The sequence below is a fragment of the Diadema setosum genome, chromosome 14, assembly GCF_964275005.1.
Source record: "Diadema setosum chromosome 14, eeDiaSeto1, whole genome shotgun sequence".
NCBI lineage: Eukaryota > Metazoa > Echinodermata > Echinoidea > Diadematoida > Diadematidae > Diadema > Diadema setosum.
This window is the reverse complement of record NC_092698.1, coordinates 28,964,268-29,108,446: the sequence shown is the minus strand read 5'-3', so window position 1 is coordinate 29,108,446 and position 144,179 is coordinate 28,964,268. Positions and strand designations below refer to the sequence as shown.

The 144,179-nt window shown below is 38.1% G+C and overlaps 5 protein-coding genes and 1 non-coding gene across 7 annotated transcripts in view; 4 read left to right on the top strand and 2 right to left on the bottom strand.

Annotated features, from left to right (window-relative positions):
- Nucleotides 1-2,699, top strand: part of LOC140237736 (heterogeneous nuclear ribonucleoprotein A/B-like) — a 12,379-nt gene extending 9,680 nt beyond the window's left edge. For both annotated transcript variants that reach the window (XM_072317664.1, XM_072317663.1), the window contains 2 exons: nucleotides 1-90; nucleotides 1,256-2,699. The exon at nucleotides 1-90 is cut by the window's left edge and continues 21 nt beyond it. In XM_072317664.1, coding sequence (XP_072173765.1) covers nucleotides 1-86 — 86 coding nt within the window. In that variant the 3' untranslated portion in view covers nucleotides 87-90; nucleotides 1,256-2,699. The remainder of the gene's footprint in view (nucleotides 91-1,255) is intronic.
- An 8,714-nt stretch (nucleotides 2,700-11,413) lies between these two features.
- Nucleotides 11,414-39,068, top strand: LOC140237400 (crossover junction endonuclease MUS81-like). The gene is made up of 18 exons (XM_072317320.1): nucleotides 11,414-11,622; nucleotides 16,903-17,032; nucleotides 18,004-18,158; nucleotides 20,561-20,659; nucleotides 21,067-21,147; nucleotides 21,528-21,616; nucleotides 21,800-21,934; nucleotides 25,633-25,724; nucleotides 27,126-27,290; nucleotides 27,771-27,936; nucleotides 28,348-28,530; nucleotides 29,318-29,558; nucleotides 30,365-30,481; nucleotides 31,329-31,424; nucleotides 32,503-32,628; nucleotides 33,530-33,633; nucleotides 35,769-35,852; nucleotides 37,195-39,068. The coding sequence occupies exons 1-18, from the start codon at nucleotides 11,485-11,487 to the stop codon at nucleotides 37,259-37,261; spliced, it is 2,268 nt and encodes a 755-aa protein (XP_072173421.1). The 5' UTR covers nucleotides 11,414-11,484; the 3' UTR covers nucleotides 37,262-39,068.
- A 2,585-nt stretch (nucleotides 39,069-41,653) lies between these two features.
- On the bottom strand, nucleotides 41,654-63,371 carry LOC140238073 (cullin-1-like). The gene is made up of 19 exons (XM_072317996.1): nucleotides 62,894-63,371; nucleotides 62,010-62,175; nucleotides 56,881-57,048; nucleotides 54,822-54,872; nucleotides 54,299-54,389; nucleotides 53,498-53,661; nucleotides 52,924-53,086; nucleotides 52,081-52,211; nucleotides 51,619-51,726; nucleotides 50,606-50,761; nucleotides 49,929-50,060; nucleotides 49,354-49,548; nucleotides 48,549-48,680; nucleotides 47,242-47,334; nucleotides 46,661-46,714; nucleotides 45,350-45,417; nucleotides 44,713-44,818; nucleotides 44,102-44,215; nucleotides 41,654-43,667 (listed from the first exon to the last, which is right to left on the bottom strand). Exons 1-19 carry the CDS (start codon nucleotides 63,040-63,042, stop codon nucleotides 43,587-43,589), a joined length of 2,322 nt encoding a protein of 773 aa, XP_072174097.1. The 5' UTR covers nucleotides 63,043-63,371; the 3' UTR covers nucleotides 41,654-43,586.
- A 5,226-nt stretch (nucleotides 63,372-68,597) lies between these two features.
- Nucleotides 68,598-68,669, top strand: Trnaq-uug (transfer RNA glutamine (anticodon UUG)). The gene has a single exon. It is a non-coding gene; the product is annotated as a tRNA-Gln (tRNA).
- A 4,941-nt stretch (nucleotides 68,670-73,610) lies between these two features.
- On the bottom strand, nucleotides 73,611-83,258 carry LOC140237617 (ataxin-7-like protein 3). The gene is made up of 10 exons (XM_072317546.1): nucleotides 83,104-83,258; nucleotides 81,949-82,080; nucleotides 81,452-81,627; nucleotides 80,791-80,870; nucleotides 79,890-79,961; nucleotides 78,941-78,999; nucleotides 78,394-78,476; nucleotides 77,411-77,512; nucleotides 76,273-76,415; nucleotides 73,611-75,869 (listed from the first exon to the last, which is right to left on the bottom strand). Exons 1-10 carry the CDS (start codon nucleotides 83,158-83,160, stop codon nucleotides 75,709-75,711), a joined length of 1,065 nt encoding a protein of 354 aa, XP_072173647.1. The 5' UTR covers nucleotides 83,161-83,258; the 3' UTR covers nucleotides 73,611-75,708.
- Nucleotides 83,259-89,944: 6,686 nt separating this feature from the next.
- LOC140238376 (angiotensin-converting enzyme-like) lies at nucleotides 89,945-141,229 on the top strand. Its single transcript, XM_072318314.1, has 13 exons — nucleotides 89,945-90,170; nucleotides 118,921-119,076; nucleotides 119,973-120,060; nucleotides 120,500-120,643; nucleotides 122,037-122,228; nucleotides 125,740-125,837; nucleotides 126,678-126,850; nucleotides 130,436-130,659; nucleotides 134,559-134,703; nucleotides 135,720-135,818; nucleotides 136,199-136,321; nucleotides 136,835-137,016; nucleotides 138,320-141,229. Exons 1-13 carry the CDS (start codon nucleotides 89,949-89,951, stop codon nucleotides 138,409-138,411), a joined length of 1,938 nt encoding a protein of 645 aa, XP_072174415.1. The 5' UTR covers nucleotides 89,945-89,948; the 3' UTR covers nucleotides 138,412-141,229.
- The last annotated feature ends 2,950 nt before the right edge of the window (nucleotides 141,230-144,179 follow it).

Genomic DNA, 144,179 nt, shown 5'->3' with positions numbered 1-144,179 from the left:
GTGGCGGCGGCGGCGGCAGCAGCAATTATGGCTATGGTGGAAGCTACAACAGCAGCGGCGGTGGCAGAAATAGCAACTACTACTAATCTGGTAAGTAAAAGAGGCTTTGAAGAATCAATAATTTATTTTTTTTTTTCTGTTCTTCCTTTTATCATGACTTCTTGAATTTTCATAAATGATCAGGCCAGTATTCTTTAATTGCATATTAGTAGTAAAAAAAAATAATAATAATAATTAAAAACAAACAAGTTGTCTTCAGCTATCCAAGCACTCTGCGGTTAGATACACTACTTAGCTCAGAACTTCAATAATACAAACTTTTCCGTCACCCTGGATGCAATGCAAAGCCAACAGGCTCTATAATCTCCGTTGCACCTCCATGAGAAGAAGTAGCTTTGAGATGGTACATTTGGTGGAATGGTACTTCGGAGGCGTCAGCTGCCCGTAAGAAAGCAGATTTTCATTCATCTTCTTGTTTCAAGGTGGACATGGCTAGAAGATTGTAGCAGGGTGGGAACTTTTTTTCCTCTCTCCTCAATTTTCAGTATGTTCTTGTAAACATGGGCAGCACTTAGTTGATTTGCAAGAGAGGAGGAGGAATATTCATTTAGCTTAAATGTAACTGTGGTCATAGATAGACGTTTGAGATTTTTCTTCTTTTGTGAGCATTATATACATTTTAAAAAGAAAATAATGTATCTGCATCTGGCTTCCAAAGAGATTATTTTGATGTAGTTTAGAACAGATTGATATCTAGCTGTTGATACTCGACTGGCTTCACCTGACAAAATCATACTTCTAAAGTAGCTCCCCGGACAAGCACACACACACACATGAGCACCAGTCTTTCATAATGAGAAGTGCTTGCTGATGGATTAGGATTATGACAGCATACATCCATGACACATCTGAATGACACACCCACGTGTGGACAGTCCTGTTTACATACTTTTCTTCTTCCCCCGCTTATTGATGAATTTAGTGAAAGGCGGGTGGGGGGGGGGGGGGACATTTAAGCTCATGTCTTTTGTCTGGGCAAACTTGATGTTTGGAACACTAGAATGAATACCCAATCAAAATGACAGAATCCAAGAGGACGTAGCCGGGATGGTATTATAAGAGCCAGCTTTTTTTTTTTTCTTTCTTTTTTGTTTTAAGCTTGTAATGACTGACTAATCTGATTTATTGTGTTCATACCTTGCTTCTTGACATGTTCTATGCTAGTTGTATATGATTTGCCATTTATCACATACAGAGGAGATATATTTGGTAGCAAGGAGATTCCAGTGACACCCCCCATATGACAGTCAAGCAGAAATCAGTGATAGGCCAAGCCACACCTCTTGTCTAGTGGCAATCTTCACCCTCTGTGGAAAAGCTAGCGAAGACATAGAACCAATCCATGAACCCAATCTCTGAATGTAGGATGAATTGCAGACAGGACAGGATTTTGTGTGGCGTGTCTCGCCACAGTGAGTGGTGTGGGGATCTGCCAGGTTTCCTCGCAGTCTCCACAACAGAGCTAGGTGCACTCATAGCCGCCTATGTAGTGTAACAGCTGGATGAGTGTTGAACTTTCACAATAAGGTGGAACAAATATAACTTTCTGTGATTAGTAAAAGGGCTGTCCCCATGTCCTATTTTCATTTCCCACCATTGTTGTATAGGTAATGCTTACCATTGTATTGTATTTTTTTTTTCCTGGTATAAATCCCATTTTTGTAAAAGTCACAACTGATTTGTATACAACTATGTTCATTTTAGGTTGTAAAAACATAGGTCATTCCTTTTATAATCAAAAGATATATCTGAAACTGTGTAACATTTTTGTTTTTTAGAATCTTGCATAGGTCACTGGTATAATGGATTTGAAATGGGGAATACGTTTTTACCCTGCCAGAATTCTTCAAGGGGTAGTTGCTACCTAGATTACCGAAATGTAAATATGTACAGACCGCAATTAGATCAATCATTCTGGTTTAAAAGTCACTTAATCCTGTTTTGTATGCATTTGTGTTAAACAAGAGACAGGTTTGTATGTCAGCATATGTGTATTTCATTAACTGTGGATCAAAGTTTGTGGTTAAGGCACCTTGTTTAGTACATCATCAGTTGAGCTTAAATTGGATATTGTATCTGGAAAATATTACACATGCTAATTACTTTAAGGACTCAAAACAGTGTTCTACCTCACAAATTTTGGGCCTTCACAAACTGTGATATGACATCATGGTTCCAACAAATCACACAAACCTTTAAACTCCATCGTTAAAAATTTCCCTGGCTCAGTTGTAGTTCTGGCCTCTTAATATTGACTTACCTGTGCTGTATGATAACTGTTTAACTATTGAAGTATGATATGAGTTAGTAAGATCCTTAATTTATTCCATGCACACAAGTGCTTTCCTCTGTCCAAACCATATCTTTTTAACTTGCAAATGAACCGGAGTAATCATGCTAGTGATTTATATATAAAGCTTCATGTCAAAGACAGTCTCATTTGTGATTGCATTTTAAAGAATGGAACTTGTGTGAATTTGTACCGGTTTGTCTAGGGGATTTTGTTTTCTGTACAAAGTTAACCCCCACAGTATTTGAGTCGCCATCACAGTTGTCTTACTTGGTAGATCGTATTTGAATTGGATGTTTTACGTGCTTTTATCAGAACAGATTGTGAATTAAATGAGTTTCTCATGAAATAGTCTCTCGTTAGTTCTGATTGATCTTAGTTGAATGTGTTGAAAACTTATTTTTTTTTGTGGAATACCTGTCCTGTTGTAGTAGAAACTCTTACGCATGAAGTTCAGTTGACTCAGCTGATATTGGGTGCATGAAGAGGAAACTCGATGGAATAGACTGTGAAAAGGAACAATTTCATCTGCTGTTTTTTGTACAGAACATGATTGTTCTGTGAAATGCTTCTCACACACCAACACTTCTTTCAAAGCAGATCCAGCGGTAATACAAAGTAATTGATGTCTTTTTTCCCCCCTTGAAATTCGGGGGGGGGGGGGGGGAGTTGATAAGGAGTGACATTTCCTATGAGGCACAATATTGAACTCCGGATTGGACATTCGGGGCCCCCAAAAAGATGTTACAGCTGGATGTATGACCAGTGCATTGTCATGCAAATAAAATTCTGGTGATGTGACATTTTCACCTGTATACTCTGGTTGGACACTTGGTTTAGGCTAAGTACACTTCAATATTCATAAGATACTCCCAACAAGCAACACTCACAGCTTACAGTATCAAGCAGATGATCATAGGCATCTACATATTTGCGTGCTGCAACACGCTGCAATACAGCTGTATTATATCTGTCTAGAAGTTCAGAAAATCTCTCTTATAGGTGTTAGGGTCCTTTGTGATTATAATGTGATATTTGTGCTCTTTGCGTGTATGAATCCAAGTTTTGAATGGCCTTTTACACTTTGTAAACTTCTGTGGCATTTTAAAACTTCCTTTGCAATTTCAGCTAGATAGTTACCAACCAAGAAGAGGACAATTCAAACTCAATGTGGTTTAATGATTTTGTGTTGATGCCATTCTTATAATGTATTACATTGTTGTACTTTTGTACTGAGGGAACATTCCCGGTCATGCATGTTGTAAATGAGGTGATGAGAAGAGAAGGTACACCCTGTATCTCACAATCATTGGGGGTAGCATGATTGAATAGCTGTCTGATATTTGTCTTAGACTCGTTTTCAGTAGAATTGTGTGCCATGTCTCACAAGTGGGCTTAGAAATGCAATTCCACATCATGTCCAAGTTTTTTTAGTAAATAAAATAAAAACGGAATGGTAGAGATTTCATCGCAGTGGGACCTAAAAGTTTTAAAATCCATTGTTTTTATTATTCAAAGAAATCACTTGATATTGTTCACAAACTAATGTGGGACTTATGGTGAGTTGTTATCATCTGGACTTATTTGCACATACATGTACTTGGTACATGGTTACAACAAATATTGCTATTTTGAACTTGTGTGAAACTCCTTATCTATAATTATTCTAACTCCATAATTTTCCATTAGGTCTGATTTTGATGAAACCTCTTCCATTCTTGTTGACACTATTCACTGAATTCAACTTGCACATGGTGTAGAATTGCTCTTAAAGAAGAATATTTGTCATTGCGAAACGAGGTCAGACGCCACCATTGGGCAGAAGTGCGTATTTCAAGAAAAAGTTCTTTCACACCTTGGCAACTCCTACCTAATACTACGCAAAAGCATTTCATGCATGCACATTGCCTTGGTCTGTGCTTTTTGTTCTTTTTTTTTTTCTGTTACCCTGTAGGCATCTTTGTCAAACTTTTCTTCATTCACATTAAAAAAAAAAATGATAGTGAGCATAAATTTCTTTTAGCACAAACGATACGATAAGGCCTTTAATCTTAACAGATCAAGCTGATAAAGTCAAGTTTTCAAATTGCCACCCATGACCAGTGCTTCTGTGGAAAGAATGCACGAGATGCATGAAGATTTTGGCAAAATCAGAAAATCTTATGGTTAACTTATGGCCATCAAGCTATTCTGTCAACTAGCTATCTATAGTTACCTGAAATTTTCGTAGGACTCTTCTGAAGACTTATCCAGTGCCTTCACCATCCAAAAGAAAGAGGAAGTACACTGGGTGTAGAAAACTTCTGTATGTGCTTTGACACGGTCATACGAAGAAGACAGTGGCATTGTAGAGACACTCCAGATGCTACATTTAATGACTTGCTGACATCTCCAGTGGTAAACTGTCTGATTTTACTTTAAAAATTTCACTGACTCTTTGCTGTGGAGTTCACCGTATTGATAATTTGGGGTGAATTTCTCACCATAGTAGACATCTGCAGAGTCTTGAAAAGTTTGGGGTCTAAACATTGGCTCAAGCTTCTATTGCTCATTAAACGGATCAAAAACTGAGAACTTCTCGACTGACCTACCCAAATTGTCACGAGACAAGAACCCGAGCCCAGTGGATAATAGTATTGGCCCGCCCCAAACTGAGTTTGTTGTTCTTTAAAGAGAATGATTCACTTTCTCCCTGTGATTCCTTTGTCTGTGTGAGATGGGACTTAGATGATGAGGTGTGAATGCTCTCAATTGTATGCTTTGCATCTTGAATGAATGACATCATATAGCCAGACTACAGGACTCAAATGTCCTGGAAGGGTAGGCGTATGCTAGCAAGTGTCGGCAAAGATCGTGAAGAGAAAGATGATAGGACAGAAACCTTAGGACCCTCAGGCAGCGGAGAGCTAAACAGATGCTATAGGTAGAGTATATGTGTACGTATATCTCTGTAAATCGCATTCCTTTGTGACAGTTCATAACTTGTGTTCAATGTTCTAGAGAAGTCTGAAAACTGTTCCACACTTTCAAAGCCCATTTTTGTTTTTTCTTCAAAACCAAAGCAAATCAACTTCATAGATAAAAGATAGATTTAGATACACACTTCCGTGTATCACTTCAGTGCACAATTTGCTCTCTTGGACCAAAGATCATTATTTGGACTTTTTTTATGCAAGTGGTGGTTGATAACCATTGCAATTTCACTTAAAATTATTTTGTTGTGAAACAGGAATGGAACCATGTTCTTTATGCATGAGAAAGAGTGATAAATATATGTGACTTGCTATGAAGTCAAAGCCAAGATGTTTTATATTAATATTTGATATTATTCACAGTATGGTGTTACACATATATTCAAAAGTAAAATCAAAATTTCATTCTAAGGGGGGGGGGGGGGGTGGAGGAACCTTTGATAAATCAACTAGTTCTTCACCCATATGATTCTTATATATGAAAGGTGGATTTACTTTTACCCCAGTTATGTGCTGCAGTAGTAAGTGTAGTCACTTCAAAGTTAAGCTCGTATTGCATACTCTGGTGCATACAGCTCGTATTGCATACTCTGGTGGCTAGACAAAGGCGGGCTGCAAAAACTTGCAAAGACATTTTCTCTTACCTTTCGATACTATTAAAAAAAATAATGTCTCGCCGATATTTGATACTTAAAAAAAATAACAATAAAAAAAATAATGGCTCACTGATACTCAAAAGACAAAGCCAGCAGCCAGATTTTGAGGGGTTTAGTCGGGTTATGTAGAGTTTCACAATTCATTATAAGGTGTGGCTTATGAAAAAAAAGAATGAAATGGAGCTGTGGTGTGTAACAAAGTACCACAGAAAAAGCTCTCTGCCATAACTAGCAAGTGGGTCTGATTAACAAAAAAGGAAAAGAACTTACAAAATTTAGCAAGGGGAAGTCTTGATTGCAGTAACAAAAGGGAGCATAATATCATGTGAAATATGTTCATCATTTGCATTTTTTATGTTTTTCATGTGAGTATATCCCATGCTGTATACTGCAATTTTTCTTCCGGTTTTCCAGCTACTGGAGTCTGATGAAGGCTGTTAAGTTGTCATCTGGTGACATTCATGCTGTAGCAGGCTTATCAGGTATGTATGACTGAAATATGTTGTGATCCTGCTTAGGTGTAAGTCTTCATTATTGTTTTAAATATTATTTATTAACACCATTCTTTTTAGAGCAGGTGTATCAAGAAATGACAAGTGCTTCCATTTTTTGAACATATTTGTGTGGTAACTTCGGTAGTAAAATTTGTTATTGTGTGTAACAGTTCGGCAAAAGTGAACTGCCTCATTTCAAAATCGATGTTCAGTAGTTGACCAGAAAGAGAGAAAAAAAAGCCTGGAATGTTGAAGCAATGTTGCTTACACACTCGACAGCTGTACAGTAGTATAACATATGATGTACATAAATTTCCATTCCTGTGTTTTATTTTGAATGAATGTGTTATAATTACAGAAAAATTATACCTCACCAAACTGATGTTCAGTAAGCTCTGAAACATGTTGCGAGGGAAATATTCAGAACTGAATATCCCAATGTGGTAAAAATGCATTAATTACTTCCTCAAAAGATCTGTGGATTAGTGAATGTCTGAAGATGCATTATACTTCTCAGAGTAACTGATCATGTCAATGCCACTACAGTGCATGGCGGTGAGCATTTCCTTGGAAAAATGTGATGAATGAATGCTTATTTTTCCCCCAACCCAACAGATAACAGCCTCATTCTGATTGGATGCAGACCCTACAGGAGAGAAGCTTCCGGAGTGCCTGTCTGGAGCCAGAATGGTGTAGATTTCAAGTCTACGACCAAGGGATAAAGGGCAAGTATTTGGGTCGGATAACATTTGTATCGATCAGAGCACATTGAAGTGGTGTGGTTTATGTTAGCTTAGAGGTAGACACTAACAAGCAAAGCCTTGCTTAGACCCCTGTAAATGTGAGATGTAGTGCTTGAAGTTCACTCTGGAAGGTACACTATATCTTATCTTCAGAAACCCCAAGGGGTATGTTTAATGAATGTTCATGACTGTAAAGACCATCTGCAAAGAGAAGGTCTATACTGTGCATTACCCCTTTGCCGACAATATATTTTTATTCTCCATGGGGTCACTAACGATTCATACAGTTCCCATAAGCAAAGAGTTGAATGGATTTGGGGTTGGTATGACGTGGTGGGAGCATGTGCAATGTTTTATACAGTACATCTCTTCATGATGGTGCTGTATTATGAAATACAGACAATGGTTAAGTGGGTGTGTGGATGAATATGATTTGGCAAGATGTAGGCTTTTTGAGTTACTGAAGTCACCTGTCCCACTTGCCGCCTTATGTGATAATTTTGGGTACAGATAGCAGTCTCTGAAAGTGCTTTGAACTGTTACATGTACATGCATGAATGAGTAACAATAGTATCAAAGTGTAGACTGTAAGGAGAACATTGTGAAATCTGCTGCAGATAGGATAGGGGCTGACATAAATACGTAATTCCATACATGTAGTGTTAAAGAAAGGAATGTATATTCCACACAAAGTTTTGCTTAGAGAAAAATCAGTGTCAAGAAGAAAGAGAAAATTCTGTATTGAACGCTTGAAATGTTTTGTGTATCTTTTGCAGGTTCAGTGAATGCAAAGCCAGCAAGAAGATGTGTGAGGTGTCATCATGCAAAAGCATCACAGGGCTCTTCCCAGAATTGCAGGGTTGGGTGCCGAGACCAAGGAACAGAACACTAGATACGCACAGTGATTCTGGGGTCACATGTAGTTCTGCCAGTGAATGAAGACCCGGCATTTTTACTTTGTTCCACTGAAAACACCCCAAGTCCATATCACTTTCAGAGGATAAGAATTTAATCATTATCGGTGTTTCATAGATATAGGGGAATCAGATTAGATTTTTCCCTAGTTATCAGGTATTATCAGATGCAGTGTATTATCAAAGCACTGTCTGTATCAAATGGGATAGCCTTTCATTTGACATGCCATGGTGGCTTCATTTTTGGGGTTAGACAGCTTGGATATTGACAGGACATCACTTACCTGATTATCTGACCATTAATCAAAAAAAGTCATTTTCATCAAAAATTGAGATAAAATCACCCCAGCAATGTTATGCCATTATGTAAAGAATATACAATGTACATTCATTTCCCTACATTGCGTTCATCTTGATAATATGATTCTAAGGGAAAAGTTTAAATTCTAGAACTTCAGCAAGATTTCAAACTTTTTATGGAGATTTTCTATACATAAGATATTTCTTGTCATAGGTCACATTCTGTGTAGGTGGAGAAACTTTTCTATAAGCAGTCCATTCTTCAGTGTCTGTGTGATACGTAATTGTGCTGTCAAGTGTCCTTAGACACTGAAAAAAAAATAAAATGAACTTTGTGTCCAATAAATTCTCATATCGAAAGGAAGTACAGCTTTGCCTTTCATTGTCTTTTTCTCCAAAAAGGTTTAGAAGGTTTAATGGTTGCCCTTCAGCTTGTCAGATCTAGTACAGTACAGTGGAAACTCAATATAAAGAGATCTGATATAACAAAATACCTGATACAACAAACTAATTTCTCCTGTCCCAATGAATTTATTTCCTTTGTCTTGTATTGTTTATTGACTACTGATGTAACAAAATATCTGATATAAAAAACAAATCGTCTTGGTCCCAAGGATCTTGTTATACTGAGTTTCCACTGTATAAGTCACAATGAGTAAGTCTACTTGTCTGTTCCATCAAGATTAGGCTGTGTTTGTAGTGATTGGTGAGCGAGATGCAGCAATCTTCACTTCCCCAAGATAGAGTGTGATGCCTGCAGTGCAAGTCAGTGGAGATGACACAAAATACACCATGCCCTGCCTGATCTGAGCCAATGATTTTTAGGCATCACTGTATGCTCCTCCCCCTACCTGTCGCCCCTAGATGAGTGTGTGACTTATGAGAAATGTCGGTAGGATTTTGATTGTTAGGCATCACTGTATGCCCCTCCCCCTAACTGTTGCCCCTAGATGAGTGTGTGACTTATGAGAAATGTCGGTAGGATTTTGATTGTTAGGCATCACTGTATGCCCCTCCCCCTAACTGTCGCCCCTAGATGAGTGTGTGACTTATGAGAAATGTCGGTAGGATTTTGTACTCCACTCCATTGGAAGATGTAGTAGGCTTACCCACTGGGTTTCCTGTCCGCAAGATGAAACATGCTCTCAAATAGAGTGAAGAACAACTTGTTCTCGATTTAGTTTATAGCCAAGAACAACTTGTTCTCGATTTAGTTTATAGCCAGCATGATTATGGAGATGTGTTTGTGTGTGTGTGTGTGTGTGTGTGTGTGTGTGTGTGCGTGCGTGCATGTATGTGTGTTGTGTGTGTGTGTGGTTGTGAGTATGCATCTGTGTCCTTTGGAAATATTTCAGAAATTGGACAATTCAACACCCTTCTACATGTACATGTTTATGAGCGCGCATTACCCATTTTAGTTCATAATTTGGTGAAGATTTTTATTCCACTGAGCAAGTTACACTCTTGCACCCCATGCCATATTCAAAGGTGACAGTGGTACATGTAAAAGAGTAGAATCAAAACATCAACAGCAAAAAAGTATCCAAAATCCCCACATAGAGACAGAATTGTAAAGATGTACAGTACCGGTATGTTTTCCAGAATTAGTCTCTAACGAACAATATCGGGAGATTACATCATTTTGCAATATTTTATTGACTTGCACAAGTCTTCAACAAAGTTCCTTGTGAAATCGTAAAAAAGAAATACTACCTTTGGCATCAAATTATTCATAACTTGAATATCATCACAGCAATGACCCTGTAGTGTCAAGGTATTTATTGTACAAGCTAGATAATCAACCATGGGACATCTGCGCAATGCAGGATTTATTTCATTAACTAATCTTCAACAGTATACTGAAAATGACATGTACTCATCACCTATTGGTCAGAAACCAGAAAGGTGACATGGTCTGTTCATGATATTTTTCATAACGACTTGCAACTCCTAAGACAGGGCTCCACACTTAACTTTTATTTTTGGTGGCCCAAAGGCAAACATCGGACCTTTTTCGGTGGCCCGATCAGGCCACCAAATTCTTCATTTTTGAAATTTTGGTGGCCCGACGTGCATTTTTGGTGGCCCTGTGGGCCACCGGGCCACCATTAGTGTGGAGCCCTGCCTAAGAGTAGAAAAAGCACCTCCACATCAAAATTCACATAACATTTTCTGATCATGTTAAATGTGTCGGACCAGTACATGTATTGATTTGTTAAGAAATAGACCAAAAAAAAAAAACAAACAAAAAACAAACAAACAAACAAACAAAACAGAGAACTGTGAATATCATAATTTCTTTACATGGACTCGCGCTTGGCCGGGTAAGAAGAGTTTGGCATGTTTTCAATTCCGCAGAATCAAGACATCACACACTGGAACTTGTGGCAAGCAAAAATATTCTTTTGCTTTTATTTTCGCGCTAGTTTTTGGTTGCGCGAAATACGCGAAAAGTTCAACACCGCAAAAATTTCTACTTTTACAGTATTCAAGTAATCCTCAAATGGTGTGTTTGCCAGCTCATTCACCTCACTGCAAAAAAAAGTGATATATGGCAATTGAAAAAAAAAAGAAATATGTTGATACATTAATTGGCAAATATAATGAAATGGATGTGTTCCCTAGTTGATCGATGGACCATATTCACTTGGTCTACACATCAAGTTCAAGATCCCTTGTTTGAACATGACTGATAAATTCCATGAATTGTTACATCAAACAAGTTGATGTAGATGCATTTTGTCGCTTGGAAAACGAGTGACGTGCCTAGTCAACCATCTGAGGGGACCTAGTCAACCATCTGAGGGGAAAAAAAAAAAGAAAGAAAAAGAAAGGTCATTTGTACCCATGTGGTTGTGAATGAGCTACCTCCGAAAGTACAGTACCAAGTACATGTACCTGCTGCGGCATGCCCTTGAACGCGAAGGAGCGCGCACCGCGGTGTTCATACCAAAGATCTACCGATTAGGAGCGGTCGTGGCGGTTAATTCGAAACAGTCACAGTCGGCGAAGTCGGTGATCTTTCTACTGAAACATGACATGAAACAAATTTAAAATGAGTGGAACATCTGCCAAATTAAAGCGCAAGAAGAAGGTGGATTCGTGCCCAAACCCTCTCTTCATCAAGTGGCTTACGGAATGGCGTGATGAGGCCGCGGAAAGGGGGATGAAAACACAATATGCGTATGGAAAGGTACAGTACACAGTCCCACATACTTAAAATTCTGTGTGGTGCTTTCTAGCAGTCGTATTTTCGTTTTGTAAAAGAGAATATAAAAGGAAACAGTAGAATTAATTAGACTAATTTGTTTGAAAGAAGCTGCGAGTCTCAAAGATGGGTATTGTTAATGAAGACAGTCTTGACATGTTGTCGATCTATGCTTTGAGTAATTATGATAATGATGACATGATGATAGCCCGACTAGCGTCTGGTCGGGCGAGTTACCATTGTTTAATGTTGTGATGTTGGCATTGCCAATGCCAATGGCATTGGTGATGAATTTCTTCATTATTGAATTTTATTAGACCCTAGGTTCTATAGCAAGAGTAAATTAAGAAAAAGTAGGGACTCTAGGGGTGGTATTCTGAAATCCCTCCTGGAAGAAATTTCTTCCCAAGTCATAGTCGGGATTTTAAGTGGTAAGAATTGTTCTGAAAATCTTCCTAAGACAGTTTCTTCCTAAAAAGTCTGTTCCTAAGTTTTTTCCTAATGAAGTAATTCACACTTTGTGAGGGATATAGTGTTAGATTTTGCTGTTAGTTGGAATTTTTGATTAGGTGTAAACCAGTACAGGAAACTGGAGATTGCAGTTAAAGTGCAGGTATTGTTGGTGTTAATTGAGCTGCACTTTGTTTGGGTTTTATTTTGGTGGGCAATTGAGTTGGGACTATGGAAGGATTACCTGTGGTAGATAACAGGGAAGGGGGTATACCTCTTTGTGCATTGTGCCTTCTCTGTATCCACAGCTAAGGAACTTAATAGCAGTATAAAATGTTTTGTTAGGGAATTAAGTTGGCCACCTTGGATGAGTTTTTAATTGGGTCTGTGTTCAACTTGGGAAATTGTGTTCCTTTGTCCTTTAGTTGTGGAGGTTAGCTTTTTGAGTGTGGGAGAGGAGTTGGATTTTAAATCTCGCTGAGTAAAGACCTACACACAGTATGTAGGGGAAGAAAATGATGGGCTGCTGCTCATCATCAGTCAGTCCGAGTGTATCATCTTCGAAGTCTGAAATACCTTTTGACACTTTGATTGATCTGGTGAATATGTAACTTTGGTTACAGAAATAAAGCCGCCGAGGTCGGATTGGAAATATACACCAGTGGTTGAAATCTCCCTATGTTTAAGTATACAGTATGTGTGGCAATGATCGTGATGACAGTCTCAACAATGGTACTGTGAGAAAAAGCTCACAGGAGTGCAATTGGGTGATGCCCTCCCCACACGTATCCCTACACTAAACTTGGGAAGAAACTTGGGAAGGGGGCGGGAGTATGCAAAACTCTAGAATACCAACTTTTTCCTAAGTCAGATTCTGACTTAGGAAAACGTTGGTATTCTAGAGTGCACTTGGGAAAGAAATTTAGGATTTTTTTAGGAAGATATTTAGGACAGGTCCACCCCTGTCCTACGTACGTTGTTAAGAATAGCAAGCTGCAGACATCGTGATAGGTGCGCTTGTCATTCACTGCGCGCTAATATGCGATTGATACGACATTCCGTATTGGCTTAAGAAATGACGTGGGTGGGGATAGGGATGGCCTAATTTGCATTAAGAAGTGCCTAGGAAGAAATTTCAGAATACCAATTCTGTCTTTCCTAGGCACTTCCTAAGTTTCTGACTTAGGAAGAAACTTAGGAAGAAACTTAGGAAGATTTTCAGAATACCATCCTAGCCTAGGGTATACTAGTAGTAGGGAGTGGGAGTTCAGTCACTCACCATCGCATTGTCTATTCGCTCACCATGCTCAATGTAATGCAGTTGGGCAATTCCGCGGTTAGTAACGTTACATTTTAGGGACATTCTCATGATTTAGATTAGACTCATTTCTCTATCTGTGGATGTGAAGTCTCATTAATGTCACCAGAGATCATTCTAGTGTAGACCTAGAACAGAGCAAAGAATGAAATCATTTCATGAATTATTTTAGAAGAAAGGTCTGCTTTTAATGCCGGTTAGTAACGTTACAAAAAAAGGACATAAAAAATTGATGAGCATCTTTGAACAAAAAGTTTGCTAAAACTGGTATAGCTTGAAATATATCAACACTTATTTTTCATTTCTAGCTTTAAGGGCAATGTTTACCCCAAATATCCTTTCTCATTATAACTTTGTTTGAAAATTAAGTACAAAAATCATGGTTAGTAACGTTACGGTTAGTAACGTTACGGTTTGTCCAGTGATTACAGAATTGTGTGTTAACTCAAATCATTACATGTTTCCCCTTGAGAATGCAAAGTTAAAGCTAAGAAACATCAGATAAGACATGAAACTCTTATTTCAATCATCAAACTCATGCAGTAGCATAGTACCATTGTACTTGTACATGTTAAAAAAGACTAGAAAAAAAGTTTGCATAAATTACAAACTAAAAAAAAAGTACCACTTTTAAAGGCTAGGTCAAGTGATATCCACAGTTTCATAACTATGCCAATCACTGTTTATCATGACTCACAGTAATTCACAAAAGCAGCCTGTTTTATTGAGCAAAACAGATAATGTGTTCCTTATCAAGAGTACCTTTAATAAAGGGGAAAGAAATCAAAGAGGAAAAACTAATGTACTTGTTTGTAGTATGTACAGTGTATGGCCAATTGTGGTGTGCGTAGTCATTGCACAATAGGAATCCAGCATAGTGCAATGATTTATATTATTGTGAAAGTACAGTAGTTTAAGTCATATGACATTAACTCAAATAATACAGTGTATTATTTGAATTCATGTTTATTCAAGTCTAGAGACATGTATTTTTTTTTCTTTTAGACCAGTTTGAATGTCTAATCTCTGCATTGTTCTGAAAACAAAATTCTGTTCGCTGTACCTGAAGCGTAATTAACCCCGACAAACCATTGTATGATAATTTCAAATTGGGAATGAAAATTTGAAGTGATGGCCTCAATTGTTTTTAACACTACTTTCCACACAAAATGCTCTGCTGGCCCACAGATTCCATCAATTGCCCCTTCCCATGGGAAGTGGTTAAAAAAAAAAAATATCGCTCAATGTGCACCTTGTGAGCCTTCTGTAGTGATGCGAATACTGTAGACCCCCTCCCCCCAACATTTCCTGCCATGATTCCGCAACGTGCAAAGTTTTTGCTGCATCGTCTCATGACTTTTTTCATTGAAGTCTCCCGCATATTTTGAGACCAAATTTGTGATGTCCGGGTACACCATTCTGCAGTTATGTAATATTTTGCATAAATGCATGTCGACCTGAAAACAGCTCAAATTCATGATATCGTGTGCAAATCCAATGCAAATTGTGTTTTTTCGTTAATTTGATATTAATTAGATTGTTTCAACCTTTGACTAGTGAAATTAATCAATTGTAAAGTAGATAAGCTTGAAAAAGTGCCTGCAACAAATTTTGGCAAAAAAACAATAGAAAACAAAAGGTAAAAAACATTAAAATACATAAGAAATTAACAAAACAATAAAAAAACAAAAGAAACTGATTTAAATTTTGCTATTTTTTTTGCAAGAAAATTGTTTGATGTGTCTTGAGGAACTCTTGCACAAAAATTTAGCAATCCTTCAGTCTTTTTTATGGAGTTATAGGTGAAAATATGATTTCATGAGTAAATTTGCATAATTAATTTACTAAAAAAAGAAGCCAATATCTTTTTACTGTATGACCACGTAATCTTGTAGTTGACATCTGGCTCTATCATCAGGCAAAATTTTGCCAGACCAGGACCTGTCCATTGGAGTCTTATTCACTTATTTCATGGTTAGTAACGTTACAATACACACAGGCTGTGGTTAGTAACGTTACGTGGTTAGTAACGTTACACATTTTGACTGCTGCTATTTCTAACTTCTATAATGATTAGTAATACCTATTTTCATATTTCAGTTAGTCATTGGACACAGCAGGAAAAATTGAAATGTTATCATTTATAGACACTTTATTCTCTCTGGAGGTAAATAATTTCACTTTTTGGTTAGTAACGTTACATGACTGTCCAATGTTTGGGGAAATGCACACATGTTTGCATTTCAAAGACATGTAAGTTGATTTTACTTAATCTATCCATGAAAGCACTGCATTGCCTCTATGAATTCAATATTTGTGGCTAGAAAATGGCATTTAACTTGACTAGCTATCTTCTTTGCCATCGTGGAGATTTTGCTGATGAAATTCAATCTGAAAGATTACTTGTTCAAAACTGGTGAATTCAATACCTAAAACTATCAAGATACCCTGAAAAATAGTTTTTCCTGAATTATCAATGTGTTCTTTCTGAAGTCAAACACAAAAATCAAGGAAAAAACCAAATTGAAATTTTATGGTCATGTCCCTCTAACTGCGGAATTGCCCAGTTAAGTTTGGTAAAATTGAACATTTTCTAACTCATTAGGTTATCTAGACCTCTCTCATACTCTGGCTTTTAGTCCCAAAAGACTAGAGGTTTAGCTGTGCTCTTTCCGTTTTGTTGTGGACAGTGGATAACCACCTAGATCTACAGAAAACTAAGTTTGTAAGTAGCAGTAGTGTGTGACAACTATCAACCAAATTACTTCTAACCTTAAAGCAAAGGGCACGGCTGCAATGAAAACACACACTGACACAGTTGGCCCTCCACATACATAAGTTGCATCCGCTCCAGGGCTAGCAACATGTACATTTTGTTGTATTCCAGTGCACGAACCCTTCCCAGTCCTGAGCTGAGTCTCTAGTTGTGTGTTGCAGCTGCTTCAAGACTAACCCTGGGGCGTGGCGCGGGCTCTGTAACCAGTGAACATGTTGGGGTCGCTGGTTTGGTTACCTCAAGACTTGAGTGTGTTTGTGTGTTTGATGATGGGTGTGTGTACCTTTGTTTTTAAATGTCTAGGGGACAATTTACTGTAATTCTGTATAGAGCTACGGTACTTGGTCCTGTGTGCTATGAATGGAGAAATAGCAATGTTAAATCATTTATTGACAATAAACGTTGTCCAATAAAAACATGATGCCCATTTGTAAATTGTATTGAATATTGGCAGCTAGTAACAAATGGAGTTGAAATGCATGGACCCGTAAACCAAGAGCTGTGTTTTCACACAAAATATTCCAAGTTATATATAGATTCAGATCTTGATATGGATTTATCTAGACCAAATAAGAACAACAAAATCACCAATTTTCTCTAAGAAAAAGAAAGATAATTGTTTTGTCTAGCTACTATTGACATTATCTGTAATGTAATGACCCTTACAGTTTGCATTCTCCAAAATTTCTTTAGTTTCTTTGACTTTGACTTTACTCTCAAGGCCCTGAGTGCACTGAAAAAATATCCACTGCCGCTGCCTTCTGGCAAAGCTGCAAAGATACTGGACAACTTTGGAGACAAAATATGTGCCATGCTGGATAAGAAATTAGAAGAACATGCAGCGAACCAAGGTAATCATTCAATGTGAAGCTTGAAAGTAGTAGTAGTACTGAGTCCAAAGACTCAAAGCACACCCAAAGAATCATGCTTAAATGAAAGCTGAAAATGAAAGAAAAAAAGAAACAAACAAATAAACAAACAGCGAAAAATGAAACGGGGGGGGGGGGACAATATGTGCATTCAACATATTCAGATTTCAGAGCTAAAATAAGAGGTATGAGGTCTTGAAAGTTATGTTGAAAAAAAAAAAGATTCACTTTTGCTCATTGCATTTGTGTATGTCATTTGATAAGTGATTTTTTTTTTTCATCAGATAAGTAGGCCTACATGGTGAAAGTTTTACAGATTTACTGATTGGAAATCAAGTGAGCGAAACTCTTGTAAAAGTACTGAGTCAAATATAAAAGTCTGAATTAGAAGGAAGGCCATTTGATAAGTATATTATTTTATTATATGACAGCAATATATGGGATAAGAACAACATGATTTCAAGAAGCTCAAAGTTGATGTAAAATTATAAAGTGGTAGTACTTAAGAACCTCTTCAGTACTGGAGCTTATTGCAGTTCACTTCCTCTTTACCAAGTGATTATGCTACTCAAAATACTTCTTCTTGTAGTGTACTGTGATTGTATCTATGCATGGACTATCAAAATGTGATACGAGAATGTTACGAAACTTGTGTAAATATTACATTACAGATGAAATTATATCAAATCAGGGAGGTAAGGGAGACTCTCTCTCACACTACCCTGATTAAATGTTGCTTTTTGTTTATTTTCTGATTGTGTTCCTGCCCAGCAAGTCATGATGTATGATTTATGTGCAGAATCTAAGTATGCTTTAAAAATACATGTTTGTTGTTGTAACTTTCTTTATATTGTGCAGCTACTGCCTCCACAGAGATTAAGACATGTTTGACCAAAAAGTTTGCTGATGTTCACTTTTCTGTCTTTATGGAGTATATTTCTCTCAAATTTCAGGAGAGATCTCTGCTTTGCCACTGGAGGCTGCACAAGTCCATGGTAGACACTCCACAGTCAGTGCCTCTGGGAGGAGACTCTCTGAGGAGTGTCCCATGTATGCTTGTGACAGACAACGCCCTTCTCAACAGACTGGCAGTGGACATCATAGTCCGGTAAGTGAAGAGAATAAGGCAATATGGAGAAGAGCTTTTGAGCACTTGATTTTCAAAGAGTGTGTTTCTACTGAGAGCACCTCGCATCACCTCACATCACCTCCATCACCACGAATTTTGTCTCCCACATCACCTCATATTTTACGACCACTGGAGCTGTTTCTACTGAGCGATAAAATATGCCGTGATGCGAGGTGACGTGCAAAATGCGGTGAATCCGGAAGTCGCATATTTCCAGGTCACAGATCGGGTCACACTGCCTCTGCACTGCCATTTTGTGGTAAGGCACTGAATTTAGTTTAGTCTTTCCATTCAAAATGCCCCTCACCAACATTTCCTGCCACTTGGTTATTAGGAATCGTTACAGGTCTAGGGTCCAGTTAATGCTCTCTAGGGGCTCCGTAATACTAGCATTAGTATTCCAGCGAAAACGTATTAGGGAATCTACAACTTCGAGACGATACGATTGTGGGAAAATGAACGCAGTGTAAAAATCAGAGTATAGGCCTATAGCCTAGTATAATAGGCTGTTGGGCACACAAACAATAGATGATGAATGCATGCAATTCACATGTACCACCTCATGTATTTAGTAGGAGGTGGTACAAGGCATGATGTGTACGAAACTACGGTCGCTGTGTACACAAGTGTCGGAGTGTGCGATGAGCCAATCAGCTCCCAATTATTCGAGACTTCCGGTACACCGCGAATTTTGCTACCCGGTGTGTTCCTACTGAGAATCGTCCCTCACATCACCGCACATCGACCACCTCAAAAGGTGGACAACGGAGCACCTCACATCACCGCGCATCGGCCACTACCCGATCTGTTTCTACTGAGGAAAAATTTGAGGTGTCACCATGCATCACCGCGAATCACCTCGCATCGCCTCGCATCACCTCGAATTTTCATCTCTCAGTAGAAACACGCTCAAAGGCACTTCATTCGTTTACAAAGCCACATAATGTGTATGCTTTCGCAACATAATTTATGAAATTTATCAATCATGTTCAAACAAAAAGATGTGACTTGAGTAGACCAAGTGATGAGAATGATCCATCAATTCACACTTGGGAAAGCAGCTACTGTTGTAAATCATGCATGCATGTTGCAAATGCATGTTGTAAATCTTTCATTACTTTGCATTGAATTGTATTAACAATCTGTTTCAGTTGATACTGCCAAATACGTACCACTTCTGCAGGTGCATGTGCTGGCAAGCACCATAAATGAGGATTACTTGAATAGTCATTGTCTCACAGATGCTTATGTCAATGAATTTAATTGCCCCACTGCTATAATTACCCTTTTCTGTGCAAAGTGGAACCCAAAATTGGCTTATACAACTCTTTTGGTTAGTAGCTGTTTAGCAGTAAGGAACAAGTTTGCAAAATGTGTTATTCATATATTTTGTTGTTTTGATACAATTGATACATCTACCATCATTGAGAAGCTCCCACTTCTGTGGAAAAATGTCAATTGATAATCTGTTAAATTGAGTGCAATATCTCTCCACTACGTATTAGTGTAAAGTTAAGGATAACACATTATTCATAAAGATGGCACATTTGGGTAAGAATAATTTTTAAAAATTCAGCACAAGCCCCCGGTCAGCAGCACATGTAATAAACCTTCATTTTACAGAACTGTACATATGCCTTATTTGTCTTCACTTGGTTGTGATGTTTCTGTTCTATCAAACATGGTCAAAAACTCAGTGGTCATGACATTTCTGGATCAGCCTTTACATTAGAGGGTTTTAAATGTCAGCAAATTCTGGCATGCATCGAGATAAAGTGTGTCAGACCTATTTGTTCGAGACTAATACAAGTAGCAGAGTTGGCTTACTTGGCTTTTTTAAAATTTTGCATATATAATTTCTTTTGCTAATGTAGAATGTAGCTTTTCCAAATTATGTATTTTGCTATTAATTAATTGAATATTAGTTGCTTTGCTCATTTTTCATCAGTACAGATTATATTATAGATGTTAAGATTTATAACACCTTCTGCAGAATGCATTGAATTATGTGTATATACACAGTCCAATCATAGAGGATACTTAGGTGAATTATTAAACCTGAGCTCAACAACCCTATTTCTGTATCTAGTTGTCAAATATGTCCAAAATTAAGGAGGTATGAGGGTTAAGAATTGAAATGTGTGTGTAAACTCAAATTCACGTATTTGTGTGTGCAAATTCAAATAATGTTTGTGTGTGTACTGTGTGTAATATTTATATTGATTTGTATTTCAGAATTTGTTATTATAAATTGAGTATGTATGATCATGATAATTCATTGTCAAAAGAAAGATGTTTGTCTTAACTGTATTAATGAAATCATACTTTTGCTGTTAGTCAGTTTTTTGACCCTTGCCTTAAACTTTTGCTTGGGTCGACAGACCACTCAGAGGACCACTATCGTGCGGACCAGAGAATATGTCCCTCTCTACAGGTCTGGGCCATATGGTCTCATCTTGACCCTCTACAGAAACCACCTTGTAAGTTCACATGTTTTCTATCATTGCCATGGTAGTGTAGACCACACTACACTATTTTGATTGTATGTTCAGTGCCCATTATTCAGAGGTGGCCTTGTTCTTCTTTCAGAGCATTTAAGTAAAATTGAAATTGTAAGTTCTATTGTTCCTTTATAATCTGTAATGATGCATACTTTAAAACTATCATACACACACACACACACACACATACACACAAAGAGGCCATAATCTATTGGATAACTAATGTAATATTATTTGCATGTAATGAGAAACATTGCATTTGTAATAAGGTGTGATAAAGCTGTGATAAGGTAAGATAGTATTGCCATGGCCATCTGACCTGTTTTAATTTGTTTGTCTGTTTGTGTGTTTGTGTGTTTCCGTGCTTGTTTGTTTGTTGTTTGCAGAGACCAGGCAGCAAAGGCTTCCTCAAAAAGGCAGAACTCTTGGAGCAAGCCCAGCCTTTATGTGAAAAATCTCTCACCCTGGTAAGAATGCTGCAATATGCAACAGCCCTTCACCATTTTCAGACAAATCTGTTTTTGTTTTCCTTTCTTCCCTGCATTTGATTGACAAAAACAAGTGAATTTGATACAGGTATCAACACTTTCCTTCATTTGATTCTCACTTCCAAAATGATGCAGTCCCATCGTTCCATGCAGCACTTGCGCAACTTTAATTAATTGTTTCGATGTAAATTTTGATTCATCCAGGTAATATGATAATAACGCGTAATCATATCTGTTCGACTGGACTTTTCACAAGTAAGTCCAGTCAAAGAGATTTAATTATGTGTTATTGTGATTCATTGTGTTACACAACAATGTTGAGCACCAACAATATTTTGTTGTTGAATTTGTGATTTCAGCCAGACCCAGGGAGTCACTACACTGGTTGGTCATCCATGAGCACACTCATCAAGAAGGGCTTTGTGTACAAGGAAGGGAGCCCTGCGAGGTAATCTACCACCAGTAACACCACTGCACTAGGCATCATTATTTCAAATACTCTGATTGAAGAGGGCTTGGCTAATGGCTTGGAATATACCAGATTGGATCGCTATATTTGCTTGTTTGTTTGTTTGTTTTTCATTTATAGTATTTGTATCTCTTTCTCCACTGTTATCTTGTATGAATGTAGGTATGTTATCACCGAAGCTGGATGCAGGTTGGCTCAGAGACTGGAAGAGGTCGGGCAGCAAGAGAGAGCCCCGCCCCCATCAGCAGATCCCAACGCAAGCATGTCGCCTGAAGCATTACAGCCAAAGCGAATGAAGTATGTTTGTGTGTTTTTTTTCTCTCTCTCTTTTTCTATCTTCTTCTCTTTCTCTTCTGTACAGTTCATGTTATGTCCATTAAGACTGGTATTCCTGCTTCGCATGGTCATATGTGACCGTGCATCACAAAACGAACACAAAGTCACACCCCTTGATTTTACATGAGGATTCAAAAAGGTGAAATGGGTCAACCGAGTCAATATTGATTTTTTGATATTTTCTGAAAGAGCTATCCTTCTTCTACATTATTCTTTAGTTTGGGATCAAAACATTGATGAGAAAGTGTGTTTTCAGCAGTTTTCCTACAACCCTTTTATGGGGGAGAATAGAAAGATCGGGTATGTCTTAGAGTCCCCTTTTCATTTCTTGAAATGCTTTACACACTTTTCACTTTCAAGTCTAATAACTTTTGAAAAGATAACTCTACTGCTTTGAAAGTTGGCATTAATCATGGACAGAATGTGTATATAGAACTTGCTTAATTCCAGCTTAATCTGATAATCCCTTCATTGTTGTTGCTCCTGTGGTTTGCATCCTGTGTTTTGTCCCTTTCATTGCACAGCTACCACGGCTTGGTAAAGATTGAGCACTTGAATAGACCCTGTACTTCAGAGCCTCTTTTCTCATTCACACTTTTCCAGAGTGTGTGCTTTCTTTCTAGTATTTAGATAGGTTAGGGGAGTCCATTTGAATTGAGTTATACATCACTTGAAAGCTTAGAGTCTACTCTTTAAGAATCTGCCCTTAACAAAAAAATCCATGTCTGGCGACTTTTTGTTGGTTTTGTGATGCAGGGTCACATATCATCGCTGGGGCGACAAGATCTTGTATCTACAAAATGTCAAATGTTCAGGAGAACCAAAAAACATGGCGGCCAAAGCACAGTGGTGAATGGGATAGCCATTCCTTTGACATGCCGTGGTGGCTTCATTTTTGGAGTAAGACAGTTGGGATTTGGACAGGACATCACTTAACCAATCATTTGACCATTAATCCCAAAAAGTCATTTTCACCAAAATTGCAGATACAAGGTCTTGTCACCCCAGCGACGATATGTTTTATGCTATATTCAGTAGTGCAGTTAATATCATCAATTACCAGTACTCACCCTACCACCCCTCCCCTACCCAAACACACTCCTACACACACACAACTACAGCAGTAGTAGTAGTAGTAGTAGTAGTAGTAGTAGTAGTAGTAGTAGTAGTAGTAGTAGTAGTAGTAGTAGTAGTAGTGGTACAGTTAAACTCGCCTAAGTCGACGTCGCATATGTCGAATAATCGCGTAAGTCGATAATTTTAAAAAGTCCCGATTTTTCCCCATTGACTTACGTGTATTAATTCACTCACAAGTCGAATTTTGTAAGTCGAATACTCGCCTAAGTCGATGCAATTCCAAGAACACTTTCGCGGAAAAACCATTGAATTCACTGTGCCTAAGTCGAATAAGATTTTATCGTGTAATAAATCACTGTCATTTATTATTCATTATTTATTACTCATTATTATTTTGCTTGTCAGATGAGTTTGAGGTGACAAAAAAAAAAAAGATCTAAAGTATCAAAATTCAAAGCGATCACACCGCATGCGATCGTTGAACTCTCTTCGTGTTTGGAGGTCCGCTGGTACAGCCCTGTCAGCTGTCGCGCTACGTATCTGTACATCATACATATGTACGTGTGGTGTATGGTAGCCCTACTACATATCGACCACCCTTCTTGAAACCGACCGCGTATAATTCGCGCACTGAACACTTAGTACGCACTTCTCTGCGCGCAAAGCACATAAAAATGGATTGGCTTTGAATGTAGATTAGGATGGTGTGGGAAAACGCGACAATTCATTAATGGTTTTAATCAAGGACAAAATTTCGAATGAATATTTTCACCGAATCGTAATGACAGCACAATGTAATGTCTATGGAAGTTTCTAAAAGGCTTCTAAAAAGCTTCGTACAATACGGTGTTCAATACAACTCGGTTTACGTGCATTGTCAATGCAAAATCAGCGGTCGATCCTAAAAACGCGATTTACCGCGGGGAGCTGAAACGAGGCCACGCAAGTTCGTCGGCGATATTTTTGCACTGAAACTTCGAATCGAAAAGGGAACAACGGCATTTGATAGAGCTGGATTTTCTCAATCACGTAGGTCAAGTTTTTTACGTGAATTTCAGTGTTAAATATTCTTATCAAGCAAATAAACATTAGGCGGTAGATTAGTAGTAGGTCCAACCCTAACTGTAAAGCAGGGAGGTGAGACACCTCCCTGCTGTAAGTTGATTTTTTTTTCGACTTACGCACAAGTCGAAAATCGCCTAAGTCGATGTGTTTTGCTCAGTCCCGAGAAGATCGACTTATGCGAGTTTAACTGTAGTTATGGTAGTTGTGGTAGTAGTAATAGTAGTAGTAGTAGTAGTAGTTGTGGTAGTAGTAGTAGTAGTAGTAGTAGTAGTAGTAGTGGTAGTGGTAGTAGTAGTAGTGGTAGTAGTAGTAGTAGTAGTAGTAGTAGTAGTAGTAGTAGTAGTAGTAGTAGTAGTAGTAGTAGTAGTAGTAGTAGTAGTAGTAGTAGTAGTAGTAGTAATATCAGGAAGTATTAGTAGTAGTAGTATCTTTAAGGGGAAAAAAAAATAAAAATGTGAATATCAGGTAAACATGGGTTTGTGAATACGTGGTAACATATTTTCTACCTGTGTAGTTTCACAACAGATTTTTCTCATTCTTATGTCAGCTGAGAAGAGAATACCGGGAAATTGATGAATATTTTACAAATCCAAAAGTGAAACTGTAGATGCTCAAACATCTCATTTCCCAAACTCTTAATAAAATTGGCGCAAAAGGAATTTGTACCTTACTTGACCTTAATTAGACAAATTATTCAATAATAAGACTTCTTTGTACACTTTTAGTAGTCTTAAATTTTGCATCATCATTTTGATGCTTTATATACAATTGTGACCTGCCACAACAAAAGGATCCTTAAGTCCCTGACGGCTGAGCCAAGAAAATCGAGTTTGAAGTCGGATCACAAAATCGGTCAAAACGACCAGATTCTGTTTTTGGCATAATTTTGTAGTCTAATGTATCGTCTATCATCTGCCGAAATTTCGAAGCTAAGTGATCAAAGGAAAGGCAAGAAAATAGCGTTTTACTGGGCCATGATTTTCCAACTTTCAACAGAACAGAAATATGTCTGAAGATTTGGATTTATCGCCGCAGCTAGACTCTGCGCCTAGCAACGAGGGAGTGACTTTATTGGTCAGTGCGTGGCATCCTGGTTATTGATTGATCGTGCATAGACCGCTGGCATTAAGCTTGAATGAACATCATGGAGGTTGCTAGGAGCATACCTTCTATTGTCAAGCAGTGAAAGCTGTCTTGCTTCCCCTTGATCATGATAGTGTCGGAAGGAAAACTTTGAAGGCAATTTTTTTTGAAATGCTAATTTCCTAAACCACTCGACATGCGCTAATGAAATCATTGATATCTCCTCAACCAAGTACTTTTATGAGTCGTGATATATATGAAATTAAAGTGGAAGAGTAAGAGAATAATGTCATATCATTTTCACAAAATTGTCCTCCCTGACATTCGGATTCTTTTGTTGTGGTGGGTCACAATTTTAGATGTTTTTTCTGTCATGAAATAACCAGGGTTGTTGTTGTTTATTCTTTCTTTCTTTCTTTTTGGCTTGTGTCCAGGTCATCAGAACCCGAGGTGCCACAATACTGGTACATTGATACAGAAGGAAGGAGAGTGGATGCCAAGGACAAAGCTGCCGTCAGCATTGATGGTATGGCACCCTATCTTGACTTAGAAGACTCAAAGATTGTCATTTGCCAATTTCAGTTTATTCCCAGTTTTCAAACAGTGGACACTTATGGTGACAAATTTCAAGTTCATGGTAGCCTTTTTATTCAACTGCAGTTGTTTTGGTTATTACCCTCGCCAAGGGAGGAGGTTATGTTTTCATTAGCATTTGTTTGTTTGTCCATGTGCAAAATAACTCAAAAAGTTGTGAACGGATTTGGATGAAACTTACAGGAAAGGTTGAGATTGACACAAGAAACAGATGATTGAACATTGGTAGCAATCTGGGAATTTTAATGGAATTTAAGGATTTTTGATATTTTGGCAGGTAGGGTCAATGAACTTGGGAGTTCAACCTGCGCATTTCTTGAGGTTTGCATACACGCACTAGTTTCTGCTAGGGTGCGGCGCACTGCACAGCTAGAAGTTGATGATGTAACAAAAGGTTTCTATGTTGGGAAATTGTGTGATTTTCAGCATGTATATGTGTGGGTGGAAATGACTGAACTCTATGGAAGAACAAGATCAGTGGTGGAATTGAGCTGCATTGCAGAGGTCTGCGCTCTCAGAGTACTTCTCTAGGTATTCATGCATTATTTGTGCAACTGTTCTACAACAAATTTCATAATTTGGATCCACTGTGATAAAGTGGATAGGACCAACAGACTTTCAAACGGAGGTTCTGAGTTCAAATCTTGCAAAGTGCTTACATTCTTTGACAAGACATTTTCACCAGTCATATCCTTCTCAACCCAGTTGTGAAAGTGGGGATACCAGTGCTGAGGTAATAATAATGGCATGGCGCTCTGAGAGGAGCAGTGCAAACACTGAAAACTCTACCTCCTGTAAATAAGACCATGCTACTACCATGATAATAATGATGATGGTGATAATTCTTGTTGTTATGAAGATGATGACATTCATCATGATCATTGATACTATTACAGTGGACTTCGGTTATATATAACAAAATCCTCACAACCTGCAATTTTCTTTTATTATATCGAAATTTTGTTATAAGCGAACAAAGTAACAATAAAAAACGAAAGAGCAGGTAATATTGCAGTTTGAATTTTTACTTCGTTGTAACCAGAATTTCATTATAACATTGTTTGCTATAACGGGAGTGCACTGTATTATTATTTTTTATTGTTAATGTTAATAATAATCCAAAGAATTTTGTTGTACCAGCCATCATTTAAATTGAAGAATATGTGAACTGGTAGATCTTAGCCAATTTTATAATCAAGGTGTGCTCGTGCTTCCCAAGGCAGCGGCAGTAGTTTACAAGGTACACATATGATTGCAACAAAAGTGTCTGTGGTGGTCTTGCCAAGATAGAAAATATTTACAATCCAAAGTGGTTTTCTCCTCTGTATTCCAGACGATGGAGAAGTTGGGTTTCTGATCAGATGCTCCAAGGCTGATCTACGTTACTCCTCCCTGCGATTCAAACCTGCTCCCGATTGGCCAGACACACAGGGACTCTCGTTTGCCTATCTCCATAACGATGATGCCATGGAGATATGTCCAGCCGCTGCAGGGCCAAGTATGCCATCTGCTTCGGGTGCATCCATTCTGTGAATGTTTTACATTGTGGTCATATGTGACATAGAGGCAGATTTGTATGTTACAAAGGGATTCCTTCACTTTCACATCTTCTCAACTGCAGAAAACAACATGCAAATACACTAGCTCATCAGGAAATGGATCTTCTTTTACATACTATGGTCAAGAGATTTTTTTGAACATTAGATTTTCTGTCAAAGTGATTTTACATAATCCTTCACAGCAGAAATGGTCTTAAATACACTGTGGCATGCATCATCAGTGAGTAACTATGATGACTGTTTCATACTTATCAATTCTCTGTAATGCTCATGGAACCCCCACCTTAACATACCATTGACAGTGTATACATATGAGACAATTGTTCACTGTAAAGTCAAGATTAATAAACACTCCTGCTTTCAAGGATTGGGGATCTGTTCTGAAGCTGTGTGTTCCCTTCATCTTGCATGTCATACAGGAGGAAATTCTACCCTGAGACAAACTCACTCCAGTGTGAACAGTCACAGAATGGAGCCACACCTAGCAACCACTACCACCTCTCGTGTCTCCTCATTGTCATTTTCCACCACCTCGTCTTCGGAGCCTGGGACCCGTCACGTCCAGCCACCATCACATTCACAGCAGTGAGTCTGATGTTTGTCGATGTCAAATTGTATTAATACTGGACAATGCAATCACCATAGGTCCACACTGTGTCACTTCTCATAGTAAAATAATGTCTAGGAACATTCTCAAGTATTACGGCCAAAGATCCTCTACCAGGATAAGCATGGTTATATGTCATATGAGTTGTGGTGATTTTCCTGTTATGTTTTCCGTACCTGAAGCAAGCAAGATGGGTGATTGTGACTGCTTATTTATTAATATGCTGTTGGAGATGACTAGCCATGGAGATGTGAAGAAAATTTCCCATTTATGCAAATTTATTTCAGAATGTTATCTCAATGAATACAAAATTATTAACTACTTAGAAAAATAGAGATATTTGTGACATTGTAGTCACCTACTTGGTATTTCATACTTCCCTAATTCAGAGACTCTCATTTTACGTCTGAAAGAGGAAGTACGGGACCGTCTACGACATCCTACAAGAATGGTAGACAGGATGGAATCGAACGGGAGCGGGAGAGACCTAAACCTCTGTTCAGCCTCTTGCCAGGCCAGTTTGACATCATTCTCTGTGTGGACAACTGTGAGACAACAGGCATTGGAGGGAGGTATGCACAAGGCAGGCTAGGTTACTGCTGTAGGGGAAGACACCCTTCATTACTTCAGTTACCATTAAGGATTGAACCAATTCAATTTTAGTTTCATTTCAGTTCCACTTACTTTGCATAAAGTAATGAGCTTTTAAGAAGCTACATAGGTATTTTGGTCAATGATAATTCCTGCATGTAAATGAAGACAACATTTGTGACTTGCTACAACAAAAGGATCCAAAAGTAGGGGGGAGGACAATTTTCTGAAAATGTCATGACATTATTCCCTTACTCTTCTGCTTTAATTCCGTATATAACCTGACCCATAAAAGTTCTCGGTCGCGGAGATAATAGGGAGCTTTAGATTTTAGACGCGCGGACGTTCAAAGAGAAAAAAACATGATCTGAGCGTGCGCAGTAGCGCGGATCAAGTTACTGCGCACGCTCAGATCATGTTTTTTTCTCTTTGAACGTCCGCGCGTCTAAAATCTAAAGCTCCCTATTGGTGATTTTATGAGACCATGTCGAGTGGTCTAGGAAATCAGTGTGTCGAGAAAACCGCCTTCAAAGATTTCTTTCCGATGCAATCATGATCAAGGGGAGGTAAGACAGTTTTCACCTCTTGACAATAGAACATTTCATTTCACTTTGACACTACTAACTATCTTTCCATCAAGTTGCGTTCCAATCAAAGACTTTTACCACATTGAAGCTGCAACCCATTAGCTCCATCCTCTGTCTAATCCTAATCCTCAATATCTCACAGTCTTTTTCCTTTCTGATCCCTTCTTCCGGTCTGCCCCAGGAATGACAAAGGCAGGAAGAACGTCCTCCTCAAGGAGTTGCAGAAGAACGGAGTCAACCTGGACGTGCGCAAGCTGCAGGTGGGCGACTTTCTCTGGGTGGCCAGGGAGAAGGGGGTGGCCATGCCAGGTGTCCTCCAGATGCCTCACAGAAAGGAGATTGTCCTCGACCACGTGGTGGAGCGGAAGAGAATGGACGACCTGTGCAGCAGTATCCAAGATGGCCGCTTCAAAGAGCAGAAGGTAATCTTGAAGAGAGAGAGTGTGTATGCTGATTATTATTTCACCCATTCTTGTTTCAAATTCTCAAGTCAGCTGTGAAAACGTATCTTTTTACAGTGTAAGTAAACATGAAGCTTGGTACCATCTTTGTAATTGGACTTGTATGTTTTTGTTATAGTCTTTCAATTTTTTGAAAGCACTTATATGCACTATGCGTTATGCGCTGTACATTGTATAAGCACTGTCAATTATTATTATTATTATTCCAAGTCTTTTTGCATCTTACAGTTCACCTCATACATCAATAATACACAAATGGTGAACATGCAGTCAACGGTTGAATGGGGATGGAGTTTTGTTGTTAAAGGAAGGTTTTCTATTGGGCAAATCTTCATTTGTAACGAAAACAAAGGGAGGTCTAGTTTTGGCATGGAGGTAGTACTTCCTTGGGATTAGGAACATTGGATTCAACATCAATTCCAAGTAGTGAATGGGGATAGGACAGAGTGTTTGGGGTTAACTCAAGCTGGTAGTAAACTGTGATTGTACTTGGGGCTAGATGTTGCGTGATACAGTGAGAGAACAATGGGATCCTTCTAACATTCTGGTGGTATACTCAAAGGACGATGGAGGTCAGTGACTCACTGCAGGTGGAGAGTATTGGTAGAGGTCATTGACTGGCCAGAGGTGAAGTGACATATCCGGTCATCATAGTGGCATGGAAGAGAGTAGTGATAACTTTGGGTACCATTACACAACAATGGGTCAATAGAATTTGTATGAAGTTGCAGAATTAGATAATCATACCTCTCACTAATCTCTTCCAGTTTCGCCTGAAGCAGTGTGGTCTTCATCATCCTGTCTACCTGGTGGAGGAGTTTGGCTCAGCTGACCACCTGTCTCTTCCAGCATCTACCCTCTTCCAGTCTGTGGTCAATACGCAGGTAGGAAACGGGGGCAATATTGACTAGATGCTGACCAGTGGTAGACTGAAAGGGAGGGCATCTGAAGTGATACTGAGTTTAGGACGCTGGGAACTGCCTTACACATGATGGAAGAGGTAACTGATAGGTCAAGAGTGATCCAGGGGGACAAGCAGAGGGCAAGAGATCAGCTTAGCCACCTCTCAAATCTTGAATAATTGAAGTGTTTTAAACAGCATGGAAACAACCAGACACCCAGGCCTGAATTCACGAAGGTGGTACAAATGAAATCATGGTTTAAACCATGGACAAAAACCATGGAGCGCCAAGTGTCACACGAAATATTTCGTTACGAAATTGGTCATTTTGTCAACAAAATGACCGTTTGGTTAACGAAATCATCATGTCATGGACGAAATTTTGATTTAGTTACAAAATGTTGTCATTTCGTTACAAAATAATTTCATCGACAAAATGACTGAATTTGTAACAAAATATTCCATGCGACACTTGGCGCTCCATGGTTTTTGTCCATGGTTTAAACCATGGTTTCATTTGTAACACCTTCGTGAATTCGGGCCAGTGTTACAAAAAGAAAAAAAAAATGTCTGCTTCTTTACAAATTCAAAGGAACCTTATGAGGCAGTCAAAAAGAAAATACTCCATAGGCTTTCTTTGTCAGACCTTACGAAAGTCCATACTCTGTCAAACCACAAAAATAAGAGAAACACTCCTAAACAATATGCATTGTTTCTTTCATTTGCAAACAGTAACGTTCTGTGTACATTAAATCCATCCTTGACTACTAGTATTTCATCTGTTCTCGCTTTGTTGTACACTTTGTATGTTTGCTTTTGTTTGATTGCAGATCATAGATGGCTTCTTTGTGAAGTACACACATGACAGTAAGGAGTCTGCAGCTTATCTGACCATCATGTCGAGATACCTGCAAAGTCTGTACTCTGTAAGTCTTCTAAGCTCCACAGGCATCCAAAATGGCATACATTGACAATATATTGATGAATTTTGGATATTACTCATGCTAGCAATTCTCCACCCCTTTACAGGTAATTATGAAAATTCTGATGAACTCCCTACAAGATACATATTGTGCTGTGCATATGCAGACACAAAAACAGAAAAGTTTGAGTAGCCGTACATTTTTTTGAGAAAAACATGCTAGTATTTTGAGATTCATCTACACGTATTACATTCAGAATAAGTGTAACTGCATAGAAGTAAATGGAAAGTTTTTAGTTGCAGTAATATTCCTAGAGAATAACTTAATTACATACTGGTATTTTAAGATTCATCTATAACAAAGTTCTTTCAGAATTTGTGTAACTGCACAAAAGTAAATGAAGGAAAACTTTCCAGCACTCTGTCAAGATGATCTAAGATAATTTAATTTCATATTTTTTAAAGTTTGTGTATACAGCTAATGGAAGACAGCAGGTTCAATCCCAGTGCCATATGAAGCTTTAAGAGGTTATCCTACATTTTATACCATTGTTCCCTTACTTCAGCTTACATCAGCTGCAAGTAATGAATTTCTCATTGACAAACCAATGTCAATGTCATGGAAATCCATACAAAACAGGCAGCTACCATAGGATGCATGCTTCAGATAAGACAGGGCAGAATGTCCAATTGTAACATATTTCAAGGCAATGGTTATCTTTCATTATCCCACTTTTATTATGACTATTACGATAGAGCTATTATTCAGCATCAGAATATTATGTTCAACCTTTACATCATATTGCCTTCTGGCCTATTCATTGCTCCAAACTACTGTATAAGCTGTTATTTTCGCGAGGGTTTAATTTTCGTTTTTTAGTGTAATTGCGAATTTAACAATGCGCGAAAATGTCGCAATGTGCTACGTTAATAGTGTAATTATGATAGTATCGGTGTCAATTCACGAAACATCTTGTGAAAATGTCTGTGATCTCCTCATTCGCGAAAAATATCTGTATGCGAAAATAACAGCTTATACAGTATGCGCAGTGTTATCATACTTGGTCTTGTATCTCCCTTAGGGCAAGACTTTGAAGGCTTACCGCAAGGATGACATCGACTGGTTTAAGGACAGCCATGACTTGTCTCTTCCGGAACAACACTTCATCACATTTGAGGAGTTCAGTGATTCTTCCATAAAGAACAGGGTAGGGCAAGTCATGTCATCATCTACACTGATTATGATTGCAGATCACATAATATGGCTTCTTTTCTTTTCTTTTTTTGTCTTTGTCTTTCTTGATCTACAGTCTGTATTATTGAATTCTTCAATTTCTGCCTCAAATGTGCAATGATCATCCATGTTGCAGTTAAGTTTTTACTTGATACTTGAAGTCCTGTCTCACTTCAAGCTCCATATCAGGGTTCCCAGCCCATTGGGGAAATCGGGTAAAATCATTTTACTCTTTTTTTCCAGTCAGGTAAAAGTCAGGGGATTTGATAAAAATGGCTCAAATCAGGGAAAAGTCAGGGAATTTGATTGGCCCAAAAATCGAAAGTAGTCAGTCAGACTCTGTTATATTTTGAGGAAAGGATGCCAGTAAGGGGAGAAGGGAGGCCATTACCTGCCTGTGTAAAAGTACTAATTAGTTTTACATTACAGTGTTTTATACTGCAAATAGTTCACTGCCACATCATAGAAAACATGTGAAACTGGAAATGAGTTTAAATAATTATCATGGAATTTTGAGACTTCATCTGGGAAAAAAATCAGGGAATTTTGTTGTCTTGAAATGCTGAGAACCCTGCATATGTTGTGATTTTTTTAGTCAGAGACAATTGAATATCTGATGTCTAAAGTTGGTGTCTGTTGTCAGTCCTAAGGAATTTTGACTGGAGAGTAAATAATTAATGAAATGTAGGACATACATTGCCTGCTGTGTTTACCAGTTTATGGGGTGAGGTCAACATGTCATGCCAAAGTCAAAGGAACCAAGGAATGTGAAACACAATTATTATCAACCAGGGTCCCACAACAATGGCCCATATCTTGTCAAGACTCTCTAACCCCAGTCATATAATCCTCGCCAATCACGTTGACCATCCCAGGAAATGACGGTGACAGAGACGTTTGCCAAACAGCTCCTTCAGCTGAGCGGTCTGACGGCGGAGAAGGCATTGGCGCTGACGGAGATGTACCAGACACCTGCTGAGTAAGTCAACTCGCACGTAAGATTGACCAGAGGTGTTGCTGAGAAGGATTGTTTAATCCACATTGGTCATATTACACCAACATCCATGACTGCTGGATTAAGTCGGTCGAGCTTTTTTTTAAAGCTTGCATTAGCTGTTACATCTACTTTGTGGTCCATATATTTTGCGAGCATGATATTTTGCAAATTGGGACTCCTAAGACAGTTTCGCAAGTGGCTGAGTTCATGATCGTGAACCACATTGATGAAATGAGAAAGAAGTATTTTTCCTTTTTTAGGGAAAAAGTTGAAGATTTCCCACCTTGGGGTGATATACAACACACTATTAGGAAGCAATTTTTTTGGCAAGTTGTTCATTCTGCCAATATTGATCAACTCCTCAAATCTGTGAAAGTAAAAGCACAGCAAAATATACTGTGTATAAAGTATTCTGCACAAAAGAGTTTCCAAGGTATAGCTTATTTGCTTGGTTTCAGCTTTCTGATGTGACACCTTTTTGTTATTTTTGAAAAATCATTTGGTTTGTTGATGTTTTTTCCATCCAGCTTGACTTTTTCATTTGAGGCCTGAGTGCCCAAAATTTTCAGTCATAGTAGCATTAGGTTTGAAAACTGTAAAATATATATAATAGATTTTGTTGATAGTCTTTTGGGACATTTCCTCCTACAGCACTGTGCTTTAGCAAAATACTAGTATATACAACAGTGCCAGAGCCCTGCCTTCTCCAGATCTACCTAACTCTCCCCTATCTTCTCAGTCACGGTCAGTGAGAGACAAGGAAGAAGAGATTATCACCATGCCTATCAGTGTATTAACCACACCCGTGTAACGACTACACCCCCAAGATCTCGCTGGTGTATTGAGAAAAAAAAAGTGTGGATACTCAAGTCACTTGCAATAATACGTGAAGGGCTTGCTTTCATTACAATCAAGAGTAAGTTCAGAATTAGGCGAATGTTAGTTATTACAGCCATGAGTGTGTGTTCCATGTCATGCTCAGGAGCTTGGCAAGAGCTGGAGAGTGACATGCCATTCTTTGCCTGTAAAATCTAAGATGCTACTGTATACGCTATATATTTCGCGTGGGTTTTATTTTCGCGAATTTCGCGAGTCGGGAGCTATTCGCGAAATTAACAACACGCGAAAATATTACCTTCCAAAATGAATCCCTTGCCTTGATGATACGAACATTTCAGTACTAGTCGGTATATTAGTACCATGTCACAGCTTACCGAACAGACCATACTGGCTAAGCTTGCATGTTTACGTACATATAGCACGTCCACGTCTAACTACTAGTATACACAGCCCAGTCGCTGTAAGTAGCATTCGCATAGCACAGTAGACGGCGCAATACTATTTCTGTGAGAAATTCCACTTTCTTTTGGGTTTTTTTTTCCCCATTGCGCCACAACGTTACAAATGTGCGGCGTGTCACCCTTGATTACATGTACTACTACTAGCTCTTGCGTTTGCATGCCGCTACGTCCTTACAAGTACTGTATGTCAACTTTAGGGGCCGGGGCTTCATATGCTCCAGCTGGTTGCGCTGAATTTACTTGTACACCTCGTACCACTCGTCAGAAATATAGCGCGATTGACTTAGGCCTAACCACTTCAAAAATGTTGAATTCTAACTTACTAGTTCGTAGAGTTTGGTAAGTTTTTTTTTCATGCAGTGTATAACTAGTATCATTCTTATTTGCTAGTAAGTTGAAAATTCACACTTTCTTTGCCACTTAATATTTTCTCTGGTTCCCCAATCGCAAATTTAACCACTCGCGAAAATGTGTGACAGCGGCAATTCGCGAAAATTTATGTACGCGAAAATTATAGCATATACAGTATTTTGCTGTCCTAACTACATGGTCAGGATAGTCAAATTTAAGCCGTTTAGGGAGAGTCCAGAGTATACTCGTTCAAGTGTTTGTGGGAAATGCGTGTTGTAGCAAAATCAGCCCATCCTCAGTGGGTTAAAGGGAACCATTTTATTGTATTTTTTGGTAAACCTCGTGATGCTTTACAAATAGGAATGATCATTTCCTTGAAGCTCCAATATACTATTTCTAGTTTGATTCAATGTACTCACACCATCTGCTCAATCTCTCCCCCCCCCCCCCCCCCCCCCACCCCAGCCTCCTGGAGGCCTACAGGACATGCCACCTGCCCTCTGACCAGGAGAAGATGCTGGCTAAAGTCAAGTATGGGGCATCACAGAGGTGAGTTCCCTGGCTCAAGCCACCATGGTTGAATCACTAACCTTTTATGTCACTATGTACTAACTGTGTAACATGCCCTGTTCACTCTTGATGAATATATGTGACCGCTACAACAAAAGGGTCCTAAAGTCACTGACGGGTGAGTCGAGAAAATTGAGTTTGAAGTCACATCATCAAAATTGGTCAAAACAATCGAATTTCTGTTTTTGGCGTAGTGCTGTACTCTAATGTTTTTTTTATCATCTGCCGAAATTTTGCAGCTAAATGATCAAAGGAAAGGCAAGAAATCAGCGTTTTTCTGGGCCATGATTTTCCGACTTTCAACGTAACAGAAATGCGTCCGAAGATTTGGATTTAGCGTCGCAGCTAGACTCCGCAACTAGCAAGGAGGGAGTGATCTTATTGGTCAGTGCGTAGCATCCTGATTACTGATTGGTCGTGCGTAGACCGCTGGCGCTAAGCTTGAATGAGACATCGCGGAGGTTGCTAGGAGTATACCTTCTATTGCCAAGCGGTGAAAACTGTCTCTCCTCCCCTTGATCATGATAACTCTTTCCTCAACCACTTGACATGCGCTAATAAAATCATCGATATCTCCGCAACCGAGTACTTTTATGAGTTGTGCTGTATATGAAATTAAAGTACAAGAGTAAGGGAATAATGTCATGCAAATTTCAGAAAATTCTCCTCCCCGACTTCAGGATCCTTTTGTCGTAGCGGGTCACATATCTCTTTCGGAGTGAAATTACACCTTTCGTAATGCTACCACAGCTCAAGTTTCATGCTGTTTCAAATGGCATTCTGAAATCCCTATAGAATTTACACAAAAACCCACCCAGTTCACATGGGCAATGAGTGTTGAGACCAGCATAGAGTAGGCAAGAACCAATGATTTCCTTCAAGAAAACAGTTCATGGCATTAGTGTGCATCACAAGAATAAATCTAAAGCTATGTTTACACCAAATCCGGCACTGGTCACGGAACAGGGTTATTGCTATGGTGCGCCAAAAGGAACCATGTCTGATTCTGTTACAGTATTACTTCCCTGCTAATAATTTTGTTAGAAAATTAATCTGCCATTGTTGACTTTGTTGCTCGTGATTTTGATATAATAACATTTTGGGTGATTTTGTACCAAATTACTGATTCTTTTTTTAACAGAACCAGAAAAGGTTCCTTTTGGCATACCATAGCAAAAACTGGCCTGTTGCCCGTACCGTGCTCGGTGTATATGCACCATTACAGGTGCTTTATCGCTGGGTTTTACATGTTTTTATTCATGTTTGATGACATGGATACTAAACCCAATGCTTTCTCACATGGCTTTCTCCCATACCTCAGGAATATTGGTCCGATGTTGAGCAGAGTGATCTACCAGCATTACTGCACACCCACTGCTCTGACCTAGCGCCATGCACATCATCAATATACGCATCATTGGGCACATCTGTGGTAACCGCACTGGACTCCCTGTGCTAAAGAATTGAGCACAGTGCTGCTTGGCAGTAGCTGTTCCATTGTGATAAGACCATAAGAGATTGCACCTACAACATAAGTTGTGGAGATGGTTCTCCTTACGTTTATGTCTTGAATCCTCGAACCAAGAAGGAAACCACGGGTAAATGTTGCGGACAAATTTTCTTCTTGTGATTTGCCAAAATGGAAGTCATCTCGTCCATCATCTACTCCAGAAGAGCTCAAGACGAAGACTTGAAGAGAATGTCAAACACTTTTCTAGACCATCAGCCGTGATGCTGAATGGATAGTGTTGGCTATCAGTAATGTCATTATCTTGCCTTATGTACGTGTATGCCACTTGTTGTGCTTGCATGTCTATCAGTTAACGGGGCTTACCTAGGTGATGTGGAAGTCATACTAGTTGTATATTGCTTCAACCTCAGCCCAGATTCAGTGATGTCATTCTACTTCTAAGCAGAAGTGTGTCACTACCTTTATACGATTGGGGGAGGGGGGGGGGGGGGACTGAAAAGCACCGGGGATTGTGCCTATGTTGGGCTGAAGGTGGAATTGCAAGTGTGAATAAGCCATTTCGGAGTTCCACTTTGCGCATGAGCAGAAAAAAAAGGTCATTTGAACCAACGGGGGCATGTTGGTTTTTAAATCGACTGGGATAAGCATCTGTGACGAAATGATTATTCATGTAATCCTTATAAATGCTGCTTGCCAGCACATCCACCTGACAGCAAAAGTGGTATTTGGCAATATCAATAGAATGAGATCTTTAATACATTCAGTGCAAAATAATGAAGTGGATGCTTTCCCCAAGTGTTAAATGACGGATCATTTCGGGTCATCTGATCTGCGCAAGTTCATTCCTTGTTTGAACAGGATTGATGAATCCCATCAATTGTTGTGTAAAGCTTATGTCTCTCTGAAAATGAGTGAAGTGCCCCTAACCAACTGAGAAAAAAGAGAGGTCATTTGTACCAATGTGCCCATGAGCTAACTCCAAACTGGTTTATTTGTTTGTGTACCTGTATGTGTCAGGAGTGGTACAGAAACAGGAAGCAGAATTAAGGTCGTGAATCCAAGTGTCTTTAAATGGTGGTATAGTTCTGGTTGAGACCCAACTTCAGGTTTCTGGCATTTTTTGGTGAGATAATGAGAAACCTCTTCTGAAATGTGAAAGAGGATGTAATTCCAAGGGAAATTCAATGTTTGTTTGATGAAAATTGATTTTGAAATGACAGATATCCAAAACAGAGCCATTCTAATAAAAGGTGGGACCCACCTTTTGTTAGGATCGCTTCGTTTTGATTTTTTTTTTTTTTTTTTTAATGTCTCGGCCATTCCAAAACCAATTTTCATCATATAAACTTTGAATTCCTCTTACAATGGCTTGCTCTGTACTATTTCATAAGTGGTTTCTTGGTACAATATATCTTGCAAAAAGTTAAGAGCCCAATCTTCATCTCCACCAATACTATACCATCCCTTTTAAAGTAATGCAGTATTTGTATGCAGCTAAAGTCTCGTCCTGGCCTTAACATTTCCACTATGAACACCAATACCAAATCAGTTACTGCCAAATTACGTGGTTCCTACGGTTACAAAAATTGTTATGACAAGGTTCATTGTCTGATGTACATCAACAGTATTCAACAGAATTCAAACATGCGGTAAAAATCATTGCTTTTTGTCGTTGCATCATATGAGTAGGAAGATACAAAGCATTAAAGTATCAATATGGTTATTTAAAACACATGGTGTACAGTGTACTTCTCATTTTTCTTTCTCTCTCTTTTGTGACCTGAATCAGCTGCAGACCTCCCAACCTTTCTGACTGAAAAATAGTGATGGTTTGGCTCAAAAGTAGGAAAGAAAGAGCAGTTCCCATAGGAGTGTGTGGTAAAATTATTAAGAAAGATAGGAAATTCCTACTTAAACAAGAGCTGGGAATGGTCAAAATTCAGATTCTTTCCTCCAAATTCATGATGGTTGGGAGGTCTGCAACTGGAGAGTGATCAAAACCATTTCACTTGTTTCCCATTATTGAAAACAAAACAAAACAAAAACTGCTTTTATAGTGTGAAGTAAAACAAAATTGTCGTGTACTTTCATCTAATGTACTGCTAAAAAAAGAAAGAAAAAAGAAAACTAAACTTGAATAGAATACGAGAGTGCACTTCCCTCTGCCTCTTCTTAACTTTTCAAGGAAAAAACAAAACAAAACAAAACATTTTAAACAAATAACTGAATGTTCTGCTCTTGATTTCCACCACACTGTATATCAACAATTCACGACTGAAGACACACCAGACAGCAAAGAAAGCACACAAATACACGCAGAAATTGTTTCCATTTTTTCGTAATACATCTTCATAACAATTTTCAAAATATTACAATGTGTGTGTGTGTGTGTGTGTGTTGTCCAGAGTACATTACATTTCTACATCTTACAAAGCAAGCATATTCATACAAAGTTACAGGGAGGGCTGCATGAGCAAAAACAAAAGGAAAAAAAAGGAAAAAAGTAATATGAACATACAAGTATTTTCTCATGTGTGTTTCATATTTTTTTTTCCTCTCATTCTCTTTGACGAGTAGGAGTAGAAAGAGATATTTGAATGGTTTGTGTTTTTTTTCTCTCTGCTGTGTTCAAATTATATGAATAAACAGAAAGAGAGCTTGTCACGCACAACATGGACAAAAATTCGGGCTTCACCAGCATATGAAGAGTTTGTTTTCAAAAACCGATAAGTCCATATTTGCCAAATGGAGATATTTGCGATTAAAGGTCAAGAAAAACAAAGAGAATAATAAAATTTTTGCTTCTTTTGACCATAACTTAAAAAATGTACGTTCATATGTAGTGACCGGTATATCATTTAAAAGGTATTATTTTGTACTTTATGACAGAGACCGTACTTCAACATCTTTAAAAATGGACATCGGTTTTTGCGAACAAACTCTTCATATGTATACTGTGAAGGAGAAAATAACTTAAAATTTGACAATGCCTTGTGTAGCTGTGAAATGCAGATGATTATGGACAACATATTACTGCTTATACTCTACTAGTCAATATAAATTGTCATCATATAAACATATCAAGACCTTATCAGTGATTGTTCCACATGTTCTGAAATATGAGCATGTCGGTCGTTTCTTCACAACATCAATGTACCATGCGTCATTTTTTTTTTTGATTATTCATCTTTTTCAAGAATCTAATGAGAAACACTGGTGACCATCGAAGTGATATAGGTATATATATATTTACTCCAGTTTCTTGTTCAATCAACACACAGTATTACACCATATTTTTCTGTCCTTCTCTCAGCAAGAGAAGAAAATACAATAAGTTCTTCTGTCTCTTGTACCATCACTGAATAATTGTATGCACTGTGATATGCTATGTCACATGGGACAAGTATAGATTGCAGACACTCTGAAGTTCAGTTTCTTTCATGTCGGCTAACTATGATCCTGTCTCTCATGAATCAATTTCAATAAATACAACACATCTCATAGGATTAAAAAATTTAAAATAAAAAGTTAAACATAATTGACATGTTGAGGCTGATCTCAAAATCATCAATCCCAAGTTTCCTGTGTTAGATATCTCTGAAAACAAAAAGCCAGACTGCCAAGGACCCCAATACTTATTTGCCAGTTACATCACAGCGATTAAACATAATTTTCTTTACACCGCTTAGAACACCAACTCCATCATGACAGATTTTCCATCATACCTGTGTAGAGTCTCTTGCAGCGTGGTATGTTCTGCGATAACCTGTACAACCCCCACACCTCACTTTTGCTTAACTTGTTTGTTTTTTTTCTTCTTCTTCTGTTATATGCTAAGGCTCAACTGAACTATCTACGCCGAGTATTTCACAGCTGTTTAATGTTTCGAAATGCCTAGAAAACATCTGCGCCTGCGAGATACAATAACACCAACACTACATGCACAGGTGTCTGGGGCTGCACAACAAATGCACCTTTTTGCCACTTGATTTGGAGAAATTCACCCAAAGCACAGAAGCGAACAAAGGACTTGAAGATTGGCGAGTCTGTATTTGTGAAGTGACACACATACCAACTACATACTGAACCCGGCTTGTACTCTAGTGCGAAGCAAAATGATGAAAACAGGGCGACGGAAGCACAGAAAATCTGTGTTGCCAGGAAAAAAAAGAAAGTATACTTGCATAGGTGCACTTTTCTTGTTTCAAGTCTCCAATGATGGAATATTCATAACAGACGAGAGTTATGCTTTGCTGCTCTTAACCATTCCCCCTCAAGTCCCCACCCCCCCCCCCCCCCCCCACCCCTGCTCCAGTGCATACCAGGTAAGATCTTTGTCCTCTCTCAACGGATGGAGATTAATGCAAAGGGTACACTAGTACAAGCGGTGATCTTCCTCATCTGTGCAAAAGTGTTACATTTTGGCATTTATTTTCCTCGACCACACATAGCAAGGATAGTCTGAGGTGACTGCAGACTTGACGAAGATGGAAATGGTAAAAACAAAAGCCCCACAACTCTTACGGCACAGCTTGTCGAGATGGTATGGGAAGTGCACAAAGGCAACACCGGAGGGCGACCTTGCAATTTCATTGCGGAACTGGTGGCCACGGGGAATACACAATGAAAAGTTTCCAAGGCTAAATCATCAGAAACGCCTTACACTTTTTCACATCCACGTTCAGTCGTTCACTGCAATATACACTGGTCTTGCTCTATGAAGGAACAAGCATAATACACCACTGATTTTTTTCCAACAAACATAACATGTGCTTGTTTACTATTAGTATCTCTCATCTGTTTTTTTTTTCTACCATAAGATTTCCAGCATTCTCCCATGTCATTGCATCAGCTATACATACATTGATCTTCACCACTGCTCCATGACTGACCTTGAACCCCCTCCAAACGTAGGAAATTCTCAATTTAGTCATGTCCACTGGGGCAAATTACACAATTATTTGGGTTACCTAGTAGCATATTACCAGAAAATGATTTAAGCAAAATTTGGGAGACTTTCTGAAACTATGGTAATTGTTTATGTTACATCTAGCTTTTCCAGATAATATTACCACAGGTCATCCCAGACAAAAGTTATCACAATTTTAACGAAAATGCAGTGGCTTTTGACCTTGACCTTTGACCTCAAACTACTTTATGTTCACACACCTGTCTATTAATCTCTATCACTTCTATCAATTATATTACAATTGGACATTCCTAGATGGATGTACAGATGAAAATCTTATTTTTGCCAAAGTCTGACCTTTGACTCGAGGGTTTTTTGGCAAAAAACTCTGATCGTCCCTTCCACAACTCATGTAGCACACCTGGGCTATGCACCAGGTAAATCCATTAAATTTTCAGTCTTACACCGTGATAACAAGATCAGACACAAACAGATGGACAGACATATGGACAGCTTGAAAACTTCATGCCTCTGGCACCCTTGGAGACAAAAAAGGAGTGCACTTTTCTATTTTTGTACGTTGTATTCCTCTCTTTACATAATGAAATTGTATGAATTCTTTGGTCAGATGAAGACAGAAACTATGTGTCCTCACAAACTTTGCTTGCATTTACTTGCTCTGGAACATCTTTTTCAAGTTTGATGCCACAAGATGAACGCACTCATTATCAAGCATGAATGTGAATGTCTGTACGGTGCCTTGTGCAAAGATTTCAGCACCGTGACATCTTGCTACTTATAGTGTCACACTGAGAACAAAACACCTCTAATTGTAGACTTTTCACATTTTCCTGGCTGGTTGCGCCACCAACACCCTTACTGAAATATATTCAAAAACTCAATGACGAGCCCTCAACGCTATACCCACATCAATTTCTCATCACAAATTTGACCCCCCAAAAAATAAATAATAAAAGAGATAAACAAACTCCCAATCCTTTCCTCCCAGTGCCAAAAGTTGTGAACAGAATAATGAAAATGTTCACTCAGCATCTGAAGAATGTCAGAAGGAATTCAGTTTGAAGAACTTCAACTGGAAAAAGAAAAAACGTAATGCAGTCTGGCAGCACAAACTGCATTCAGATTCGCACTATTCAAGGCAGCTTATTATACCGCCCCACTGCATAGGAGCAGAGCGTTTTGATATGATGAAGTCCAATCACATCGGTCTACGACGGGCGGCATGCCGTAGTCTCTCTATCTCTATCTCTCTCCCTCCATCTCTCTCTCTCTCTCTAGTCCAGGGGTGGAGTCCGCGGTGAAGAAACCACGACTACGCCAGGTAGCTGTACATATCCTTTTCTCCGTCAACGCGCTCGAGGTACTCCTTCTCAATCAGGATGTCAATGCATTTCTGAGAGAGAAGAATAGAAGAAGACAAGGTTGGTCAACCATATGCATATCATCTAAAAAAGATATTTTGATTTTCGATTAAACCATGAATTAAACACAGAAGTCACATTGTGTGAATGAAATCAGAGCATGTTGTCTTCACAAGGCAAAAAATAAAATAAAATAAAATAAATAAAAATAATAAAAAGAAACAGCAGAATGAGTAAATTCTTGTTCTGTGATTACTAGCCAGACAATGCTTGCTATACTAAAATCTGAGTTGTTCAGGTGCACTCCATATGTGGGTGTTAGTTTGTTTTTTTCCCGCTGACTTTCCTTTTTCCCCATTTCAACCCCCCCCCCCCACCCCCATTGTTCAAAGCACACAGCCTGTCACATTTCAGTGGTCAGCAGGTGTTTTTTTATTTCACTCTCACCTTTCACCAGTGCACTCACCTTGATGACCGGCACCCTGGGCTTGAAGCGGCTGGACAGCTGTGTCAGCACCTCACTCAGAAGCTGCTGGTGCCTCAACGCCTTGCGCATCTTCATGATACGGACAATTGCAGCCTGCCAACAAAAAACAGATTCACACTTAATCATTAAACAATGAAGCAGGGATATGTGAAGCTAAATACTGACTTTTCAAACATATAGGGTAAACCATGCTCACCTGTTCCCCCAGTTGGTAATAAACATTAAAAAGTCCTCTCTTTCGACAATTCCATCAACTAACTTTAAAACTGCCTCTCACAACATCATCCATATAAAAAAAAAATTTAAGCTACAATCAAAGTATCAAATATCTAAAACAGGGCAAGAGGTTGTTTTCTTAATGTGGTAACATAACAGTTAACATCCACACGATATCAAATAAAAAATCCAGATACCAAATCCGTGTTCATTGTAATTTACAATGATAATTATTTCTATGTAGGAAACACCACTCCAAAATTATGTATCAATTTACAAGAGAGTTTGAGTTCACCCAAAAGACAGCACAAAGAGACACTGGTTAAGGAGGTTAAGGAAAGTTTATGGGGAGCTTGGTCAGGAAGGATTCTCACCTGTATGAGGAGCTTCCTATCCTCCTCAATGTGTTTGTGAGTTGTCTCCTGCTCCTGCTTCTGCTCCGTCTTCATCGGGACGTTGATGTTGACCCGCAGCTTTTTGCTGGAGAGGGAGAGATACACACGAGGGCAGAGGCATCACTCACAGGGGTACCTCACAGGATTACTATTCCAGACTCGTTGGCTGACCTGACCTTTGTCTACATAATATGATTACACAACCGTTTTGGTGGGAGATGAAGTTTGCTTGCAAGGATATCTCAATAGGTCAATTCCATTTGGCTCTATCTAGAGCATTTAATACATGAACCATGATGTGGTTGAATTCTTCTCCTGAAATACTGAACATCTGATGGTGCTCTGTTAGGAAACAATGAAATATGGCTGCCTACTTCCTTTATAATTGCTCTTCAAACATTCAAGGTACAAACAATCACATCGTGACTGTCAAGGGAAACTGTTGGCACAATACAATCATCAACAACAGAAAATGTCGATACTCCACAATCCAGTCAAAAAGAGGGGTGGGGGAGAATGGTCATTTAGATTATTTTTGGCATGAAATTACTCATATGACTGCATTTGAGTGAGGTCTGTGAGAGCTGGGAAGATATCGCGACCATGCCAGACTTACTTCTTGTATCCGAGGAACAGTTTGACTTCTGTCGTGGGTTTGAGCTCATCATCTGCATCATCCCCCTCCTGGCAAAAGAGGGCGGCAATCAGAAATGGCACATTAGGACTACAGCTGGTAACACAGAGGAACCTCATTAAAAAAAAAGGTCTACTACAGTAAAATACCTGTTATAACAAAGTTATTTTGATAGGTCTCATCCCTTTTATCCCCTTTGGTTTTTATCCCATTATAACAAGATACCCAGTATATCAAAATATCTGATAAATCAAGAAAATTCAGCAGTCCCAGGCAGCTTGTTATGAGGTTCCCATGTACCACAATGTTATTCTAAGGACAATACCCCCACAGTTGCAAGCATTCATTAACTCAGAGGCCTTACACATAACTGTTTTCTCGCTAACTTGTGGGTAGGACTTCCCATAAAATGCATCAACACATCTCACATGAGTACTTGCTGTTAAAGTTTAAAATGAGGAGAACGCTTACCTTTATAATCCTACACTCATTCACAACATATGTGACCGTGCATCACAAAACGAATAAAAAGTCGCACCCCTTGATTTTACATGAGGACTCAAAACAGGTGAAATGGGTCAACCGAGTCAATCTTGAGTTTTTCATGTTTTCTGAAAGAGCTATCCTTCTACATTATTATTAAGTTTCGGATCATAACATGAATGGGAAAGTGTGTTTTGAGCAGTTTTTCTACGACCCTTTTTTGGGGGAGAGCAGAATGATCAGATATGTCTTAGTGGCCCCCTTTCATTTCTTGAAATCCTTTGCATACTCTTCACTTTCAAGTCTAATAACTTTGAAAAAGATAATGCTACTGCTTTGAAAGTTAGCATTAATTATGGACAGAATGTGTTGATAAAGCATGCTTAATTTCAGCTTAATCTGATAATCCCTTTATTGTTGTTGCTCCGGTTGTTTACATCCTGTTTTTTGTCCCATTCATTGCACAGCCAGCACGGTTTGGTAAAGATTAAGCGCTTGAATAGACACTGTACTTCAGAGCCTCTTTTCTCAGTTCACACTTTTCCTGAGTGTGTGCTTTCTTTCCAGTATTTAGATAGGTTAGGGAAGTCCATTTGAATTGAGTTACACATCATTTTAAAGCTTAGAGTCTGCTCTTTCAGAATCTGCCCTTAATTAAGAATCCATGTCTGGCAACTTTTTGTTGGTTTTGTGATGCAGGGTCACATATATGCAAATAAACAAACAAAATAAAAACAATATATCCAATATAACAAAAGTATGTTCAAAATACCCATTAGTACAGGTGTTCTCTTATCCAAATCAACTTACCCCAACTAACAGTCTGCACTTCAGAAGAATTTGAATGACTTGTGTCAGGATGTCCTGTTGAAAAGAAATAAAAAAATCATTGACAAATTCATGGATGCCATACATCTTCACTGTCTCTCATGAAAAAGATCCTGTTCTGATTGTACGATGTTATATCATTAACATAGGATGATACTCAAACCTTCTTGTAATATATACACCGCATATAAAGAGTTCAAAGCCTGTGCACATGCTGCAAACATTTCAAAATGGCAGATACACTGGATATAACCAGCAAGTTCTGTTCTACTCTAAAAACATACAGTACCAGTAACGTCAATATCAACACATCAAACTGCAAAACTCCTAAAATTTTTAAGATACATACTCAACAGCCTTATGTGCAAGATTACACATCATTTTTGCACTTAAATCTTTCACATGAATATACAATTGCATTTCCGTCATTACCATCTTTCCCATTAGGTTTTGCAGTAGTGTCTGCATGCAGACTTTTGTGCTCAAGCAAAGGAAAAGACATTATGAGGAAGGTTTGAAAAATGAAAGATAAGAGTGGCATAGCTTGAGATGGGAACACTTACCATCTTGATTTGGGTGTTCTCTTGAAGTTGCTGTATCGTGTACGAGTCGGACACATTGAACTGCAGAAGCACCGCCATTTGAAATGTTGATGCCTGGATAGAAAATACAAAATAATAAAATGAATGAGCACAAACATTTCAGAGAAAATCCAAAAATATAAGAATCTACAGAACTTGTCGTATTAGAGAACAAAACACCAGAGCACATCTCTAAACATACCCACTTCTTTTATTTTATGTGTCAAATTTTCCATGGTTTAAGTACTGTAAAGCTAGATATTTTCACAGCATGAAATTTTTGCCACTGGCATTCAATGCATGTAGTGGAGAGCAGAACTTTTGCATGCATTCTAATTTTGCAAACCTTGGTTCTCGCAAAATTCACAAAATTAAAACACAAGCGAACATTTCTAGTTTTAAAGTAATAATCAGCCATTATCACAGAGCATGACTACTACTCAATGGAATGAGATTAAAAATAAATACCATATTTTGCTCCCAGCAAGTTATGAATAGTTATGGCAAATTCATCATTCACCCCCACTCATCCATCTATAGCTGTCACATTGATATCTGAGAAAAACCAGTTCTATTCATGATTTCAGATGAGTACAAAACACGCTTGTTATACATGTATCAGGAACAGGTTTTTGGTTGTTCTTACTTTTAAAGATTAGACCTATATAACTTGGCATAATATGTACTCACATTATTACTAGTACGATTTCCAGCAATATTCAGGTTAATGTATACCATAAATTTCCATGTGCAAGAAACTTTTGTGAATTTCTCAAGGCGCCAAGAATCATGAAAGTGGAATGCACATGAAAATTAAACAAATCCCTGTGTTACTAATACATGTAGCATACCTGCCAACATTTCAAGATGAAATATCTTACTCATGGATTGCAAAAATCTTATTTTCTATGCAAACTGAAGTTAAAAATCTTACTTTCGGTCAAATCTTAAGAAAATACACATAAAAGGTATATCTGAATATTTTTTAAAAATCTGATTTCTCTGACAGAAAATCTGATTTTGCTATTTTTTATGTAAAAAATCTTACTGAATCTGATAAAATCTTACTAGTTGGCAAGTATGATGTAGTATAACCATTATTTTTTCACGGTAAGCAAATTTTCGAAAGTCTCATGATGTGAAAATGGCAGTTGGTTCCGATTCACCAAAGTTTCATGCTGCAAATGTCTCTGGTTTTAAAGTAAAAGAGAAGTTGGAAGACAGGGTTAGAATGTTGAGAAAAATGACAACAAGCTCATCACAGTATGCTGCTCTTTGCTCTCTCTCACCTGTAATGTGTATCGATTCTTGAAGCAGCTTGTGACCAGCTCCCCCTTGGACATCTGAAAGATCCACATCAGCTTGCGGCCACTGTGCTGGCTGCCGTAGAAGGTGGTGAAGCGCTGGAAGCTGCGCTCCAACTGCAATCAAAACCCCAATGGCATTATCAGTGGTGTGCATTTCGGAGACTGCAACAAGCATACACATTTTCTTTTCTTTTAAAAGAAAGTTCATTGCTTTCCCTTCAATTGCTAAAAATGTGACCTGATTTATGCATTCATGTTTGTTCATGTCTGATAAGTTTCCTTTATATGCTGGTCAAATCAATCTTTAATATAAGTTTTCTCTCATGCAAAGATATTTGCCAAATTGAAGAAAAAATTGTGAAAAGTTTTGGAAATGGTAAGTTTCCAATTTGCTACTGAAGTATATGCCCAGTATTATATACTGACAAAACATTGTATTGCATGAGTATGAGTGATTCATAACTTATGCAGCTCTCTGCAAAAAGAAGAAAATCCTGCTGAAGTGTAAGTCATGTAAATAAAATGTTTGTCACTTGCAACACCAGGGTGGAAACCCTGCTTAGGGACATCATGATTATCCACAGTAAAATATTATTTTATGAATGCTGTGGAACCATTTCAATGTCCTTGTGAAGACAGCTAATAGTACTTGCTTGCTATGCCAACTCAAAATACCACTTGTCGCCTAGCATAGCACCCTATTATGAAAGTACTACACAAGTGATACAATTAACAAAAGTTGTGGACATTTTGTTGTTGTTGTTCTAAACTATTAAATGCAGCATACCTCGCTGGGGAGGTTGAAAGTGCACCCCTGCTGGAACGGCCAAGAGCCCGAGCACAGGACCTGGATGCTGAAGTCGATGTCGAGCGACTCGCTGCTGGCCAGGTGGTTCTTGAACTGCTCGTTCAGGTCCTTGCTCAGCCCGATGTCCTGGAACATCCGCTGCAGCTTAGATGTGTACTCAAACCCACATGCTTGCTGCAATATTGGAGGGGAGGGGGAGGAGAAGTTACGAAAATTTTGACATTAAGATTGCAGAGCAAAAGCTGGCATACACATTGATGATGCTCAGATAGCACCAAGAAAAATGATCAAAACAGATCTACCACTAACTGACTGACTAACTGCCACAAACAAACGGAAGTTTCCCCATTGGCAAAACACTGTGTCTCATGTCAATATGTGAACTTCCTCAACAAAATGCTCTCATTTAACAATGCAGTACACTGTAAATATGAAAACCTCCTGGGTACAAGATATGTTCTTTAGTTCTGTTTAGCATCTACGGAAGCATCTGTTATAAACAGTGAAATAAATCCCACAATGAAGTGTTTCGAATGACAGATGAACTCTCTCACCTTCAGCTTTGATATCATGCTGGCTTCGGCATCGTCACTGGCAGAGTTGTGGTGCACCAACCTCTTAGCCAGCATCTTAGAGTAGAACTTTTGAAAAACGTCCTTGTCATCGATGTACTTGAAGACAACCATCTGAAACGAGGGCAAAACATTTAAAAGAGTTTGAGCACAAAACAGGTTAAGTACTATTTTCATAAATTCTGAAGTAGGTTCATCATCAGACAGGACAAAATAAAACCTTTCCAGTGATACCTCACTTGTTACATAACAAAGAATACTCTAAGTTATGATTAAAAATATTCTATATTTTGGTATTATTTTTTTGTTTTTGCAGCTTTAACTGCACATATTTCAAATCAACACAAATGGAGTTATCTCATTTTACAATCAAACTTTTTATTTAGTGTAAGGCAGAGCCAACAAAATGAAGGGATCATCTGCAGCCTATGATTATGAATACACAGTCAGAAGATGGACATGTGATTAACTGTCATGTTGAATTAACTAAATTTCTGGAAACAAACATATATCTGCATGCACAGTTGAAATCAAACACAGAATGGTGATTGTTGGGCACAAGATTAGAACATGGATAGGGGAAAATGACATAAGGGGATCCGTCTGTATATATCTGCCTCAGGGATGTACTGGTGCGCAGACGGCGAGGACCCATTTACCACTTGGTTGAGCGTGTCCTCCAGCTCTGCTTCCTCGGGGTTCTTGGAGCTCTTCTTCAGCAGGGAGTCGCAGTACTTAGCTAGCAGCTCCGGCGACTTGCTGGAAGAGTTGGCAGTCTTGGTCACGGCATTGCTATTGATGAATCGCCCACAGGCCTGTGAAGAAAGGACAACAAGCACCAATTATTCTGACATTGTGATTGTCAAACCAGAAAACTAAGTTAGGTTGGGGATGGACCACAAGGCATATTGATGCAAATTCAGAAGTGCATAAACCACAGATCAGCAACGAGCCTTTCTTGTTCTAACTGAAAAGGTTAGCCAAGGGGAAGTTTAGCTTCTTTGAAAAATAAAAAAAAAGGGGGGGGGGGGTTACTGTGTCATGAGATGCTAAGTGCCCAATTCAATTATCTCATATGAAACACAAAAATATTGCCATAATTTGTTGCAATTTGCGATATGTGATGCACAGAAATGATCCCATTACTGAGATAATCAATGCTATCAATGACAGTTTCTTAGTCCTAGTATAATAACGCGAACATATCCTTCAGAGACTTATGGAGAGTAAACAGTATCATATAAAGACATCCCTGCTAACAATAACAGTAGAGATGACACCTCCCCCAACATCCCCTCCCCCCACAAAAAATGTATCCAATCACATCACAGGTTCTCAATCAGTTCCAAAGCATGAGCAGTTTCTACATTTTACACAGTAGGACCTCAATAGGTGTCAGAAACTGGTCAATATCTAGGAGTTTACACAAAGTCACAGCTGTCCACATCCACAGTCGGACCTTAACATACAATGGTTATGCATGAGCATTTCTGAGATCAGTGAATTTGTTCAAGCAGGTTGGACTTGCCCAGTCGGGTTCCAAGCCTGTCAAGAGGTCTAGCTAGTCATCTCTGTAACAAATGAGGGAACCAGGTCTAAAATGTGAACTGCCCTTGGTAAGTCAAACCACCAAAGATCAGAATAATCAAACGACACAAACAGGGACACTTACCTTGTCTAATGATGCAACGAAGCCCGAGTCATTGTTGAAAGCCAAGAGAACCAAGGCATTGTACTTCTTGTGAACATGTAAGATGGTCTGCACATACAACTTGGGGTCCTGCAAAGGCAAATACACACATTTCAAATCACAGTTAAAATTCAGTGAGCGACCAGATTCACAACACTCAATATTTCCTACAGACAGAAGTGTTAAAATAAACCCTTACAAAATAATTCATTAGCATGGTGATACTTTGTCATAGATCTTTTTGACAGTGAAAGTATAATTCCCACAATTTTTGCATGCTGGATTACATTTTCATGCATTCGAACATCAGCTATACACCTCAATCAACAAAGCTGATCAATTTCTGGAACTGAGTAATTATAACGTCACACAGTATCTTCAAACAGTGATGACATGGATTATACTGTACAATATTTCTCTTCTAGGAATGACCGATCATCTCACATTGACAGCGGCTTCTCCACACTTCTCGATGGCAGCGTGGCCTTGGCTACAGATGTGGGTCTCCAGTAGGGTCATCAGCTGACCCAGGCCATCAGGTATCCGGGACACAAGTTTGTACATCCTGGCCAGGTCTGTGGAAGGAAGCACACATCAGCAGCGGCATGTGAGCAAAGGGCGTGCCAGTGTCATGCACTCAACAGCACTGCGACACAGGCGTATCGCTGAACTTCAAGAGCACTGCTACACAGGCGTATCGCTGAACTTTCGTCAACTTATATAATGTGAAATCATCACAGCAAGGCAAGGGAAATCTTGTCGCTCAGGGTTTCAAAGATATGAATATACTTCCTAATGATAAAGAAAAGTGATCAGGAAATTTAAAGAACACAACCACAACCTATGACTCTTGACCACAAAGAGACTTTGTCATAAATTTTTCAGTACTTCTTGGGTCTATCATTATCTGTTCTCCTACACATTTTCAAAATCTATCTGGCACTATTTGAGCTACTCTGCCAAGAGCAAAGTTTGGGAATCGAAACTTGAATTTTTTTATGCTGACGATAAAGGACACAAAAAAGAATTCCCAACATCTAATCAGTTAATGAGCCTGTTATATTCCAAACTGAGTATCATGGAACTGAGTATCATGGGATGGATTCTGAGTTTTCAAAGAACAAAAAAGAGAAGTACCTTGAGGGATAGTTAAAAAAGGAATACAGATAGATCGCAAATACACGAAGAAACACACATTCATAGTGCCAGTACAATGGTACTAGAGCCACAGGAAATAAAGAAAGACACTAAAAACACTGCTTGCTCTGCTTGAAGATCGGTCCATACCGTCATTCTTGTCGGCATCAAGGAGATTCTGAAATTCCGAGTAGAAGATGTCCAGGTGCTTCTTGATGAGGACCCGCTCGCAGCGCTTAGCCAGCTCATCATCGGTGCTCTTGTGGAGATAGACCTGGACTCGCCGCTTCTCCTCCAGTAGCCTCATCTCAGCCTGAAAAGGTGATGGCAAAAAGGACATCTTCAAAACTTGGTCCCCACGGACAATAGCTAAGTGAGCACCACAATATATTTTACTGACTTTTTACGAAGCGAGAACCAGCGTTAGGGCTACATACCCAGAATGATGCTGCATTGGCATTTCCACATCAAGATCCCATGACTGAACGAATAGAAGACACAGTTGTTGAAGTGCAGGAAAGCAATGCTTCTTTTTTGTAGCAGAAGAGTATAATCAGTGCAACAAGAGGCACACTTTCTTCCGTTGAACTCGACGTAAAAATCAACTCGTTTTGCATGATGCTATTGCATGTCAAGCACATACTCCTATCAATAAAACTGGGAAATATTTGTCAAGTGAGATCTTGTAATCATTGTCTCCCGTTGCCTGGTTATGATAACCTACCTTCTTCATGTACTCAGTGACTGGGTTCTGTCGTAGAAACTCTGTACTCTCAGACGTGTAGAAGCCCTCGGTCTCTGCCAGAAACTGGCTCTCAAACGACTCCTTGTAAACACTTAGCGTTGGACCTTTGGCAGTTGGTTCATCCTCATTCAGACCCAGTTCAACTAAGGAAAAATAAGACAAGGATGGATTGAGTAAGACGTACATCTATTGCAGGCTACAATACATATCATAGCTATACGCCCTGTAAATAATCGCAATTTGAAAAATGTGATGTAGTTTCGTAATACAGTGTGGGTCCACAGATGACTGTCATGATTTTGATCTTTTACAAATTATGACATATCACTCTATGTCTATTTAGATGAGTGCACACGATGAAAATCATTGCAGTGCCACACTGGCACACAAGACATGCAAAGCAACACAATGTACACCAAAGGTACCTGGAATTTTGCTCCACTTTTCTGTCTAAACTGAAGTTCAGGACCACTGATTACAGCAACATCGTTTTCACAATCCCAACAACTGTTAATTGTTGCAAATGCTTAATATTTCAGTTAACTGCATCTTCATCACAGAAGCTGAATCAAGATTTTAATAATCAAGACAAGTTGCCTCCAAAAGGGGAAATCTGGCCTAATATCCTCAGCACCTGCCACCTGCTATACCATCTTTCTTCATCTTTCTACAAGAATTAGAATGAATAAAAAAGAAAGTTTCCACTGATTAAATACTTATGAAAAGTTTAGGTTCTTAGAAGTCGTTTGCGGTCCAAGTCTACATCATCGAGCCTCTTACCGTAGCATTGTATGACGCCGCTGACGAGTCGTGTGTTGATGGGTTCCCCATGCCTCTCCCGTTCTATCAGTTTCAGGACAGCATTGGTGACCTGTTTGACAATGTGATACAGGCAGACAAATGACAGAGTAGATTATTTGGCAAGCACAAAATTACATTGGTTTTTGTCAACCCTTCATCTAACAAATACGTTGCAAATATGCATGCCTATTTCCTGAAACATTCTTTTTTTTTCCCCATGCAATGATTACAGTATCACAGATATTGCACAGTCAAACCAAAACATGAATATTAGTTCAGTTCTAAGTGATACATGAAACAAAGTGAGAAAACATTTTATACTACTGTAATGCTTCACTCAAGAGACCTCTGAAAAGGAGAAAGTAAAATACATACTCTGAGAAAGGATTTTCATGTACTGCATAATAAGCTTAAAAGAGTGGGCCCTAGCTAAATATCTTTTTAAGTTATGAAATACACCTGAATATTGTTCTAATCCATCTGTAAAATCAAAAAGTCTTACCTGTTTGTTGAGTGGCTTGAATAAGTGTTCCCTCCATGTGACTAGGGCAAGCTGTGCAAGTATACACACAAGATTCCATGAGAACAATTGATTTTGTAGTCCAATGATTGTACATGTAGGAAAACATGATACTCCCCACATGACATGTGCAGCAGCAGGCTGCCAGGAGCATGACTTTCATTCAAGAGACCTTCAGTCCCCTTGAGGCATGTGAATGAAGCCACAAATTTGAAAAATACTGATCAAGTATGCTAGATCATCATCATCACACAAAATGACCTTTCCAAGAAAATACAAGTTTAATCCACACATTGTTGATCTTATACAAAGAACAGAAGAGTACACATTCAACTAGGATGCCTCTGCTTCTCACACAATCACTATACATGTATCTGTCATTAAAGCAAGTACCTTCATTTACATTTTGATGAAACTCATTGATCGTGATCACCAACCAAAGAGTGACCTTTACAGAGATGGTACAGGTTTGGTTGAGATGGGGCTTCAGGTTTCACACTTTTTTGATAATTTTCTGAAATAATGAGAAACCTCTTATGAAATCAAATGAAAGAGCATATATTATAAGAGTACTTCAAAGCTTATCAGATGAAAATTAGTTTTGAAAAGGCTGAAATATCCAAAACAAAGCGATCATAATAAAAAGCGGGACCCACCTTTTAATAAGTATTGTTTTACTTTTTTTTTATATACAGTTGGATATCTCAGCCATTTCAAAACCAATTTTCATCAAATAAACTTTGAATTCCTCTTAGAATTGTATGCTCTTTAACATTTTACTAGGTGGTGTGTAAGTATCTCACAAAAAGTTCAAAACTGAATCCTCACCTAAACTAATACTATACCATCCCTTCACCCTTCACTGTACAAAGGAAACATTTTCCAATATATTTACAGTGGACTCCCGTTTAACGAAGTCCTCGGGACTGGCAGTTTTTGTTCGTTACATCAAAATTTTGTTATAACAGAACAAATAAACAATAGAAATACATGGAGTGGTTAATGTTGTGGCCTTCATTTTTACTTTGTGACCGGAATTTCGTTATAACCATGTTTGTTGTAACAGGAGTGCACTGTATATTACACCAAATGATATAACTATTGCACTTACACCTAATGGAACTTATGGCCAGAAAATGACATCTTAGCTAAATTCTGGTGACCTTATCTTTGACTTCTCATCCCTGTCCATGGAAATAATTGTCACTTCATTTCTACCCTTCCTACCAACTCATATTACCAGTACCACTTGACATTCATATATGATGTTACAGCAGAAAAATGCCATTGGGAGTCAAAGTTCAGTGATCTTTGACCTCTGAACTTGACTGCTTTTGCCAAAATCAAATCTACAACGTAATTGGGCTCAAGGGCCCGAATTCACGAAGGTGGTACAAATGAAACCATGGTTTAAACCATGGACAAAAACCATGGAGCGCCAAGTGTCGCATGGAATATTTCGTTACGAAATTGGTCATTTCGTTGATGAAATGATTATTTTGTAACGAAATGACACCATTTTGTAACTAAATGAACATTTCGTCCACGAAATGATAATTTTGTTAACGAAACGGTCATTTTGCTGACGAAATGACCAATTTCGTAACAAAATATTCCGTGCGACACTTGGCGCTCCATGGTTTTTGTCCATGGTTTAAACCATGGTTTCTTTTGTACCACCTTTGTGAATTCGGGCCAAGATGTCTAACACTCCATGTGGTGAGCCCTAGTACCGGTAACTGTGCCAACACTCCTCTGTCAACCCAAGAGAATGGCAACACTACAAACTAATACTGCCGACGTCATGTTGCATACCAGACAAAAGGAAAAAAAGGGACAAAAGGAAAAAAAAAAAATCCATTTTTTTTCCTGAAATCTTGATAATAGGAGATGTGGGTTAGATGGGACAACCTGAAAGCATGCCTTTTTCAGAGGCATAAATGCTTTACCAGGAGAATTTTCAATGTGCAAGTCCCTTGTAATTCACACATGGGTTTCAAAGAAATGACAGGCTACAACACCATAGGGAGGGAGAACTCACCGAGTAGATTTCATAGATGCCTTTTCGCCCCTCATCACACTCCCTCCGCACCCAGTGCCGGTTGAGGTAGGAGCACATGCCGTCGAGAACCTTGCTGGAGAACTGGTAGTCCTCCCATCGCTTGGTGTAGTACGTGAGAACGCTTTCATCCATCAAGTCCGAACCATCCTGTGCAAACACATTTAAGAAAGTTTTGGTTAAACACCAGCCCACTTGACATTCAAAAAGAAGACATGATCTGAGCAGGCAGAACTCTGTGATATGACAGTAACTCCGACCACGCGTTATGACATTACAAGTCAACGGAAAACACACACAAAAACAAAACTTTCAGCATCAAGTACGCTGAAAAATGGAGTTCTATAAAATGTAAAATAAAAAAATAAATACAATGTACATCTATCAAATACTGATGAAATTGCATATGAAGGGAGTAGTACATGTACATATCACACCCTTGGTGTGATATGTACAGAAAAGGGTGTGATATGTACAGAACTTTCACTTCATCAACATTGAGGTTTTTATGCCACATATATCTAATGAACTGCTCAGAAAAACTAACAACACCATCTGTTACTCTCTTTTGGGACGATACTAAGAACAACTTCAATTTAAGAGTCAGTTACATCTCAATCAAGAAAGAAAATTCCTTGAGTACTGCAAAGCCAGTCAAGATACTGCAAAGTATAGTAATGTTCAGTTTGGCATATCATCAATATACATTTGAACAGATAATCTATCTATATCAAACAACAACTGAATTCACACATCAGTGGGCTTTCCTTTATCTATCCACCATCTACACGTAACTTCACTGAACAGTTTGAGTTTGAATAATGTATGTCACGACTATTATTTTGTAATAAACAGTGGAGTATATCAAAACATTATTTTACTAGTAGTAGCTGTGCAATATAAATGTCTTTATCATTATCATTACTATTATATAACAATTCATATGCCAATGACAACTTATCATTAGAACCCCTCAGTGGTTGACGACTACATCGTATACAATCTGAAACATTCATTATAATGAGCAGATGAATATGTTTGTTACTGGCACATGGTCTACAGCCAACAGGAGACCAAACTAAGTCACCTCCAAATGAGAAGAGGAATCACAATGGCCTACACATTATATGATTGCACATGTTACAAATGTATTGTGCCATCGTGTCATACATTAAATATTAGACAATGTTCCGTGATTTTTCCCAAATACATGTACAATGTATCACTTGGAAACATCAATCATGCATAATGCTGCCATATGAGATCCCTTGACACTTATTTTGATAGAATTCCTCTACTAGTAGAGGTGTACTGTTTTTCAAAGAGACAAACAGGGTTGCATCGCATACAGAATTCACGTTCTTGCTTTTCTCCTCATGCCCTAAATATCTTTTTTGTTGTTGCAAATTTGCTGTTTCTCTATTACATTTCTTTTCTCTTTCTTTCTCTCTCCCATTCAAAATTGGTGCTGCGTACGGAAATATCTGTAGACTGTGTGCTGAATAAATGTGCTATACATGCATACACATGAGTACTTCCTCGTTCATATTCCACCTCTGACTGGTATTTCATGCAAAGTACAGTCGCCGCCATTTAATCAATTGAACTCTGTTTATATACAAAGTTGGGCACAGGAGCTCATTCTGCCTGAACTTGTGCCCCCCCCCCCCCCCCCCCCCCCCCCGAGTTTGTTCATAAGGGAGAATCACTGTGCACCAAGACCACACATAGAATGGCTTAGGGGGGCATAATGGTGACCTAGCCTCAAGAGGGGCATAACTTCAGGGCTGATTGTGTGTTCATAAAGAGCTTACAGTGCATCAGGAAAGCACTCAATGCCCTGTATAAATAGGGTGCTGGATAACCTGTAACACTGCTTTCACAGAATAAAATGGAGGCAGCTTTTCCAATACAGTAAACACCTCTGAAGTCTCTAGCCACCTGATGAGCAGAAATACACTGTGGATATTTCCAGTAAGGGGTACATTTTGTAATCATGGGTGCAATGTGTTATAAGGACGGACAAATAAATGCATACCTGCACCTGGGTCTACCGTACTGTATGTGCAAGTAACAATCCTCTTTCTTTGTATACAATGTACATTGTAGCATCAATGAGTAGGGAATACACTTCAGGAATCTGTCATATGATACTTGCATGCACTGCAAAATACTGTCGGTACTATTTACCCTCACATAATCTCTGAAAGCAAGGTTTAGGCCCTATCTACTAATATGAGACATGATTGCATGATTTTTACTGGGATTGGAAAGCCATGGTTTAGAGGGGGAAAAAAAAAAACCTGAATGAACTAACTACTGCACAGTGAACACTAATAAATTCATGGCATGTACCACATTCCTTGTTCTGAAATCATAATACCAAGGAGCTATTGTGTGTAATAGCTCCTTGATAATACAGTACAATCCATATGAGTCACACATGGAGGTGTTAAAGAAGCTTCTGTACATTGCAGACCATGATATATACAGATATCAGTCAGTATAAATGACAGGAGGTTGTTTAAATACCATAAGCCAACACTTGATTGATTATGACTTAGTTGTCTGACCTTTGACCCTTAACAGGCCAGGAGATAGCTGCTTGGTTTCTGGACAATCCACATTTTACATATATGGCATGCAGATGCATGAATCACCAGGCAACATCGTCATGTCAGTGGCCTTGGTGGACAAAACTGGTGTTTCCTCTACAGCCTCTGGCTGAATAATATTGTCCATTTTCTTGCTTTGCATCACAATGTATTCAGAGTATTATACGTGAGTGACTAGCTAAAACAGTATACCTTAAAAGGCAATGCTGTCTTATTTGGTTTGATGATTTAAGAGCACAATGGGTGTTTGTTTTGTTTTGTTTTTGTTTTTTAACCAGGATTTACAGGGTGATAATTGGTAGCAGATGGGATATCTTTTGGCAATGACTTCATTTTAGAGTGCCAGTATATAATTGCACAGTCAGTAGCATAACACTGTTTAGAGATTAAAAGGTAATAACGATCACTAAAGATAAAAATTGAAATTGTAACAATTAACATGATTTCAATGATAAAAATTACTAAAACAGTCACTCATAATGATAATAATAAACCTCATTATCATCTTGATCATGATAATGATAACACTGGAGAGGAAGTCTTTGAAGCCAAGCATAATGTGCTGTGACAACTACAGGTTTGTAGTCTTGCCATCTAATGCCACTTGTGCAATGCGCCATTCACCATGTGCAACTGGATCACAGTTAATGAACATCTGAGCGCACATAGTCTTATTTTGTGATGACGATTACGTCGAGATGTTGTATTATAACTTCTGTAAATTCATGTCACACTTCTGTTTCGGATGTAGGCCTACTTGTCACGGCCAACAGAACTAGTTATCAATCTTTGGTACTTTCTACACATCACGCCTGCCAACTACAAGTATTCCCATTTGATAAAAATGTAATATTCTACCGAATCTGTGAAAGAAGCTTCCATCAGCTCCAAATATTGTGACATCCCTTTCAACAGTGATGCACAGGACATGGGCGAATATTAAAATAGAATCAGTATTTGGCAAAATGTTTTTCCATCCATTCCAACTTTTAAATTTCAAGGTTGGCAGGCTTGACACAGCAGGAGGAACAACATTCTTGGTGACTGATCAGAATTGGGTAATTCTGCTCCAAACCATAACATAATGAATATTTGCTAGTTATGCATGTTTGCATTATGAATTATGTGTATAATAGCTGTAAATTAAATGGCAGCAACACAGAAATGCTTACTCCTAATTCATTCATTTTCAGATTTATTATGGTTTTATGGTGACAAAGTGCACTATTATCCCTTGTCAACATTCATAAATTTGGTTTCATATGATCAGGCAATGGATAACCTTGTAAAAACATTCCCAGTAACTCAAGACATCAGTTTATTTGTATCTCTACCATTAAAAGTCACTCCATATTGATAAATGAGGTACAATAAGACAAACAAAACATAGGAAATTACACCTACAGCTGTATGATATTGAATTTTACAGCTTCTTATGTCTTTATTGGATAATGATACTGGTTGCAACCACATTAGCAAATCAGCTGACTATCAAGTTTTTAGGCCACAACATCATCATCTGATTTGATCTTTGTATGAACTAGCTAAAAGTATCCCTGTTTTGTGAAAAACATGTGAAATTCTACATTACTTTCCCATCTTAGGTCTAATTTTGATAAAACCTTGACTGCTCTTTTTGTTTGATTTTACTTTTTTGAACATAAAAATATGTGGTCAACTTTGTTCAGTGGGGAATTATACCTGCAGCAATGTTCACGCTTCAACAATAAATGTACCTGTATACAATGTATAAAGTGGTATTTCCACAGTTCCTGTCACTTCTCACAAGCATCTGGTCGTTTCCATAACTTATGGCTGCAGACTCTACTCATCCAGCTGCAACACACATTTTTCAGATTGCTCTGCACAATCCAGCATACAATACTGTGTCTACAATACTGATCTTTGTGAGCTATTTGTCATGTAAGACACAAAAATGGCACTTTTTACTGTGCACCCACACACAAACCAATAGAAATATATGGAGTGTGGCGGGGAAAAAAAACACACCAAAAAGAACAAAACAAAACAGATAGCAAGATCAGATAGTAAAGTGAAAGAATAAACAGTCACATCTGTCTGTGACTGGACTAACTTGTTCCTTGACTACAGGTAGTTGTAGTTCTTGGTGTTAAAGCAGTTAATACAGATGTGAATATTTTCATGGGATTGATCTTTCATTCAGTGAATAAATATGTATTCCATATCCTATGCAATATGCATTCCATTATATGCTAGCAATAGGAGCAAGGACTTTAAAGGAAATGGGCACAATGCAGGGGAATGAACGTTCCTTCTGTGATTTTTTTTATTTTTTTTTTTTAACTGGTATCACATTGCACAAAACGTGAAATTTCTCAATTGTAAATTGTCCCATATAACGGGTTTTAATTATGGCAAAATGGTTGTAAGTGTGTGTTTGCATTAAATTCTTTGGAGGAAAGAAAAGAAGGTAAGCTTTGGAAAAGAAAGGGGCGCCTTCTCCCCAGCACTTACCTGTCTCAGACTGACAAGGTAATCTCGAAGAAAGTCCCGCAGTCTCTTGTACAGCTCTAGCCCCACAAACTGCGCACCGCCTTGCACTGTGCCCTTCTTACTCTTGGCTGATGATGTGCGTGCCTGCTGGAGCTGGTTGACGTTTGTGCAGTAATTATATACATAGCTGGAGCAGAGACATCCCAGTCAAGGAACCTTCTCTGAAACTCTACTTTACCAAAGTCACAATTTGCGAGAGAAAGACAAAATGTGAATCTGCAGTTGCTGTACTGCAGGAGATCTGCTGGCATTATGGTGGGGAATTATTTTATATTTTTTGTCAACCTGTCATTTCTATTAAAAGCCAGCTCTATTTACAAATTCAACCCTACAATAAATCGTCAGTGTCAATTAGTAATATTGTGCTGTATTTATACCAATGGCTTATCAATGTTGTTCCTTTATTCCACAAATACTGTCCATCATAACAAACATACTACAACATACTACATTCATCACCATCATCTATAATCATACGTCATACGGATGTTTAGATCACAGATGGACTGACAGAGACTAAAAGATAGATGGATAGATAGATGGATGGCATAAACAGATTGAAAAAATAAATAAAAAGAGGGCTATGCTTTGGCCTCCTTTTGTTTGCTAACACTGAAAATGCTCATAACTCTACATGTATCTTCATCTATCTAATACAAAATATTCATGCCTACATCCCTTAATCTCATTTCTGCTAGTCTACATCTTCAACATAAATACAATATGCATGCAGATACACATGGGGGGGGGGGGGGGGTAAATGCTTAAACATAAATTTTGAATGGTAAACAGGTCAGGACAGGACCCCTTTTCCTTTCAATTTCAAGGTATGTTAGAAAGGATACGAGTACAGCTCCATGTACCGCTTCCTGGCCATGGCTTGACTTGAGTAAACCTGCTGGATGCCCGCTCGCAAGTCGTCCCAAATCTGGTCTAAGCTAGTCAGTTTCAACCCGTGTGGGTTCTGGCTTTTGCTGTTCTGTGGTCTCGCCATCCTGGTATATGTGCGAGTCAATGTCCCCTAGGAGTTGCACAAGCCAAGAAGTGACGTAGATCACACAGGCTTCCTCAAATGGAGTCTGGGGACTGTTCTGGCGTCTCCGTCAGCAGCACTGTAGATGATCAACAAATGATTCTTTCCCTCTGCTTTATGCCGTGTATTGGCAAACCCTTCTTTTACCACCTTCTTGATATTAACACTGGCCACACCTCAACAGATTCTAGCTGAAATCCACATATCTGATTGTCATTTCCATAGAGTACAGCCGTCCCTTGATGTCAGCATCTGATTCTGTGAACATGTCAGTGATGTCAGTGATGTCATTGTTGCTGTAGCACAAAGAAAGAAAAGAATATCACATTACAGTGAGACATCACAATCCCAATCGTAATAAAAAATAGACCCACAATCAGACTCACAATCACTGTCTCCTCTCAGAATGATTTTTGACCAACACTGGCTGCTATGCATGGATAAAGATGTTCAAAAACATTCTAGGTCATCCTAACCAGACAACCTTAAACAAATTATACTGGTTATTGGATCGCATAACCCAAGGCCCAGTTGCACTAAACAAAGTTTAAGTTTCTCTAAAATCTATCAGAATTATGAACCAAATGAATGCAAAATGGATCACAGTAAAATGAACACCAATCATGGGAAAACACAGAAAGACAAGAAGTGGAGTCCACAATAACTTGCCACATTCAGTTCAATAAAAGTAACAAAAAATTTGTCCTGTACAGCATTTGAAAGGTAACTGTAACTTATTATTTTTTTTCTTTGCAGCAATGATGAAAGCGGGCAGCACAAAGTCTCAAAACATGTTTTACAATATCTTATCTAAGGCATTTTGCCATGTAGGCATCTGCACAAATCACAACTACTATTCAGTATGCACATGTCAATGGTGGCACTACACTGTAGATGAGTGTTCCACATACCATGATTTATATTGACCATGGTAACAGCATGCTTCTATACAGATTGTCACAACACATTCAAAATACTTTGACCTGTCTGACTGCCACTACAGTATGTTTGTACAAAGAGGTTTACATGGCTGACAGCAGACATGTTTCATGTTAAATACAACAATCTAAGAACAGCATACAGACATTTGAGACAAATGCATCATAACGGACTGTTAAGAAAGCACTTACTGTTCCCATGGTGTCCAACAATGCAACATCAGCTGAGGAACTGTGGCACAAACTCTTCTGTCTTAGTTGACCTAGACAGAAGAAATCAACAAAAACTGTGAATGTCTCTTATACAAAGCTACACAGATAATCATGTACTGTTTTATAAGATCAAGACATTGTAATGCATGAAATGAAAATGGAACAATATCAGCATTGAGATAATTGTCACTGTTATGTGAATGACTTGATTTCCATTAAATTCCATGCATAATTGTACAACCACTGGATTCATGACTCAGCAAAAATGCATACAATGACATGGAGCCTGCTACAAATCCTGTTGGTTGCTGTTATAAAATAATCCACAATAACCTATTGATACAGCAATTGCTAAAATTCTTTTTCTGCTATTTCAATGACTATCTTTATATGCCTTTCTGGAAATCATGTGAATGTTGCAAAAACAAAGGCTAGAAGCTCAGTTTATCACTGTAACTAGAAATGTCGCTACGGCGACTGGTGTATGCCTCCGCCATAATGCATGGTTCTCCTAATAGGTCTATAGTACAATGTCTTGACAATGTGTGATGACAGTTTCACACAATTGGCAAAATATTAAAATGACAGGTTTGCCACAAATGTGCTGAGTGTTTACTTTCCTAGAACTAGGTTCAATTGGAATGATTAAAATGTCAGAGTGCAGGTATTTGGGGGAACTGATGATTTTTACTTGACATTTGACCCTTTTATAAGTTTATGCATTGAGTAATTTTCAAGGTATTGAGAAAAAGTATAATTTCAGTATCAAATAGTAAAATAGTATTATCTAAACCTGGCCTTTGACCTTTGACCTCACAGTTCCAAAGAGAATCACTGTTAGGCAAAACAGGCATAAATATGTAAGTTTCATGATAATACCTTCAGTTACTTTTGAGATATGGAGGAAGAAGTGCAATTTAGCACTTTCACTTGACCTTTTGACCTTTGACCTTTTGGCAAGAAACTTCCCACAGAATATATATTGGGTTATAAATGCATACATCAAGTTAAAAAAAAAATCCTTCAGGCATTGCATAAATATAAGGAAAGTAGTGATATTTTGAGGAGTTGACCTTGACCTTTGATCCCCTGACCTTTGACCCATGACCCCCAACTTCCCTAGATGATCATTGCCCATTGGTACATGCATATATACTAAGTTCCATGAAGATACCTTGAACCATTTGCGAGATATGGAGAAAAACATGAAATTTCTTTTTTTCACAAAATAACCTGTGACCTTTGACCCCGTGACCCTAAAATAAAAAAAAAAGTATCATCCCCCCAGGATATACCCTCATACCAAGTTTGATGCAAAACCACATAACGGTTCTTGAGATATCAACAAAAACAAAACGGACGGACGTACGGACCTACGGACGGACGTACGGACATATGGACGGACGGACGACCCGAAAACATAATGCCTCCGGCCACTTCCTTGGTGGAGGCATAAAAATTGTGATGACATAGGATCACGTTGTGTGAATGTGGACATTTATGGGATAGGCTAATTCACAGAATTCTCTACTTTATGCCCAGAAGTACATTCAAGTTGAGGGGATTTTGTCCAAACAGTGTGAATATTTGAAAAATGTGTGGTGTGATGTTTGACAAAATGCATCATTGACACAGACCACACCAAATAAACAAACATGTACAAGCTATTGTTCTAGATTCACATAAAATCAAGGTACATGTATGAAGATATTTTTGTAAGGAGATCACAAATATTTTCAATATGCAGTCCAGAGACATATTATCCTGCCATCTTGTAAAAAAAAAAGAACAAAATGGGTGCTAATGATAAACATCACAGGTCTATCTTGCAGATTAGTGGAGAAATGTATAAAGTTGCTGCAGCTGCAGCATTAATTGCCTCTTGGAAGTTTTGGGAACTGATTCATTTTGTCAGCGCTGCAGTACGCTGTAAACTTCTGAAAGAGAAATACATTACCATGTTTATGGAGAGGTATAACCGCAGATCAATTATGACACATGTATCTCCATTATCGAGCAAAATGTTGCTCACTACATGTAAAACAAATATGTGATAATCGATACATAGTAGCTGGCATATAATGGATCATATACTAGAGCATCATACCAAAAATTATCAGACAAGTTGTTTGTGAGTTAAGAGATGTTGGGTAAACGTCACAAATCTCAACAATCAAGATGAAGATCTGCTTCTGTTTGACCTTGTTAAGTATTATTGACCATGTTGATGTTCTACCTTCCACCTCAAAACAAGCATACAAGTCAAACCTACCATGCTTTGCATGGCATCTGAAGAGTCCATACAATTTCATACATGTGTAGCAACACCCTTGGAAATAGCTAAAAATAATCAAAAATTTCATATTCTACCTCAAACTTTACATTTCACTTACATGAAATTGATTGCTTAAGTCTATCAAAATTTGGTATTACAATCCATACATCACGCAATGTCCATGGGGCAAAATTTGCATCTCTGACTGCAAAACCTGTCCATCGCTGCACTAATTAATTTGAAGTGCTTCATAGTGTGTGCGGCGTGTGCGTCACTTTTGATAATCTGCAAATGCTAAAAGCAATCATTTCCATGTGCGCGCCGCTTGGGTACTCCTGAGCTGCACGCTGGCGTTTTTTTTTTTTTTTTTTTTATCACAAACTGCATGAAAGAGAAAGGGGTGAGAATTTTAATTTTCACATGAGGAGATTATCAAAGGATGAAATATTAGTTTTACTTGTTTCTAGGGCAGTGTTTAATATGTTTGACAATCTTTATAAAAAAATAGCACAAGGCTGTGCATGCGGATCTGAGGATGCAAACTGCACGCTGCTGGCGACTCATTGCTAACGTTAGTACTCTTGTCAGGTCGCTGGATGGAAAATACCAAACATGATGCTTTTCTCTGTAAATTAATGAGTTGTTTTCATCTCAAACTGCATGGAACTGGAAGAGAAAGGTGAAATTTTTGATTTTCACATGATGAGATCATCAAAGGATAAAACATCAGTTTTATCTGTTATGTTTCATAACCTTTTAAAAAAATGGCGATTTGATGGTAACTGGCGTTAGATTCCATGTCAGCAAAGCTTGCTGGCTGCTCAGTGCGTGGTGGTTCATGCATGGGATATCACAGGCGTCCTTGGCATTGGCACACGGGGAACCTGGTACCGCCATTACTACCAATAATATAGGGCCATAAAGTACATGATTGCCTGGATCTATACTCAGTATGCCATACTTAGAAGAACAAATTTAGATTGCCTAGCAAGATATACCGTATTCACAGAGAGTTCAAACACTGGGAGACTGCCGAGTGATGGCTGGCTGTCGGTAAATCGATCATTTCGTTTTGTGACAGTGACAGTGTAGCCATGGTCGAGACTACAATTTACGAATTCAGTCAACTGCTTGATTATGTAAATTAACGCTGAGAAGAAGCCCCCCCCCCCCCCCCATCAAGTATCACAATACCCACAAGTAAATAGACTAGAGATCTTGTTTTAGACAACTTTACATCGACATGTCATGCACAGGCTTGCGTTTGACTTCACAGTGACCGACCGAGTACCAAGTGAAGGACGATAACCCAGATTTCATTATGACATCAGACTCAGAGCCATTCGAAATCAGTCTAGTAGAAGTGACAATTACAGAATCTTACCACTTACAGATACAACATCATCTTTACTACTGCACTCAGTACCTTCATTCGAAATCCACCCGTTGAATGATCGCCAAAATATACGTCTTTCATTGTGTTTCTCAAGTTAGTAGATTGGAACAGGCGCAAATGATGTGTAGCCCCAATATATACGCAGTGTAGTGGTACGGACGGTAGATCGGGTAGGTAGTTAGTCTCGGTCAATTCTCAATACGCTATGCATTAGGGTCGTGCCGTGGAACGTAATTTTCATCGTTGTCGCAATTGCTATGTGCGATCGGCGAGCTAAAACTGACACTAGTACCCGTGGGTCGCACGCACGCACGCGCTCCGAAAGTCATCGCATGTTCCTGGTACGGTACATATCGCAGATGCACGAGACCTGTACTTGTCCTGTGCAACAGTACATGTACTAGTACTAGTATTTGACTAAGATAGTATAGCGCAGTGCACAGCAAAAGGCTAGAATGATAGGAAACAAAACAAAAATGGTTGTGTGTGTGATAGATACTTGTACAAAGAGATATGGAAAGCATGTTATTCCAATAATCACTAATAAATAGTTCTATCCATTACATTTCAACTTCCACTTTCCATATCACTCTTCGAATGAAAGCTCGAAACTGGAGACAAAATTAAGTATCTAATTATTTGGTCGACTAATTTTGAGTATATTATTTTTATTTCAAACCTGCAACTCAACCGTGGTCCCATGGTGTAATGGTTAGCACTCTGGACTTTGAATCCAGCGATCCGAGTTCAAGTCTCGGTGGGACCTCTTCTGTTTTGCCACATTTTAGTTTTTTGGGGTAGTTTTTTGTGTTTTTTTTTTGTCACGTTCTTCTGCTTTAGACTTTGTGTGTAAAATGTGAAGATAACAATCATGCGACTTTGTGCAGAAACAATTTCCAAATATTTGAATGAATACTGAGATATTCATATTTTGTTTTGCTTGTGCTTGGCATGTGAATAAAGTGCACATTCCCAATTTCTTCAACTTGTTACTGAGACGAATGTTAAGAGTAATATTATTCCCCCTGCACTCTGAAAGAGAGAAGTCGGATGTTCTTGTTTTATGCAAGAAAAGTGAAAATGTGTTGAATTTTCTTTATTCTTTCTTTATTATCGTTGTACAAATGTGACATCACAAGCTGTAGTAGTTTTCTGCATCCAGCTGTGACTGAGCAGAAACTTCAAGAATTCATAACTTTGAACGGATTGTCCGATGTTCCTCAAAGTCTGACTGATGTGTTCTAAAAATATTGCTGAATTCACTCAACCCATATGTCTATGATGGTGGACTTGTCCTTTCATAATATAAAGAGGGTATCGTGATACAGAAGATCGAATTCAGGGCCTATATAAAAAGATTAATTTTACTCGAGATATATTGCAAATCTCACAGGCTGTAACCATGTGTATGAGGTAAGTTAGGCTAACAGAACAAAAAGGAAAGGAGCACTCAAAATACAGATTATCTGCCCATGTGTTGTCCTGCTCTTCCATTTCACATACAGTACCCTTGTATGCTACTTTCCCTTCCAACCACCACATACATCAAGGTGAACTCCATTTCAGCTTCAGTTAACTTTTCTAGAAGTAAAAAAAAAACCAAACAGAAATAAGCAGAGAATGAATTTCAAAAATGTTCCCAAAAGTGTAATTTCACACACAATCACATAAATAAGATGGGGGTAATGAAGTCACCTTACTATCATGATCTGGCTTGCTTGTTCACAGAAATTAGGTAAGAATTTCTTCTTGCCTGTAATTCAGTTCATTCAGTCTCCCTCTCTGTAAAGTAAATTTCCACTTCTTTTTTTTTTTTTTTTATTCCAGGTGAAAATTATGACATAATGTAACTGTTACTTCACTGATCTAATAAACAATTCTACAACTTTCTTTTTGTGTGTATATGTAATAAACACTTCAGTACTGAGCTTGTTTGATTTTACACACTGTGTATATGATTGTGCGCTTATGTTTTTCTTTGTTTTTGATGTGTACGGTTATAACGAGGTACCGGTTATAACAAAGTAATATTGACGGTCCCACAGACCTCGTTATAGGAAAAGGGGTTTCACTGTTCTACGTCGAATTAAGAATAAAGAAAAAAGAAATGTGTGTATACTATGTGTGTTGTTGGTGTGATTGTGTGAGGGGTGAACAGGAGAGAGAATGGATAAAAGAGAAGCAATTGGGGGAGTGAAGTGAGTTAAAATTGAGTAATCATGTCAATCTCCTCTTTTCCTCAAGTTAATCACAAAAGTATCTGGAAAACTGCAGGAGCTTCAAGCAAGTCAAATCTTGGGGTCTATAAACTTGAAAGGTCACACATTCTTCCTTTTTGCAGAAATGAAAAGTAGAGAAGACATTGTGCTCAATACAGATAATTATCGTGGTTGGCACTACAAACAAATGAGCTGGAGGAAACAAGCATGAAACAGGGGCAGATCCAGAAATTCCGTAAAGGGGAGGCGCCTTTACAAAATTAAAGGGGGTGCACGTGCCCCCCCCCCCCCCCATTTTGTTTTGTTTTTATTTCTTTTGTTTTAACAAGAAATAAAGAGGAGGCGTGCGCCCAGTGCGCTCCCCTCTGGATCCACCACTGTGAAAGCATGTGAGCTCTACGATCTCAAAGAGTTTGTGAGTTTCAGCCCCTTCCCTCTCTTTTTTGTTTTCTAGCTTTGGCAGGAGAAACAAAACAAATACAGTGTGTACAATCAAAAGCCCAAAGTAAAGCCTTAAATGAAGAAGCATGGGTTTCGTAAAACATATCATATCGTAGGTGGAAAACAAGATGGAAGACAACTAATACAAAACTTATTTCCTAGGTTCTAGACACCACATAGGTGCTGATCCCCCCCCCCCAAAAAAAAAAAAAAAAATAATAATAATACTGTGACCACATTTACATATAGAAAGGGGGAAAAAAGAAAGAACATGAGGCATGCTGTAAGTGTTCTTTGGTAGTTTTATTTGTCATTTCAACGAATTTCAACAAACCACATAATATTCGCATTTCATAAGTGCGTTAAAAGTGGTGGGATGTTGGCACATATGACAACAGAGTAATTTGTCATAGGTTTATGATGATGATATGAATCGGCTGCAGCGATTAGACACGATTCAAATATGGGCATGGTTCATACAGAAAGGAGGTGTCATCATTCCAGAATAAAATGGCTTCTATCAAACATAAGACCCTATCTGCTAAACTTACATTGGTATAGCAGTGAAGTCTTAGGAGATCACAAACAAGCAAGCATCAGGACAAAAACAAAGATCACATGCTTACAGCTTACAAGAAATCTTCCGCTTGCGAGGACCAAATGACCCATGTATTCAGTCTATGGGGCACTGAATGACATATATTTTTTTACAAGAGCAAAATCCCTCTTTATGTCTGCCTTTCAGTTTCAACAAAATTCCATCCGCATGAGGTTTTCTAGAATATGAATGGCATCTATGAAAATAATGTTTGATCATGAGGCTGACTTTGACTCTGGCAAATGAAAATGTCAAGTTTCTATTTTAGGAGTGTGTTTACAAATATCTTCCTGATACCTTCACAAAAATAAATGAGGATACACACAAAATAGACCACTCATTAACTTTCTTCATGGAGGCTGTAAAACTTTACTGGCGGGACAAAAAAAAAAAAAAAAAAAAGCTCAGTGAGTCACTTTCCATGTTGTATAGCAATGAAAGCAGTTTCAAACACACTGGATAGAACTTTGGGAGAAGACAAATAATTATGATGAAGGAAACTGAGCAATTTTGGCATCCAAAACCCTTTTCATACCCGTATAGGAGTGATTATTGGCAATCTTGGGGGGTAGGTATATTTTCCTTCTATATGATCATGCAATATTTATGTCATAAGTAAGATGTTTACACATTTTTTTTTAGCAAGTACGGGATCATTCAAAGCCCCCACTGAAAACATATACATGTTTATTGGGGCAAAACACTTGGCATAATGAAGAGAAGTTGTGCTTTTTCCTCAAGTTATACAGGACACATGTCCCAGGTAAACATACACACACATATTACAAGTTATTGTGCAGTCTCACATATAGCGATAGAATACGATGTTTTGTTTTGCAGTCAAAGTATTCTAGAACCTCAATTCAAACTTTCTCTCTACAAGTATGACTCGTCCACCATACCATGACATGACCTTCGCAGCCACACATTTGATCTACACTGTGTATGGTTGTAACCCATGCAGTCGAGTCATATGATAAGAGAAAACATACCTACTTGGATATCTGAACATGGCACTAAATAAAAACTGTGCACTTTCTAAATACCATATACTCTATCATTTTGTGGGGAGAAAAAAAAAGGATAGCACCATCTAAATGGCAGTGAAATTATTCGACTGATGTCGTGTGTGTGTGTGTGTGTGTTTTTTTTTTGTGTATTTTTGTGTGTGTGTGTGTGTGTGCGTGCATGCGTGTGGGTAGGTTTGTGTTTTGTCGTGTTATTTTTTGCTATCATTACATTGTTCTGCCAATGGCACTGCACTTTTATCCCCTAGATGCTCGCATTATATTGCCAAAGAACGAGCAGTATTGCAGGATATCTATGAGTGAGACACAACATACTTGAATTACCTGTGTGAGTGCATCATGAACTACTTTTGACATCACACACAGAAAAGAAGTATTTGAGGTGGCTTTTTTTGTTGCATGTCTGCACAAGAACCATAAGCTGGGCAGCTGTGAAAATTTGGCTCCATGGCAACCTTATTTGAAACAATTTTCACTGCTTCTTTCAAATACTTTGTAATTGCAAATATGTCTACATTACTGTCGTATGATACCGGTATATAAAGTCTTCAGATTGCAAGTTTTGTCAACTTTCCAACACACTGTAATTGACACTCAATTTTTAAGAGTGGGGGGAATGATCGTCTAGTGGTTTGTGTGATGTACTTTTTGCAAAGGAAAGTCCACGGTTCAAGACCTGACATGGCACATGTCCTTGAGAGAGACACTCCCATCCACAATGAGGGAGACCAACTAAAATGCTCACACGGAAGTGGAGTGAGTTTAGTGTGGGTGACTGTTGGATTCCAGTGACCACAGGACAGTACTAATCACGTAGAGCACTTTAACACATCCTGATGAGGTGCTTAAAATGCAATAAAAAACATAACTACAAATCTACATGATTAGAACTTATCTGAATCTTACCAACCAAATAGGTTACGAAGTACATGTGCTAAGTTTAATTCAAACTGCCTTCCGGGTGAGAAATGCCAGCAAAAGAAGGCTCTTTGAATCTACCCGTATTCTGCACTAATTTCGAGTCACAGTAGCCTCAGAAAGATATGGTACACAAATTCAACATTGTGACTATGGACTCTTTGCAAAGAAACATATATGTGCTGGACAGGTGGTAATTTCAGGCAGGAATGGGCCTGCGTCTTTTGAAGAACACCCCACACTTTCATGCGACATACATTTGGAAATTAAGTTTACAGCATTGGTCACTGTATGCCAGCAAATGAAGATGCACACCTCTTTGTTGTAAGAGCAGCAACCCTGAATATACATCACTGCTTATGATTTTGTGGTACAGACATTATATATATTGCAGCTAACATCATTTAAATAATTCTGATAATGTCTGACAAGTAGTAAAACATTGTCAATCTTCTGATCTATGTTGATGAACATTTTTGTTGTTGTTGTTGTTGTTGTTTTTTCTGGCAGATGGTTAACAGCTTAAGATTTAGAATAGTAATTTCCTACTGATATGTCTTCTGAAAGATACACACATATTGATGTGTTATTTCCCATAGTTCTCACTACACTTTAAGTCTCTCACTACTCAAAGCATTTCAGTTCCTTTTCACATTCTGAGAATGTTTGGGTCATCATCGGGACACAATACATTAAAGGTAGTAGTCTCATTCTCAATAGCCAGGACAACAATCCACACACCTAAATCCATGATAAGTGGATTGCTGGATGGCTTTTAAATATCACTAAACCTTACCCAAAGGGTAACATGGGACAGGGTTTACTTTTACATTCATGCCCATGTACTGTGTCAAATAAAACTTGGGCTTCACATGATGATCTCACACCTATATTCTCCAAAGAAAGTGTGAACTTCCAGTCATTCCAACCCATCGCAAGATTTTATGTGTGGGACACTGTCAGCTGCATCAAAATCATACATGAGAATTTTCGTTTTGTTTTGTTTTATTTTTTGTAAACAAAAAATGGTGAAAAAATGGTTTGGGGATAAAGTGCATACATGACAGGCACAACAGTTAAAGAGTTATGTATCATTCAGATAATAGAGTACCTAAATGATGATGTCACAGTCTTTTGTTATAGCTTGGGTTGGAACCGGTGCGAGCATCGTTAGCAGCAATAGTGTTCACAGACAAAACCATGTGAGTTTTTTTTAAACCAGTTTCCAAGGTGATGAAAGGCTTTGACATCACACTTTGGTACTCTACAAAGAAGTATTCAAGGGAGCATTCATGTGCACTGGTTTTAGCCTACAAATCGTTTTTCAACTTTTTTTCACAACATGCAAATTTAGTTAGTATTTTATCTACAGCAACTGCAGCACTGATTATAAGCCTGTTTTTATATTACATGTATTATCATCACGGTAGAAGAGCATGGAAATAGACAACAAAATGGTATATCACCAGGAATTGGTAATTGTGTCTTTACGTCCATGACATCATAAAAAGAATGGGGAATATTCTATGTTATCGCATAAACACACTCATTTGTTATCGTGCTGTACGCTTGATCTGGGGAATCATGTTCACCAGGCATTCCAGAATATTTTTTTCAGAGCATCACACACATTTCTGAGTTTCAATCTTCCAAACTCAGAACATCAGAGTTGACCCACAAAGGTCCACAGAATAAAGTCTTTATTCCTGTCACTTTGTCTTCTTATCAAAATAATAACAAAACAAGTCCAACATCATACAACATGTCTTACAGTGATTCCTGCACTGGACACTTCCCTGCGAAACACCTAAGCTGGCTGGACTCTTGCTGAACATGATGAAACAAACCTTCAAACCATACCTAGCCTCTTGAGGAGCTACATCTGAGCCATTACTTATGGGCTGCATGCAGGCCAAGAGTTACCCACCCTGGACACTTCCTAGGGAACAAGTTAAGCTGGCTCAGAACTTGCTGAACATGACACAACAAACCTTCAAACCATACCTACAGCTGTAGCCTCTTGCGCAACTACATCGGAGCCGTCTATTCAGCGGCTGCATGCAGTCCAAGAACCACCCACCCTGGCTTACTCTGCCACTCTCTCTTCCCAATAAGGGAATACCCCTTGCACCAGCAGCAGAGAGTGTATCTCAACCTCCTACTGTACCTGAAAAAGGTAATTACTTCTTAAGCTTCCCTTCAAAGAATACTATGTATACTTGCATATCCTGCAACTGGTCTTTCAGCAAAACCTGACATTCACAACATAATTTGCTTGTTAATGATGTGCTTACTGAGGTAATCCTCCAACGCTTTAGCTCATAGCTTGCTGAAGTGGCCATTTGCACCACTAACAATAACGCATCTCCAAGACAACATTCATACGCCTAGAACGGGAAGAGTTAAGGACATCTCTTTCCTTGTGTCTTCTCTTCTTTCTACACCTTCATCCACCTCATCTCTCACTATCTCTCTCTTTCTCTCTCTCTCTTTCTCCTGCAAGCTTCTTGGAAGAATATCACTGTCTCATGGAAGCAAGTAACTTGTTACCAACTTCAAACATAACTTTTGGAACGGCCTGCTCTCTGCAGACATCTTTTGTCAGTCTACAACATCGTATTGCAGAGTTGCAGCAGAAGCAGCAGGCACAGAACCACTGCTTGCCTGCGACTGAGATGAGGGAGGGCGCTGTTTACTCTTCTTGCGGTGGGTCAGCTTGGTTGGCTTTTTCCGTTTCTTGGATGCTTGGCCATCGTTGGAATCTAGCACAGAACATGGCACAATATGTAGATATATTTCTTTTTTTATGGTAAGAAAAGCGGGGAACAGAGTTGACAAAAACACAATTCTGGAATTTGAGTCTTCAGCAGATTTAGATAAAGATGTGAACTTAGATGTACACAGCTGTGCTTTAATTGACAGTTGTAACAGTTACCCAAGGTCATTCCATCAACACTGGCATCACAGGTAAGAAACAGCTTTTGTTTATCAGTTTATTCTATTGATAATCCCTTTGACAGACGCACTAAGCTGTTCACATCCAATATGAATCCTCTTCTTATGCACACATTATTAAGAAACAACTTTTCCAGATGGTCTATCTAGATCTGATCACAGAACTTGTCTCTTAGTACACCCACTGATCTGGTTGGGTATGGCTCTTACTTGTGGTGGATGTGGACTCCGCTGGCGATGGGTTGCTGATGGCATCCCACTGCTGCAGTCTGTTTAACCTTTCTCTCAGGGCCTGGCCATCTCCATCCTCGTACGTGTCAATGTCAATCTCGTCTGTTTCCAGGACCCCCGTTCTGTGGTGGGTGGCAAGAGAAGATGAGGGGAATGGGCAACATTACTCTTCAACTTCACATCCAGACATCCATGGTTTTCCATCAATCATCAATCAAAAAGCGAGCGACTGCAAATGCTGATTACAGTTCCAATAGTTGTGAAGAGTAAACATTTATCACAAGACCTTTGTCACTCTGCTCATGAAGTCTTGGAACCCACCTACTCACAACCCACCTATGACATTTTTGTGAATTGCCACTGGCATTCAATGCATATAGTGTAGACAAGAACTTTTGTGTGCATTTTAATTTCGCAAATCTTGGCTCTCGCGAAATTACAATGAACGCAAACATTCCTCGTTTTACAGTACTCTAACTTCTTTCAAAATCATTTTCCTTTGAAAGAGACGCAGCAAAATCTAATTCAGGGGATATTAAAGGAAACTGATGGGGAAGGGGAGAGGCAGATAGGAAGCTCACATTTGGGGAGCTGACATGTGGACTTAGTCTTTACCTCTTGGGGAGCACATTCTCTTGCCAGTATCTTGCTTAATCATCAGCCAGCTTTCAAAGGGTCACCCAACCATACCCACAGCCCAAGATGACAGAATATGGATCTTCTTAAAATTAAAATGAGGTTGCTGCTTTAATAAGGAAAGTTTTGGCACTTATTTACCACATTTTTTTTTACTAGACACACTGGCCCCTCTTAGAATTCCCATCCCTGCCACATAACATCTCCCCGTTTTCTTCAAATATTGCCAATGGGGGGGATAAATCAAATCACAATCGTATCTTATCAATCAGTACAACCCATTCTTGGTTACACACATTAAACTAGGAGAACAATAAACTTGCACAATGAAAATGTTTTGTTCTGTTTTGGGGAGTGGGATGCATCAATGTGTATTCTTTGGTCCAATCCCACACGACTGGCATCTGTGAGTTGAATGGCAATTGAGAAAGCAGCTATCAAATTAAGATACCCCCAAGCCTTCTTCCATAGTCTAGCTCACCCATCGCCTTTATGCCTCAGTCTCTCTTCAGTCTCCAGACCAAGAAGAAATCTTCTGACGTTTTGTCTCTGTTCATCGGTGTGCTGTGGACATCTCAAGGTTCTGGCCAGGAAAGACATACACAAACACAGTTAAAACAAGGACTTGGAAATTTGTATATAAGATAATCCTGGGGTTCTGTGAATGAGGATGGCACAAAACAGTGTCATCGTTAAAAATGAAATCAATGACAGGGTATGCAATGACTCTGGATTTATGCAGGGCGATACCAAAACAGGGTCAAAAGAAGAAATGTAAAAGACATCATAACACATGACACAGAAAGGATTCATAAAAGGGGACACAAAACAGATCCAAATTATAAAGAACATAACAGACAATGGACTAAACAACATAAGGTTTCTTGGAAGCAATACATTAAACAAGAAAATTCTAGGGGCTCATAATGAGAACTCAATACTAAAATTTAATCATGTGCCTATGCTTCAGAGAATATTGTTCATCACTTTTTCCACCATCTTGTTCAATCAATATGATGTCCCTTTCTTAAAAGGTTACATTACCAGTATGTTTAATTACCTTCTCTATTCTGTGATGCTATAAATATTTATATCACCAATAAATTCATGCAAATACTTATAGGATCATGAGTACCTGGTAGTAAATATGACATCATGCAGACCTGGCATGAGTGTCAATATCAATCAGATTATCATTTGGTTCTCCTATACTGCTATACAAGGGAAGAAATGTCTTGGTTTCCTAGCAGTGAAATACATGATTCTATTGAAGATAAATCAGATTATTGCAAATTCCTTGGAGCTGGTCACAAAAGAGTTGACTTTCATGGCATACACAGCCACAACAGCCACTAACCCTTCCGGCTGCCAAATCCAGCCAAAAGTTTTGATGCAATTAAAGCTCAAAAGAGAAATAAACACAGAGAGAGGAAAATTCGGGGAGAAAAGGGAGTCTCTCCTTACTTTGTGCACATTTTCTTGGTATGTTCTGATATGACGCCGCATGTTGACATCAGTACCCGCTTCCTATCTTCCAGAGACATGGCCTGGGCAAGTGTAAACAGAGATGATAGTGATTAATATGTGTAACAATAATTTGTTCAAACTAACAATACAGAGATATAATATGACATATGAATACCTAAAAGAGGTATCCATAATTTGCAGTGCAAAGGTGATCATCAATAAATGAACATTAAGTTTTGCAAATATAAAGAGATTCCTGCCACAATATAACTGTATAAATATAAATGCTCCATGATACAACCATGTGATTTTGAGTGTGTATCAAAAGGCCCGCCTACAGTGAGTGTGCACTTATTTGCCTCAGAGCACTGAGACTTTATGTTCAAAAATAATAATAATGATAACAAAATAAAATATTGGCAGCTGCACCATCTATTCTCTTGTTCTCATATGACAAAATTGAACAAAGATAAAATGTTTTCAGTTTCCTTTCCTCCTTTTGGCCCAAAATTGAACGGAAACAATGTGTATAGGTTTCACTCACCTTAAATACTGCAACACTGCTTTCTGAGTTGACACTACCCACAGCCAATTCAGCCATATCTAAATGGAGTTAAATTGTTAGCGACATTATGACTACTCACTCCAATATGACAGTTAACTAAGTTTATCATCAGTGCTTCACTCTGTAAGTTGATCGCAACATCGAGAGTAACGGGTGCGTAACTAACCGTAGCTCATTATTGCAGGATTTGACTACACACAAATACATATCATCTTGTTTTCATATGATGTATATTGTGCATTTTACGCGGAAGGGCCATAACACTTAACTCATTCTTATATAATTCCACCCAACATTAAAGTGGTGAATAGTTAACAAAGTGCTTTCAATATTTATTCTCTCTACATTTGTTGTACTCTCTACATATGCTGTATCTAGATGGAAAGAAAATGCACCCATATGAGAAAACTGAAATAAGATTAGTAAATAAAACTAGTAGATATATGTATGAATATTCTGGCAGTCACACAAAATAGTGTCACGATAACACCAATCTAAACTTGCCATTATCCAGGCTACACAAAATATCATTTACTGTTTTTTTTTTGTTTTTTTTTGTATTTGATGTTGCTCACATAGAACTCTAAACCTTGCTGTACTTAGCACAGACTATTAAAGATGTGGTTTCTTATGGATAAGGTACATGTAATTTTCAACCACAAGGACTAACTTTAATATGAAAGTAAGAAATTGAGCACAGGGGTGAAGGTTGAGGCGCGAGTTTTCTCTCATTTGTAGAGGGAGACAAATTGAAGAAACCTCACACCTCAAGGAATGGACTTCCTTTGACTTTGACGATAGTGAGAGAAAATAATGCTATCAATAATCATTATCTTTTGCACAGGTATGAGAAAATATGATAGCAGTGATAACTGAGTAGTCGATATCTGTTGTTAGACAAACTGCACACACAGATGGTATATCTTACCGCCCTTCAACTTGGACTTGCTTCTCCTTGGCGAGTTGTTTCCCAGTTTCTCCTTTCTTGTACGTTTTGAACCTGAGACACATAAACCAAAAACATAAGACAAACAGTGCCAGATTTCACATCTCCACATCAATGTTCATATCACTAAAAGTATAGTTAACACGCAAATAGTTGCAAGTTAATTAAGCCTACCTATCATGGTAACATGGGTGTTTAATATTTCTTGTAGGAACCTGTCAAACCTATGAGCCTAGTGAAGATTTTAAGGCAGGGATGTCAACTTTGAAAACAGCACTGCAGTATTCTGAGGCCTGAAAAAAAAAAATCATAATTTTTGGTGGAAAACAGTTTTTCTTACCTTTCTTGTCACATCAAGCTGAAATTATTTATGTTGAGATTTGCTACCAAAATGAGTGTTGACAGTATGTTATTTCCTTACATGAGAAAAGCAAAAAAAAAAAAAAAAAAGCTGGCTTATATCTCTGAGAAGCTATATCTTTTGGATGAAAATGAATAAAAAATACCTGTGTTCACAAAATGTAGATTGTGAGACAGGCACCATGGTTCATGTAATGATGCTAAAGTTTCAATGTATACACTTTTTTAGAATGCATATTCAATCTCAAGATGAGCATATATCATCCATGTATTCTTTTTTTTTTTTTTTTTGCTTCCTTTGCATTAAGTTTTGTTATGATATTCCACTTCTTTCAAACATGACTTACCTGGCTTGATTTCATTGTTTTCATTAAAAACAAAATAAAAATCTGTTTGAAGATGAATGCTCTAGTAGCTAACATCCATTTTGAGTGCTAACTACAGAACCAATAAACATTACCTTCTGGCACACACCAAGCCGATGGTCAGGCAGACTGCACTGACCTTAATCTGGCCAACTTACCTTTGACCGTGTAGGGCCAGTCAACATCTCTGTCATCGTCCTCATCACTGTCAAGCTTTGCTGTGTTTGCTATTGCTATCCTGCAAAGTTCAACCAGTGGAATGAGATAATAAATCATGAAAAAATCTGACCTTCTGTTAAGGTCACTATAAATATTCATTCTTCCATGTCAAATGAGATTGCAAGAGATGCTTCCCAATAATCTGTATAACCTCAGACGACATTGCCTCTGCTAGTTTTCTGATAATTCTTATTCCTTACACTGCCATGTTCACGAAGTAGCACAGTTATTGGCATGCTATCTCGTTGATCAGCAACAGGGCCATTTGCCTCAGTGCACTCTCCTCACCCATCTGTAGAAATATCCTGAATGAAACTGAACAGGGATCAATCACATTTAAGCAACCTATTGAGTTCTAAACTTAATCCTACCATATCAGTACATCACAATAGTCTTTGAGTGGGACTATTGCATTGTTTAAATACACCTATTTGGATTTGTACTTTATGACACTGTGGCCAAGATAGGGGAGGGTTGATCAAACTGAATGCCTGTAATATAGCCTGGCAAGTTCTGAACAAGAAAACAGAGATATAAAGGGTTATTCCACACTTTGTCCTGTAACATGGGAGCTCCTTGTTATATACATGTTGCTTTTACCGTTTGCTTGCCAGTCTGCTGCTGTTTCTTCCCATTCCCATACACTTCTCAAGGTGTGGGGCGAATCTGCTGGCTGCCAGATTCCGGTGACAGTTTGGACAGACACACTCTAGATGCTTCTTGATCAGGGGCTGTCCAAAGACATCAAGTCCAGGTTGATCCACAATCTCATACTCCTGAAAGAAAAAGAAAAAAAGTAATCATGTAGGGAGATGATAGGAGGGCAAAGGGGGGGGGGGGGGGGGGATAGGAGACAGGGTTTGGAAGAGTTCAGGGAGAACTCTCTTTAATGCAGCAACAAACAAACAAATCTGGTGACGTAGTATAAGAAGTTCAAGGAAATTAACAGACTGAAGAAGCTTCTGAATAAATGAGGAGAAATTAATGAATGCAGTGCAAATATATGAAACAAAACCTGCATTCATTTGGATAATATAACTAGATAAATGTTCAGATTTACAAGAGCTCCAGAGAAGACAGACATTATAATACTGTACCTGCTGTGCCTCTTCAGTCATGTCATCCATGATCATTAGCCCGAGCTTCACTGAACGATGAACGTCGAAGCATAGTCCTAGTGTCATTTCATCAATCAGCTCAGTCCAGAGTTCCTCTGCCAGTTCCTGCTCCTACAGTTTAAGAGTAGCAGTGGAAGCAAAGTTTGTACAACACTTTCCGCTCTTCACATACAATAGGGTCAATAGGGATACTACTAGCTGCATCATGGTTTATAGGCTATTGCACTTTTTCCTTTCTGATATTAAGTGTAGGACCTAGATCTATGACAGTATGAGTAACACTTGTTGATAGACAGCACAATCATGAGCGTGTCTTTCTTGTTCTTTCTAAATAAGAGCTACATAAATCAGGGCTTTTGCCAACTGAATGAACAGCACCAAGAGTAAGACCAAGCAAGATGCTGCACGGTCTATATAAACTAGCTTAGATTATGGCATAGCCATGTAGATAGGGTCTAGCCATGCCATGCCATGGCATTGGCATTCATATATGGTTGGACCTACTACTAATCGACCGCCTAATGTTTATTTGCTTGATAAGAATATTTAACACTGCAATTCACGTAAAAACTTGACCTACGTGATTGAGAAAATCCAGCTCTATCAAATGCCGTTGTTCCCTTTTCGATTCGAAGTTTCAGTGCAAAAATATCGCCGACGAACTTGCGTGGCCTCGCGTTATTAGGATCGACCGCTGTTTTTGCATTGACAATGCACGCAAACCGAGTTGTATTGAACACCGTGTTGTACGAAGCTTTTTAGAAGCCTTTTAGAAACTTCCATAGACATTAGTCATTACATTGTGCTGTCATTACGATTCGGTGAAAATATTCATTCGAAATTTTGTCCTCGATTAAAATCATTAATGAACAGTGAATTATCGCGTTTTCCCACACCATCCTCATCTACATTCAAAGCCAATCCATTTTTATGTGCTTTGCGCGCAGAGAAGTGCGTACTAAGTGTTCAGTGCGCGAATTATACGCGGTCGGTTTCAATAAGGGTGGTCGATATGTAGTAGGGCTACCATACAAATAATAATGTGCGCATTATTTGACAAAACACATAAAGCTATACGTGGGACTACGCAGAAGATCGCCTTCGAGGTTTAGAACTGAATCATTCATAGTCTACCTCTTCATCGGGTTCGTATTGCCCAGTATCTGCAAAAGTCAGCAACCGAGGTTCCATGCTCCCTTGTGTTCGAAATCACTCGAAGTAATTGTTTTCTTGGTCTGGTGGTCAGCGCCCTTAAAGCTAATGAGAATTAAGCTGACGTCGTCGCTGTATTTCCGTGCACTGTATGACGGCTAGGCTGCCGGCCGTTAGCACATTTAGCTATTACACACAGCTGGATGGTGTACTGTATCTCTCAATGGTATCTCCAGCAAAAGCACTGCACAATAGCATGGGGCACAGCAGGTTGCGCAGGTACTAGGTCGCCCTTATTCGAACACTGCGACAGGACGGATGCCTCCTGCATACGGGGAAGACTTAGTTTCAATGCCTCGCCTCCCCAGCGCCGGTCATATTTTTTTTTTTTCCACACATTCTGGCAACCAAACACAACCGAAAACAAAGCTTTTCATAAAAAATATTGACATCTAACATACGCTATACCGTACCCAACATCACATAATAGGCCTATAGTCTGTGGTATCGGCACTCCCTCTCCCATACATCGACATTGTTTTCAACAATCTTTTCAAAAATCGTTAAAAAAAATCTAGATACAAAATGCTACATGTTACCTTTAGGATTGTTCTGCATCCACGCCGGTTTGATGGGATTTTTTATCAGGCATCTTGACGTCATGTGTAGGTTTACTGACATTAATTTTGGCAGTCAGATCATTTACTTGATGCCTTTTGTTTTTCTTCAGAAGTCTAGAAGCAGCATGAAGCTGCAGAAGTGTACGATATAGCACTATAACAACCACAGTTTATAATTATTGTTTGTTTGTTTGTTTGTTTTGTTTTGTTTTTGTTCTTGTTTTTGTGTTTTGTTTATCGTGCAGCTGCCTTTCAAGTTCGCCATTCAGGAATGAAATGTTTCGTGCTCAACCGGCGCCATTATGATGAAATTTATGTATACAATTCTGTAAAATATTTATATGAATCTGTTGGAAATGGAAAAATGAATGAATGAATGAATGAATGAATGAATGAATGAATGAATGAATGAATGAATGAATGAATGAATGAATGAATGAATGAATGAATGAATGAATGAATGAATGAATGAAAAATTGCAATTCAATGCACACAGTGTTCACCCAACTTTATACTGATACCAAGAACTGGGACATGAAATCAGGAAGTTGTATATCATGTCACATTCATCACAGTTGAGGAAAGTACCCCTGGGGAGCGAAATGCTAGTAACTATATTGGCCTACTAGTAAGCATTCCCCTTACATGTTTGAACTAAAGAGAAAGTATCATAAACACTCACGTTTAACGCTCACCCCGACTTTAATGAACATCGAACAGAAAACAAACAAACAAACAAACAAACACGGACACACAGGTAGGCCTACTTTGCATAATTTTCATATGCAATAATTTTCATAAGCTATGAAATACGGCATCTTATTTGCATAATTTTTGCACAGCTGCGTGCAGTCACCAGCTGTCCGAAGTACCTCCTCAATCCCCTCTTCTGTTTCTCTTGTTCAGCGTGTATAGGCATTCTCTCTCTTTCTTTCTTTCCTTTCTTCATTTAATTTTGTTTTTGCCCTATTCCTTTCAATCGTATCCCCCTCAGTTTAGTCATGTCATGTTGTTGTGTCTCTGTTGTTTGTTCCATTCTGTCTTAATTATCTTTGTGTTATGTATTTGTAATTACAGTAAGTATTTTTGAAGAAACTCTTGAGTGGTCCACAATCTACAAGCATTGCTTTTTAGTGGACCTCTCAGTTCTCTTTTTTCTTTTTCTTTTTTTTTAAATAAATGTAACATACTAACTTAGTATTTTCCGGTATGTACTAGTATGCATATCTTTATTAGTTTGTTGACTATCGTTATTTTTCGTACTTTTATAATGTATATATGCTAAAATGATAGACTTCCTGATTTACTTTGTGTTGTTTTGTTGGAAGAAAAAATGAGAATGAAATAAATGAATCTAATTGAATTGAATTGAATAATATACCCCTTACTTGACAATAGTTTTTTAGGACACGAATGGGCGCGCCTTATACAATAGTGTTTACGGTAACGTTTGTTTGTTTCTTTCTTTCTTTCTTTCTTTTTCCCTATTTTTCCCCACTGGGATATTCATTATTCTACATCAAACATACATTCATCTGAACACATTATAATATTTGAATACATTATAATATTTCAAATAAAATACTTTGAAAAACAGAAAATGAAATATCGTAATTCAGACCAACATAATATCAAGAGAACAGATGTCTAAACAGACACCATTTTTTTCTGAAACACTTGCAACTTATGTTTATTTCTGTCACTAAATTTTTCGTTATCATAATTTTCCCTTATAATTATTATCTCTGCATAAATCAAAAACGAGGTATTATTCTTTTTATTTTACAAACATAAATTTCATATATTTCACAAGCATATAGCAATACAATTCAATGCCAAATTGTTTATACCCCCGAAATCAAATAATTTATTTTCGGTCGTAAATGTTATTTCTAACCCAGCGTTAACATTAATCCATTCTCTTACTTCAACCCACAATCTATCAACATATTGACACGCACTCAAAAATGTATATCAAAGTCTCAGCATACACATTACAAAACGAACATTCCTTTCTTTCAACCAGCCCAATTCTATTCAACATGTCTTATTTCTATATAAAATCATATTAACTATTTTAAACTGAAACCACCGTAAATTAACATCCAACATGCTCTTGAACGGGCCAACAAGAAAAATTATCATTTCTTTTCCTCAAGTTGTATTGATTGTTGCCATTTAAAAAATCCTTTACATTGATACGCATGTGATTTATTCTCTAACAAAACAGCATAAATATGTGAACATCCTTTCCGTTTACGTTGTTTAATAACCAAATTTAAAATATCGGGTATAATTGGTTGACAAAACTTTTCCATATCATTCATATTTCTATACAACCTGCTTTTTTTAACCGCTTGAAACATTCCAAAGTAATCTAAAAAAAAAAAAATAACATCAAGATCATATTTCTCTTAAAAGCAGTAAATGATAATACATTTCCTTTTCATCTAACAAATCATTAACCAAGCGAATTTCTTTTTTTTTCCACTTCCGTTTAAAACCGAAACATTCCCTACAGTATATTTTTCAACAGGTTGGCACTGAAAATGATTACAATAAACCGAATGTAAATCACCGTAAGCTGTGAATATTTCTTTCCAAAAAGGATTACAGGAATGCGAGGCTTGTTCAAATTCCTGTCTTTCTCGTTCTCTCCTGTCTCATTTGATGGACAAAGTGATTCAGTAGAGAGACAATTAAAGGAAAACCAGGTTGCCTGTCTGAGAATCCCTACTTGTAATTATTAGAATGAAGTTCGGTTCGTGAGATACATAGGTATGCTATGTATCACTCTGCTTTGTTGTTAGCTGTTAGGCCTACTTACATGGTTTCAGAACGCCCGCAACGGAATTATTACAGTGCATAGATACGAAATTTGAAATTGAGAAAGACTTGGTTAAATGAATGCCAGAAGAGTCAATTATCACTTACTATCTATACAGAGCTAAAACCTCACAGGCAAATATTGTCAGGAGTCGCTGTTGCTATAGTGCTATATCGCCATCTACGTTGCGAGTTTGGTACGTATTCATGGTGGTGGTTTCAGACACCGAACTCTACACTACATAATGTAGAGTTCGGTGGGTTTCAGATCATGTTAATACCTAAGATCCTTCATAGTAGTATTTTTTTTTATTGCTATGCCACTGGAAATGACTGGATATCCATGCAGTCGTCTATAATTCATCGTATGATATAATCTATGTTTTTCACCAAGGAGCAAGGCTTTCCGAGCCGCAATCGTTCTTATAAGGATATATTAACTTCAGGAAAAATGGTCAAAAATGGAGTTCCTATAAAACTGCATACAGTACTTTCTCACATGTATATTGTTTACTGAAGTTATCTATAAGGGATTTGTACAGAGTTGCACGTAGATTAAATCGCTTTAAAATATGTGTTGATGTGAATTAGTAGTCATCAAATTGTGTATTTTTTATCATTTCGTTTTGTTTTGTGCACTCTATACACTATTCGAACCATAACCATTTACAGGGGAATTTAAGTGCTTGTGCATGGATATAGTTCCTGATAGATTAATTACGTAAATGGAGGATGAAGAAGCAATTGCCACTCTTTCCTCATGCAAAATCAAAAGCTGATTCAAATAATGATATAGAGACATCAAACTTGATCTAAACAATCAAAATGAAAAATTGGAAGAATATCCAAAAATGTCAACATCTTACATTGATTGTGATATACTCAGGATTCAAGCGACTTCAATACATACTATTTATAAGAAAACAGGTGTGCTCGCGAACAGTGATCTGTAAACCGCATTTGAGACAGCAAAACGAAAGTAAAGAAATGACTGTTTTCCGTTCGCGAACCGCCTTTTGACATTGATCTACAAAATGTACATGTTAATATCTGTCATGTTCGGAAATCCATACACAAAGATCCATACCGAGTTCCTCTTCTCTTACTCAAGAACCAATAAACACAATTTTCCGGTTGAGGATCAGGTGAATCATTGCATGATAGAATGGTATCAAGGCAGGTGAGTTTATACGACTCACTTACAACGAAAATCGTCGATGTAAAGTTTTTTTGTTTTTTTCTTTAGTGAAACATATCGCCTACAGTATAGCACAGATTTTCTATTTTGCATGCAGAAAGTGATCTGACTTTCTGGCACTGTGTGCCTTTTCTGGCACTGTGTGCTTTTTACTTCGTGCTTTTTACTGTGTGCTCTTTACTTTGTTTATATGCAAACGTCATATTGTATACTTTCACCGGAAATGACATAAAATGAAATGAAATGAAATGTAATAATATTTTTACCACGTATATATAAACATGTAAGCATACAGAGACAGTTCGTTGTTCCGAAGGTTCGGTATTCCGACGGTTGAAAAAAAAAAAGTTTGTTATTGCAAAGTTTCACTAATCTGAAAAAGAAACAAGGTTCGTTTTGCCGGAAGTTCGTTGATCCGAAAGCGAATCATAAGGTTTGTATATTTCGAAGGTTCATTTAAATGCACCTTCCTACTTCATTTCTCTTTTGTTTTTGGATTAACTAACCTTCGGAATTACGTTGGTTTGTCTTTCGGATTGACGAGTTTTCGGTATATCGGACCAAACTTAATTTTCGGATTACGTGTAGGTATAGGGAATTTGTATGCTTTGGGATAACGAAAGAAAAACAATTAACAACAGCCAGCATACATTCAGCATGGTGAGGTTTTCCTCAAATCTTGTTTGTTTGTTTGTTTGTTTTTTGCGTTGATCTTAAGCGCAAGCCGTAATATAAAAATAATAAGTAATATATAAAAGCTCGGCGTAGTCAATACACGACACTACGCAACTCGACGCAGGTCCGGTTTGAAGACCCGTCTATAAAGCAGTTAAGACTTTTCGACCCCGAAGGCTTGGTTAAAAAAAAAAAGAAAGAAGAGTCTTATGTTTGTACAAAACGAAGATACAAAGTCATTACTTATTAAGTCATATAAAACCATGAAAAAAAAATCCGGGAAAACTATAGGGCCTAATGCGATAAAATGAAAGAGTACAATGCGTACATCGACTGAAGACAAAAGTGGGTTTTTATTAGTTTTCGTCGGTTTCATTCACTATAGACAATCCACAAGAACAACTGTGTATATTAAGGTAAGCTGCTCCTGGAAGCATTGTTCCTGCATAGCAGTCACTGCTATAAGTGTACGCAGTGTTTTGTCTTAATCAAACAAAGCTATAGCTGAAGGAGTAGCTATAATAGCTGAAGTTGTCCTCGCTCGGTGCACTTCGAGAGGCGGTTATTTTCAAAAAAAAAAAAAAACTTATCCTGTTTGCTATCGCTATCTTGCGTTAATGATCGAGCTACAAGGGAGTTGTCATCAAGATATCTCCATTGTTGTGTCTCCCCTCGCATTCATTCTTTATCACCGACTGGGCAAGCATCAGTGTTGTTGTTGTGGTTGTTTGGATATCACATTAAGGAGGTATACCTCTTTCAATACATCCAAACATCAATTTTCGCCATTTTAAGACTCCTCTCTTCTTTTTATTTTTTCTCAATGAGAAATAGTTAGTGACAAGCACATTGTCTAGTTCTATTCTCTAGTTATTGTATAGTATCTATAACTTTGAATGTTGTTCTCTATTCGAAGACAAAGCTTTTCCTCGTCTTGATAGCAATTCTTATTTCATAGAATGAAACGATAACAGACATTCAGACAGAAACATGAAGCCTATATGAAATTCAAAAACTACATTGTTTTTTCGTTCATGCTACTGGTATACAGACTGGCGTTATAACATTTGCATGGATATCAGCATATTATAATAAACTTGATGCTTTTTGCTTATCCTGGTGAATAGGAAGCGAACGTGGGAAGAGGTCGCGGGGGGGGGGGGGCATGACCATTACTCGTTGACTCTGGTTACGCCTCTCGGCGAAACGTATGTCAGTGTACAGAGTTCCCCAGTCTCGTGACTTCGAGCGACTCAGCACAGAGGTCTGTGATGTCCTGAAAGGTATTCAGCAGACGACACCCAGCGGAGTGAAAGCAGGACGTCCTTTCCGTCAACTTACCACAGCTTCTGTTAGTGCAAGGAGCTTCGAAGAAGCTCCTTGGTTAGTGCCTGGATCACCTTAAAAGCTGTGCAGTTGTGGAGATAAAGTTTCCTTTGACATCATTTTACTGCAGGGAGGACAATTTCTCCAATTTGATCTTTTCGGTCGGAAACTGCGAGATCACCATGGCATTCGATCACGAAGTATCAATGTCGTTTTTGGTGGTGTGCGCTATCTTTGCCTCGCATGTCTCGGCTGCGGTGGCCCAGGGTACGAACACGAATGAAACGGAGGCGAGGATTTTCCTGGACATGTTCAACGAAAGGGCCATGGAGGAATACTACAAGTCCATCTCAGCATCGTGGACCTACAACACGAATATCACGGAATACAACCAGGCGAGATCGGTAAAGAAAGCGTTTTGGTTCAATTCATATTTATTTCAATGTTATCTAAGCTGTAGTCGCAATAACACCGGTTCCTTCACCTTAGACTTACTTGCTCCATGATTATCTTCTCATTGATCCGTCTAATTCCCAGTTCCATTTTGTTTTTCTGTTTTTTAATGAAAACCAGTCAGATCTGTTTACTGATGCATTCACATTTATGAAAACGGTTTTAACTGAGGATTTAAAGGACAACTCAATGCGAGCTATAGTATATATATATATGTATATATATATATATATATATATATATATATATATATATATATATATATATATATATGTATATATATATATATATATATATATATATATATATATATATATATATATATATATATCCTTATGCACATCTTCCAATTAAAAACATTAGATAATAAGAATCCATGTAACGTGTTTTAGTGGTTTGTTGTCGTCCTTGTTTTTAAACATCTATTCAACTATACTATATAATTCATTCCTTGAACGGCACTCAGAGCATGTTTCATCTTTTTTCACAAACCATACAAGAACGAATATATGAGATATATGTATAATTATATATAATATATATAAATTTGTATATATACAATGTGCAATTTAGGCTAGTATGTTATATGTATAAAGATACACAATGTACAAATGCTATGAATTATAAATTTGCGTGTAAATTTGTATTTGTGTCAGTGTGTGACTGTCTCTTCAATTGTATACATAGAAAGCAGGGTGACTGAATGCAGAAGAGAAAAGATACGTTATAAAGTACATAATGATGTCGATGAAACAGTTTGACAGCGAAGCAAAACGCGCAAGAGGAAATGCTGCGAACAAGCTTCGGCACTCTCGATTAAAGCGCAAAACAGGTGCCGGGATTATGGACAACAGTTGGGGCCATCTCTGTTGTGGTCACTATCCTGGGTGGCATTGGTGGCAAAGGGGGCAGACACCCTGCGTTTGATTTCATTAGGGGCACAGTCGAACAACCGTGTCGTGTCGTACACTACCAGTGGCGACAAGCCAAGTGACTAATGCAAACGTAACATAGGAAAGAAAGGGGCGAAAACATATTAAAAATGTAAATGTATGTCTTGAAGGCTATAAAGCTTGAAGTAAAGCAATACCCCCCCCCCCTTGCATGGAAGTTCTTATACACAATATATACCTGGAAATTCTATATCAAGTTGGCAACTTTATACATTGAAATGTTCACCTCGTTGTCTATCAGATAATCCTTTCACAGAATTCCAGTGTAAGTTCAGTTCAGTTCAGTTCAGTTCAGTTTTCTTTCTGCATTTCAAAATCAATACAAAGTTTATGATTACATCAAGATAATGTTTCATTAATCGCTTCATTTAGTCACCCTTTGTGATCATTCCAAATCCATGAAATAATACCATAGTGAGAGCTCTGTGTCTGTTTATCCCATGAGACAATTCGATAGGCAATATCCTTGTTCTCAAGGACATCAGGGGTATTCATTTACGAACCGGGCGGATCCAGGAATTCCGTAAAGGGGGGGGGGGGGGGGGGGTTGCAAAGTCCTATATTTACAACTTCCGGGTTTAATCAGCTGACCGTAGCAAGACAAAACAAAACAAAAACAAAACAAAACAGGCCTCAACAAGTATTTTCAGGTATTTAGTGGGCGTGTCATGCACTTGCACGCCCCCTTTCATTTTTTTTTCTTTTCATTCAGTTTATGTAAAACAAAATTAAAGGGGGTGCGTGCCCGATGCGCTCCCTCCAGGATCCGCCATCACTGCAACAGTCCAAATATAAGTTTGTCTGATAAGAAAGAGTAAATATTACAATTTCAACGAATCGTGTGAAAAATAAGAAAGTTATGACATATTGAAGATTCGCTGACGGTCAATTTGAATATATGCAAATGCTAAAGTGAGCATTTTTTTTACCCTCACAACTTGCCATATAGTTTGTACATAAAATTTTGAGATTTACAGTTTTTCATTCAAACGCAATTTTGCCCGAGGCTCAAATCCTGGTATATCCAACTGGTCACTATTCTGAAGTTATTCAATCAGGAATAACATAAAGTTTCAGACTTTAATGACAGAAACATTGAATTTTCGTCATTTTTTTTTTTGTGTGTGTTCAGGATCAATGGGAACTTGTGAGGATATGATATGGTTAGCTCACTCATTTGGTATAGCCACTGTACAAGAACTCTTCTGCAGAAATTAGCAAAACTTCAAAATGTCATAACTTTCTTATTTTTCTTTCGATTCACTCACAACATTTTACCTTTTTTTATCAGACTAACTTATATTTGGACGGGATTTCCCCTTTAAACGGTAATCTTTTGGTAATGTTCGATCGAGTCTGTAGAACGATTCTGAATGTCGGTCATTTCGTATAATGAATGATATGAAGGCTAAAAGAGCTTCATCGAAATCGATTTAAAAGTAAAGGGCCTTGTGGAATATTCTAAGATTATTAGGTTTGGGTTTGATAGTGATATCGGTAACGATCACTCACATACTGTGCAAATTAGACAAGGTGATTTCATGTCCTGACAATCTGTCATTGCCAAATGCAAAAGCAGGTTATAAAATATTGATCTTTCTGACAATAATTCAGCAACTATGATTACCCCTCCCACTAGGCATTATACAGATTTATCGATACAATTGATAAAAACAGTTTAATGCGAAGACTGTTATTTCCTTCTATTGGAAGTTCATACAATAGTGGGGAAGTTCATCGTATAATAGATCTGGGGAAAAAGAGAATGAAATTGATGCAAGCAATTTCATGAGAAAACTATCGGGAAATGGTACCATAACCTGTTCTAATGCGCACAGTGGCTGCGATCAATATTATACCACTGCCACTGGTCCATAGGAATACTTGTAAAATGTGATAGTCAAATCTTTACACTTTCAGGCTCAGTGAAACTTCTACCATCTGTTATTGTTGTTGCTTATTTGGTCGTGCGCTATTTCAGTCAACCTGAACGTGGAGCAGACCTTGACTGCATAAGAAGTCTCGGTCATTATGTTTTTACATTGGGATCGTTTTCCGAAAACACGGGGTATTTCTGTTACAACTGTGTTTGGAGTGATGCCAACAACAAAATGAGGACACTGAAGGACAATTCGAGGGACAGGGCGCCAAACATATACTATGTCCACACAAAGAGATGTGCAGGTGTGTTAATGTGATAATGTTCCCCGAAAGGGGTAAAAATCCCACAATTCAGACACGTATACTTAGTAATACTATGTTCTATAAAAGGCATTTTCAAAAAAGGTCATTCATGTGCCTGAGAAACGGCGTATCCCTATGGACCATAAGCAGATCCAGAGGGGGGCGCCCGGGCGCGCCCCCATTTTTTTATGTTAAAACAAAAGAAATAAAAGAAAAATAATTCTTTGAAGATACCATCTTTGTCAGCCGATTATTATATAGTGGGAGCAGAACATTGCGCTAGCTGAAGGCCCTTTTTGTTTGTTTGTCAGCCGATGAAACCCGGAAGTGGCACCAGAAATATTTTTGCGCCCCCCCCCCCCTTTCGGAATTTCTGGATCCGCCCCTGTGGACGAATATTCTTTGTTACCGTCAATATAGCCTCGTGACCGTTTACATAGCTCTGAAACTATATCTAATAAGGTCATGTGAAGAAACCCTGTTATTTTAATGATACATAATTTCACATCGTGGAGTACATAAATCCACACTTCCATGTATAGATTTGTGGAATTTATTGTTGTCCCGGAGCAGAGAAATCAATATTCTAAGAACCTGAAACAAATTACACTGAAGTGTAGCAATGGACTACCATTACAATGCCATGTGCTTACAAGTTCACTTGTGTACAATGTATTCATGCTTTCTTCTTTTGTTCTTCATTGAGCCCCTACTCATTCATTCTTGTAGTGAGGCTACCATGTCATCATCCTTGTTCATTGTGATTTGTTATTAATTTTGACAAGATTCTTATTCCTCATCTCAATCACTATAAATTCTGAAACTCTATGCTCATTATAACTAATTTATTATGTAAAAGTCTGAAAATCATCCGGAGGTCTCCTTTAATCTAAACCTTTAATAAGTTTGTTGATAACCCCTGATGAGTAAAATCGCAACTTCACTCGTATTTGTATACTTTCTTTGAGTGAAGCAGACAAAGTATCAAACTCATTCTGCTGGCATGTCATCGTGAAGATAAAGTATTTCATAGTTTCGTAAACCAATATGTTCATTTTCTTTACACCTATATTGGCTATGTAACATCATTGGACCGACATAAGGAGTTATTGTGTGGAAATGTGTCATCACCAATGATAACAATGATGATGTGACAGTATTAAAAATTTCGATTATGGTGAAAAGAATAATAAGGATTTATAGTGCGTCAACTTAATTTTTAAACTGGGATGCCCAAGGTACATAGCGGGAATTATCTACACACTGTTCGAAAGAGGAAAAGAAGCGCATTATCCCTACATCCTTCCCGATAAGCTGGTCTCTTGTTTTCTATTCTACAGTTCCTCCATCTGTTGAATTAGTCAAATTCAAATCACAGCACATCCTTGCTATGTCCCCTCATCGTCCCCACCCCACCCCACCCCCCACACACACCACTATACCATATGTACCACCATCATCATATCCACTCATATCCCCACAGAGAAAGCGAGGTCGCATGTTTTGTGGGGGGGGGGGGGGGGGTGGTGTAAAGGAAAACCAAAACCAAAAGAGAAATGTGGATTGAGTGAAAGCAGAACATTAGTAGAACACATAAGTGAAAGTTTCAGGAAAATCGGACAATCAATGCAAAAATTATGAATTTTTAAAGTTTTGGTGTTGGAACCGCTGGATGAGGAGACTACTAGAGGTTATGATGTCATGTTTGGACAACAATATAAAGAAAATATAAAGGGAATTCCACAAAAATTCACTTTTCTAACATAATGTAACAGCACTTGACTAACCACTCTCAGAAAGCAGGGGGAATAATTGCTACCCTTAACATATGTCATCAGTATCAAGTTGATGGAAAGTGTAATTTTCATGAAAAATGATTTTTTTTTTTGGAAATCATTTTATATTTTCTTTATAGATATTGTTGTCCACACGTGGCATCATAACTTCTAGTGGTCTCCTCATCCAGCTGTTCCAACACCAAAACTTTAAAAATTCGTAACTTTTGCATAGATTGTCCAATTTTCCTCAAACTTTCACTGATGTGTTCTACTAATGTTGCTGCTTACACTCAATCCACATTTCTCTTTGGGTTTTGGTTTCCTTTAATGTCATCGTCTGGAGCAAAGAGGAATCCATGCTGTTCAGTTAATGTCTTGGCTTCCGTGCCACCTCAGCGAAAGAAACCCATATCCAATCAATCTATTGAGTTAAGTCAGCCGGGCTTGGGTTCAATTGATGGTGAGGCAATTGCCTCACCACTTCATGCGGAGATCGTGGACGCATGCGACTGGTTGTCATTTAGAATTATCATGATTCCCTGTGTTAATATAGTTTCCATGAAGGGCATGTAGTGGTGCCTCGCAATTCCGAAAAATCCTGGCACTGAGTATATGTACCCCGGTATGTACAAATTGATTGCTCCAGTTTGTCATTATGATACGAGTTGTATTACCTGGTAAATTAGCCAACCGACTCAACAATGCATTTATTCATATGTGACAATAGATGGCAGTACTTTGTATAGACATCAAGGTAGAGAGGGGAAACTACAATTAGGGGTTGGTTCTTGATGGGCACATGGTATCTGCCTGAAAATTCAGTTGGTTCCTTAAAAGTTTCATCTTGACCTGACGGAACTTACATCGTAAAACCCCGTGTTAAAAAAAAAATGTGAAAGGTAAAAGCCTTGCTTGTATGTTATGTGTACTTTTCCAGCCCTCCACGTGAACTTTATCATTTATAACGTCTGTTAGGATGAGTCGCGGGAAAGGGGGATACAATATGCATCCCGCTGCTTGTCAAATTATGGCATCATCGGGATCTGGATGCCAGAACGATAGGGGTGATGTGCGGCGTTCAAGTATAGTAGTAGCATGATGTGACCCGCGCGGAATGGGCCCTGGAGTAGAGAGTGTCAACTTCGATCATATGAAATTGTAGTACATAAAGTTATCGCATCAGGTTTACGTTATGCAGACACCAGATCAATAATATTTGCGAAGCCACTGTGTCGAACATAACATCATCTGGCTGAATTTTGAGAACAGTCCTTTGAGCTCGTTCACCTTCGAGCTTCACAAGGGTACGTTCCTGTTTGGTTCTGACCCATACGATACAGCGATCAGGACTGATATATGATGAGCCAGACAGTTTTAAAGTAGCTTGACCCACTTCTATCACACTAGTGGTATCACAATCATGTCGATTCAAAGTCGCGAAGAAAAAGATGGTTATATACATGTGATGAGGGACACAGATGGAGCGCCAAAGTCAACTATCGACATAATTCGTGTGACCATTGTTTAAATTCTTCACACGAGACAGAGAAACAGGTGCAGTCATTTATGTCTATTTCAGGAACATGTGTGCTACCATGGCAACGACAAATCGTATCTAGTGCTTCCGATCCTGGTATAATGCATCAACCTGCTTCCATCAATAAGTCGGTTTGGAACAATGAGGAACATAATTTTATCTAGTTGTTGTTGTTGTTTGTTTGTTTGTGGGGTTTTTTTTTTTGTTTTTTTTGTTTTTTTGTTTTTTTTTGGGGGGGGGTATCGTCAAAGCATGCAATAAGAATGTAAAACCTAATCTATGGTTATACTCCATTCATGTATTTCTCAGATGTCAATATGAATATCCAAATAAGAGAATGAACTTACCATATAATAAATTTTGTACAAAATCTTGAAAATTTCGAATTTTGGTCTTTTTCGTCTTGTTTGTTTGCTGTTGGTGTTGTTCAAACGCAGGCCCATCAGTCAAATTATATCTGAGCGATTATTACTGTGAAGTTATTCGGCAAAGAATAACATTACATTATATGAAACGATGTGTTTTGAGTCGTGATACTTAACTCATTTGTATTAATTCATATCAACTGTTCGAGAACTGTTTTGCGAAAATTAGCGAAATTTCAACATTTTTATATCTTCCCTAGATTTTGTCTGCTTTTTGATACAATTTTCACTATTTCATATGCTAACCAAATTTTACTTATTTTTTTCAGACTAACGTTTAAACTGGTCTGAAATATGTTCTGTAATAATTATGGCTGGTTTTCTCGTTATCTGGGTTTAATATAATGCGATTCATATGCATGAGAACAAAGTATAAGTACAAAATATGCCAGTGATTCTACACAAAAACATTATACAAATTCAGAAATATTTTTCACTTTCATCCATTAATTACATAATAATTATATCCTCACATAAATTCTATGTTACAGCAATGCAATCCAAGCCGTACAACCCCAAACACATTTTACCAACACATGCACTCATACACACATAACAAGAAATCTTCGCAGCATAATTTCTCGACAGTCCCTTTGGAATATACAGTTATAGTGTATAATGTATGTGTGTATATAGATATACTCCTGTTTTGCTTATTTCATTCGGGGTCCCAACTAAGTCAAGCTCGTCGTCTATAATGGCGGTCTCCTGTAGATTTTTTCCCTATTTTCCTCTTTTACTTATTCTCAAAGTAATGATATAACTTCTTTCCGATGTTGTGTTCTTCGGAACAATAGCCATGGTCACATGGTAAAGGAATAGGTCCCCAAATGGACACTATTTCGACTTTTATCTTCTGCTTTATTTGCATATTTTCTTTCTAGTTGTTACTGGGCCTGGATACAAAAATAAAGCAATAAAAGCAAACCATATCCAAAAGAAATAATTGTACTTTAAGTTATAGTACAATTCAACAGACAAAAAAAAAAACAACAACAACAACCTGTGACCACAAAGCCTGTTGTTCCTTTAGCTTTGCATATCAAACTAAGCCGATCCCAACGTTTGCTCTACACCAGTAGAATTATCCAAATAGGTCAAGGAATGCAGGGGAAGGTGAGAAGAAAGAAGATTTTTTTTTTTTTACCTGTTTGGTCAAAGTAACTGAGTAAAGGTTGGTGCGTGGTAAAACAGGTAGGAGATTATCGCGGGTTTATTGTACGCTGATGGACTGTAAAACATCTCTAATCACAAAATACGCCTACTTCATAAACAGGGGGCGCCAGGTTACTTAAAGGAGACCTCCGGATGATTTTCAAATTTTTACATTTGAACATGTATAAATTAGTTATACTGGGTACAGAGTTTCAGGATTTATAATGATTGGGATGAAAAATAAGAATGTTTTCGAAATTTCTAACAAGTGGCAATGAACAAGGATGATGACATGGCAGCCTCACCATAAGAATGCATGAGATGTGGCTCAAGGGAGCAGAACAAAAGAAGAAGGCATGCATAGATTACACACAGGTGAGCTTGCAAGCATGCCGTATTGTAATGGAATGACAATGCTACATTTCTGAGATATGTGAGGCTCCTATGTCATCATCTTTGTTCAGTGTAATTTGTTTAAGGTTTTTGAAAGTACTGTTTCTCTGCTCAAGAACCACAATAAATTCTACAAATCTATACATGAAGCTGTTGATTTATGTACTACATGATGTGAAATTATGAAAATCGTCCGGAATGCCCCTTTAAAGGTGTGCTGTATACCATTGTAACTCATGTTATGGGCAATTACAAGTAGGTCAAAGGGTGGCTGATTGTACGTTAACAGATAAGCTAGCTGAACAGTAATCAAAATACGTATTAATCAAAATACGTATAAACAACGACAAACAGATCTGTGTATACTGTGTATATAAACTAAGAATTACTCGAGATTTCTATACTGGCTCATAGTATACGCTGCATTGTTGATTCGATGGGCCGTGTGTTTTAATGTCATTCATCTGTGTACTTCCCGCGTAGATGTGCGTTGTATTACGTTTACGGTATGCTGTGTATAATCAAGAGAAATCAAAATTTATTGTGATTTATTGTCATATAGGCTCAGATATACACAAAGATTCACGAGGAATGAAAGACAAAACCGTCACTTTGCTTGTATCTGCTTTTTTTTTAATGATGTGGAAATATAATTTCAGCGACCTGAAGCCGAAGCTAAGGAGACGATTTAGATAAGTCAGAGTCCTGAAATGGTCCTGTAGGCCCACTCAAAGGAAGATGTGGACTTATGATACATTAATATTATCATGCGTATTTGTGCTATTGTTCTCATCATATCTATATCGTTGTCCTAATTGTTATTCTATCATAAAATTCAAATGAGCGCATAGATAGATGGATTTGGGGAAAACAATTACACCCTTGATCTGTAAGTTGCAAACGATTCATAACAATAGGTCACATGCAATCAAGTTATGATAGATTTTTTTATTCAAAATATACATTCCATCATATTTTGGATCAAGAATCTATTCTGGAGAGTATAATGAATGGTTAAAAGACCTTCATATATTCATATATTTATGTATTCACATATATTTCACATGTATTTTCAACTATTTCAAAATTTTAGCTTGTTTGAGCTATTGTACATAATTTGGAAATGACGTCCCTTTTTACGTGCGCTATTTGTGTAATGACGTCACAAAAATATTGTGACATCACAAAGCAGTTGTGACATCGCTTGCCGCCCCGTGCGTTCTTTTCTTCGTACGATGGCTGTATCGATCCCTCCACAACTAAAAGTTCACATCCATGCACCACACGACTGCTTGCCTTATTTCCCCCTTCTTTTGTCTAAATTTGTATTCATCCAAAAGATGAAATTTATGATATGCTTTGCCTAATTTTGAGCCTGTTGTCAAAATTCTCGGCCTCGGTGCCTCCGATAACATGCTATTCACTTGATGCCACCCCTCATTCTGGCGTAACCCCTGCCAATTATGGTTTTCACCAGAAACTCTCAAGCAAAGTGTTCGTATATCAAATTCAATTCTGCTCCCTAAAACGGGTTACCAATGTAACCAAATAAATTCTGCATGCTTACATTAAATGACAAACATAGCAAAATAAAGAAGATGTACATTCTATTACTCTTTAATCTTAGAATATAATATTTAAAATATCAAATGCTATTACTTTTTTTTATCAAAAAAGTATATCAACTACTAAAAGTGTGACATTAACTGTCTGTATCTCAGGATGTCTAATGTTCCTCTCGCTAGGTTTATAGAGGTCATCCCAGACACCCAAGGAGTCATAAGTAAAACAATGGTAAAATAGGCCCACGATCTAGACCTTATAGGTACCTACGAGGGCAATATGTTTAAATCCCTCAACACCATAGGCAAAAACGTCCATGAGGTTGTTATGATTGTGCTCGTCAGCCCTTTTTGCCAAGTGTTATAGAGCTCGTGGACCTCATCTGTATCTAGACCTTGGGTCTTATTGGACTCGTGTCTGTCTCGTGGAGCGTATAGCTCGTGGGCCTATTTTACCTGATGTCGAGCTGGTGAGCCTTGTTCACTTGTATCTAGCTCGTGAGCTGCATGACGCGTTTATAAGCTGAATAACTTGTGCGTATATGTGATGTGTGACTCGTTAGCAGTATGACTCGTGGGTTGTATGACTCGTGGGTGTCGAGCTCGTGATGTGCATCCGGATTGTGTACATTTTATACTCCAATGGAATTTAGAGCAAAAAAAAAAAAAAAAGAATACAGAGCTGACTATCCTAGAGACAAAATTCGCGACATGAGACTGAGCTCGAGGGAAAGACGAAAAGTGCTTGATAGACAGATCGAGACGGACAAACATACAGGAGACATCAGACATGCCAAATGCGATGATTCAAATCGTATAAAGACTGAAATATGGAAACAGAAGAAAAGATAATACACCCAACAACTTTGGGGGGGGCGGGGGAGAATGCCTTTTAATGTCACAAAAGGGAACGCGTGCAATTACGAATCAACGGACAGGAGAGCATTAACGTTCGTTTTGGTAAGGCATGGAAGGTGTATCAGATATGAGGTCATAGGTTTGACGCGTTGGTTATAGAACTGGAAACCTACTTAACTTGCGACATGAAAACTCTGCACCTGAACTTCTGAAGCTTCCCTTCACCGCAGGTCATCGTCTGCTATGGTTAAGAAGTGAACTCGCACGAACCTGTTGCAGTATGTGCGTGGCGAGTCTGGAGGGAGATTCGAAAAAAAAAAAAGTTGACTCTGAATGAATCGTTGCAAAAGGATTTGCACTGCCCACGGTGTCGAAATCCACGATAATTCACTGTAATCCTCTTGAGACTTATTTTTTTTTTTAAAGAATATTCTAAGGCGAGGTAGTTTGGATAAAGGACTAAAGTATACGTCAGAGGCTCTGAACTTCATGACACAGAGCTATCAAAAAAAAAAGCATTCAACTAAAGTGTAATATTGTTTATGTTCAAAACATCTTGGTTTAGAGATCGAGTCGAATATGAAACATGGCCGGATGGCCGGCGCCATGTTTTCAAAAGGGGGGGGGGGGGTACTTCATAACTACTTGTGGTGCTACTTCCGGGTTTCATCAGCTGACAAGCAAAAAAAAAAAAATGGGGGGGGGGGGGGGCTTCAGCACAACTGGTTCCACTTCCGGGTTAAACAAGCAAACCCCCTCCCCCCGTTCCGCTAGCCCTGTGAGAGGTAAGTTGACACGTCTTTTTTATCTTTCTTTTTTTACATCATGACCTTAAACAAATTTTTATTGTATATAGTTATATTTCAAATATTTTTACTTTCTGAAATCTTTTGAAAAAAAACAGAAATTTTGAAATTACGAATGCTCAATATCTTCTATAGTAACGATCTCATGTCGAGATAATTCAAGGCGCATAACCTAATCAATTAAGGTCATGTCAGTTTCAAAACAAGGGGAGGATATGAAAGGGGAGGATTTGCGTTGAACTTCAGTTCAATTTGGAAAGTGTGCTCCTTTAGAGTGCTGGGTTATTTGATTTGCTTTCTGTTTGTTTGTTTGTTTGTTTGGGGTTTTTTTAGGACTTTACATTAGCCTGAAGATAGAGTGGAATTTACAGGGTTATTCGCTACGCAAAAAACAGTGAAAAGTAATCATGTTCTTGGGCGGGGTCTTTCTTGGGTCCTCTATTTTAATACACTAAGCGGATCGTCTACGTTTTAAGCGCGCGTAAAACGCCTTCGCATCTCTCCCGCGCATCGCTGAGTAATGCCTGTTTAGATCTTACGCTTATAGGGGATTTTTGTCATCATTTTATTTGTTTGTTTGTTTGTTAATTGGTCCCCTTGTTTGCTTCAAAAAGGAGAGTATTGACGTGATTGGAATATAGAGAACTAAAAATAGAAATATTCTGGGAATTATTTTGTCATGTTCCTCTGCCCTACGATTGGAGTGGAAGTGACATCATCAATGACGATCTAGACGTCACAAAAATATCTTATGAATTTACTACTATACTCATTATGCATAAACAACCACAAAGAGGCAATAAGTAAAAGGATTATGCTGACAAATCAGAGTGACGTCGAACTGAAAAAATCCGTTTGCTGTAAGCCGACCCCTCGGGGCATCAATTCCATCAAACGCATCAGTGGCAAGTTCTTTGATGGAATTCCTTTCTAGTCTCGAAGGATAGATATGCGCACAACACTGATCAGTTATAGTACTGAATACCTCCTTGATTGTACTCTGCATCATTCTTAGTATTATTCATACACAAAGATTAAACGTGAATACAGAAGGGCTTTTTTTACACCAGCTTATGCCCCCCCCCCCCCAAAAAAAAAAAAAAAAAAAAAAAAAAAAAAACATTTCCTTCCATCGCACCGTATGAAATGATGGCGAAAAAAAAAGAATAACGAAAGTATGAAATACATGTGACTATATAGTATCTTGCTCCCATGCATTTTGCTCGTTTGCAAACATGTAAGCGACCATCTGTCATGCCATGACAATTGTATTAAAATTTCCTTCCATAATCGGCTATACCCTCGGAAATTATCACACAAGTATACACATTCACATGCATACACGCGTGAAAATACAAATGAGACGATGACGTTTTAATCCGAGTCAACAAGTTCAGAAAGTATGTTGTGATACAACTCGTTCCTTCTTAATGCAGACGGACCAGCTGAAAAACAAAGACAAAATAAAACAACACAAAAAGTACGGAATAAAGGACCAAAAAATTGTGATTAACTAAGCTAAAGTTCACTTTGATATGCAACGCGGGTGTTGTTAGAGCGCTATAATATTTCTAATCTTTAGTACAAGTATTGTTATCAGGGGATTGCGTGATTATCAAATTGTGTTTGTATTGGCATTCTACTTATTTGATGTACCACCTTACATATCAATATTGCAATGTAACAGCTGTCTTCCGTAATCGCTTTTACAAAGCAGTTCATATTCACTTTTAACATCTAATGCGTTGGAAAGAGATTTCTTCATTGTGTGTCAAGAAGATATAATCATCAATACTTTCCTAGCAGGCACAAAGTGTATAACAATTGCAGGAGTTGTCAGCTAATGAAGAGATTATCTGTAAATGAACCGACTGACTTAAAATTCAGGTCATACTGTGGTCCTTTAGCATCGAATTACATGACTCGTGTCCATACACAATATGCATACATAAACATTATGTATATATATTTTTTTAATATGAAAATTAATCTACAAGGTTTTTTAAATCATATAGCATTAACAATAATAAGAAAACAAAACTGCACATATGCACTTGCACCCTGACTCACCTTTGCACTGATGCATTTTGTAGCTACCCTACTCGGTTATATAATATTATATTAAATGATTTGTAAAGAAGTACAAGCCATATTGCTTTCCAGAGGCCGCCATCAAACTCTGTGCAAGCTTCAGCTTAAGATGACGGTCTCCTGCATATTGTATGTATTAATTCGATTGAATAAGCAATGATTTTCCAATTGTTTTTGTATGATTATAATTCACCTATTCATTAGTGATACATTATATGACATATATGATTATATTTATATTCATTTTGTGTTGGATATTAATGTGATTAGTGTTGGAAAATAATATTGTTTGTTACGTTGTATATACTTTGTGAAAAATGCAGCAATAAATCAAATCAAATCAAATCAAATCAAATCAAATATAAAGTGTGGCCAAACCAAGTGATGAACTTCGATTATGGTGTCAAGTGTCACGTCTGCCGTCAGCTGCTCTTTCTTGGGTCAGATGATGATGTCATCTGATCTTATTTCCATCTATTTTTTGTAATAATATTTCAAATTGTATTTTATTAATTATGATTCTAAAGTAAAATATGATACGTAATGCATGTATTGTATTTTGGTGATGCTGCATTCTGCCAAAAGATGTGAAATAAACTAGTCTTGAAACTTGAAACTTGAAGTATAGGGTTATTATCATGGTCTATATATGGTCAAAGACAGCTGGCGTCTGATTGGTATATCCTTAAGTTGCAAAGATAATATTTTCCGGAGGTTCGGAAGACAACAGTCTCAACAGATCATAATGCGACACTAAAGTACTCATTTTCATTTAAATGCTTTGATATGAGGGTCGTGTTTCAGGCGGGGAAACCCGACGTAAACTTGATTGTTGTCAACTAAACGTTGTTTTCGCGCCAATTTGTGGCCTTTCTTTCGATTTGCTGCGCTGCGCTTTATACTTGGATAAATATTTGTATTTTTGTGCACTCAAGCAAAATCCCAAGTAAATACTCCCTGTTGGCGAGCACTTTCTCGATTGTGTCCTGTGTGAGGTTGTTGAAGAAATATCCGAAATTCCCTATAAAGCAGGGCCCAAATCAAGCATGAGTGAATTGTGACAATACACCTGATTTGAGTTCATGATACATATGGGAATTCGGGATAACACTTTTTAGCGACGAAAATATATTCCAAGTTCAAGGAAACATCAGTGAGCGAGCGCCATTTTTACAGGGTTTAAAGGGATGAGATGAGATAAACATGAGGAAGAGATTCATGCTGATTTGCTGAGAAGTGACGAATGTCATCATTTCACCTAAGAAATATTGGAAGAGCTTAAAATGGCGACAGGAAGTTGTTGGTCATTGCATTTGGGTGGACGTACAAATAAGGTTACGTTAGTGATGTGTATGATGGTCAACTGAGTATTTTTTAACTATACAGATAAGTTCATGTGATCTTTAAACAATTCATAACAATCTAGCCAAAGTGGAAAGGGTGCACGTTAAGAGCTCAACACCCACGAGTCATACCGCCCACAAGTTATACAGCTCACGAGTCATACAGCCGACGAGTTAGACGCTAAGTGAAAAAATTCCCACGAGCTCACAAGTAAAATAGGCCCAGGAGCTTTACGGTCCAGTAACACGAGCTAGACACAAGGCAAACAACAAGAATAAGGCCCACGGGCTGTAGACACTAATAGGCAAACCACTGATCTCCCCTCAGAGGGGAGATCAGTGAGGCAAACAAGGCCCACACGCTTGACATTACATCACGGGGCTTAATTTACGCAGTCTCGGGACTTTTTTTTTCCTTATAATAGTGTCGAGCTTGAGGGCCTTATTATTTGCCTAGTGTGTAGCTCGTGGGCCTAATTTACTTGGTTTCTATATAGCTGCATAACTCGTGGGTGTTAAGTCATTGATCGTTTTCAGTGTCCAGCTCGTGGGTCGTGTATGACTTGTGGGTGCCTAGCTCGTGAGATGACCCTGTGGAACGTGCAAAAGGACATTGTCATGGTCCACATGACATCAAGGAAAGGTCCCATGTGCCTCACATCTGTCGCATCAAGATATTTAGTCGAATTGAAATTAGATTAATACTCAACTTGTAATACCAAAGTTATTAAAACTATAGAGAATAAACCTAAACTATAATACATGCACATACGGTCGTATGGTGTATAAAATGTCGCTAAATCCATTTGAAATATAATATGATCTTTCTTGCAACTCAGAGTACCTAGTACTACGAGACCGACGATGTGTCGTCAGTTGTTGTTGATGCCACATTTTGTTTAATTGTACTCGCTCTGACTGATTGATTTGTAATTGCGTGTAAAGTAGCGATCCTCTGACCCGCTATGACACGCAGGTTGAAGTTGAACATGTTCATTAGTCTTGTCTCACATGAGGAGAGACAACATGAATTCAAAATGAACTGTCCCTTGTGTCATAAACAAGTTAGATATATAATTGGAGGAAAATACGGAAGGACAATCAACATTGTTGAGAAATGTAATATGAATAAGAACTTGTAATTTTACAGTTTCACGTCATTTCACGAAATAGTGATATTGGTAGCAATCATGTAAATAAGATGAACTAGTGCTGATAGCACTTCCACTCGGTATTTGGTGTTGTACATTTCCTATAAAGTGAGACTCATGAGATTTTCAAAGGCAGCGTTTGAAGGTCTTTGCGACTAATTCTGTACATCCTGTAGACCACATCGCGTATATTAAACCTTTAATTACTAATATTCATAGTAGGTTTGAGTGCAAAATTTGTGCACGTACATCTCACTCAATGACACAGAAAGGGTCAAGAGTGAAATTTCTCCACGTCTCGCTGGAATGTTCTGCTGCGAGTATTCAGCATCGCCCTGATGGGCTCTGATGAGACGAGGGCTTGAGAGGCCAGAGGCATACCATCCAAGCTTGCCAGAGCGAGAAGCAAGATTAAAAAGGAATGGAGGGATAGCTTGTTTAAAGCTTTATATTTGACCTAGAATGAGCGCAAGATGTTTGTACGCTCGCAGGAACTTTCGGAACGCACCCTTGGGAACAGAATTTGAAAGCTATGAATATATTTACTGAGGTTGAAGTTTACCTCCTGTGTGCTCGGGGATCAAAATTAAGGTTATGACAACAGCTTCAAATTACTAATTGACAGATAGCAACTATTTGGAAGAGTGATTCACTTTTTTTTTCTCACAGCTATACGAAGATCATTTTAAGTGTATAATTATCATTTATAGCATCATTACGTGGCATGTTAGCGGAGAGGAAAAAAAAAACCAAAGCATAGATAAGAATGCCCGTATGATATGGATATTACACTATATTCAATTTTCTAGAAAACATAAATGAGACCATGCAGCGATTAGACTGTACAACGATTCTTATATAAAGCAGATCACAGAGCTCCACGAATCTGCAACCACAATCTCAAAGACTCTTTAGTGTTAACAAGATTTTCAGATCTTTCTCTCCGCATTTCGATTGTATGTATGTTTGTGTGTGCGTGCGTATATGTGTTTGTCAGTGTTCCAAGAACATTTCCAAATCAGAACAAACATTAAAAGTTTAAAACAGAAGTTGAACCTCATCTAAGTTATTTTTGATTCTGCCCCCCTAAAAGAAAAAATTAAAAATCGAAAGACAGAATAGAGAATTAACAAAAAGGCATTTAAGTGATAATTTTTGTAGTGGTTTTTCGCAACATCGTTTTGATGGTAGCTGGATTTCAAGCCTGAACCTGTGAAATCTGTTTTCCATTTCGTACACATGCACCTGTCCTATATAGCTAGTCCTCCCAAGAGCTATCATACGATAGAGTGAAAGCGCCCCATGATCGTGGTTTCGACCTATCCTAGACAGAAACAAAAAAGAGGGAAAAGAGGTCGTTTTGGAGAGGAAATCTCTGTGAAAAGGAGGCAGTATATCATATTCTTCGGCGACTTTGATTACATGAGCTGCCAAGGGTTCTCAATAGCGATTGTTTGGATAAGTCAGAGAACAGATGAGCGTTCAAGAGTTCAAAGACGTGTGCTACAATATTTCCAATTTCGATCATCTCTCTCGTTGAAAATTACGCCGGGCAGCCCTTGGGTTAGCCAGTTCAGAAGGTCAGTCATCGCATAAATGCAAAATCATCACTACCAGATTTGGAAAGCTCGTGATAGAGTGCAAATCAAAATCAAGTGAGGATGGGAGAGTCCCTTATCACTTGCAATAAATCAGATCCAACGATATACTATTACTTCGCACAAGCAGCAGTTTCATCAGGCATCAATCTTAGGTAATTGTGTTATTCGGGAAGGAAAAAATCACATTAAATCATGATCTCCCCATTCTTTGCAACAACTTACTGACTTATCACCAGATTAATACGAGATCTTGAATGGGAAGCTGTATCTCCAGATTAGATCTCCGAGCCATGTTTGACTGGTATATCCGTGCTGTCTTCTTCTACCACGAGGATATACAGTGAGAGGGGAAAATGATAGTTTAGTGATAAATTCTCCGGGAAACTCCTGCAGCGAAGGCGCTGACAATGCATACTCCAAGGAATAAATAATGAACTTTAGGACGCAATTTCGTTTTTCAAGTTGTCAGTTGACAAAATAAACTTTAGGAGTGTTGGCGCTGCGTGGATATATAGTGATGATAAGTTGCTCCTCAAGAAACATATAGTGATCTCAATGAAGAGACTGCCCTTGGGAAATTTGAGTGTCATCATCATCAGTATCATTTTCTTCCCATTTTTTCATTTATTTCATATCCAACAAGCATGTAATTGCAACAAGACATTTAAATTCACACACACACACAAAATCAGTACAACATTACAAAAAATTCTATGAACTGATATACAATAAATACTGTGACTTTTATGACAAATGCCGAATCAACTCCACAATCTTTATCATCAGCACTAGTCGTGGTACCTCGTCGTGATGGTTACCGTTGCTGTTGTTATTACATCGTTCGTAGCCGAGGGAGGTGAGACAATATAGTCGTGATAGCGGTAAAAAAAAAAAGGAATATAATGGCACTTCATGGTTCTAAGCAGAACATTTCTTACGATAAGGGGCTTGCATTAAAAGGATGTATAGAACGGTCTTTGGACCTCTCCGCTTGCATGAAATAATAAGTACGATTTTTTTTTCTTGCTTGCCAATCACAAATCATAGAAATCTGCCCAGTTAGCGGACTTTGGGTCCCCAAGTTATATATGATTCAAGGCTGTTGTTGCCAAAACGTTTGGTACAGTTTGGCATAGATAAAGTCCCAGCACCAGTGTCATCATCTCGAGGCCAAATTAGCAGAAAGGTTAACAAAGGTGGACAAAATGATACGAATTCATCAGTGATAGAATATGGATATAGTGGCATGTATAGTAGTAGTAGTAGTAGTAGTAGTAGTAGTAGTAGTAGTAGTAGTAGTAGTAGTAGTAGTAGAAGTAGTAGTAGTAGTAGTAGTAGTAGTAGTAGTAGTAGTAGTAGTAGTAGTAGTAGTAGTAGTAGTATATAGTAGTAGTAGTAGTGGTAGTAGTAGTAGTAGTAGTAGTAGTAGTAGTAGTAGTAGTAGTAGTAGTAGTAGTAGTGGTACATGTAGTAGTAATACTAATAGTAGTAGTTTGTAGTAGTGGTAGTAGTAGAAATAGTAGCAGAAGAGTAGTGTAGCATTGTTGTATAGCTCAGCATGAGCAGGAGTAGCGATATCAGAAGTACTTATAAATGCAGTTGTAGTTTCATCATTTCAAATAATTTCATATGATATCAATCAGCAAAATTCGCAGAAAATGGAAAACCATGAAAACCATGAAAATCATAAATCATATTATATGCAGGGGATGAATCCCATCTTTTCTATGATTTCACTCCATCCATAGACTCAATCTTGGTGAAATATATCATGGGTCGCTAATATAGAGTTGGTGTTTTAGTATCCATACCACCTAACCCTTCGATTTCAATTGATATTCACCCTTTTCCTTGATTACTTTCATTATTCATCCAATATGCAGTTGTTTTTCTTTTCTCAATCTGATACCTCCTTGGAAATTATAACGGAAAGGTTGATTGCACTTTCCAGTTCAAGGGCATTTATTCGCGCACTATACACACACACTCACACACACACACACACACACACACACACACACGCGCATACGCACACACACACGCACACACGCACACACACACACACACACACACACACACACACACACACATACAACCACGCACTCACACACAAACACAAATCAACCGGAACACTTGCGTGCCGTCACACAATCATAGTTACAATCCCGAAATTAATGAGAGTGCTTCTGATAGCGCGATGTGATTATGACTGAGAAAAATATTTGGCGGCGATACATCACAAAGTTGAAGTACATGTACGATTGAAACTCCTCTCGACACCCACAAATTTCATCATCAAAATGTGTTTACGTCAAACAATTTTGTTTGTCTCTCCCTGATTTACTTCTCTCTAGATTTTATCCTGGTATTTCTTGTCTTCTTCCATATACGCACTCATATCACTATCTGTCTCTGTATCTATTTGTCTGTCGTTTTAATTGTGTGTCTAATGATTGATACTGATTACTTTTCCAGTCGTCTGAATAGTCATCTACATGACAACAAACGCCTCTACCTTCACATTTCATACTGTGTCTGCACACACCTTCTTTCGCTCTGTCGTAAGAATATACAAGATCATGTGATTTTCGGTGTCTCTTACCTATATAGATACATAAGAACTTCACCCACCTGCATAATCTGTCTAGCAGTGCCTATAAACCTATTTTTTATTTATTGGTGTCTATCTACGCTACCTGCCTATGACGTCCTAGACAAGCTTTGAATAGCTTATGACGATCCACACAAAAATATATATGACATATTCCTTGCAAACTATCTATATTATTTGTGCATAATGTATGTGTATGCATTTTGTGAATGAATCAAATCATTTAAGTCAAATCAAACATGATAAAGGACCTATGCATGATTATGAAACGCATGTTAGATTGCGCGGACTTACACTGCCATGATCGTTATAATACGTGGCCAAAAATTGCAAATATTTGCAATTTATTTCATAATGTTTTTCTGCCATATTTTTCTTTCAGATTACGGTACTTGGATCTGCCCACAAAAGCTTCCAAGCAAATAGTCTGTCATCTGTCTATCAATGCTACTAGTAAACTACTAACAGAAAGACATCACATTCATATGCCATTTAAATTCACCATTGCATAAATTGCATGTTTCCACGTTACTATAAGTAATATGATTAGCAAATGCCATTGTTTGAACATATCCGAACTATAGTTTGTTAGTCATATCAAAAAGTAAGCAATGATCGACCGCTGATGACAATGAAAGAATTTTTGTTTGGAAGCTTCTTTCGACGGCGGATAATAATGATGAATTGATGATAATGATGATGATAATAATAACAATAATAATAATAATAATAGTAATAATAATAATGATGATGATGATGATGATAATAATAATAATAATAATAATAATAATAATAATAATAATAATAATTCAATTTATTTCTATTATATATATACATATATATATATATATATATATATATATATATATATATATATATATAATACATGATAACACAGTAATATGATAACTGGTCGAAATCGAAATGGGGCTGTACAAAGAGAAGTATGACCTACATGAAGCCCCGAATAATCAGTGTTTGTGAAAGAGAAACAGTGACTTAATGATACCAAATAAGGGAATAAAAGCAAATAAGGGAATGATAATAAAACATAGATATTATCATTATGACATGTATGACCCATACAAAGATATCCTGTAAGCCACACAAGTGATGGTCATGAAACTACAAATCAATTTGGTCAACAAGCATAGGTCCTTTAAGCATGTAAAAGTAATGAAGCAGACAGACACTGACTTACAGACGATCAAGCAGTCAATGTATAGGAGATGTTTTATGATGGCACACATTTCTTGCTCTTTCCCATGGCTTATGATGGTGCTGTTTGGGACATAGATTATACTAGTACAATATTTTGAATTATCATGATGGTGGAAATTATGTATTCATGACATTATGTTAAACTTTTTAAAGCATTTAGTTGTTCTACGTCGCACTCACTGTTTAAATTAGAGTACACTGTGAATCGCACTGTAAACCATAACTCCTCATTGCGAACACAGACACTTGAATCAATAAGACAATATTATCAGAAATAAGCTTACTCTACCACATTGATATCGCATCTGTAATTTTTCATTCACTCTCCTATAATCTATTATGTTTGGATAAAAAAAAAAAACACGCATCTCACTTTCAGAATAACGGCCATTGATTAGTCATCTGAGAGATAACATCGCGGGATTACATAAAAATATGTCAAAATCGTCGTTCTCCTCATACAGTCATAATATGGGTATTGTCGAGGCGGGGAAAACTAAAGTAACTTGATAAAGAACCAAAAAAAAAAAAAAGGGGGGGGGGTTCCAAAGATAGCTCAGGGGCAGTTGAAAAGTTATACTGCATTATGTATGTACGTATGTATCTTATTATGTACACTGCATGTTGTAATTAGTCCTAACAAATGGATAGGCATATTAGTAGAGCAGATAAGCCCTCAAAATCACGTGAATTGTGCAAAATTTGACTAAAGCATGAAACTTTCACCAGTGTTAGTACATACCATAAGATTTATTTTAAGATCGGGAGGTAAGTTTGATTTGACCTCTGATGACCTCCAGAGGTCAATGTACTTTAGATATCAGAAAATCGATGTTTTTAGACATTTGCAAATGATATATGGGATTATGTTGCACTAAACATGCATTTATACCACAGAGAAATCATTTCCAGATTCAACAGAGCACTGACAGGTTTTTACCTTTGACCTCTGATGACCTCCAGAGGTCAATGAACTTTAAATATCAAAATGTCGATGTTTTTAGACATTTGTGAATGATATATGTGGTTATGATTCACTAAACAGGCATCTATACTTCAGGGAAACCATTTTCTGATTCCACAGAGCATTGACAGGTTTTAACCTTTGACCTCTGATGACCTTTGGAGGTCAATGACCTCAAAATATTATATTGATCTGTGATGTCATTGGTTAATGGTAACAATTATTAAGATGTACAAAACAAGCATATCTGTCTTACAATGAAATTGTCTTCATATTCTAAAGAGCAGACAGGTTTCTACCTTTGACCTCTGATGACCTTGAGAGGTCAATGACCTCAGAATATCAGAATATTGAAGTATGACATCATTGGTGAAAGGTCAAACATGGTAAAGATGTACAAAACAAGCATATCTGTGTACAATGACATCATCTTCATATTCCAAGGCACACAGACGAGTTTCTGCCTTTGACCTCTGATGATCTCGAGAGGTCAATGACCTCAAAGTATCAGAATAGTTTGGCATCATCAATGGTTAACATGATGATGTTTTAGAGAGCACTCGTAGGCCCTGTTTATTAACGAGCCATTACCGTTCACCTATGAAAATCACACAAGGTCAAATACCTCGAATGAAATGTGAGGATGTTAATATTGATATTGCGATAGTTAATAGTTAATAATTGTTTATAATGTAGGGCTTACAAACCATGCATTTCTGTTACCAAAAAAGTGGCTTCTCATTCCGCAGAACTTTTCAGGTAATTATCTAAGTCGGGTATGTGCACAGAGCAAGGGGTGTCGATCTGTTTTCACGTGTGGGGGGGGGAACTTGGAAAATATGTAAAAGCATAAGTTCATGGTGCAAAGGAATGAAGCGGGGGGGAGGGGGAGGATGTGGGTGGGGGATTGGATTTTTGCAGGTTTAGACCTGAAATCAGTGATTCAGTGTAGCTCTTGTTTAATGTGTGCGTCATCACTTATACGGAAGTTGATGGGGTGTGGGCGCATCTCACCTACCCTCCTCCCAAAGACGAAGTTTTTTGGGGGTTTTTTTTTAAGAATCTGATGCATACGTTTTGGGGAATATTTGGAAAATTATGGATCACCAAGGTGTATCAAGTCTATATGGATGGGAACCCAGCAAGCGCAGCGTTGGCGAGGGTAGGGTATTCCACTCCCATTCGACAGAGCTCTTGTATTTTGAGAAATGAGATTCAACGACCTGGCACACAGGCACTTTTGAAGGAATACCTCGAAATTGTATCAAAAAGGTGTAGTAAGTCAGCCATCTATGGAGGAAGACCAATCGACAGAAGGATGTGGGTGGAGGTATCCCCCTCCCACATTATGGAGCTTTTGCATTCTTTTGTTTGCAATTCAATGATCTCGTGCCACTCTTGGTTGAACTACCATTTTGAAAAAGTCCATACCCAAATGTGTAGCCATAATCAATGCATGGAGGAGAGGTTGATACAGCAAAAGGAGGGTATGAAAGGGGCTGTCCCCCAATCCTTCCCATGCGAGGGAGCCTTTGCAGTAAGAATAGAAATGTTAAAAAAAAATCTAGTATACACATTTATGATGGAATATTTGGGAAATTATCAGTAAAAGGAGTGTACCAAATCTAAGGGTAGAAACCGAGGAGGGATTGTTAATTGAAAGATACACTACCCCCTCCAACAAGAGGGATTTTCTTTAATATGTCGGAACTGAAATTAAAGATCTAGTACATACTTTGTGATGATATAGAACAAAAAATGTCTTTTTTGACAGAAAATGAATTGTCACTGAACATTTCAGCTATATATAGCTGAAATGTTCAGTGACAATTCATTTTCTGTCAAAAAAGTGAGAAAAAAAATCTCAATCTCAGGAAATACTTGGAGGCACAGTTTTATGTCCCCACCATTCCCCCTCCCATATTTTCTCGGGAGGCGGGGCAAATGCCTCCTGCCCTCCAAAATGAACAATCGTGCATATATAGGAAAGCCTTTTCATCTTTGGAATTCAAATAAAAATATCTCTTAAAAACATTTTTCATAGAATAAGGGAAATTATCATTCCCCAAAGTATGTTATATCTGTGGAAGGAACCAAGCAGGGGGAAGGAGTCTATCGAAAGGAGATATCCCCTCTCACAGAAGGGAGATTTTGCATTTCAGAATTAAATTTTAACAATCCGATGCACACTTAAAGTGAAAAACTTGGGCAGTTTTATGTCTAAAAAGCAAAAAACAAAAAAACAACAAAAACTAACAACAACAAAACATAGTCCACATCTCAGAAGTAATGGGGTGGGGGTCAACTATCCCTGCCACCACCCCACCCCTCCTCCAAACTGATGCCCCGGTATGTGCATGTGTTTTATTCCACTTGTTGAAAAGAAGAGAGAGTTTTAAGAAACAATATTGTTCAGTGGTCGCTATCCCAGTCAAGTTAATTGTTTATCAATAAGGTGATTTCCTTCACTTGTATACCTTAAGATGATGTAGGCCTGGTATTTGCCTTGCACGTTATTACATCTATTTCTTTTTTAGTATTCTCGTTTATATTTTGATGTGAAAGTTGTTTACTTTGCCACTATTTTATTTGTACATAGAAAAACTAATCCAAGACTGAAAATGAAACTGATACAATATTTAATGATTAACATGATGCACATATTGTGTATTTCTATAGCAATAAAAGTGAGCAATTCAAAAGGCGTGTACTCATTTCACATGAACATTAGCGATGATCCTCTGACCCCTGGAGGATATTGAAAGATATGCATCAAAATGTAAGAATATTGATGTCTGGTCTCATTGGTTTGTAATGGCCAGCTGCTTATGAAATAATAATTATATTTAAAAAAAAATGCATTTTGTGTGTGTGTGTGTGTGTGTGTGTGTCCAAAATTGTATGCAGAGTATTCCACACACAGTTCAATTTTGACTTCCATCTAGGACAATGAGCGGTTACTTTTTTCTCAACTACACTGTAATATCAAAATCTATTGAAAAAACACGATGGCGGCTGGGTCTAACACATTATCATTCCTTTTCGTTGGAGATCCATGCGGGATGGTCAAAACAAACATAAAAAATAGATATCTCAGACCTAATTGTTATAACAAAGCATCATATCCTCATATACCCAACCCAACCCTCTATGCCCAGACAATGTAAACCACCCCATGGACTTACTTGGAGCTTTAGAATATCCTTTGTCAACAGAGAGAGATATCCAAACCTTTGCAGTGCCGACTAAGATCTGCCATGGAACTGATTGGTATTGGCTCTGCATCATTGACAGCAGATCTCGTTTCCTATTCTCCTTCTTCTTCTTCTTCTTCTTCTTCTTCATTATACTGTGTAATCTTGTAATATTCTGCCATGGAGCCTTTTCTTAATTGGTTAAAGAAGGTATCCAAAGAGCTATATGAAGCAAAAAACAACAAACAAATGCAAAAACAAAAAGAGAGACATATGTATCTTTGATAACAGAGCTGAATATTGAGTATCTCTCTCCTGAAGTGTTTCAAAGAGATACAAGAGACAGTGGCCGAGAGTAGCCGCCACCTTTTTTGGGAGTAGGCCTACTTTGTGTTCTTGCAAATGATGCCTGACATTTTTGGTCATTTGCCCTTTTTGAAGAATGCAGCAATAGAGCCACAACTTCCTGCGGAGTGAATATTGTGGGGTTCTTGATGCAGAACATCATCGCTGAATTTGCCTGAGCTGTACTTTCTTACAGGGATTGCCATTGTAGTTTTGTTTTGTTTTGCTTTGTTTTGTTTTTCAAGTGTGGCTGTAACACTGCTTGTTTTGCATATGATGGTCATTGCAGCTAAAGAGTGCATATCTTCTCTGGATCATTCCAAACTTCATGATGTTTCACCTGGGTGAATGGATCCCAGATGATGCATGCATATTCCAGGACAGTCCTGAGCGGCATGGAGTAGCAAAACACCTGAACTTTATGATACTCGTATCTTCGTCTGGAGAGAGTCTTTGGTTGAAGTATAACCTTTTTAAGCTGCTGTGGCGATTTGCTTCCAGCTGAGCCTCCTATTGGAACTCCAAAATATTTTGCACAATCCGCTTTCTCCATGGTTTGCCATGAATGCTTATCTATTCCCTGGGTAGGTCTCGGATGGCAATAGCTAGTTGCAATACACAGGATTGCTTCATGTGGAATGCATGTTGGGCCTCACAGTATGTCGAAGTTTTCAAGATGGTCCATGATGTCGCAGCTGTGGACTGTATACTCCAGGACCATGAGTCATTCATCGCAGTCATACTGTAACAACCCACCAGCTTTACACTGGCCAATACGGCCCACCAGCTGGAAACTATGCAAATATTGCCCATGAGCTTGACACTTAGGCAAACCAGTCCCATAATGAGTCCGACAAATGGGGGAAAAGATCTATGAGACTTACACTGAATAGATTAAACACTCTGTATATCAGTCTCGTGGGCCTTGTTTTCCTCGAGTGTCGAGATAATGGCCATATTTGCCTATATTTGCTAGTCTACATAACTAACCCAAACATAACAGTTGTATTTGAGGTCACTGCCATCACTCAAGAAACTTAAGCTTATTTCTGAAGTAATTGACCTCTCACATTTCAGAGACCTGTTACTATAAACCAATGTTCTGTGGAATATGCATACATACTTTGATCAAAACATCAGTGCGTGATTTGTACATGATTAAGCATTTACGATTACACCAATGAAGCCAAACATCAATACAGGTAAGCCTACACATGTGACCTCAGTGACCTCTCATTGTCCTGAGAGGTCAAAGTTGGATATAATGCACAGGCTAATGACCAATGTTCCATGGAATGACAAGATTCTTCTATTATAGCATAAATGATTGTACATCGGGTATTACAAAGTTGACCATTGACTATACATAGAATATCAATATTCTGATATTTTGAGGTCATTGACCTGTCACCTTCCTCAGAGGTCAAAGGTAGAGACACGTGAGTAATTTCTCTTGCTCTGTGGAATAGGAAAACAATTCAATTGTAATACAAATGAATATAACATCTAAATCATGTTTGTCATCAACCAATTGCACCAAATATCAATGTTCTGACATTTTGAGGTCATTGGCCTCATCATAGGTCATCTGAGGTCATCAGAAGTCAAAGGTAGAAATCTGACTCGAAAGGCTCAGTGGAACATTGAGGCAATTCCTCTTACAAAAATTAGTTTTTAGTACATAATTATCGTGTTTCAGTTATGAGTGACGCTTTAAAATATCAATTTTCTGACATTTTGAGGTCATTGACCTCTGAAGGTCATCAGAGGTCAAAGATAGAAACCTGTCAGGGCTCTGTGGAATATAAAGACAATTTCACTGTGACAAAAATTAAGTTTTAGTACATCATTACTGTGTTTTATCATTAACCAATGATGCAAAATATCAATTTTCTGACATTTTGAGGTCATTGACCTCTGGAGGTCATCAGAGGTCAAAGGTAGAAACCTGTCAGGGCTCTGTGGAACATAAAGACAATTTCACTGTGACAAATATTAAGTTTTAGTACATCATTACTGTGTTTATCATTAAACAATGACGCAAAATATCAATTTCCTTAGATTTTGAGGTCATTGACCTCTAGAGGTCATCAGAGGTCAATTCAGACTTACCTCCCGATCTTAAAATTAATCTTATAGCATGTACTAACAATGGTGAAAGTTTCATGCTTTAGTCAAATTTTGCACAATTCTTCGGCTTATCTGCTCTACTATATGTATATGTATAATATGAATATGTATATATATATATATATATATATATATATATATATATATATATATATATGTATATATATATATATATATATATATATATATATATATATATATGTATATGTATGTGTACAAGCTGTATGTATGTATATGCGCATGTAGGGCCCTATATGTGTATGCATATATGTATGTATGTATGTGCGTCTCTATCCATTGTACACCTAACTTGCTAGATATCTACATATAAAATATTTCAAAAATCGATATAACGATATCCTTAATTTCTACCGCTTCTGTTTTTAACCTCTCTCGCAGGTTGCAGCGAGCTTGGAAGCATCGGCCTTCTCAGCTGAGATGCGACTCGAGGCTCTCAAGTTCAACCGGACGGGGTTCTCTTTCGACACGGAGCGCCAGCTCAACAAACTCGTCTACGTGGGTGATGCTGCCCTTGCAGATCAAGAACTAGAAGAGGTATAAAACAGATTCATGTAATAAGTTTTCTCAAAGATCGTACACGTGTACGATCTTTGGTTTTCTCACTTCATGCAATAATACAGTCAACCCTGAGGTCATTCGTCTATAGCGGTCACCTGTCTATAACTGCCGCCTTTCCGTGTTCCTTGACTGGCCGTTAGAGACAGGTTTGACTTTCTAACTTCCACCCAATGCGCCTAAAAAATGGGTGAAAATTCGCCAAACCTATTCCAACTGCAACCACTAAAACTCTCTGTCCTGCTTATACCGGCACGACTGTTGTATGTTTCGAAATGTTGATGAATTATAGCTCATTCTCGTTGATACACTTTTTTATTTCTTATATTTTTTATAAGTTAATTTTCTTTAATTAATTCAAGTATGAACGTTCCTATACGTAATCTTTATTAGCAGAAAATAATACGTTTAAAATCAGAGTAATACGATGCAATGTGTGAATGCGCAGAGATTAATCGACAACATTGAATGTAGTGATACAATTTAGTGCTTTTATAGGGTATTCTTAAAATATGACACCTGTTTCTTCCCTTAGTAAGATTAACTTAAGATGCTCTGTATACTGCATATATATACAACGAGTTACAAAGATATGAAATGTTTAGCCATGTCTTCAGATGACCTGGAAGTCTCCTTGATTCTGTTATTTGCGTCTCCTTCTTCTGAAATAGAACTGTGCCTGCTAATGGTGGAGAAACTGTATACTGATTATAGGTATACCAGTGTTGGGTGACTCTTTGATATCTATTTCCATGTTGGCTGGTTTTTGTTCTTGTTGTTTTTTTCCTGTTTAGAATGCAAGCAAGATTATGTCAGCCTGTATGAGAGCCTTATTTTTAAGCTCTTTTGAATCTTCTTTCTGTTTTTTATTGCAGCTGACCAACCTGCTTGCTAACATGGAGACCCGCTACTCGACCGGAAAACCGTGCAAAGAAGACGGCACATGTTACTCGCTGGAGCCTGGTATAAAATGATTCTGGTGTTCGATAAATTTTAGTTAGATACAATTCTGACAGAGTGCGTTATGGTGTGTGGTATAAATACAGAGATGTGATGGAGCTAGTGACAGGTATTAATGTAGTTCCTGCATAGTTTCTGCCAGTTTTCGTAATACATCCCATAGGAATCCTGATTAGTAAATGTGACCAATGAAGGGGCAATATTGCAGCTACCAAAATAACGACCAGATCGAAGTATGACCATTGCTTTTATAGTTACTGCGTCATGGCTATTGCAATTATTGAACGGAATTTGCATTTATTTCGCATGGTACTGGGGAGGGGGGCTTCGGTATGTGTCATTGCTGTTTTGTGATTGTTTTTGTTTTTTAATCTGGACCTGGTCCAGTTAGATAAGGTACAGAGGTTGACCCTAGTTTTCTGGTTATCTCCTGCACCGGTAGATCTGACTCGTATAATGGCCACGTCTCAGGACTACGCGGAACTCTACTGGGCGTGGGATGCCTGGCGGGCTGAGGTCGGCGCGCCGGCGAGGAGTGACTACGCCCGCTACGTGGAACTTAAAAATGAGGCAGCTCAAGCGAACGGTATTGTGAAGTCATTATACCCATTAACAGTCGATCTTGAGAAATGCTTCATTATCACAAATGTGCTTATGTTATAAAAGGCATATTGAAAGTGAAGATCCAACAGAAATTAGACACGCTGACAACTGCGATAAAACCTTGTGATCTTGTATGTCCCTTGTATGTCCCCTTTGTGTCTCATTCACTTTTTTAATGCCACTTGAAGGGAATTAGCTTCAGAAATTAGCAGACAGATGTGTCACGTGTACTTTGGAAAATTGAATCGGAACCTTACATTCTTTAAAGAAGAGAGGGATCCACATATCGAACTAGTGAGTAACCCGTCACTTATGACATATTCACTTACAGGTACGTTACCATGGTAACAGTTACTTTGTATCATCAGGTGAAAAGCTTTTAGGATGGAGACTGACCGTGTCCTGTAAAGTTCAAAACAATAAGAATTCACTGCTGCCGTGACGGAGCCCGATGACGCGAGTATATTTACAGTGAGAATCTAATTAGAATCATATTTTATCTAACGGTTGAGCTTTTATTATTCTTTCATCATGTAAACTGTCGCCCATGATTTATCTGACACGAACTAATGAGCACACAAACACTGCTATAAAACCATTAGCTTGACTACTCGAAAGCCGCTCAGTGGGTTCTGCCGCCAAGCAGAGACTATAGCAACACTTCAGGCACACTTGAGGGAGATTTTTCTTCCCCTTCTTCCGACTGTCGCATAACCCTGGGCGGCTGAGGCTTTTGAGCTTCGCCCTTCGAAGCAGGAAATGTCGCCTTTGAATTGGGAAGATATATAATCAGAGGCTCCATCATGGTCAATTTGCTCTAAACCATCGCTCTTTAATTTCGGATATGACGAGTTCCCCCTTAATAATTCAAAATTCCACCATAGTTGGCAGTTATTGACACCACGCCAGGTCTATTATGTTGTTGCGCCCTTGCAGACAAAGGTAAAACCTGCATCTAAACCTGCCTCTCCTCCGTCACCATGGCGACGCCAGAGAACGGGGATTCGCCGCATCACCTTTAAGTTATTGTTGCACCTGTGGTACACGTTGGATAGCATTGACTTGTCACCATACGTTGTATAGTAATTATGATTGATGTCTCGCATTATTTACTCATCTTGGTAAGAATGATTCTCTTCTTCTTTCTCTACCATGAGTGATAACCTGTATCGCTCACCTTCTCTTCCTCTCTCCTCCCCCACCTCCTCCTCCTCTATCTATATATACTTTCCTATCCTCTCGCTCTCATTTCCTCTCTATTGTTTTCCTGCCGGCATCACTGATACTCACATCCATCTTTTCTTATGTTCTGTGATCTCCCTCTCTCCATCCCCATGTCCCTCCCCTCCCACCTCTGTTGGCCGTACCTTCCACAGATCAACCGGACAATGGCGCGTATTGGCGATCATGGTACGAGGTGGACGATCTGGAGGATCAAGTTGAGGATCTGTACAATACGCTGTCGCCCCTCTATAGGAATCTGCACGCTTACGTCCGCAGGAAGCTCTACGACGTCTACGGACCGAGGTTCATCAACCTTCGGGGACCCATACCGGCTCATGTGCTTGGTAAGACTATTATCAATGTGCGCAGAATCTGTCCCCTTACCCACTCCTATCCCCCTCCCCAACATACATCTCCTCCACAAAGGATGATTAAAGATTGATAATAAGTGTCGATGAAAGGCAATAGATACTGTCGGGGGGGGGGGGGGGAGAGGGTGACTCTGCATCTATACCCCTAGCCTGTATAGTTTGAAAACACACAGGCGCGCGCACACACACAATGCACACATAGGCTGAAAAGGACACCTCAAGTAAACAATGAGTGACTTCAGTAAATGTCACATGTTCTCGATACGAGATCAAAGTAAACCCATAAATCGATTGGGAAATATTAAAATAGATTCATGTCAACGTTACTGATGTGCTAATCGCAGCGAACTTTGTTGATGACTTAACACAGTTTAATTGACTATCGAAAATGCATTCGATTCAGCTTCTGTTTGTCAAACTCCATCGCGACCTACGTGATAATGTTCCATAATGATGCCATGACGCTATTGTCATATGGGAAGTACTTCTCCTCGTTGATATAGTGTACAAGAAATTATCAGGACACACGAAAAGGAAAAGATGAGGAAAATGTAATGCCTAACTAAAACAGCTAGAATTTTCCTCCAGTTAGATATCATGGAGAATTGAACTGCACAGCATTGTGACATTTTGCCCTCGTGCGTGCATTGAGTTAATCTCTTTATCTCTTAAATTGGTTCATAAAAGGGAAGGCGGATTCATGACCTTTACACAACAATTATAAAACTAGTGCTGTTGCACACTGCACTATACAATACCGATTTGTTCCCCTAAATTGCTAAATCATGATTTCACGTGATAAAGTATATCATGAAATCAGTCGACTTCTGCAAACAATGCCTCAATAATACGATAATTGACATTTAGAGCACCACGAACGCAAGCGAAATTGCGCTTCAGAGTTCAGATCCAATTTATGACGGTAGGATTGTAATACTGCAATGTTGTACACGTGTAGGCCACAATAATGATTCTTGGAGTCAGCCGACTATTTGTGTCTGTAATTGCAATGGAGTCTTTCGAGCTGCGTTTACACCATGTTCCCGGCGGCCACGGCAGCCCCGTTTGCCAGAAACGTTAATAGTGCGCCGTGGGTTTAGATGAGACATCTCCTGCATTTCCCCCTTTGCATTCTAGTCTTGTTCAATCCAGTCCTGGCCCTGGTAAACATATAGCTATCAGACGCTGTTCTTTCGGCGTCTGGCCAGGCTAGACTATTAATACTTTCAGTAACCCGCAACGGACAGCCTCCGAGTTTTGTTGCGGCCTATTACATGCATCCCCGTTTTGCTGCGTTCACCCCGTTTTATCACTGCATACAAGATTCCTCATTGGCACCGGCACTGCCGTGGCATTTTTTTTTTTTTTTGACAGTTAAAAAATCTGACAAGGCATATCACGGCAATCACGGCCTGTCGCGTTTGCCTATCCCGTCTCACCGCGTTGTTTCAAGTCCATTCCGTTTTGTCCACGAAGGCCTGAAACGAAGCTGCCGTGATTGCCAGGAACATGGTGTAAAAGCAGCTTTATGAAAAACTGAGGACACCTAAGAACACACACATTAACGATGGTAGATAATGAAAACATAACTCTATACATTAACCTGCTTTTTTTTTTCTCTGGTGGCCCGCTCAGGCTATTAAATTCTTTGAATCTGAATTATTGGTTGCCGCCAAAAGAAACGTAGTGACAGAAAATAAAAAGGAAAGATCAATATAAATATTCATTTTGAACTAAAGCTGTCAGATCGGGCCATCGATAACTTGTTGAAATTTGGTGGCTACATAATTTTTTCGTGACCCTGGGCCAACATACACGTATTGGGACGGTTGTCATGTTGTGTTTTTGTTTTCTTAATTTCTTCCTTCTAATTCTGATGGTGTACGAGAGTGGAGAGTCAATATTTTTCTTCTTCCTAAAGTGCTATAATTTGATCTGATCGGAGGGGATATGGGGGAATAGGTACAGATAACCGTAGATCAAAAGTCAGGTGTTATTTGAGTATCACCCATACTCCCGAGGGCACTAAAGCTAAAGATTTTATCTTTATAATAGGCTATTAGGCGTGATGACAAACATTGTAATCAGAGTAAGTGCGAACTATACATAGGCTGGTGGATTTTATCCCATCTGCAAAGATTCTATGGACCCGATTGGACATTATTGGCATTCTGTAGCAATACCATTGTAGGCTTTAAGGTTGAAAATACCGTCGAACAGATTCCGACGATGACCATCACTCCCAAAAGAGCTCTTCATCCAACAGCATTGCCCATTCGCCTTGCCCTGAAAAATATATATTCAGGTCTCGACATTGACTATATCAGTTATCGTCCGAGACGCAGTTTATAGTGTATATAACAAACAGTGAACGGTTTTCGCTCCTGCATGCGCTGGAAGAAATTTCTCATTCGGCCTCGCCTTGTTTATCATAGAAGAAGTAGTTCATCTTTGAATTTTTAATGGCGCTCACGACAGTTCACTGTCACTTTCATTGTAATGCTATTTGAAGCTGAGTTGGTCATTGACGTTCTGTCCCATTCTCATTCATTTGATGGTACTAATTGCAGAACTTCGTTTATGTATGAAAGGTGTAACGTGTTTATTCAAGTATCAATGTATACCAACACATTACGGAGAGAACATGAATTAAGATCCCATTTAACAGCGCCCTGAATTTTAACAACAGCAACAACAACAACAACAACAACAACAACAACACAACAACAACATAACTGAAAATAAGGGCAATAATTCTTTCTACCCTTCAATTTCCAACTTATATTCAATTTCTCCTTTGGTTTCTTTTTGAAACTTATTTGGTAAAAACATAACTCCAATTTATTTCAAATTCCAATTTGACTTCGCGCGGTTTTATTGAAAAACACCAAATAAAAGTGCGAGAGCTAACATATTTGGTAACATTAAATTTGACAAAACAAATAATTAATCATACAGCAAAGGAGAGTAGAGAAGTAAAAAAAAACAAACAAACAAATAGACTGTAAAACACACACACATACACTCACACGCAAACATATTGAAATGACTGTGTTGAACGTAATAACAATGAACATTACAAACTCTTGTCCGAGTACTTTAAACGCTTCTCATTGAAGGTCATCCGTGACATGATTTATTGAATGCTGAAGAAAGAAAAAATAGCCTTCTAAACATCAACGTAAAATATTTTATGTTAGCACCCCTAAAAAAAAAACCACACACACACACACAAAACACACACACACAAAAACCAGTGATTGCCGCACTATAAAAGTGTCAAAAATATTACAAATATACCGTATCATAGTCGAATACTAATCAATCTTCAGAGAGTGAAACAGTAATCGGCTAAGAATATTTCATTTACCTTGTGTGCTGGAAATTGTTGCTGCTCTTCGAAGCTTCAGTCAATGTTCACCACTGGACGGTGCGCTATATACTAGTACATCCTTGTATGTGATGACATTTTTTTCCCCTCCAGGTAACATGTGGGCGCAGAGCTGGCTGAATCTGAACGATCTTTGCCAGCCATATCCGGACAAGCCAAGCGTCGACATCACACCAACTCTCGTCGCGGAGGTACGATCAGGGGTCGTCTTCTCTGCCAAGAACCTTGTTTTGATGTTTGTTTGGAGATAATTTGAAACCTATCCATCCATGCAGGGACACCTGCTGAAGTCAATGTGGTTGGATTATTCTCTCCCGCGATCGGACGTGACTGCTTTTACCATTTCAAAATGCAAGAAAAAAGTCTTTGACCTCTTGAACAGCATTAGTTCGATGTTTGTTTTGGTTATGTTCATTTTTTGTAACTGTCTTTCCTCTTTCGTTTTTCTCTGTTGATCTTGAAATCAATAGATTTAAAAGTTATTATCTTAGTAATGTAATTCAAACGGAATACAAAATAGCTGCAATAATGATAGTTTGATGACAGTTACAGGCATTATTATTTAAATAAAAAACAAACAAAAAACAAACAAAACCAAAACCGATTCAGCTGTGTAACAACGACTGACAAGTGGCCACAAGCGAATGGGATAACCATCATAATTACGAAGGATCAGGACAGTCATTCGAAGTGATAATAACTATGATAACAATTAATATTTTCAATAATTTTCGTTTCAGTCTTATGGCTATTCGAATAACACGCTGCGATGTAATGGGTTGATAATTTGAGCAGGTCTTCTGTTAAAAAGAATACCATGAAGATAAAAAAGTAGACAACGGACTAACATCCCTCAAACGCCTTATAAGAGATAGACAGTACGTCCTGCTGAATATGGTCACAAGGGTCACGTTCTCATAAATAAATAAATAAATAGATAAATGAATGAATATATATATATATATATATATATATATATATGTATATATATATATATATAATTGTACCTGTTGCCGATCTTCCGTTGATAGGGTTACACCCCCCTGCGGATGTTCCAGGTCTCCGATGAGTTCTTCGTTTCGCTGGGACTGATCGAGATGCCACAAGAATTCTGGAATCACTCCATGATCGAGAAGCCCACTGACGGTCGGGATGTGGTCTGCCACGCTTCCGCCTGGGATTTCTACAACCAGGTCGACTTCAGGTTGGTTCGTTCAAGCTCAATAACTCACTTTTTTTTAAATTCCATTAAGACAACTTTATCCTAATACAATGGCTTTCATTCCATTCTCACAGTCTCTTGTTTTATAAGATGAATTTTAAAATCAATAGCAAAGTTACGATTGATTGGGGAACATGAGGTTGCTTTCGATAGACAGAATCGGAGCTGACAAGGCAAGGGTCTTACTGTATGGAAGCCTAAGAAAACTTGCAGTTAAAAAAAAAATGACAAGACTGGAAAAGGGAGAAGAAAAGACAATGAAAATGAAGTGAAAACCATTGTAAGAACATGCAGTTGTCTAGATTGAAAGACATATTTAGTGATCTTTTCGTAATGGTGGTTTGTGGTGTGCATAATCTGTGTGTTGATGTGGCTGTATCCAGCTTTACAGTCGCACTCGGGCTATTGATACAATCACACGCGTGTGGCTGTATATCCAGCAAAGAGATTTTAATCTCTTTGATATCCAGCTACCGTGGATAGAACCACACGCGTTTGGCTGTATACACCACTTTTTTAATCCATATACCAAAATGTTAGTGTCACAAGTTTGGCCCAAGTATTCACAGTGTCATCAATAAACATGAATGTAAGGCTTGTCACTTTTAGGGAAAGAGAACATTTATGTAAATACTGCAAATCGTTTTGGTTAATGATAATGTGAATAGCTTGTTTTTAAATTTAATTATGTTCTGTCTGCATAAAAACATTTCGATGGATTATGTATGATTCGGTCGGCTCAAGTCTCTTAAAGGAAGCAACTTATTTCATTGTTCCGATATTAAGTGGGAAAAAAAGAATTGAATTACCAAATTGTTGGTTTTGATGACCATAATGTATAACACTTTGTATTATCACATTGTATATTGTTTTTTTTTTTTATAATAGTCCTTTTTATACAATACACCGTGTACCTTATATGGTTACTCTTTTATTATTTACAATATTTTTGTATCCATATGCTATAGTTCATCATATTATGATATATATTTTAAAACCCAGTTTGCATTTTCATTTTAGATTATAGAACTTATCTTATAATATGTATTATTATGTACTGAATATAGCATAGCTTTGACATTAATATACAAAGAAGGTACACGTTCATATACATGAAATCATGTCACTTTTTTCCCCTGCCACCCATTGACGCTCCTGTATCATCTATGGAACAAACAAACAAACAAACAAACAACCCTGTATGTCACTTGCCCATACAAGAATCTTGCAGTGTACCACACTCTTTATGGAGGATTTCGTCACCATACACCACGAGATGGGGCACATCCAATACTTCCTCCAGTTCAAAGACCTCCACATTGGCTATCGCACGGGCGCCAACCCCGCGTTTCACGAGGCCGTAGGGGACGCTATTGCACTTTCCGTCGTCACGCCTGGCCATCTGTACAAAATAGGCCTCTTGGATGAAAAGGTGGAGGACTTAGGTATACCCGTCGTGGTAAAAGGGTGTCTGTAATGCGTCTCTATCAGTCCCGTAGTTTTTGGGGTGTTTTTTTTTTTTCGAACTTCCTGGCGTGGTCTTGTCAGTCGGTCCTGTTTTCCAGTAGTTACGTTTCTTTGCGTATTAATGTTTGATTCTGCGCATTTGTCCTTTTGTATTGGTTAGAGACAATGTCCATGTTATTGCTGTGAAACGTTCGTTTCGACACTGTCACACTTCTTTCGATGTTATTGGCGTAATGGCTGTTTCCGAACAAATATTTGATACTTGCTGCAATCTTGTCGATGTTGTCGTTGTTGTTTTTGTTTTTGTTGTTTTTCCTTTGTTTTGCTCTTGCCTGATTTGTCGCAGTTTACAGACTCACCTCGAGTAGGCTGCCTATTACCCAATAAAAACTACTTGACGTGTCGAAGTCACCGTATCTTGAAATAGAAGCAAATAGTGCATCCGGTTCGAATACCTTTTGATGAGTCAGGATATCACTCTGACCACGATTCTTATTAGTCTTACCATAGAGCTACGGCTCCATGGTTTTAGTTCCAAACGATGTTTACTGCGACAAAGTATACCAGAGCATGACATCTCCAGTGTTTTCATCATTAGACTATGAGTAATGCAGATTGTGCACAGACTTGCTTTGGGGCGCTCTCTACGGCAGGACTTGGCATGAAGATTTTCTTTGCTGTTGTCGTTGTTGATGTTGTTGTCTTTATAGAAGATGTCGAGCAAGCATGGAATTTGCACATTCTGATTGTGAAGCACTGACAATGGCATAAAACAGCTTAAGAATGTAGTGCCTGGTTTTATTTTAAACAACAGATCATACATGCAGCTCTATAAAATATTGTACATGTACCATCATTATCGTGTTCCCCTTGTCCAGATGTTTTGTGATGCTATTGCTTTGTTGTTTCTTTTACTAGAAAGAAAATGATACCAATGAAGAAAATTAGCAATAAAGGGGTATGGGTTAATGTGAAAATGTAATGAAAAGTGAAAACTAATCGCTAAGCTGACCCATAAGATCAATACTTTAAGGTCACAAATCCATTTCATACTGTCTTGTGTCGCAGACAGTAGAATATTCGGACTTTGAGGTCATCGTCCCCGCGACCACCTGGGACTACAACACTGCAAGAATTTCTGCTCAATTCGCTATTTCCTCCATTATACATATATACAATAATTGCGTTCCGACGATTTGATTTTTTGCCGGTCTGGGCTTATAGGTAGGCAGCAGACAAGACTGGTACGAAGACGACTCGAATGACGCGACGAGATCTGTCTGCAGGACACGTGTAGCCAGTGTATAGCTCCCGACTGTCACGGGGCAGCTAGCCCAGTTTGCCCGAAACCGTGGGCTTAAATCCATGGGTATTTGGTCATTTCCCCCTTCTTTATTCACAATTTTGTCTTCTCTCTTCGTATCGGAAATGCAGCAACGGGGTCGTTCAACCCGTTTAACCTCGCCCTAGTATGTTTTTCGTTGGCACCGTGATTGCCGTGGTGAACTGTCTGACAGTGAATCTGATTGTTAGTAGCCGCAGCAATCACGGCCGGTCACGTTTGCTGATCTGCCCCTCCCCCCCCCCCCCGTATTGTTTCACGTCCCACCCCAACGTCAGCCCATCAGCCTAAAAAGTCTGCAGTTTCGAAGAGGCAATTACTATCACCCATCAAATTCACACGAAGCACTAAACAGTGTCAGCTAAACAAATAGTATTCTTCTTGGGAGAAGTGTTCACCCTTTATCATAAATCCTGTATGATGTCATTATAGTACTCTATGGTATGAAATCGTATATGCACGTGTAGTATTCTAAATTCATCACGTTTATGACGTTACTCACTTTATTGCTGCAATGTGTTCCCAGTGTAACAATCTCCTTTCCACGTCAGGCTAGTGTAGAACCGTTAATGCTTGCGTGCATTATTTTGACAAATATTATTCGATTTATATTACCTACCATGTCTACATTGATTGCGTAGTTCAGTTCAGTTAACTCACCTATCTTGCCTTTAGTTTCTTCTTTTTTTTTTGTCTGTGATGGAATCATATTTTCGTAGAGTGTAATACTACTTGTTTTCATGCTTATGGTATTCAAGAATCAAACAATGCACAGACATAACAATGGATGACTTCATAACCATACACCACGAGATGGGACACGTGGAATATTTTCTCCAGTATATGGAGCAGCCGGTGGTGTACCGGGAGGGTGCCAACCCGGGCTTCCATGAGGCGGTCGGCGACGTGTTAGCTCTGTCCGTGACAACTCCCAAGCATCTCTACGAGGTCGACCTCCTGGACGAATTGGTGGACGACGAGGGTACAACCACTAAATGCATCGTCGCTTTCACTTTTTGTCTCAATATTTCACGTGCTCGTCTTTCGCCGGTGTCCAAACAACAAACTGTCCTCACCCCATGATCATGTCTCACAACCGTCTTACCCTTTGATTTGTGATAAGCGCGATGCTGGATCAAGATCGAATACTTGTTAGGCTTTTTAGTCTATGCACTCAAAAGATAGTAAAACAACGAGTACATTTCAAATGCATTTTTCATTCAAACGTTGCTAAACATTATTCAGCTATACTTGACAATGAGAACCAAATTGCTATCCACCAAAGATTACCCGCGTATCAAAAATGGCATCATTTTATACTACCGCGTCATTGCGTGCCAGAAAATAATAATAAAATACAGCTCAGTGCTCGTCACAAATCAGTAATTCATGGGTTAAGGTCATGCCTACATCACATTCCGCCTCATACTCCTCCTCACACTGTCCTGCATGCTACTCAAGAAAACGATACTGATATGCATTTTCCTCCGCCCCATTAACCATTACAAACGGCAATAAAGATAGTTATTGATAGCGATGCAATAAAGTGATAAATAGTGAAAGGGGAATAGTGTACGGAGGTAAAGATAAGGTGGTATACTATGTAGGTGAATTGTATTTTCTTATTCGACACCTCGTCGGGCGTAAACTCGGCGGTCCAGAATCAAACAATGCACAGACATAACTATGGATGATTTCATCACCATACACCATGAAATGGGACACGTGGAGTACTACCTCCAGTACGAGCATCAACCTGTGGTCTACCGTCGCGGGGCCAACCCGGGCTTCCACGAAGCAGTCGGTGACGTCCTCGCACTGTCTGTGTCCACACCTCAGCATCTCTTCGACGTCAATCTCCTGCCTGAAGTCGTAGATGATGAAGGTAGTTACGAGTTCAACACCACGAATCATACAGCCCAAGAGTCACACAGCCCACGAGTTGTACAGCCCACCAGTCATACCGCCCATGAATGCGACACTAAGCAAATAAGGCCCATGAGTAGATCTAACACTAGGCAAACAAGGTCTACGAATTCGACACTAAGTCGAAAAGGCCGACGAGACCGACACATTAAGCCCCGTAATGTCGAACTCATGGGTCGATTTTTTTCTATAGTGTCGAATTCGTTGGCCTTTTTTTTTCTTTGTGTCAAACTCGGAAGCCTTGGTTGCCTAATTTCGAATTATTGGGCCTTGTTTGCCTAGTGTCGAACTTATGGGCTGTATGACTCGTTGGCTGTATAGGCCTATGCCTCATGGACCCTTTTTTTCGATGTCGAACTTGTGGGCCGTATGTCTCGTGGGTGTCGGTCTCATGGGATGACGTCTCCCCGCCATCCTCTCGTCATTATCAAAGATATTTAAAGAGATGGAGAATGTACTTGGGAGAGTTATTAGTGAACTAGGGAGAGAAAAAAAAATATTTATATAAACGTTGACTTGTATCGATTTTTTTTTACAAAACGTAAGTTTCCAGCCCGGCATCCAGTCATGTTGCTAGTACAATGTATAAGAATGGACCCTACGGTAACGTCCATGGTATAAGCGCTCCAGAGAGTCAGTTGGTTTTGAGGGTTTAGTATGAAACTTCATTACCAATCGAAGTGCACAGATTTTGTTGCATAGAAAATTATTTTGAAATATGAACAAGATGATGTACATTGTGTTCAACATGCATAACTTCTCATTTATAGCGACGAGCGCGATGCAGTGTAGTTTTTAGGTTTGCGATGGTAGCGCGATGAAGGCGTATCAAGAGAGGTAGTGAGTATTATTCTTTTTTTTTTCTGCCTAATTTTCATCCCTGGAAAAATGATTAAAACTGATATCCACTATGTTTTCATTTTTCATCAATGTTTTGTGCATGCGCTGCTTCCTTCTTTGTCTTTGCATTGAATGTATTTGAGTCTCTTTGCCAAATCATTTATTTATGACATAAAAAGAAACAAAGAGTGGTTAGTTTGCTTCAGCGATTGCATATCATTATATTGTACGCGAATGAAATAATAACTTTTCATGGCATGTTGAATTTCACACCTACCCCCTTCAAATGTGTGTCTACAGTTACTTCTTCATGTTCTTGTAGCGACTAAGTGCCTATAAATTATGTATCACTATGAGTCATACACGTTTGAAGATAATCACTGTCAATAGATACTAAGCGATTCCTTTGCTCGTTAACATTGAGAGTACAAGAAAACAAATCAAAATCAATATAACATAAAAAGACAACTTTATCATGGGACTATCTTATTTACTGCCCTATACCGATTTGCCAAACCGCAGAACGGAAAATGTCTCTATACAGTACAAGATTCAACAACCCACCAAAACGGCATAGCCGCGCTAATCCCGTCGTCGGTGATTTAAAAACAAAATGCTTATAATCTCCCGCTTTCATCCAGTACCAAGTAACATTCGAATACTTGAGTTCCTGCCTCATTCACCTTTATACGTTATTTCTGTCTGAATGGGGTGATGTAATTAATGTATCCATTTCTGTTTCTACGATTACTGTTTATTTTTGCTAATATTAATATTTTTGACGTGAAATAGGAAATAGTATATCCCGCGCCTTATGGCTCCACCTTGAAATACTCACAAGGGGCAATTATTTCAACACAATGATATGATTATAAACAAACTCTGGAATAAGAGTGTATTTGAAGAATATTATTCAAAAAGCACTAGAGCAGCGTGTTTCTTGCACGGCAAGCACACTTTATCTGTTAGTTTATCGTTTATGATTGAAAGTTGTCTGAATGAATACATTGTACTAAGATAGATAGGCTGATGAAAAACAAAATATATATAATAAGGACCTATGATACATATATACATATATATATATATATATATATATATATATATATATATATATGTGTGTGTGTGTGTGTGTGTGTGTGTGTGTGTGTGTGTGTGTGTGTGTGTGTGTGTATATATATATATATATATATAGGATTAAAGAGCTCTCAAAACAGAAACATTTCTCCCATCACAATACATGCATTTGCGTATGTTTTGTCCAAAATACTTAAGAATATCCGAATGTCATACAGGGAGTGGATTGCATTTTCCTAGCAACATGCATTTTCATCGTTATACAAACTGGCCATATCTGTTGTACCGGGTCATTCCCGGATTTGTCTCGTATGGAGAGTATAACCCCATTACATCACTTCATCTGTGTACATCAGTGTATCCGCACTGCACCCGTGTCTATTTCCCATGAACGTTTGGCAATTTGGTGTTGTATGCTGCGATGCGAAAATCAAGCATTTAGTGTCATGTTGTCAAAGTGATACATTCCTCTTATGTCTGTTGATTTGTTTGTGTCACTTCATCATGTTCGATGTCAAAATGGAGTAGACGTGCTTTCCTATCATTAAGTCATTCAAATTTCGCGAAAAATGATTCTAAACTTGCCCCTTATAACATAGTAAAATAAGTCATATTCCGAATGAAGGTCTAAATACATCATCGGGTTCAATGCATATTAGTCTCCTAAATTGAAAGCTTTGGCATTCAGTACGAAGATTATCATTGCATGAGAATTCAAACAATGATATATTCCAAATAATAGAAAGACGAACAGTGACGATGAAAGGCTTCTTCTAATCATTTTTCGTCTTATTATTCTCCCTCCAAACCAAGAACAAAATTACAATGTATACCTAACCCGGGGTTGTACCTTTCACTTTGCAAAAATGATTATACAAAACCTTACGTAGAAAACTTTAATGTAAGTTCTTTTCCTCACCGATAACAAGACTGGGCCACGATAAGATTAAGAAAACGGTGACACGTGACGATAGTATATACCACCTGTATACCATCCATCTCTTTCACCTCCCTGCACTCTTTGCCTTTACCCCACAGAGGCGGATCTGAACTTCCTCATGAGTATGGCTCTGGATAAGATCGCATTCCTGCCATTCGGATATCTCATGGACCAGTGGAGGTGGCGTGTCTTTGATGAGACCACGACTGAGGATAAGTTCAACGAGGAATGGTGGAAACTCAGGTTTATTCAGAATTTGTTTAGTCTCTCTCTCTCTCTCTCTCTCTCTTGTATTTTATTCCTTCTTTTTCTGTTCCTATATCTATCAAACTTTCTATCTATCTATCTATCTATCTACCTATCTATCTATCGATTGATCGATTGATCTCTATGTCCATCTATCAATAAAATGCTTTATCTTCCTATATTGTTTCTCTCGACTTCTCTTGACCGTTCCAACAGTCAAACAGTGGCATTGGACGCAAACACGCACAAAAATATCACACACACACACACACACACACATACACACTGGAAATGCTAAATTTCAGGTATGTGCATTTGTATTATGTGCTTTTGTTAGTAGGTGTGTGTGGGTGTGAGTGTGTGTAGGTTAGGTGTGTTGCAAAGTCTAGAGAGGAGTGGCTCATTATGTGTACGTTTCAAGTTGCCTGTATGGGATTAAGGAACTGTATTATTATCTCAGATTGTCCATATTTTCTAGTTTCTTTAGTAAGATGCTCGGTATCATTTTTTATACCTATAATAATCGCATTGTATACATTCTTGATGAGTATAGTGCACGACATTCATCATAAAAATATTGCTGGCGCAAATGCAGTGACAGCGATTTAAATGTCCATTGCAAAGAATTACCGAGAGTCATGAATGATATCCACGACAAGAGGGTGTACGTGCTAACCTTACCTTCTACCAGTGCGTCTTGTAGGTTTGGAGGGGTCATTTATGTAATCATGCATTGTTTTATAAAGTCGACTCCTGTTATACAGCTAGGCTGCGCAGTAATGTGCATCACACATAAAACATGCACACACACACACACACACACACACGCACAATATGTAACATGATACTTGTGGGTGCATGTATATGATATTATGAATTATTGCAATTTTCGATGTCTCCTATCGTAAGTGAGGCCCGCCCAAAAGACTCACCCAAGACATAGGCCAAATTATAATTGCTTTTCTGCCCCATCTACCCCCTCTCCATCTCCCCTCCCCTTCTTCTCTCCATAGACTGCTTTATCAAGGTATCATTCCACCAACCAATCGCACGGAAGAACACTTCGACCCGGCCGCCAAGTACCACATTCCAGCTGATGTACCTTACATCAGGTAACTTTTTACCCGTGGCGCCGCTTTCTATACTCCTTGATCTGCATCGCACGCAGACGACATGGCCTTTATCATTGTTTAGCTAACGGTTAGGTTTTCGTGAAAACCACCAACGTTCGCATTAAGTGGCCACTTTATTTCACAGTATGACATCGACCAGCTGTTGACTTTCGTCAATATCCTTATGGCGAGGTTGTGGAGCAGATTTTACCATCTCTCACTGAATGGGTCACGGTTTTGCTGGGAAGTCGAAAGTCTAAACTTTTATACTGTATGCCATGCAGCTATGATGACATTTCGGCAGCTCTGTTCACATTTTCATTCCCATTTTCCTTCCTAAAGCTGATGCACTTCGATCTATTCTCACCTTGTCTCCTCAGGTACTTCATCAGCTTTGTCATTCAGTTCCAGTTCCACGAGGCTCTCTGCAACGCCGCCGGCCACACTGGCCCACTTCATAAATGCGACATCTATCAGTCCGAAGAAGCCGGCACGCTGTTGTCGTAAGTGTGATGGGATGTTAACTCTCGCATCACCATCGGAAACCTTTTTACAGGAGTGTCGATGTCATGTTGAGTTTGAGGTACTAAGGGGTTAATGGGGTCAATAAACTTTAGCTTGCCGCTATTTAAGTCGTTTCATGTACAGTACAAGATGAGAATGGATGATCGTGTTAAATTCATGATGGTTATTATTAGTAATCGAAATGCCGAGTGTAATGAGAACGATGACGATAAAGGTATTAACGATTACAATAAATTTGGTGATATCACAATAATGGCACTGATAACATTGGTAATGATTGTGCATGTAAACATATGAAATATTAAAGAGAAAAAAATATGAGAAGTCAATTTCGAAGACAGGATATAAAATGACCTATCACACCCGCGGCTTTGCGATTAACGAGGAAGCCAATATTTCGAGAGCTCAGTAGACCAAGTTTACTTATAGCGTATATGCTTGGACGAAAAACATTTTTCATCATCATTGTTAAATGCTACTTTGATCTCCAGCAACATGCTTAAGATGGGCTCAAGCCAACCGTGGCCCGAGGCTATGGAAGCCATCACCGGAGTCCGCATCATGGACGCATCAGCGCTGGTGAATTACTTCCAGCCGCTTATTGATTACCTGGAGGAGAAGAACGCCGAAAACGGGGACGAGCCTGGATGGGATGAGATGTACTATCCAGATGGTAAGACCCCCATGTCCACCAAGCACCAAAGCATAGAATAGCGGTTGTTGCCATGGTTTTTGTCAATATAGGATACAGGCTCTTTCAAAATTGACATGTCGATTTACATGATAGACCAAGCGTCATAACGCAATGTCCACGGGTTATTCAGTTCAATTTAATTCAATTCAATTATTTATAATTCCATCAGTAAAAAGAAATACATAATACAAGGTATTTACCGATTCAATGTTTTAACAATTTATTTGGAAGGACAAATCATTGAATATGATTCAAAATATATACGTACGAGTGATATTAGAAAGAAAACAATGCACGCTTTGCCATTGAAAACAAAAAATAAGAAGCAGGCCGAAATAATTATGACGATAGAAAAGTGTTTCATTAAAAAAAAAAAAGGCTTGTAAGACGTGAATCAACGGTATTACTTTATCTATATAGGGGATCACTATGAACAAGCCTCTTTTGTGTGCATTTTCTGATTCCCCCGCTATCATTTTTTGTATGTTCGGTATTTTTTATGTGTATTACCAATGTTGTTTGTTGTTTTTAATGATGTCTGATGTGAAATTTGGAAATAAACTCAATTTAATTTATCATGCTTATATGGAACAAACACAGGTTCACACAGTGTGGTTTATGTGAAAATGTCCAAAGTTCACATAGATCACTCAAAGAAAAACAAGTAACAACACTAATATACTGATATAACGTATTCATCCTCTATGCTAAATTGGTCTATGTACCATATTACCATTGGATCTTTTTAGTCATTTATAATGATGCTGATGATACAGAGCATATACTAACAGTATTAACAGCCTATAGAATTATTAAAATGCTTTGCCATCTCTCGCTTTGAATCATTCATCTAAATAGCGTTCCCGAGGTTTTTAACGCATAATACTTACAGGATACTTAACAAAAGAATAACGAATTACAATGTTGAAAAAAAAAGAAATAAAGCAGGGTAATTAATAAGTATACGACGCATTTATACTCTCGACTTGAAAACAAAACACGACTATCGTGCTTTGTGTACAATGCTGAGTTTTCCCAGTTTACAGGACATCAGACGCAGGTATATTATTTCAGCATACAAAGACATACCTAGACCCAATGAATGGTAACACACTTCGGACTAAAAACGAAGACATTTTGTATACAATTTCATCTGCATCTGGCTCCGTCGTGGTAAATATCGGTTAGTCGTGGGAGGCATCGAATGAACTGAAATCAACAAGCACAAGATTACCTCTAAACACCTCCAATGTTTTTGTTTTGTTTGAATTGTCTCACCAAGATCCATATACATTCGGAAGCGGAACAATTCTCAAGCCTTCGATTGTAGCTCTGCTGTTCCCTCTGATGTACTTCTTCATTCAGCTGTTTTGAGTGGCCAAACGTCGTCACGTGGAGCTTACGTCATAAAAGGGACCTTCGAAGCATCGTGTTGTATAATCTCGCGTGCATATCACACGCCTCGTCAATAACAGCCTTTCAAGTTCAAGAGCGCCAGGCATTATACCGTTATGGTCTAATGAAAGACACACAATCATCACTCGATTTAATTTGTTGATCATATTCACTGATGTGGGATTGCTGTCAAAGGCTTTCGAATGAAGTTGTTAATGAACGTTGTAAAGATGCGATGAAGTTCATTATCATCAGGGAATGTTTGCACGCTTAGGGATATTGTTATTGATCATAATATACCTCAGTTGAATTTTCTGTCATTTTGGTCACTTCCTTATTGTAATAAGGTGCTTTTGAATGTGAATGTACAAGTACATATCTTGCAATGCAAAGCACGAATCGACGTACACATATACAACACGACACAGAGGTTCATTGGGTGACAAGCCTACGTGCATACATCCTGCGTTATGAGAACGAAGAGCAGCAATAAGATTTAAAATCAAACGAACCGCCATTTCAATGGCGAGTTTAGGACATTGATGGTTGATTATTCTCCTTTAGGGAAAATCATTTGATTGATCATGATTTTTTAACGAAAATAGGCGTATATGATTTTTTTTTTTCTAAAGCGATGCCAATACCCGTCTTTCGTGACATTGCGTAATATAAAATGCCTTTATCTCTCAATATAAATGTACCGCTTGGAAGAGCATTTATTTGTGAAAAAAGTATAGGAAGAACATACGACATGGTGTACAATGACAGCACGTGCCTCTCATCTTTCATAAGTCGGTTGATACATTATGAACATGGAGAAACTGCCCATGTTGATGACAATGCTATTTGCATTAATGATTATAATGATGATAATAAAAATAATACTGGCTTCTTTATAAATCTACCAATAGTAGACTGCACATCATGACAGAATAAACAGATATGTCTAAAAAGAGAACTTCCTAAAAATGTCCCTTCAGGAGATGTGACGTAAATATAGGAAATATGGAAGTCATAGCAACGATTTGGGCCAGTTAACAGTATGAAAAACTTCTCCCGGTGTCCCTTACAGCTATGTTTTTAATTTTACTTCAGGAATTGTTGGCACTCAGGATATACTTCCTTTCTTTGCACCTGTTTACTGAGATGAAAAAAAGAAGAAGAAATGTACAAGAAAAGCAAGTGATATTTTACTCACTAACAATGTACAGTAAGTATCATCTTTACTCAGGCATTGATACTTGAAAGTAATCATTTTTATGAAATGATATATTAATGGATGCACATTATATCAGTGCACATAGTGTTGTTATTCTCTCAGCAACGGTGTTTTATCTTACCATATTGTGTAATCCAGGATATGAAAATAAAATGGCAACCTGGATCCTCGTGATAGCACCATCGCCCTGTTTTTGTTTTTGTTTTCAAAGACAAGTCAATCATGTTTTACTTTTGTAGTCTCTGGTAATGATGTCAGCAGAAAATAATTTCGTAAGAATTTATTTGCCGGTTATAATCCGCTCATATGTATTTTATTACCTTTGTGCAACAATGAGCAAAACTTTCAAGTATATATCACATTTCGCATTGTCATTTTGTGTGTAATTATATAAAAACGTATAAAATCGCAGACGCCTGCACACATTTATGGAGCACCGTATTTCACAACGTAACGATACCTTTTTAAGACTTAAAATTGTCGATCAATCTACTATGATGCATACTCCGAAGCAATGTGGGTATATTTTACCTTTATTTCATTCACGTGACCAAAGGCAAAGTCGAAGAGATTGTTTCTATGTAGTTTCTTCATGTAGATTCTTCATCCGCGTCTTAATTTTTTTTCATTATAGTCACATCATATTGAATGAATATTTTCTCAATACATTGAAAGATGACGGTCTGAAACTGATGGAAGTGATTTGCAAAATTTAAATTGTTCCCTTTACTTCTGAAATTTCTCACTTCCGTATGATGTTAAAGACTGTATGTTAAATTCAGTAATCGCATGTATATGCGCATTTTAGCAGAAGAATGATCTCGTATTTGAAAAAAAAAAAACAACAACATGACAATGTCACGAAAGAAGAGGATCTGTATAAAAAAGGATTGCATGAACTTATGACGAGTTTTAATTCAAGCAGCAACTTTCTGAAGAACTCGTATAACAGACTGTAGATGACGTCACACGAATGCCCTTTGTTGATAGGACGATGCCAGTTACAACGATTGATTCTCATTGACGTTGGTGCTTTGTCTCCTCATTTTTTTTTTTTTTTTATAATTTGTTCAAAGAGAGGTCTGCACATTTATAGTTATTTTGACAACATTGGTGATATCAAGGGATGCATATTCTATGATTTTCAGTATACAGTTTTTGTACTCGACAGAATGGATAAAAGTATAGAATAAGACACAGTGTTTGAAAATATGATTTCTCTGGAGTAATGAGTGTTTTTCACAGTATGTGTAGATTTTAATGAATTGAGAAAGAAATGAAGAAGAACCATGCATTCACGATGTTTTGAGTGACATTTTCGTGACAATGGATATATCATGAGAGCTCACAACAACGAGGTTACAAACTGTAGAATGAGTATGGAGTGCTGTTTACTTACACTTTGATGCTCAAAGGAATATCAGTTAATTATTGTGTGGGATATCATTAATGTTTTGAGCATGCACAAAACCATGGTCACTCTTTTCATGTGAGTAATTGCGTTGAACTGATATTCTTTGCACGTCAATGCACTGTGTATAAGCTTGCGTCAAATAAATCTTTTGGATTTGACTTAAACAGTGACAGATGTAACAATCAATTCTCTTTATTTAATAAAAGTACTTATAAATCATCTTCAATGAAATCTCCCATGCATCAACAGCCAAGAATTTCACCAGAAAAAAAGTAATTTCAGATAATGAATGAATTGGCATCTGTATTGGTTGCAAAGGTTCGTTACCGCTCACCTTCTTTTCTTTTTCGGATTAACAAACCTTTGGATTAATGAATCCTATTCATTTTCGGATTCACGAACATCAATTATGTACAGGCATAGAAAATTGTTTATCTTTGAAATAAGAAAACTTATTTCATTTTCGGATGAACGAACCTTCGAAATAACAAATATCACCCATCCATCTCAATATACAATTGACAATGTACAAAGCGTTTGCAAAACATTGATAACAAAATAAAGTTTTAATGACTTAAATTCTTTAAAAGGTGACACCAAAAGTGTTTCGCATGTATAATAAAAGGAAAAAACATGACACATACCTTTTTAGATAATCTGGCGTACACGCAAAGCAAAATACAAACAAACAAACAAAACAAAACAACAACAGCAGCAACAACAAAACGAAACAAAAAGGCTATATGTGATTTGGCAAACCACGAATTTGTCCAATCTCTGGTTTTTTACTTTTCCTATGCGTTTCATATAAAGCGAGGCCTCTCATCTGTCAAATTACAGGCCTTCAGCAAGACCTTTTCTTTTTAAATCACGTAACCATAAATGTTAGTATTTTTTTTTTATCTTGGCTCAAAATAAGATTATGCCAAATTTAAAGTCTTTCGTAAGAGCTGCAGTTGGATAAGTCATACTGTATCTCTGTATCTACGACAAGACTTTTTTTTTTCTTTGAGGGGGTGGGGGAGCAAAACCGCGTATCTCTGCAGAGATCCGTGGTTTTGCCAAAGACGAGTTCATCGCACTCATGCATTGCACACCTTTTTTTTTTTTTTTTTTTTTTTAATGTCGGTCATCCTCCATCAGCACAGTTCAAAGAACAAGTATATAGCACACACCCGTCACATCATCGATATATATATATATATATATATATATATATATATATATATATATATTTATATAGGCCTCTATATTTTAAATAAATCACTTTATCAGTCAATTCCAATGATAGCAAAGAGATAAAAATGGGAATCAAATAACAGATAGAATCTAGCAATTTACCAGGGGATTATGTTTGACTTTGAGCTAATTTTTGTATTCATGTTCAAGTGGCCTAAATTATATGAAATGAATGACAAAGTGACAGACAAAGTACTATTTGATACAACCGACTGGGAATATAGTCTATTCGATATAACAATTACTGTGTTACGTGACAAAGCAAAAAACAAAAAACAAAAAACAAAACAAAAACAAACAAACTTTAGGATATACATAATAATTTATTTGGGATTGAGAGAAAATGCAATAAAATGAAATGTCATTCCATTTTCAAGTAAACCGCATCGAGATAAAAGAAAAACAATCGAAGTTTGATTGACACTGGATGTACAGTAACTAGGAGAGAGATAATTAGACATTCTAATCACACCCCGTGTCTTCATGACATACAGTACACGTAATAACAACAATTTCAATTCAGTTATATTCAATTCAGTTCAATTTATTTAATTGTCAAATAAATAAGACATTACAGGAAAGTCAATGCGGGATTTTTACATAAAAAGTAAATAATGGTGCTTAAGAAATGTGCAGAACAAGAAATAGTACATGATAGATAAATAAATACTTGTACATACATGCATGCAAACTGGAAGAACAGCATGACATAAAACCGACTCAATTTTGGCATGATGTAAAACTTCAAATGCTTTTCTGTTGCCTACATACTCTATGTGCAAATCAGATGAGGTTTATGCCTGCGTTGATAATACTATCACCAAATATAAGTTGACCCATACACAAACCACGTTTAATATCGTACACCATCCAAATGTTTTATGGAGCGAATTTAGCTATAAAGGAATCACTAATCCATCGCACACCGACTGTAAATTTGTAGTAACTTAGATATAATGACTGATATTTAGGAAGGGTACACAATGTCTTGCAACGTCACTAACTCAAAACACGATTTTCATTAATTGTGTGCACATCTTACAAGAGTTGTTTAGGCAATGGCATCGTCTACTCGGGCTCTAATATTACCCTCTTCCACGTAGTTGCGACTTCGATCTTCAATGGCCAGTAGTTTAATGATGCTCTCTAAATTTTTTTAGACTGAGATGAAGGACCAATCCAAAATTAGATCGAAAATCTCAATCTGATAGATTGATAGATTTAAAAGTTATATATACATGTATATATATATATATATATATATATATATATATATATATATATATATAAGTTTGGATTGTTCCCTCACCTCAATCTTATATAGATTGATTTCCACTCTGAGGAATTTAGAGAGGGGAAAGGTTACGACCAACACAACTGTTTCCGTGGAAACTTTTCATCGAAACTTTATTGTAATCTTTTACATTTAAACGAAGCTCTTGTTTTCCTGATTTTACAAACCATGGACAAGTCAACTTGAATACATAGAACCTGTAGTTAATGGTTTGTTTGTTTGTTTTATTATTCCAGAAATCTCAAAAAAAAAAAAACAAAACCGCAAGACTCTTTGACAATACAATTGATTGAAGAAAAAATGGTCCCAAATAATAGGAGTCTATATAACTATTCAGTCTTTCAATGTTTAAATTATTCAATTAAAATCAATCCTTTAGGGCCGTAATTTTCTGAAAGGTATATGTATAAACCTTAAAGAGTAGTAATTCGATAGGCCTGCAGAAATGGGACAGAAATTGAAGGTGGGTGAAAATTTACAAGATGTCGAGGGCAGAGTTTTCCTTTCCCACTACAATTCAAAAACAAAAGTCTCCCAAATACAAGAACATTAAAACATCATCATCATCTGACATCATCATC

What these genes read in the sequence shown, in the direction of transcription:
- LOC140237400 (XM_072317320.1), top strand. Translation starts at nt 11,485, where the DNA reads ATGAGTGGAACATCTGCCAAATTAAAGCGCAAGAAGAAGGTGGATTCG. An exon ending in AGAACATGCAGCGAACCAAG is followed by an intron (nt 17,033 to 18,003) that starts GTAATCATTCAA and finishes CTCAAATTTCAG; the next exon opens with GAGAGATCTCTGCTTTGCCA. An exon ending in ACAACAGGCATTGGAGGGAG is followed by an intron (nt 28,531 to 29,317) that starts GTATGCACAAGG and finishes GGTCTGCCCCAG; the next exon opens with GAATGACAAAGGCAGGAAGA.
- LOC140238073 (XM_072317996.1), bottom strand. Translation starts at nt 63,042, where the DNA reads ATGGCGAGACCACAGAACAGCAAAAGCCAGAACCCACACGGGTTGAAA. An exon ending in CGGCGTCATACAATGCTACG is followed by an intron (nt 53,662 to 54,298) that starts GTAAGAGGCTCG and finishes ATTTTTCCTTAG; the next exon opens with TTGAACTGGGTCTGAATGAG. An exon ending in AGAACACCCAAATCAAGATG is followed by an intron (nt 46,715 to 47,241) that starts GTAAGTGTTCCC and finishes TCTTTTCAACAG; the next exon opens with GACATCCTGACACAAGTCAT.
- LOC140237617 (XM_072317546.1), bottom strand. Translation starts at nt 83,160, where the DNA reads ATGGAACCTCGGTTGCTGACTTTTGCAGATACTGGGCAATACGAACCC. An exon ending in CTGGCCCTACACGGTCAAAG is followed by an intron (nt 79,962 to 80,790) that starts GTAAGTTGGCCA and finishes TATGTGTCTCAG; the next exon opens with GTTCAAAACGTACAAGAAAG. An exon ending in GGAGTCCACATCCACCACAA is followed by an intron (nt 75,870 to 76,272) that starts GTAAGAGCCATA and finishes GTTCTGTGCTAG; the next exon opens with ATTCCAACGATGGCCAAGCA.
- LOC140238376 (XM_072318314.1), top strand. Translation starts at nt 89,949, where the DNA reads ATGGCATTCGATCACGAAGTATCAATGTCGTTTTTGGTGGTGTGCGCT. An exon ending in TGAGGCAGCTCAAGCGAACG is followed by an intron (nt 120,644 to 122,036) that starts GTATTGTGAAGT and finishes TACCTTCCACAG; the next exon opens with ATCAACCGGACAATGGCGCG. An exon ending in GAGGAATGGTGGAAACTCAG is followed by an intron (nt 134,704 to 135,719) that starts GTTTATTCAGAA and finishes TTCTCTCCATAG; the next exon opens with ACTGCTTTATCAAGGTATCA.